Here is a 144,179-nt window from a genome sequence, read left to right as displayed (position 1 = left end):
AGGGGAGGGGGGAGGAGTACCACGCACTTTTAAATCATCAGAGCTCATGTGAACTCACCATCATGAGAAAAGCAACGGGAAGTCTGCTCCATGATCTAATCATCTCCCACCAGGTCCCTCCTCCAACACTGGGAATTACAATGCGATATGAGATTTGGGTAGGGACACAGAGCCAAACAGTATGACTCTACCACTACACCATCATGCCTCCAAAGAGGACCAGAATTTGGTCAATAAATTTACTCAACAAACATTTATGGCATGTCTACTATATTCCAGGCACTGTTCTAGATACTCACTATGTACTAATGAACAACATAAACAAAATCCCTATTAACATTAGGCTTAAAGACTGGACATTATTGAAATTGTAACCTCATGTTGTTTTCAGCCTAGTCTGACCTTGGACACACAGGTTACAGAGGGAAACTTGAATAATTCTGAGGCTTGAGATAACTTGGATTTCCATTACTCAGCCCTGCTCAGGGCCGGCTGTCAATGTCTCCCCCACCAGTCATCTGTACATAATCTGCTCCATTACACTGATTTAGGAGAAAAACATAGTTCACTTCTATTTTCCAAAGAATGAGAATAACTTGTGCTGGAGAGCAGTTGAGAACAGGGGAACAAGAATGCCTCATCCAAGGACAGAGGACAAAATGCTTTTGACAGTTGCTGATGCCTATGCAAGAATGTGTTACATTTAGAAACAGCATCTACATCCATATATATACCTATATACTAGATAGACCCATATAGTAGATATATATCCATAAAGCTTACACACAATCAAGCTGTCATCCACAACCCTTTGAACAGATGGTGTACCAAGACAGGCCGGTCAAGAGCATGGTGAGTATATTTACACAACTGAGGCTATGGAAATATTGGCAGGGCGGACTAGTCAGAGTCAAGTATGACACCATTGCTAGAAATTTTCTATACCCCAATGTAAGAGGTGCAGGGTACATGGAATCGTGATTTGACTTCCATTTTAACTAAGCCTATAACAAAGGAGGTAGAACGTAGTTGTTAAGAACAGGAACTCTGTAGCTGGGCATGGTGGTGCATGCCTGTAGTTCAAGCTACTCAGGAGGCTGAGTTAAGAGGATCACCTGAGCCTGGGGAGATTGAGGCTGCAGTGAGCTATGACTGTGCGACTGGACTCCAGCCTGGGCCTGGTATGAACTCTTGAGAAAAACTTCTAGACTGACTCTATGTTGTGCCACTTACTAGCTGAGGGACTTTGAATAAATGATTTAATTTCATTTTGCTTCACTTTCCTATCTTTAAAATGGAGATGGTCAGGTGCAGTGGTTCACATCTGTAATCCCAACACTTTGGGAGGCTGAGGTGGGAGGATCACTTAAGCTCAGGAGTTCGAGACCAGCCTCAGCAACATAGTGAAACCTCATCTCTACAAAACAAAAAATTAGCCAGGTGTGGTGGAGCATGCCTGTAATTCCAGCTACCCAAGAGGCTGAGGTGAGAGGATCACTTGAACCCAGGAATTCCAGGCTATAGTGAGCTGTGATCATGCCACTGCATTACAGCCTGGACTACAGAGCAAGACCCTATCTTAAAAAAATAAAATAAAATAGAGATAATGATAATAAAAGCTGCCTCACAGGTGGATTTCAAAGATGAGCAAAATATAAGTGTTAGCTATTATTAACAAAGTAAGATTATTTGGATAATCGGTCATGATTGATATTATATGTGTTTATGAAATCCTATTTCATTTTTCCCCTTTCAGGGGAGAAAGGAAGATTATATATTGCATTGTTCCATGCACATATAGCTAGGTTTTAGCCAATTGATTATTGGTAGAAATGATCAGTCTTGGCACTTATAAACTTCCTACAGTTTTTTGTTTGTTTGTTTGCCCCTGCTGTAGCAATCCTGAAAGTCATATGAGATGACAACATTCTAGTATGGTAGAACCTCCATCAGCCTGGGTCTCCGAGAGATTATACGGAGCAAATCTCCCCTCCACCCCATCCTTATCTACATTGGACATGTAGCATGAACAAGAAATGAATTCTTTACTGTATCAAACCACTCCAATCCTGATGAATTCACAGAATCATCAGGATAGGAGATGTGGCAAATGCTTTTCCCCAGCACCGTGGGCCTTCATGTTCCAGAAAGACTTAGAGTCTTAAATGCCTAAAGTGCTAGGTTATCTACTCTTAGAGTGTGGAGGTTTCTCCATTTAAGCCTCTTAACTTCTTAAGAGCCGTGGATTCTTTTATACTGCCATTACACTCCATCCTGGGCAACAAGAGTAAAACTCCGTCCCTTTTCTAGAATCTTACTGCCTTATAGTTAACATTGGCACTTAGTAATATAAGACCTTATTTTTGGGACCTTAGCTTCATCACTCTGGTGATATTAAGGACAGGGACCTTCTTTTAGATCACTACAGGGCCTAATGCAGCATTAGGCCTCAAATAGATGGCCTATAGATATTTATTGAATAAATTTTCTAGTCAGTGTATTAAAGCCTAGGCTTGCCACATTCTTGACCCCTTCTTCCCAGAATAGGTCTGTGAGTAAAGAAAGGTGACTGGAAACATTCCCCATCACCTTCTGGTCTGAATGAATTAGGGCATCTTTGTCCATGCTCACTAGAAAGGTGGATATGGCTGGGTTTGGTGGCTCACACCTGTAATCCTAGCACTTTGAGAGGCCGAGGTGGGAGGACTGCTTGAGCTCAAGAGTTCAAGACCAACCTGGCAACATAGTGAGACCCCTATCTCTACAAAAAATAAAAAAGTTAGCTGGGTGTGGTGGCATACACCTATGGTCTCAGCTACTTGGGAGGCTGAAGTGAGAGGATCACTTAAGCCCTGGAGGTTGAGACTGCAATGACCTAAGATCATGCCACTACACCCAGGCTGAGTGATAGAGTAAGACCCTCTTTTAACAAAAAGAAAGAAAGGAGGATATATGTGTTGTGGGTTAGGGAGCTGGGAAGGGGTGACAGGGAGTTGACACAATATTTATTTCTATTCCCTTATATATTGCTGAGTAAATATAGCTAAATTCTTATAAGCTGCTGCAGGTAAGCCATAAAGTTCTCTAAGGACAAAGACCATGTTTTCTATTGATCAAATATTAATAGTTTTTGGTTTGTTTGTTTGTTTTTTGAGACAGAGTCTTACTCTGTCGCCCAGGCTGGAGCGCAACGGCACAATCTCAGCTCACTGCAACCTCTGCCTCCCGGGTTGAAGTGACTCTCCTGTCTCAGTCTCCTGAGAAGTGGGACTACAGGTACACACCACCATGCCCAGCTAATTTTTGTATTTTTAGTAGACACAGAGTTTCACCATGTTGGCCAGATGGTCTTGATCTCTTGACCTTGTGATCTGCCCACCTTGGCCTCCCAACGTGCTGGAATTACAGGCATGAGCCACCACTCTGCGCCACGATGATTATTTCAAACAAGACTCAGTGACAGGACCTTATATTTGCAGCATTATTTAAAATACACAAGATATTTTCTAATTTTTGTCTTATTGGCTCTTTATAGTAATCAAGGCTCCGCATACCTGGTTCAGGACTTGCTGTACTGCCAAGTTAAAAAGAAGTTGGAAATGTTCCTTTGAGTTATTTTGTGTTTTCTCTCTCTCTCTCTCTTTTTTTTTTTATGAAACAGAGTCTTGCTCTGTTGCCAGGCTGGAGTGCAATGGCATGGTCTTGGCTCACTGCAACCTCCGCCTCCCAGGTTCAAGCAATTTTCGTGCCTCAGCCTCCTGAGTAGCTGAGATTATAGGCACCTGCCAGCATGCCTGGCTAATTTTTGTATTTTTAGTAGAGATGGGGTTTCACCACGTTGGCCAGGCTGGTTTCAAACTCCTGGGCTCAGGTGATCCACCCACCTCAGCCTCCCAAACTGCTGGGATTACAGGTAAGAGCCACTACACCTGACCTGGACTTTTAGTTTTTAAGCCAGTAAAGTCCCAGAAAAAAAAAAGTTGGTCATTAACTTCTAGGGCTCTATCCCCAGGTCTCAGCTCTCTCTCTTTCCATGATCTCCCCAGAGATTCACTGACTCCACAGCTTCCACCAACCTTTGACACATAATTCTCCAATAGACCCTCACCTCTGGCTGCTCCTGTGCACCAGGCCAGCATTTCAACCACCAGGCTGTATTGGTCATTTACACAGCTAACCTTAAATTTCATGTGTTCTAAATCACTCACCCTTTCACCCCTCCACCCTACCAACCCTCCTCCCAGTCACCTTCCCAGTATTTCTTCATTTGTCAATGCCATATCATTGTTCCAGTTGTTCAAGATTTTTGATATTACCTCATATTCATTGAGTACCTCGTCTGTGCCCAGGTTCCGTCCAAGGTGCTGGGGACTCAGCAGTGAACAAAAGTCATGGAGCCCTCATGGAACTTACATTTTAGTCAAGAGAGACAGAAGTGTGTGTGTGTGTGTGTGTGTGTGTGTGTGTGTGTGTGTGTGTGTGTGGAGAGAGAGAGAGAGAGAGAGAGAGAGAGAGAGAGAGAGAGAGAGAGAGAGAGAGAGTTAAGCACTATGGACAAAATTATTTTTCAAAATTTTTTATGGCCAGGCATGGTGGCTCATGCCTGTAATCCCAGCACTTTGAGAGGCCGAAGCAGGTAGATCACTTGAAGTCAGGAATTTGAGACCAGCCTGGCCAACATGGTGAAAACCTGTCTCTATTAAAAATACATTAAGTGAACTGGGTGTGGTGGCACACCTGTAATTCCAGCTACTTGGAAGGCTGAGGCAGGAGAATCGCTTGAACCTGGGAGTTGGAGGTTGCAGTGAGTTGAGATCGTGCGGCTGTACTCTAGCCTGGGCAAAAAAGGGAGATGCCACTCAAAAAAAGAAATAATTAATTATTTCCTTGAAGTTTCTTTTTTGAGACAGACTCTCGCTCTGTCACCCAGGCTGGAATGCATGGTGTGATCTCAGTTCACTGCAGTCTCTGCCTCTAGGGCTCAGGCTGGATTTGAACTCCTAAATTCAAGTGACCTACCCACCTTGAGCTCTTAAGAAGTGCTAAGATTAATTTTTGCCTGGCTTGGGGAAAAATGAATAATCAAATATAAGGAATGCTCAGAATGGGGGATGCAATAATAGATGGGGACTAAAGGGAATCCTTTTGATGTGATGCAGAGGTCGGAGGAAGTGAAGACATGAGCCAGGGACCTCTGGAGTAAGAGCGTCCCAAGCAAAGGGCACAGTAAATGCAAAGACCAAGGTAGTTGGGCAGACCAGACAAGGGAAAGAATGATAAGAAATAAATAAGGGGAGCTGGGTGCGTAGCTCATGCCTGTAATCCCAGCACTTTGGGAGGCCAAAGTTGGAGGATCATGAGGTTAGGAGATCGAGACCATCCTGGCTAACACGGTGAAACCCCGTCTCTACTAAGAATACAAAAAAATTAGCCAGGCACCATAGCATGCACCTGTAGGCTGAAGCAGGAGAATTGCTTGAACCCAGGAGGCAGAGGTTGCAGTGAGCTGAGATCTCGCCACTGCAGTCCAGCCTGGGTGACAGAGTGAGACTCCATCTCAAAAAAAAGAGAAGAAAAAGAAAGAAATCAGGGATAAAATCAGTTTCTGTAGGGCCTTGTAGATAAAAGCGTTTTATTTTCACTCATTTACCCTTGGTCTCTCTTTCCCATTTCTGCAGCTACCACCTTGAGACAATCCTTCCTGCTTCTCATTTGAAGTATTCTATTGGCTTCCTGAGGGCTATTTTTGCCCCTTGTCTCTCCCTACTCTAATCCTGCTCATGGTTGCTGTAATCTTCTTAAAGCACAGTTCTGATCATCATCATCATAAGATCATTAGCATATGTTTATGTATCTCTGAATAAAAATATACTTTGAAAGGAGGGGGACGGACACAGGGGATATGTTCCCACAACTTCCCAGCATATCCTTGTCAGAAATAGATAGAACTGTCAAAAGTACTTTGTCAAACATGCCAGAGTTCTGTTTCTATACCATCATGTAAAAACTGCAAATTTTTCATCAAAATAAAAAATAAATAAAGATGAATTAGTCACAGTTCCTTTAATTGCCACTAACAGAAACTCAGTTCAAGTATCTTTCAAAAGGTGATATATGTTAGCTCACATAGATGAATATTTGACATCTTCAGGAATGGCTAGATCCAGGTGCTTAGCCAGGGCAACAAGAAATTCATTCTCTCTGATTTGCTTTTTCTCTCTGTTGTCCTTGTTCTCCAGCAGACTCTACTCATGCAGTGGTAAAGAGGGCCACCATTGTCTTCGGCTTTGCAATCCCAGTGGAGAAAGAGTGCCTCTTTCAACAGAAGTCCCAATGCTGACTCTCATTGGCTTACTCTGGACAAAGGGATTACTCCTCAACCACTCATTATGTCCACAGTTAGCCAGTCCTGGGTCATACACCCACCCCTAGAGTCAGGGACTGAGGTCAACCTCACTTGAACTACATGGATAGAGAGTGGAAGATGGGTGGTTCCCAAAGGAACATTTAGTATTCAGGGTGGAGGAGGGATGGTCACCACGTCCAGCTAATGTTTTGTATTTTTAGTAGAGATAGAGTTTCACCATGTTGCCCAGGCTGGTCTCAAACTCCTGGACTCAGGTGAGCAACCCACCTAAGTCTCCCAAAGTGTTGGGATTACAGGCATAAGCCACCGCGCCCAGCTGCAGCTGTCCCCCCAAATATTTCAAGTAGGCGCCTACTGAGACTTAATACCTACACAACAACCTTATGAAATATGTAGGCTTATTTCCATTTTGTGTATGGGGAAGGTGAGGCACAGACATGTTGACCACCTTGCCCACTATTTTTTTCACACAATCAAAATATAAAGGCTCTGGAATTTGAACCCTGTGCTCTCTGACTCCTGAGTCCCCTTAGAAACCTGCACATTAGTCCATTTCTTTGAAGGGGAGGGAAAGAGCTCCTCATATAAGTCACCACACCTCTCAAATCGGTTGAAACTCATCAGTCTCATGACTGTCCCCCCAGGGTAAGTAGGTAGACAGATTTCACCTCATTCTGCTTCTTTACTGGGCAGACAAATGGAGCAGAACCAGAACTAGTGACTTGGTAAGGGAACACTCAGAAAGGTAGAGGAAGTGGTGGTGCTAAAGCATCCTGCTGCCTCTCGTCTCAAAGATCCTTCCACCAAACAAATACCACCCAGCTTCGAAAACAGCCGTTGTGGTTGGAACAATATTTGTATAAAAATAACCGACTGATCTTAATCTTGCTCCCTTTCCTTGTAGGGAAAATATCTGCGGTTCTGGTCTAGTCAGTGCAAGAGGGGCTTCCCACCTGGTGTCCAGCGCTGAGGGGAGTCACAGCTGTGGTCAGCCTCCCTCTGTGGCCCCTAAAGCAAGCAGAGAGCACTTTGGACCTTGTGCTGGGACCTGAGCAGGCAGCCATGCTCCCAGGCCCACAGAAGGTGGGTTCATGGCTCTGCTCAGAGACCTTCTGAAAGCCCCATTTGCCTCCAGCTCAGAGGCCCCTGCGCCCACCTACAGTCTGGCCCCTGCTGGGCTTGAATCACAACTCATAACCCACATGCTGAGGGAATCCTGATGAAAGCTCTGAAGGCTCCGAGTCTTGGGGAAGACCAGATGGGTCTGAAAGTCAGTCTCAGCAGAGACACTCAGGGGTGCATGGGCCCTAGGGAGGCCTGGCTGTCCCAAGCAGGCGCTGGAGTAAAGCAGCTGGTGGAGAACAGGGACGCAGGTGTGAGCCTGGTGAAAGGATGGGCTGGCAGTGCTCTGCAGAGAGCACCTGCAAACAGTGAGGAGGAGGCTGATGTGCTGGGTCCTCGAAGGAATGGGCAAGGCATGGCCCTAATGAATCTGGCTCCAAGCACACCCCATCCAGCTTAAGCTTGGGGACTGGGAAAGGAGGAGGCCCAGGGGGCAGAGTTGGGATGACACCTCAGGAGTTAGGGTTACCAAGCAACTGAAGAAGATGCAGGAGCAGCTCCAAGCTGAGTATGCCCCCAGGGGCGGCACCGAGGATGCCTGGGGGACAGTGCTGAGTCAGTGATAGGGGAGAGGGTTGGGGAGGGAGGGCTCACTTTGCCCAGTCAGATTGGGAACCTAGATCCTTGGATTTAATGATCACGTGGGAGACATAAGACAAGATCTTGGACAGAGGAGGTAAATATCTGGTTGTATTTTATCCAGTATATTCTCACCTTATGGTGAGATAATCTTTAGGAAGATTAAGTCCCCTGTATTGATGGAACTTAATAAAGAGTCCAAACAGACTCTTTCAAAAATTTGAAATGTATGTTAAACTTTCCATCATGGAACATTTTACCCATTGCCCCCCATCACCTGGATTATCTGGAAGCAAAACCCAGTCATGGAACCATTTTACCCATAAATAGTCTAGTCAGTATATCTAAATTTAAGAGCTGTTATTCTCAGCCCAGGGCAATTTTGCCCCCTAGGGGAGATATGGCAATATCTGGAGACCTTTCTTTGTTTGTACAAGGTTGGGGGAGTGGGTGTGCACCCTAGCAGAAAGAAGCCAGGGTGAATCAGGGCTGCTCCGAAACATTCTACACGGCACAGGCCAGCACCTGACGACAAAGAACTATATGGCTCAAAATAAAATCGTGACAAGGTTGAAAACCATGTTTTAGAGTCTAAAAGATAAGAACACACTAAATAGATCACTACAATATTGTTAGCATTCATAAAAAACTAACAGTAATTTCTTAATATCATCAAATATCTGATAATATTAAAATTTCCCCAATTGTTCTGTAAATTTAAAAAATTGGGGGTTTAAATCAAGATCCAAATAAGACTCACACATTGCAATTGGATGATATATCTTTTTCTTTTTTCCTGCATCCAATCATCCATTATGGTTGATAGATTTCTTAGGTCTCCTTGAATATACAGGTTCTCATCCTTCTTTTTTCCTTGGAATTCATTTATTATAAAACAGATTTATTTTTAATTGCAAAAGAGTACACGAATATATTCCTGATATCAAAATTGAAATGCATAGGAGAAACAAACATTTCCTATCTATAACAGTCCAGGCCAGGCGTGGTGGCTCACACCTGTAATCCCAGCACATTGGGAGGCTGAGGCGGGAAGATCACAAGGTCAGGAGATGGAGACCATCCTGGTTATCGGTGAAACCCCATCTCTGCTAAAAATACAAAAATTAGCTGGGAATGGTGGCTCGTGCCTGTAGTCCCAGCTCCTCAGGAGCCTGAGGCAGGAGAATTGCTTGAACCTGGAAGGCAGAGGTTGCAGTGAGCCGAGATCGTGCCACTGCATTGCAGCCTGGGTGACAGAGCGAGACTCTGTCTCAAAAAACAAACAAACAAACAAACAAACAAACAAACAAACAAAACAGTCCAATCTCAGTCCTCTCCCCAAAGAACTAATTTATCAAAATTGTGTTTGTATTGGTTAAGATTATATTCAACTGACCGGGCACGGTGGCTCACACCTGTTATCCCAGCACTTTGGGAGGCCGAGACAGGCAAATCACCTGAGGTCAGGAGTTTGAGACCAGCCTGACCAATATGGTGAAACCGCATCTCTACAAAAAATACAAAAATTAGCTGGGCATGGTAGCGTGCTCCTCTAGTTCCAGCTACTCAGGAGTCTGAGACAAGAGGATTGCTTGAACCTGGGAGGGTGAGGTTGCAGTGAGCTGAGGATCGTATCACTGCACTCCAGCCTGGGTGACAGAGCAAGACTCCATCTCAGGAAAAAAAAAAATTATATTCAACTACAAGTTTCAACAAATAACAACAAAAGCTTTTATATTATTTATTTTTCAGAAAAATAAGCCAATAGATAGGCAGCCCAGGGCTAGTATGGCATCTCCATGAAGTTTTTAGGGTACCAAGTTCCTTCTAGCTCCCTGCCGTACTATCTGTGAATGTGGTCCTCATCCTCATGGTTCACAACGGCTAATGGAGAACCATCCCTCTTACCTATATTCTAGGTAGCAAGATGGAAAAGTGGAAGGACATAGCTCTCTTTATTAGTTTGCTAGGGCTGCTGTGACAAAGGACCACAAATTGAGTGACTTATACAACAGAAATATACTTACTGTCTCACAATTCTCACAGTTCTGCAGGCCAGAAGTCCAACATCAATGCATCGGGCAGGATTGGTTCCTTCTGAGAACTGTAAGGAAAAATCTGTTCCATGCCCCTCCCCTAGCTGCTCGTGATTGGCTGGAAATCTTTGAGTTTTCTTACCTTGTAAAGCATAACCCCAATCTCTGCCTTGGTCGTCACATGGCGTTCTCCCTGTGTGTGTGTTTCCGCGTCCAATTTTCCCCTTTATATAAAGACACATTTATATTGGATAGGACCCATCCTCATGACCTCATTTTAACTAATTACATCTGCAAGCACCCTATTCCAAATAAGGTCACATGCTAAGGTACGAGGGATTAAGACTTCTATATATAAATTTTGGGGAGAGACAATTTAACCCGTTACACTCTCCCATAAAGAGACTTTGAGGAAGTCTCTCACACTTCTTTGTTAATACTTCTTTCGCCAAAACTTAGTCTTGGCCACACCTTGCTGCAAGGGATGCTGGGGAAGGGAGGCTTTCGCTGAGCACATGACCATCCCCCAAAAAGTCAGTTGTTACCAAAAAGGAAGGAAAAATGGACAGGGCAACTACGGCAATCTGCCATGGAAAGTATCCTACTAGACATTTTTATGTATGCGGCACGTAACCAAATGACCACAAACTGGTTGGCCTAAAACACCAGAAATTAATTTTCTCGTACTTTTGGCGCCAGAACTTCAGAATCAAGGCATGGGAGGAGCCACACTTTTTCCAAAGCCCCTGCTGGACAATCCACCCTGGCCTCTCCAGCTTCCGGGAACTTTTTTGTTCCTTGGCTTGTGGCTGCATCACTTCAGCCTCTGCCTCCATCTACACACGGGCTTCCCCTCTAAGTCTTCTCCTCTTCTCTCTGTTTGTTTTTGAGACTGGGTCTCGCTCTGTTGCCCAGGCTGGAGTACAGTGGTGTGAACACTGCAGCTTCGATCTCCAAGGCTCAAGCAATTCTCCCACCTCAGCTTTCTGAGTAGCTGGGACCACAGGTGCATGGCACTGTGCCTGGCTAATTTTTTGTAGAGATGGGATCTCACCATGTTGCTTGGTCTGGTCTCAAGCGATCCTCCCACCTTGGCCTTACAAAGTGCTGAGATTACATGTGTGAGCCACTGCACCCGACCCTCTTCTGTTTCTTATAAAGACACTTGTTTTTGGATTTAAGGCCCCCCCACCCCAGGCAGTTCAGGATCATCTCATTTCAAGATCCTTTATTTTTACATCTGCAAAGACCATTTTCGCTTCATTTTTCTCACACCCAATCACATCCTGGACCCATCCATGAGTTCCAGGATGCAACCATGTCCTTCATAGTGAGGGGACACCATTGAATGCCCTCCACCCTCCCTGGAGCACCAGATATTTCCAGAAATAGCAAAATATGGCTCTCCACATTGCCCTTGTTCATTTTAATTAGCAATGGCAGATTAAGGGGACTGTGGTAAAACTTTAATGAAATACACACTCTGGGAAGCATAAGCAGATCAAGTTGCCTAGGGCCTGTTTAAAGTTAGAGCAACTCGGAAGGTTCTGCCAAGTGTTGGCATGTGGGTGCCAAGCTGTTTTTGATAGAATGGTAAGCTATGCTAGCATGTTTTTCGATGTTTACCATGAATTTTAGAGAGATTTCCTGCTAAATGAATTTTCAATTCAGAGCCAGCTCAGGAGTGGGTACAGAAAGATGGAAGGGTAAGAGAAACATTTCCAATGTATCAAAGCTATGAATTGCAGGGCCTCACTTCTTACTTAAAGAGCAAAATGTTGGCTAGGGGTAGTGGTGGAAAGTTCCTGATGCCAGATTTTGGAGGTGGGAGAAAGAAGTAGTATCAGCCCTGTACCTGCCTCCCTGTTCTTCAACTAGTTAAATTTCAGTTTCAGTATTTACTGAGACCATACTGGGCACTAGGAAGGACTTACTTTCCTCAAGCCTCACAAGCAGCTAGGTGTTAATTACTTTGATCACTTTCCAGATGAGATGCTGTGATTCTAAAAGGTTAAGGCACTTGCACCCGAAATCATGTAGCTGTAAGTGGCTAAAGCAGGAGTTCTGAATGTTTTGTGACTGCTAACTTGGTGCTCTGCCTACCACAGCATGAGAGATGAATATTCCTTTCTGCTTGCTGGTGCCCATCCTGGTGATGGGGTAGAGAGAGGAGCAGGCTTATCTCCTACCCACCAAGGCTTGCTCCTCCCTCCCATTTGAAAGCAGAACAGGCTTCAGCAGGAGGCATGCAATTGGTGTTTCTTCTGGTCTCCAATCCTAGAGGAAGAAACTGCCTAATTAAAGTCTGCAGCATGCCCAGAAGCTTCCGGGGTTGTTTTCCATGCATTCCCAGAGCCCAATGATACATATTCTTTATGTTTATGTGGCATGATGCACTGTGCTCCATGAGCATGAAGTATTAGTGAGCCAATTTCACCATCTACGCAGCTACAGAGCTACAGAGCAACCGGAAGGCATCCCTGTTCTAATTTACTAGGGACCAGCATGCGCAATCAATAGATGCCCCACAGGTTATTAAAGAGGAGAAAGATGGCTCAGGCAGCCCTGTTTACTAACAGAGAAATGGTCTTCTGGCAGCTTCTGGCCTGCAAGGGATTTATATTTCCTTTTCAGGCCAGAAACAGTGGTGTTCCCTTTTCATCTCAGCCCCAAACCTGAGAACAGGGGGCTGGTGGAGGCTTAGGCACAATCTGAAAGTGCCCCTCCCTGTACTGTAATCTCAGAGTGGGGATGTGGTGGGGGTCAGCCCAAAGATTTATAAAGTCCCTTTGTGTTTGGAGGCCCTGGAGAACAATAGCTTTCCAGGATGGGTGTTGAGGTGTAGGAGGTGGGAGTGGGTGACTGGGTGTGAAAACAAAGCAAAAAGGAATAGGCAACTCCTACCAGGCTGGCTGGAGGGGAAGTGGTCTTTGGTCTGCCTGCCCGTCTTTGCAGAAGTCCTTTTATTCGCTGCTTTTGCCTTCTCTTTGTTTTTGGTCCTTTGATTTCAGGAAGCTACGGTTCTTTTGCAGTTTACTTTTTAATAGTTCTAGAGGAAGAGGGTAGACTGGATTTTAAAATAAAACAGTAACAGCATTGGGTTATTTAAGTAGAAGGGAAAGAAGTATTTCCCTGCAGGCCACATTCTGGAGGGCAAGATGTGGTCATACAGCAGTTCTCAAAGTTTTTTGTCTCAGGACCCTTTATACACCCTTAAAATGTATGTAGGTTAGTGGCAGAAATTTTAAAATATTTGTCAATTTTAAAATCACGATAATAAACCCATTACATGTTAATATAAATAACTATTTTTTTTTTTGAGACGGAGTCTCACTCTGTCACCCAGGCTAGAGTACAGTGGTGCGATCTTGGCTCACTGCAAACTCCGCCTCCTGGGTTCAAACAATTCTCCTGCCTCATCCTCCTGGGTAGCTGGGATTACAAACGCCCGCTGCTGCGCCTGGCTAATTTTTGTATTTTTTAGTAGTGATGGGGGTTTCACCATCTTGGCCAGGCTGGTCTCGAACTCCTGACCTCATGATCCACCTGCCTCGGCCTCCCAAAGTGCTGGGATTATAAGCAGGAACCATCGTGCCTGGCCTAAATAACATCTTTCTATTTTTATTTTATTTTTAGCAAGGTGAACTAGATTTAATTTTTTTAAAAAACTGGTAAACCGATTTCTCTTTAAAAAATAAAATAAAATCGGGCTGGGTGCAGTGGCTCATGCCTGTAATCCCAGCACTTTGGGAGGCTGAGGTGGGTGGATCACCTGAGGTCAGGGGCTTGAGACCAGCCTGACCAACACAGAGAAACTCCCTCTCTACTAAAAATACAAAAATTAGCCTGGTGTGGTGGCACACACCTGTAATTACAGCTACTTGGGAGGCTGAGGCAGGAGAAGCACTTGAACCCAGGAGGCAGAGGTTGCAGTTAGCTGAGATCATGCCATTGCACTCCAGCCTGGGCAACAAGAGAGAAACTCCATCTCAATATAAATAAATAAAAAATAAAATAAAATCTCTGGTCTGTTAAGGTCACTTCAGCTGCTTTTTAAAGTGGCTTTTTTTTCTGGAATGATGGAAGTTGTCACCAGGGGGCCTGGGCGTGGGGGGTCCAGTGCCCCTAGATGGTGGACTTGGAGAAGGAGACCTGCAGGTGGTGATTCTCCCCGAGGTTGTGGTTGTGCAGGTTAGTGAGGGCCTGGACTGCCTCCTCCACAGAGCCCATCTGGATCAGCACCATCTTGCAGTCCCTCTAGATGAACCTGAATCCTTTGTTGCTACCCCCATTGCTGGAGAAGAGAACCCTGAGATCTTACTCAGCTACTGAGGGCAGGATGTTGGACGGGTGCAGGGTGGCCGAGAGCGGGAATATGTTCTGGAAGTTCTTGGAGCCTGGCCTCTTGAAGTGGTGCAGGGGTGAGTGGCCAATGTCCTTGGTCAGGCCCTGGTCCTCCTGGCCCTCACGGGGCAGCTGCAGTTCCGGTGCTTCCAGAGCGTGTTGGGGATGGGCTTCCCGTGCAGCTTGTGCTGGTTCAGGTGGTTCATGGCCAGCTGGGCCTGGCTGCCGTCCACCATCTGCACCAGGGCGTTCTCCTTCTTATTGAACAGGATCTGGCCGGGCGCGATGGCTCGCACCTGTAATCCCAGCACTTTGGGAGGCTGAGGTGGGTGGATCACAAGGTCAAGAGATTGAAACCATCCTGGTCAACATGGGCAACATGGTGAAACTCCATCTCAATTTAAAAATAAATAAATAAAAAGGAAAAAAAAACCCAAAAACCCAGGATCTTCATGTGCTGCACATTGTCGTAGACTCCAAAAAGAATAATGACTCTCTCTTGGTTGAGGTTGCTGACCAGCAAGGCAGAATTTCCTGCTCCCGCCTGGCCCGAGATGGTGATCCTGCCTGCCGCTGCAGCTGCCACCGCACAGGGGATGGCCAGGGATCAAGGAGCCACCGCTGACGGGATGGCCAGGGAGGCCAGGGTTCTGTGGACGTTGGGAAGGGAAAGACCAAAGGCCGCCACCATGGTCTGGACAGTGAGAGCTAGCTACCCCGGAAGGCAGGTCTGTGTGTGTAGTTGCGGTCTGGTTGTGTGGTCGTTGTCGTACTTGAGTTGTGGCTGCTGAGCTTGGAGAAGTGGCTGCGCAGCGTGCAGCAGGCGTGGGAGATGTTCTGCCCGTCCAGGCTCAGCTTGGTGTCCTGGGCACTCACGGGGTCCAATACTGCAGCAGGGCCTGGAATGGGTTCTTCTTGGAGAAGGTGATGTTCTTCAACACTGTGCTGAACTTGGAGAAAATCTGGTGCAGCATGTCCAGGGTCACGGGGTAGAAAGGGTCCTCGGTGATGATCCTGAGCACGGGGCAAGGTCATTGTCATCCCTGTGTCCACGGCCGCCGTCAAGGCAGCCAAGCCAGGCTCCCTGACTGGACCGAGTTCGCGGCCTGCAGGGCGGCCTGGGGCCTGTGCCTGGTTGGGAGAGCTGTCAGTCTTCAGCTTCCTGTGGTTGGAGAACTGGATGTAGATGGACTGGCCGCGTAGCACAGGTGTAGTAGTTCACCGTGGTCTTGGCAGCCTCCTTCCTCCATGTTCATCTCCTTGAAGGCCTGGTTTTTCCCCTTCAGCATCAGGAGACTGGGGACCTTCCCAAAGGGCAGCCCCAGGGAGATGACCTCCCCTTCGGTGACGTCGATGGGGAGCTTCCAGATGTGGATTACTCAGGAGGGGCTGGTGTTTCTGCTGTCAGTTTTGAACTTCTTACCATACATTCTTTTTATTGTTAAGTCATAAAGAGGTATCAAAATTAAAAACGAAAATTACAGGGTAAGATTTAACAAAACTATTAGGAGCGTCAAAGGAAATGGAAATGGGACGAGGCACAGGGAAACATGAATTAATGAACAGGAGAAGGAAAAGGATGGGGAAAACAGTGAGCATGTGCTGAAGATACTAGGGGGAGAGGATCTGGTGAAAAATTTGATCTTAGACAAGCGCCTAGGTAAAGAACTAATGGGATAAGATTTCTAAACCCCACTATGTGCTTTAAGCGTCATCCTCTCTTTCCTCAGCCTCTTTTTCATCATCCTTGATCAACTCCAGCTGGTCATCCCGCATCTTCATTATCATCATCATCATCCAGTAGGTCCCCTCCTTAACAGTCACTTGCACCCCCCTCAGACTCCATCTTCACATGAATCTCATCTTTCTTCACGGAGCTGCTGCTCTGCGCCTCTTCTGACTCATCATTCTTCACCTCTACTGCTTGTTTGCTCTGTTCCTTTTCAGTTTTTTCCAGGTTTTCCAGGAGAGAATCCACTTTTTGTTTTGTCTGGGTTAACTCCCTCTTAATGGCCTGAAGGTCATCTCCTTTCAACTTTCCAGACTTGGAAGATCCCCTCTGTCCACTCTTAGAATTGAAGCCACTTTTGCCCCTTCGTGAGGTGTTTCCTGATACATGCTGACGTTTCGAGGGCACTACAGCCCGAGCAATAGGAGGAGGAGGAGGTACATGTGCTGTAACTGTATATCCTATCATAATAATCCCGTTGAAAGTCATAGTCCAAGTCAAAAGAGGAGCCGTACATCTCCACTGCAGATGGTTTCACACCTGCTTTTCCTCAGTTCACTTTTGGCTCTGCAGCCAGGTTAATATCTAAAACCTGACCAGCAATCATTCTGCCATCCTCTCCTGCTACAGCAGCTGGGGCATTTCTCTCATTAACATACTGAACGAAGGCAAAGCCCTTATGAACAGAGCAGCCCACAATTTTGCCACACTTGGAAAAGATTGCCTCCACATCAGATTTCTTGACCACAGGAGTGCTGAGATTCCCAGTGAACACACAGGAGTTCATGGAGTGAGGATCTGGCTTGTTGGTTACGTTACTGGCTATTGTGTTTGATGATAAGGTTTCTCACAAAGCCAAAAATGTAGCTGAAGATCAAAAAAATCTCACTCAAGCAAAGTTCCACTAACTTAGATATTTCAAGTGTTTTGTAACCAGGAGCAGGGAGGGAGAAGAGATTCAATTCTCAGTCTCCTACTTCTGGGTTCTACGTGGAAAAGCCGACTGCTGCTCGAGGTCAGCAGCACGGCCACAACTTGTCTATTCGCACTTTTGAACTTCTTGCCGTCATTTCCGTTTGCTGCAGAGGCCGAGTTGCTGCTCACGATAAACGGTTTGTTAGTGACACAAGTATAAAAAAGTTTGTCAGATCCCCGCTTTGTACCAACTACTGTATCTGGGACAATGCACACAGAGCACACCGGCGGGCGACAGGGTGGAGGCACCAGAATATATATATATATTTTTTTGAGATGGAGTTTCACTCTTGTTACCCAGACTGGAGTGCAATGGCATGATCTCGGCTCACTGCAACCTCCGCCTCCTGGGTTCAAGCAATTCTCCTGCCTCAGCCTCCCGAGTAGCTGGGACTACAGGCACGCACCACCATGCCCAGCTAATTTTTGTATTTTTAGTAGAGACAGGGTTTCACCATGTTGACCAGGATGGTCTCGATCTCTTGACCTCATGATCCACCTGCCTTGGCCTCCCAAAGTGCTGGGATTATAGGCATGAGCCACCGAGAATATTTTAGTTTTTTGAGACGGAGTCTTCCTCTGTTACCCAGGCAGTGGAGTGCAGTGCTGTCATCTCGGCTCACTGCAACCCCTGCCTCCTGGATTCAAGTGAGTCTCCTGCCTCAGCCTCCTGAGTAGCTGGGACTACAGGTGTGAGCCACTTCCTGGCCCATATTTCTATTTTTAAAAAATCATATCTCCCAAACAAAATTTTTAGCAAGAAAAACAACATTCTTTTACATTTTTGAAAATAGCATTGTTTTACACTGTGAAATATTTTGAAATTTTTAAAATGTGTACATATCAAGATAAATGGATTCTCAGATATTTACTTTTGCATTCAGTGTATTGCAATATGTTGTCTTGGTCGAAGTGTGTGAAGAAAATCCAGCTTCACACAGATACATAGCTGGAAAAGGGAAGAGTACTTAATAGTCCTCTTAGATAATTGTGGATATTCTATTGTGATGGTGTCTTAAAGGGTAGTTGCAATGTGAACGATGAAATTCTGTCAATGAACTTTTCGTATTGTTACATTAAAATCAATTGGTTTGTTGTGTACTTAGAATGGATCTTTTACGCATGCATGATTTTGTAATACAATGCATTCATTGGTCATTGGAAAATATTTGTCTTTGAATTATGCAGGTATTTTAAATATTGACATATTTTACTTTTATCAGGAAAAAAATCACATGTGTTAATATCACCAACCTATTTCATTAAAAATCCTGTGTATTGAGAAGGTGTCAAGCTCCACAGTGGTAAACAAAAGTTTTTCCAAATTCTAATTTTTGCTTGAAAGCTCAAATTCTATCATCAGCAACAAATGCTATCAGTTGTTTTCCCTGAAGTGACAGGCTCCCTTTGTTCATTTTAAAGAAGATGTCTGCCAAACACTTAGTCTGAAATAGCATTCTTTGTCATTTGTTCTTTCAACCAAAAAAAAAAAAAAGATGCTTCATGAAAAAAGTGGCTTGTTCGACTTACAACTCAAATAATCGCCTAAGTGTTTTTCCTAGAGATAACTATCATAGTTGGAACACAGCAGAAGTACTTTATGCATACTTCTCATTTTGTACACAGTGTCTCAGTCTGTTGTGCGTTTTCATAACAGAATACCACAGATTGGATAATTTATAAAGAAAAGTAATGTATTTTTTACAGTTCTGGAGGCTGAGAAGTTAAGGGGCCCGCATCTGGGGAGGGCCTTCTTGTTACATCATTCCATGGCAGAATGCAGAAGGGTGAGAGAGCTGCATGTGCAAGAGAAGAAAGGAGATGGAGTTCCTTCTTTTCATCAGGAACACACGCCTGCGATAATGGCGTGAATCCATTGATGAGGGCAGAGCCCTCATGACCTTAGGCACCTCTGCCTAGTCCCACTTCTCAACACTGTTGCAATGGGGATTAACATAAGAACTTTAGGGGGACACACTAAAAGCATAGCACACAGATTATTTTGAAAATTGTCAATATTTAACAGAATTAATTTTTTAAGTAAAGGCAGGGTCTTGAACTCCTGGCCTCAAGTGATCCTGTGACCTCGGCTGAGGCCTCCCAAAATGCTAGGATTATAGGGGTGAGCCAAGGCACCCAGTCTAAGGGCATTTGTTTAAGTGAAACTGACATTTGTTTTTCCTGCAAGTGTGTGACAGTGATGACTAGTACAGTTGGATGCTCAGGTTTTGGTTCATGATAAAATGCCAGTAGTTTTACCCGCCATTGGTGCAAATTGTCAGCACAGTGAAAAAGGCAAAAAACATCATATTATTATTATGAAAGTAGTTTTGACTTCAGGAATACCTCAGTAGAATGGCAGGAACCCTCAGGGATTTATGGATCACACTTTGAGAACAGCTGGTGTAGTGGATGCTACAAATGATTAAATGTCAGCTACTTCTTACCCCTGCTTTGCCTCAGGCTAGCTCTGTCTTGTGTGAGCCATTTCACCCAAGTGTCTTGGTTTTCTTATTTTTGACATAAGCTGGTTGGATTAAATGATCTCTATCACCCCATTGTCACCTAAGGAACACTGCGGGGCATGGAACAGTCTTTATCATTGACTTCTTAGCATCATTATTTTTCCTGCTTTTCTCTAGTATGGCTTGTTCTGTTGTGTTGTTGGATAGATAGGAACATAGTCTCTTCTTATCCCTTTACAAAAGGGAGGGCAACAGGCTCTCCTGTAGAGTGGGTGCTCTATTGTAGAGAATGAGCTGAATTATCCACCTCTACTGTACTGGGGAGGAGCTTTGACATCCATGTATGCTATTTGAGCACAGTGTCTTTGGTTCCAAATTTTTCCCCAGGGTAGGGGCATTTCAGTTAATGGGCGTGTGTTGGGGAGTTCTTTGTCATGAAATTCAGGCAGGAAAATAGGGCCAAGCTATAATAATAAGATAAATATGCATTTTTCATGAAAAGTAAAGAAGACCAGACTGGAGGGTTTTCTGAAGAAATCTACATTATTTGGTGGTGGTAATGTACATTTGCCTTCAGATGGAAGGAAGCCGGTGTTCTCCTGCTTCTACTCCTGTAGCCCCGTTCATGTGTTGGAATTTGCCTCTTCCCTCTACGGAGCCAGCAAAAGCCTGAGCTAAGGGAAAATGCAGTGATCTCAGCTGATGCCTGAAGAGACAGAATTTGTGAGGCTCAAGAAGAAGGGACTGCAGGGCTGGGACTGCATTATCCTAAGGGAAGTGGTATGCCTGGGGTGCCTGACAAGGGCCATATGTAAGAGGATTGCAGAGAAAAGGAGAACATTCACATAAGATATCACACAAAAGGCAGCACAGAAATACAGCATCACCTTTATGAATTTCATAAAAAACGAAATGTAGCTAAACAAAGGTACATCTTGTTTCCTCCACCTTTATAAAGCTTTAAAAAAAGTACTTGAACCCTTCAATAGAAGAGTGCCATTTGGTCTGAAGAAGAGAGGTGAGTCAACATGGCAGAAGCTCTTGAAGGCAACCTCCACTTAACCAAATCATCTGGTTAGCAGATGCTCCCCGTTGCCTCTATAGAACCACTAATGAGCACGGCGTGCTAGATACCCAGCTAGTAGAGGTACTTCTGTTCCCATGAATTGAGCTAAATGCTCACCAGAGGTCAGGGCTATTTGTTTCCAACCCACATCTGCCCATTGTACTTGCAATTCTGATTGTACAATCTAATTATCATGAAAACCAAAGAAATGTGAGTGCAAAAAGAGAGTTTTTGTTCCTATGAAAACTGGAGTTGTATGCTTTGGAAAGATTTGATAAAAACAAGTTACACACAAAAGTTGCTGTTAAATTAGTGTGAGAAAGACATGTGGTGAAGACTAGCAAAAAAACCCCATAAACATTTTAGGGTAATTCTAGGTAATGTCGGGTAAGACTCGGATTGCCTCATGTGTTTAAGTTCTCATTCTACTCTAAAGAAACCCAAACCGGAATGTATGGTAGATTCCAGTAGAAGGTAAGCTCTGTGAGTGCAGAGACTTTGTGTTGTTCACTGTTGTGTCCTTATCACCTAGATTGTGTCTGGCACATAGTAGGAACACAATACATATTTGTAGAATAAACTCTAGATACTGTTAATGCAAGAAAGATAAGGCAGAACTCTAATTAATAGATACCTGCTCCAAGAAAATGCCTTGATCCTACCTTTAAAGAAAATGGTACCTAAACTTATCTTGATGTGCTTTAAGTTAAAATTGAAAGTTTAAGGTATGCTTTTACCATTTTTCATGGCATCTTGGTTATCTAACAGGCACTGTCCACCCCACTGTGGATTTCCAGCCCAGCAGAGGACCACCCAGATCATGAGCCTTAATGCAGACTCCTATGATCTCCCCTCTCCAGAAGGTAACTAGAAAAACTTGCTCTAGCTCAGAAAAGAAGAGACCTGATAGGAGGCAGGTTGCATCTTTAGATGGAGATTGGTCCAGTAGATATAGGCAGGACGGAAAGGCCATCCCTTTGAACCTTCTCTGACCCAGTAAGCTATAGTGGGGATATGTGCAGGTGACAAGTGCCTCTTCCACTTCAGACTGTATTTGAGATTCTTCTGATTTGGATGCAGAGGATTTGAGCTTAAACTTCTATGTACAATTAGCCCTTGAACAAATAGGTTTGAACTACACAGCCCACTTATACATAAATTTTTGTTTGCCTCTGCGACCCCAGGGACAAGAAGATCAAACCCTCCACCACATCTGGCTAAATCTTCTAATTTTAGTAGAGATGGGGTTTCACCATGTTGGCCAGGCTGGTCTCAAAAACTCTTGACCTCAGGTGGTCCATCCACCTCAGCCACCCAAAGTGTTGGGATTACAGGCGTGAGGCACCGTGTCCAGCCGTTTTTAAAAAAAAATTTTGTTTTTGTAAAGATGGAGACTCACTATGTTGCCCAGGCTGGCCTCAAACTCCTAGCCTCAAGTGATTCTCCTGCCTTGGCCTCCCAAAGTGCTGTGATTACAGGTATCAGCCACCATGCAAGGCCTGTAATTAATAATTAAAACATTTTCTTTCCTCTAGCTTACTTTATTGTGAGACTACAGTATATAAGACATATAAAATATGTGTTAATTGGTTGTTTATAATATTGGTAAGGTTTCCAGTCAACAGCAGACCATTAGTAGTTAAGTTTTGGGGGGTTTAAAGTTATATGTGAATTGTTTATAGCACAGAAGTTGGTGCCCTTGTCCCTGTGTTATTCAAGGGTATACTATTAGTGTATTAACCTTGAAACCTTGAACTAATTAGCACACTTCTCCAAGCCAGAGCTTCCTATCTGGTGGGCAGGGAGTGAATTACAGGTACGATAAGATATTGATCCTCTCAAGGCAAGGCCTAGGGCAACTAGAACCTCTGGGTTCATTACCTCTGGTGCCAGCAGCCTCACACTTTTTCCATAGTAAGAAATGTGTGTGTGTGTGTGTGCATATATATTTTTTTTCAATTTCCTGTGTGTATCATACTGTGGAATAGGTTATGAACAATAAGAGCTGCAGCATTAGCTCCTCAGCTAATAATGGCCATTCTGCCTTTGTGAACAGTTTTTGAGAGGATCATATGAGATACAGGTGTGAAATGCTGTGAAAACTGTGGGAGTTATAAAGTAGGAGGTCTCATGACAGACCAAGTGCCTGGAGTTATCTGACAGCACAGGAGAGTTTGATTCCATTTCTCTAGGCCTAGTTTCTTCACCAGATTCTTGAATTAGTGGAAAAACAAGGTTGGGGGCAGAGAGAGGCGACATATGGTGATCAAAACATTATCCTTACTTCTAGAGTTAACTCTGATATTAGCATTATCTGTAGGCAAGTGAGTGTCCTAACACTATATCCCAAAGTCAGGCCAGTTTTCCCAGCCATTCATGGGCAACTCCAGCTATTCCTGTGCTGCAGAGGAAAACGTCTGTACAGAGCAGAAAGGATACTCCCTGTGGGCAGAAAAGAGAAGTGGAGGGCATGGGTCCATGCATGTCAAGTTTCTTCTTCCACACTTGCCAGTTAGATACCTGATACCTCACTTATCTCTCCTGGGAGGGAGGGAGAGGCGGGAGTGAACAGGGGCAGGAATGTTCCACTAACAGACTAGTGGGTGGAATTCTTCACATAGAATAATGCACATCAATTGCACCTGATTGAGATTTGGAAGGAGGCTCTGGTGGTCTGTGTTGTCTGCTGTTTACTTGCAATGTGGGCACAGGTTCTGCAGGTATCATTCTGGAGTCACACTTGCTGTGATGGCTTCCTGGTCCCTCCAGCCTTTTTTTTTTTTTTTTTTTTTTTGAGACAGAGTTTCACTCTTGTTGCCCAGGCTGGAGTGCAATGGCATAATCTCGGCTCACTGCAACCTCCACCTCCACCCATGTAATTTTTGTATTTTTAGTAGAGACAGGGTTTCACCATATTGGCCAGGCTGGTCTCAAACTCCTGAACTTGTGATCTACCTGTCTTGGCCTCCCAAAGTGCTGGGTTTACAGGCATGAGCCACCACGCCTGGCCCCTCCAGCTTCTTGATGCGGACACAGGTAACAGCTTCTCTAGCAGACATTTCTGCTATGTTCTGCTGGTTATTGCTGTAAACAACCTAGGACTGACTCCTTTAGCCTACCAGTGAATTTTTAAGCACCTAATCTCCTTAATTAAATCCTTTTCTTCTTAGAGGGCTCAAGTGGTGGCTATTATCTGAAATAACAGCGATGGAGGAGCATTTTATCAGTATTAGCCTTTCCTGGAAACCTTCTCTTTTCTTGTCCCCCACCCCCTTCCTGCATTGGTTCTTTTCATTTCTCATTGACCAGCATTGGGTCACATACCTCTACCTAAAACTATCACTGACCAAGGGAGCACTGTCCTTGGTCAGATCACACTCATCATCAAATAACCAGTGTGGAATGGTGAGCATCCCAGCTTTTCAGACTTATATTTTCTCATCTAGCAGCTTAGGTTCTGCTTATTATTTTGGGACCCCATGCTTAGGTCTTAGAGAGAATCTTCAATATTTAAAGCCAATCTTCCTTCAAGCGACCTCTCAGATTCCTGGGTTCTTCTCTAATTATAATCAAAACTAGCACTCTTCTGTAACACAATAAATATCTGTTGAATAATAACAATTGGGATATCTGTGATTATGAACAACACAATAAATATCTATTGAGTTGAGTGGATTTAACTTCGGAATCTGGCAGTTTCAGAGGCAGCCCTGGGTTACCCTGAGTTACTGCTGATGGACAGTAAACCACAAAGCCATTACATCTCAGCTACAGGCTGCTCAAGTCCATGCCTTGGAATGGCAGCAGGAAGGTCATTGCCAGACCCTTGTCTCCAACTCATTACCTGAAAAAGAACAAAGACTTCTAGATGCCCTTGAGGAAAGAAGAGTGCCATGTTCCCTGCAGTCACCTAGGCTTGCTTTCTGGAGTAATCAGGCCTTACCTCCTTCCACGGTCTGACACAGTGATGATATTTTTTAAGGGCTGTAGTGGTTTGCGTTAAATTACCTTTCCTCTTGGAGCTTCAGATAAAATCAGTATGTATTGAGTATCTGCTTCATGCAAAGAATGCACAGGCTCTAGAGTACACATCTTGTTTCTTATCTCCAAGTGGCTTATCATCTAATGGAGCAGGGGGCTCGTATAAATAATGCTTTTTCTTATTTGTTTTTCACTACTCAGGTCATTAAAGAAATAGCTAAAGTTCATATTTCTGATTCATTTGAATGTGTGCATATGGGGAGATAGGACTTCTACTTCAGTGCATAAAAACTTTATACGGCAATCTGTTTTTTGAGGGTGGGGAGAGACAGTCTCACTGTGTTGCACCAGCTGGAGTGGAGTGGAATAATCACGGCTCACTGCAATCTCTGCCACCTGGGCTCAAACAATCCTCCTGCCTCAGCCTCTTGAGTAGCTGGGACTATAGGCGCATGACACCATGTGGGCCCAGCTAATTTTTTTGTAGAAATGAGGTCTCACTATTGCCCAGGCTGGTCTCAAACATTTGGACTCAAGCAATCCTCCCACTTCAGCCTCCCAAAGTGCTGCTCTTACAGGCTTGAGCTACCACACTCAACCTACAATCTTTTAAGTCTTTTTCTGGAAATTGCAAGAGATTTCCTGGTCATGGCCCTTTTAGGAACCTCTCTGCTTGGAAGAAAAGGACTATGTTTTTGTTGTTCTTGTTGTTGTTTTGGATTTTTTTTTTTAAAGACAAAGTCTACTTCTGTCACCCAGGCTGGAGTGCAATGGCACAATCTCAGCTCATTGCAATCTCTGCCTCCCGGATTCAAGCAATTCTGCTGCCTGAGTAGTTGGGATTACAGGCACATGCCACCATGTCCAGCTAATTTTTGTATTTTTAGTAGAGACAAGGTTACACCATGTTGGTCAGGCTGGTCTTGAACTCCTGACTTCGTGATCCAGCCACCTGGGCCTCCTAAAGTGGTGGGATTACAAGCGTGAGCCACCACGCCTGGCTCATGACTGTTTCTTTTTTTTTTTTAAATAATTTTTTTTTCTTAGTAGCTAACCCAGCTGAACTGTAAAGTCATACAGGTAGGGAGTTGATGATGTCACTCACTTGTGTATTTGCAGTTGCCAAGCCCATTTTTGTTAGATGCCTGACAAATGCTAACAGATCTAGGGAAGAGTGAAGGAAGCGGTGCCAGAGTCCAAAAGAAAATACTCAATGTATTTTAAGTGAAGGATGCTCATCTACCTTGACCAGGGATCTCTCCTTGCCACATCCTTTCAGCCACGCTCAGCCGCTGCGCCTGTTTCTACAGCATTAGCAGCTTCCGCAAACACTGCAAACCCTTTCAGGACCTCCCACCTATGAAAATTAATTCCTGTAAAAATAAGACAAAAAGGCAATTTGAAGGAGAAACAGGACCTTCAAAATTCTTTAAGTCAGCATAAGATTTTTTTGAAGAAAGAATATCACTGTTTATTTTCCTACTGGTAGTTTTTCATTTTTTTTCTTTTTCAGCTTTTATTTCAGATTCAGGTACATGTGCAGATTTGGTACCTGGGTAGATTGCATGATGCTGAGATTTGGGGTATGAACAGGTAATTTTCCTATAGCTTCAACATTTTATCCTCAAAATGAAAAAAACAACACCAAAAAAATCCCAGCCAGATGGGGTGGCTCACACCTATTATCCCAGTGCTTTGGGAGGCCAGGGTGGGAGGACCACTTGAGCCCAGGGATTCAAGGCCAGCATGGGCAACATAGTGAGCCTTACCTTTACAAAAAATAAAGTAGCTACTCGAGACTTAGCTACTAGAGAGGCTGAGGTTGGAGGATTACTTGAGCTAGGGAGGTCAAGGCTGCAGTGAGCCATGATTAAACTCCAGCCTGAGTGACAGAGTGAGGCCCTGTCTTAAAAAAAACAAATGTTTGCATTTCTGAATGGCCAGCATCTCCTTGGATCTGCGGCTAGGCTCACCACATTCCAGCCTTGACACAACCTTCTGTGTAGTTTTAGCCTTCTTCCAGAAAATCAGTTTTGTCTGCCCACCATAGCCACTCTGCTTCCCATCCCATCACAGTGCGTCTTCCCCTGGGCATAGGGGGAATCCTTGCCCTTATACTGGGGCACTTTGTAAGGCTGATGCTTGCCACACTTCTTACAGAAAGCTCTTCTGGCTTTAGGCACACTGACCATCTATGCAGCAGAGCTATCTACACAATGAAAACAGGAAGTTTGGGGTCTGTAATTCTTGCATCACCTGGCTCCTGCCTAACAGGAAAGGGAGGAATCAATACTTTGGTTTTAAAGGCATTTCATCTGATAAGCTCTCGGCCCAAGGCATGACAATTAATTTCTGTAGATAATAAAACCTCTCAGGGTCAATGAGGAGACATCCTTAATATCTAAATGTGTGATTCATGCAGCATAGAATGAACAGTGTCTAAACATTTGTTATGGGCCAAATTGTGTCCCCATAAAATTCATACGTTGAAATCCTAACATTACCTCAGAATGTAACTGTATTTGGAGATAAGTTCTTTAAAGGCATGACTAAGTGAAAATGAGTTATGAGTTCTTTTTTCTCTTTTTTTTTTTTTTATTTTTTTTTATTGAGACAGAATATCACTCTGTCACCAGGCTGGAGTTCAGTGGCCCCATCTTGGCTCACTGCAACCTCTGCCTCCCGGGTTTAAGTGATTCTTCTACCTCAGCCTCCCAAGTGGCTGGGGACTACAGGTGCATGCCACCACACCTGGCTAATTTTTGTATTTTTAGTAGACACGGGGGCTTTACCATATTGATCAGGCTGGTCTCGAACTCCTGACCTGTGATCTGCCTGCCTCAGCCTCTCAAAGTTCTGGGATTATAGTCATGAGCCACTGCACCCGACCAAAAATGAGTTCTTTAGAGTGGGCCCAAATAAATATGACTGGTGTCCTCATAAGAAGAAGAAATTTGGACAGAGAGAGAGACAACAGGCATGTCCGAAGGCAAGAGTTAAAGACCCGTGGGGTCCCAGTGAGAAGGCGGCCATCTACACGCCAAGGAGAGGCCTCAGAACAAACCAAACCTGACCACGCTTTGAGCTTGGACTTTTAGCCTCCAGAACTAGGAGTGAATACATTTCTGTTGTTTAAGCCCCCTGGTCTGTGGTATTTTGTTATGGAACCCCTAGCAAACTCATTCCACATTTATTACAGAATTCTTCACTGTCATGTTACCACAAAGATGCGTTTGTGCAGTGCACTCGTTGTACTTACTGGGCGCTATGTAATTGAGATTACAGAACAAAGCACAACTGACTGATAACACAAGGGATCAGGTTTTGCTAGAGGGCAGTTGGCAAGACTTCATGAAGTCTCGGGAAATTGTATACTCCTTCACACCTAGAGCTAATTTTTTAACCCCAAAAATGATTCCTTTAAAGGTTTCTATTTATCTGTTCACTCCCATATCCTCTTCTGTCCCCACTTCACCACCCTTCCACTTTCCCCATCACCCAGTCCACACACACACACACACACACCAACACATCCATGTGCCCTGGAGCAGGCCCTGATATCCATTTCTGCCTCTGCCTAATAAAAAATAAAATAGCTTCCGTATTCTGTTTTGGTTTGTTTTCCTAAAGCTTTATGCAGATTCCTGCAACAAAAGTTGAGACAAGTTTGAAAACCTGTTTGTGAGGGTAAGATTTTCTACCTGACTTCAAATCAGTCAGGGAAGATGGGTTCAGCAAACCAGCCAGTCACCCTGAGGTATCAGGAAAAGTTTTTATTAGGGGAGGAAAACTATCTTCAAGGCTTGGTTGGGAATCCACCATGTCTACAGGGCGAAGAGGCACAGTGGATGCAGCTCTGGTGAGGACTACATATCAGATAGGAGCAGAGAGGGCGAGTCTCCTGAGACTGGGGGTCCAGAAAAGTCCCGGGTTAGGGTCTACAGCAGTCTGTCTCCCACCTGGGATGCCATGATGTCAGCTCCCTCATATATGGAAGTAGATTAGGCTCTGAGAGGCCTAGAGTAACACTTAACTCCGGATCTGAACTGTAAGAAGTTCAACTTCCTGAACAATAAAATAAGATTAGATCAGTCACTTGAAGTTTTTTTTTGTTTTTTTTTTAACTATGAAAAGAACTTTACTTGAGCAAAAGTTCATACTAAAAACAAACACACATCAGGCTGGCCTAGCTCAGGGGTGGGGACAATGGGCAGAGAGCCTCACCTGCTCTCACCTTCTCTGTCACTCCTCCTCCTCTAGCAGTAACCAAGAATTCTCAGTGGATCCCGTTGGCTGAAACCCAGGGTGAAAATCACCAGATTTGATTATTTCTAAGATCTAGGTAACAATGGGCTTTGGGGGAAGGGGTACTAATTTACAGTGTCTGCTGATTTCAGTGGTGTAAATACTACCACCATGGCTAAATTCAAGCTTACCAAAAACATCATTGAACGCATGTTTTTGGAATTGCATATCATATTGTAAAGTAATTATAAAGTAATAGGGTTTCTTTTTCTTTGTTTTTTGTTTTTTTAAGACAGAGTCTCCCTCTGACACCCAGGATGAAGTACAGTGGCGATAGCCTGACTCACTCCAAACTCCACCTCCCAGGTTCAAGTGATTCTCCTGCCTCAGCCTCCCGAATAGATGGTACTCCAAGCACCCACCACCACACCTGGCTAAGTCTGTATTTTTAGTAGAGGCAGGATTTTGCCATGTTGCCCTGGCTGGTCTCAAAACCCTGACTTCAAGTGATCCACCCGCCTCAGCCTCCCAAGTGCTAGACTGAAATAATGAGTTTTGAATATTTATTACTTTTGGGTTTATTTGATTGTAAGTTTATATAATTCAACTTTTTTAGAATGGCTGTGTTTAACAATCAGCTTACAAAATTCCTGAAAATTTAGCAATCAGTTCTTGCAAACCGGTAACCAGGATACCACTCACTATCAAGGACCTTTTTAGCTCCAGCCTTCTAAATGTTTATACTGAGGCATAAGCCATTTGAAGCCGGGAAGGGCCAAGTGGGAATAATCCTAGGGATTTTGCGAGTGTGCTGAGGAGGAAAAAAACTAAATAAAACATGTTTTCAATATAGCATCCAACACAAAGAAGAGAACTTGGCAAAAAACAGGTACCCAGTCAGTGAATGACACGATGTCTCAATGAGGCAATGGCTCAGTCCTCACTCAGGAGGCTCTGTACTTCGAGTTATTTTTTTCAGTTAATACTAGAGTATGTTTATACCCATCCAGCCACATTCTGTCATCCAGCCTTCCAGTGGGCCAGGGAGCACCAATTGTGCTGATACTTGTGGCAAAAAGGTATCGGCAATGCACAAGTTAGTGTGTTAACTAACTGTACAGGGGCTGCAACAAGGACTTCATCCAATGACCCAAGCTGATCGCAGTGGATAACTCAGCCAGGCCAAGAGGCCCACACGGGCTTTAGCCAGATCTCCAGGCCACATGATCATCTGCCATGGGTAAGTATGATCTTACTGTGTCTTGTCAGTCCTCTTGTCTACTATCTTCCTTCTGGTAGGATCAGTGTTTAATTCATATTTTAGTACTTCCATTCTTCCCAGTTTCTGAAAATAGCATGGGTGTTCACTAACGGAGCAGTTAAGAGCATGGATTCTGAGCTAGACTCTGGGACCAAAAATTCTAGTTCTATTCCTTACTAGCTGTGTAACCTTGGGCAAGCTGCTTAACTTCTCTTGCCTTAACTTCTCTTGGGTCTCAATTTCATCCTCTATAAAATATGACTAATAAAAGTATCTACTTCACAGCAATATTGGGAAGATTAAATGAGTTTTATATATACCAAGTACTTAGAACAATGTCTGGCACATAGAATATGCTATTTAAATGTCAGCTATTATAGTATTACATAATATATATTATTATTATGCAATAGATGAATTAATGCAGGTATCCAAATACACGGGGAAAAAGAGCCTGAATGGTTGTATAATGGTATGCTTCTGGAAAACAAGGCCAAGTATGGATTTATAATAGGTATAATACAAAAATAGCAGTAACTTTGGCTATATATCTGAAATATAATTACTGGATTTTAAAAATGCATTTTACAAGCATTATTTTACTAACTCCTCATAATCCTAATAAGAAGGAACTACCATTCTCTGTATTACACAAATAAGAAAACTACCATTCTCTGTATTACACAAATAAGAAAAGTGAGGCTTGTGGATGTAACTGTTATGATCTAAAGGTTTGTGTCCTCCCCAGATTCACATGTTAAAGTCTAATCCTTAAAACAATGGTATTTAGAAAAGGGACCCGTTGGGAAGTAAGTAGGTCCTGAGATCAGAGCCCTTGGGAATGAGATTAGTGCTGTCATAAAGAGACCCCAGGCTGGTTGCAGTAGTTCATGCCTGTAATCTCATCACTTTGGGAGACAGAGGCAAGAGGATCACTTCAGCCCAAGAGTTTGAGAACAGCCTGGGCAACATAAGGAGTCCCTGTCTCTACACAGAATTTAAAAATTAGGCAGGTGCCGGGCGTGGTGGCTCACGCCTATAATCCCAGCACTTTGGGAGGCCGAGGCAGGTGGATCACGAGGTCAAGAGATCGAGACCATCCTGGTCAACATGGTGAAACCACGTCTCTACTAAAAATACAAAAATTACCTGGGCATGGTGGTGCACGCCTGTAGTCCCAGCTACTCGGGAGGCTGAGGCAGGAGAATTGCCTGAACCCAGGAGGCAGAGGTTGCGGTGAGGCGAGATCATGCCAATGCACTCCAGTCTGGGTAACAACAGCGAAACTCCGTCAAAAAAAAAAATTAGCCAGGCATGGTCCCATGTACTTGTGGTCCCAGCTATTTGGGAGGCTGAGGTGGGAGGATTGCTTGAGCCCAGGAGGTTGAAGCTTCAGTGAGCTATGATCATGCCACTGCACTCTAGGCTGGATGACAGAGCAAGACCCTGCCTCAAACAAACAAACAAAAAAGGGACCCCAGAGAGATTCCCTCACTCCTTCCACAATGTGAGGACACAGTGAGAAAGCAGCTGGCTGGGAAGCAGGAAGCAAGCCCTCACCAGACGCCAAATCTGCTGGCACCTTGATCTTGAACTTCCCAGCCACCAGAACCATGAAAATAAATTTCTGTTATTTCTAAGCTACCCAGTGTACTTTCTCAACATCACTTAGTCAATGACTCAGATACATGTCCTATTGACTCCAGCACTTGTGCTCTTAACTACTAGCCTATACGGCTATATCCACAGCCCCAGCAGCCAGCTCCTGGCCGCCAGCCCACCTGTCATCTCTCCTCTCCACCTATCCCTCCAGGTCCATCCAAGACTTACCTCTTTCCTAAAGATTTCTCGGATTTCCCCTTGGTAGGAAGCTCCCAGCTCTTCCATATACTATGTGACCCCCTCTCCCGTCTGTGAGTATGTTACCTTCGACTCCCTTTGTCTATGTCACATAGAGGCTCTTTCTTTCTCCCCTCTGAGAAATAAGGTTTTTCCAAGACAGAGGTGTTGTTTCTCTTTTGTTTCTATCTTTGTGGCACCAAAACATCCCAGTAGTAGTGATCATTACCAATTGCTGGGCACCAAGTGCTTTACATGCATTATTTTCCTTAATTCTTACAATAATCCTGTTCTCCTATTAGGCAGACACAATTTCTGTCCCCATTTTCCAGAAAAGGAAACTGAGGCTAGAAGAGGTTAAATGACTTGCAACAGCTAGCTGAGGATCAGAGCTAGGATTTAAACCCAGGTCTGTTTAATCTCAAGTTCACATTCTTAATCACATCTGTTTTTAATCATGTTTGATGCTTAAATATACACTGGAGAGGGAATGAGTCTTAGCCTCCACCAAACCTCCCAGAGCCATAAAGGCCTTGCAAAAAAAAAAAAAAAAACAAGTGAGAAAAAAGGATGTTTGGACACTTTGCAAGATCTGGGTTTAAATCATGACCAGCCTAAGACACTACCCCCAAGCCCCATGACACTGTCAATCCCTGCATAAACCTGCCCTGTGTATTGTTCAGAGCTCTCCAGAGACTGCCCAAGTGTTGCGTGCACTCAAGACTGCTAGCCCAAGTGTCAGAGATTTTAAAATGAGAATAATAGGAAATTCAGCTGAGTAGAACCAAGCCTTATTGTAACCAAGCACCTTCAACTTCTCACAGTCACCTGGGCACAGTGGTGAAGAGCAGAGGGTAGAGAGCTGATGTTAGCTAAGAAACGTGCAAGCTATTTGCACAGAGGAGAGGACACAGCCTCTACCTTCAGGGTGCCTCCTGTCTGCTCAAGGATGCTCAACCCCTTTAAGACTGTCTACAGAGCAACTCACTAGTGAATGCAAATGTATAATAGCGCAGAGAGAGGCTGAGGGGGTGTGAAGTTAAAAGGAGTGCTTAGAATGCAGTAGAACCCTTCAGGGAAAGTTTCTAGACATGGCAACAACTAGATTTTACAAAAATTAAAAATAACTTTTCTCGGTACAAATGCAATATATGCCCATGACAAACAAATCAGAAAATACAGACAAGCAAAGAAAGGAAATAAAAAAAAATTCCCACCTACAATCTCACCCACCCAAAGACAACTTCTGTCCACACCCTCCACACCTTGACAACTAGAATTTGCAGGAGGGAATGTGCAGAGCTGGAGCATATGTCATGGGTAGGGGTAGGGGTGTGTGTGTGTGTGTGTGTGTGTGTGTGTGTGTGTGTGTATGGTGTCTGCATGCATCTGTGTGTCTGTGTCTATCTGTGGCTGGACAGGAGGGGGCTGGCAGTTTTGCATTTTGGTTTATGCTTGGGAATAGTGATAATAAATTTATTTGAAGGGATCAAAAAGAAGAGAGTTGAAGAAAAGGAGGACTAATAGAAAATCCTCTCAGAATAGGGAGACATTTTAAGGAGGCAGTAGTACCAGGGAATTTAGCTGAATAGTGACACAAAATAATCAAAATAGGCTGGGTGTGATGGCTCACTCCTGTAATCCCAGCACTTTGGGAGGCGGTGGCGGGCAGGTGACTTCAGGCCAGGAGTTAGAGACCAGACTGGGCAACATGGTGAAACCCTGTCTCTACTAAATATACAAAATACAAAATTTTTGTAAAAATACAAAAATTAGCTGGGTATGGTGGCAGGTGCCTGTAATCCCAGCTACTTAGGAGTCTGAGGCAGGAGAATCTCTTGAACCCCAGAGGTGGAGGTTGCAGTGAGCCAAGATCCCACCACTGCACTCCAGCCTGGGTGACGGAGTGACTCAGTCTCAAAAAAATAAAATAGAATAATCATAATAGCAGTAACAGTTAACCTTTTTGAGTGCTTACCATATATAAGACATTGTGCTAAGTACTTTCCATCATTTTAATCCTCACAACTACTCTATGAAGTAGATACTCTTATCCCTATTTTACAGAGGATAAGAGCTTTGCTCAGACTCACACAGTAAGTGGAAACACACTGATGCTTCTTATAGTCTGCTCTGTAGGCTATCTGCATCAGAATGCTCTAAGGTGTTTTGTTACAAATGCAGTCTTTGGTTATAACCTGAAGTGTCTGATGCAGCACGTCTAGGTGTGACCAAGGGCATTTGGTCCTAACCTTGTTATGGGACGAACAAGTTTGTGTGCCTGCTGCACAGTAACATGCCAGTACACTAAGACAGCAGGGCTGCAGCAGAGAACAAGTTTGATGATCACAGCACTCTGAGCAAGGAAGTGGGAAGGAGACTCTCAAATACATCTCTCCAACTAGCAAAGAAAGGAAACTCTCAAATACATCTCTCTAAGGAGTTTTGAGGTGAGATTTTTAAGGAGATTGTGAAGTACCAAGGGGCTGGAAAATTAGGGTCATTGATTGGTGAGGGCAAAGAGGATAAAATCATCAGAAAGTAGAAACAACATTCTTTACTGAGTCAGCTCCTCTGGGGTCCTTCAGATCAGCTGGTATCAATAGTCTCATGGGTATGCAAGACCTGAAAGAATATCTCAAATGGAAAACATGTTTCATAATGCCTAAGATGTTATCTCTATAGCTGTTTAGACCCTATTGCCTAGAGTCTATGTGATTCTAAAACAACAGGCAAACAAGTATGTGGAAGCAGGTCAGAAGCAAGCTGAACTAATGACTACAGCTGAGTATGCTGCAAGCTTGGCTTATTTTCATTTCTCTCCTCCCTTCTTCCCTGATTAATTTTATAAAGTTTGTAGGGATGGTTTCAACCTGAAGTGTCTAATTCAGTAAGTCTAGGTGGGGGCAAAGGCATTTGTAACTTTATTTTATTTTATTTTTTTGAGATGGAGTTTTGCTCTTGTTGCCCAGGCTGCAGTGCAATGGCACAATCTCGGCTCACTGCAACCTCTGCCTCCCGGGTTCAAGTGATTCTCCTGCCTCAGCCTCCCAAGTAGTTGGGATAACAGGCATGCCACCAGGCCCTGCTAATTTTTTGTGTTTAGTGGAGGAAGGGTTTCATTATGTTGGCCAGGCTGGACTCAAACTCCTTACCTCAGATGATCCACCTGCCTTGGCCTCCCAAAGTACTGGGATTACAGGTGTGAGCCACCATGCCCAGTCAACATTTGTAACTTTAATAGCTCTCCAGTGATGTTCTGTCCATCCAAGTTTGAGGGCCACTGATCTCGGGTGACAGAGGACAAACTGGCATAAGGAGTTATCAGAGGTCAGGAGGAGCTACGTCTCTGGCCATAGACCTTTGGCCTGGACTTTTCTGACCATAATTATGCTGAACTTTGACACTTTAGCCTCCACAGGCCCTTTTGCAGTTGGGGGACTTGCCTTTGGGTGGAGATTGCTTGGTGCCTCTTTCATTTGGCTCTCTCACCACTGCTCTTAGATGCTTGAACACAAGAGAATAATTAAATAATTAAATAATTAAATAAAACTAGTGCTTGGTCAGCAGCTAGTCAGGTGTGCCCCTCACTGGCAACAGTGAGGCCAGTAGGGGCAGGTGCAGGCCCTGGGGTCTGGAAGGAGACTGGAGCTGACAATCTGAGATGGGAGTGGGGATGGAACCTGGGTGGACTGGAGTAAAACCTGGTTTGGGCTGAGGGTCCAAATCATGGAGTCAAAGGAATGACCAGGAGCAGGGTCAAGGGTGAGAAAATTGGAGGTGTGGATCATGGAGTAAACAGAGCTGCATTTGGGGTAACTGTGATGCCTTTCAACTAGAACATATCCCAGTTTGCCTCCAAAGTCCCAAGTGTTTTGTTGTTGTTGTTTTTTGTTTTTACAGAATCTTGTTCTGTCGCCAGGCTGGAATGCAGTGGTGAGATCTTGGCTCACTGCAACCTCCGCCTCCCTGGTTCTGGTTCAAGCAATTCCCCTGCCTCAGCCTCCTGAGCAGCTGGAACTACTACAAGTGCACGCCACCACACCCGGCTAATTTTTTTTATATTTTAGAAAAGATGAGGTTTCACCATGTTGGTCAGGATGATCTCAATCTCCGGACCTCGTGATCCGCCTGCCTCAGCCTCCCAAAGTGCTGGGATTACAGCGTGAACCACTGCACCTGGCCAAGTCCCAAATATTTTATCAGCACTTTTTTCAAGGTGGGCAGCTCCCCTCACTATCTTCACTGCCCCACTCCACTGAAGACCATGTAGCCAGCCTGTACCTAGCAGAGGGGCAGGGACAAGATCACTGCACTAGAATCCAGGGTATCATCTTAGTTGTGGCTCTGATTCTTCCTTCTAAAACGGCAGGTCATCTAACCTTGCTGACTCACAATTTCCATACCTGTGAAATGGGTAGTCAAAGAATCTCATAAAGCTAAAGAAATAATGTATTCCGAATTATAAAGTGCTGCACACATGTAATGACCTGCAGCATGGTTGAGGCTTTTAAGGCAGCCTCAGAATATAAGATTAATTCGTTATTCAACCAATCAAAACAATAGGAGACAAAAGACCCCAGACTTGTTTACTTCAAGATTATCTCCAGGCTGAAATGTTTTGGTCACAAAGTCACAAATGAGCATGCTCAGAAGGTACCTGTAAACTGGGAAATTCCCAGGGCTTCTGAGTAACCCACAGTCCTGTTTCCCTTAACCAGTGCTCTCAGAATGCCGATAAAAAACTGAGCAAGAGTCCAGCTCAACATCTGAGGTCTGTGGACTCTACACACCCTTCATTGTCCTTGGATCCGACAGCCCAACATTCAGGAGAGAGTAGGCATCTGCAGGAAGGACAAGGTATGCTGGCCCCACAGGCAGCAAGAAGGACAGCTATATCATTCAAAAGCACCATGAGGCAACCAGGATGAAGGGGCAGCACCCAGAGATCAGGGTGATAAGGGAGGGCCGAGAGAAATAAGGAAGCTTGGTTGTCCCTCCTTATAGCTTCAGGTGACCTTAGCCAAGTCTCCTGGCCTCTCTTATCCTCTGGGCCCTTAACTGTGAGAGCAGGGAGTTGGTCTCAATGATTTCAAAGGTCCTTTCAGCTCTGGGTGGGAAGACACTATCTAAATGCAAGCTGCATGAACATCTGCTGCTCTTATTTACCTCTGAGCCAAGTCCAGAAGCCCAGGAGTCCCAGTGCCACCTGCAGGGCTGTGGCAGATACAAGCTGCAGGGGACCACCAGGGCTGAATGGAGGGTGAGCTCCATGGAGGAGGCTGGGGTGGGCTGTCAGGGCCTCCTTCCTACAGAGCAACTCAAAGACTTTTCCCACAGGATCTCATTTGATCCTTCTCACTCCCTCGTGAGATTAGGAGGTATCATAGGCCTCCACGTGTGACCACAGGTACAGTGAGAAGGCTTCTGGAAATGAAAAAGTATTTTTAAGGACACCCCAGGACTTGAGAGAGGAAAGAGCAGCCAGGTCCCAAGGCTCTCAGGCTGCCAGGCAGGTTTTGGATGTTTGCAGGAAAGCTTCCCTAGCACTGCTCTGCTCCCACCTTCTTTCTCCTAGGCTCCTTGACCCACTCTCATTGGCTGGCTGGCTGCCACTCAGCATGGAGTCAGCCCTCCTATTGTGCTCCCCTGTGCACTGCTGAGGCACCTGTGACAAGACAATTAAGATATTAATTTGTTTACTGTGTTTTTCCATTGCCGTCTTTTCCCAAGCAGGTAGGTCGGGTTTTTTGTTTTTTTCTTGCCTTACGAATCCTTGCAGGACAGAAAGCAGAGCGACTTGAAGATAACAAATCTTCATGCCTTGGGTAAAAGCCCTGGCATCCTGATGAGATGATGCAGGTACCCAGAGGGAGAAAAGAGGGAGGGGAACAGGGAGAGAAAGACAGAGGAGAGTCCTCAGAGAGCAGAAAGATAGAAAACCGCAACAAAACAGAAAACCTCTCTCACTATAATAGAGCCCATTCCTGAGCCCCTGGAAACATCCAGATCTCCGGGAACTCTTAGACCTTGGGCATTGAGTCTCCAGTCTCACCAACAATTCCTGGGCCCCATGTATGACTCAGCAACAGCAAAATCAACAAACCAGAAGGGATGTGAGGCATCAAAGGAAAACTTAGGGCAGACTACTGGCTGATGACTGGTGGGGAAGCCCCACGCTTTTGTCCAATGAGACACAATATTCAGGGGAGAGGTTGCACTCCCAGAATGACAGATTAATAATCTGCCCACTGAACAGGACTTGGGGTTCAAGGTTAAATTTAGTTTTATTTAAAAAAAGAAGCCATACGCAGTGACTCACGTATGTAATCCCAGCACTTTAGGAGGCTGAGGCGGGCAGATCACCTGAGGTCAGGAGTTCAAGACCAGCTTGGCCAACATAGTGAAACCCTGTCTCTACTAAAAATACAAATATTAGCTGGACATGGTGGCACACATCTACAGTCCCAACTACTTGGGAGGCTGAGGTGGAATTTCTTGAACCTGGGGGGCGGAGATTGCAGTGAGCTTAGATCATGCCATTGCACTCCAGCCTGGATGACAAAGCAAAACTCCATCTCAAAAAAAAAAAAATAATAATAAAAAACAGAGAAATACAAACAAAAGTCAGAGAAATCCAGTCTTCCTAGCTTAGCTGGGTTGCAGTGTAACAGTCTCCCCTGATATGTATAGAAGGATGAATGACCCCTTTGTCCTAGTCTCACCAGCCTGTGAATATACCAGTTATGCCTCCTTAATACCCAAATATTATGAGCTCTAAGCTCCTAGCAGTTCATGTAAGACATCTAGTCCCATACTCTGTTGGCAATGATGCCTTAGCCATAAGTAATAGAAAGCACAGATTCAAACATGCAAGGAAATGTATTATCTCACACAGTAGTCTAGAAGTAGTGGGTTCCAGGTGTGGTACAACGAGTGGCTCAAGGTGTCCTCAGGGAGCCCAGGAGCCTTCATTTCTCTGCTCTTCTCTCCTCAGGACATTGGCTTTTTCCTCCAGCTGGCTCCCTTTGTGGTAACACAATGCCTGCACCAGACACAGTAACATGCAGAAAAAGAAAGCTTTCATGCTTTTTAGAAGCATGGAAGCTTTTACCAGCAGTCTCCTGTAGCATCTTCTTAATGTACCATTGGCCAGAATTGGGTACACACCCATTCTTTAGCTAGTCCCTGCCAAGGGGAATGGGATTATCACAGTTAATTTGAAAGGAAGCTAAAGAGCAACCTCAAAGAACATTTCAAAGTACTTCTACCTCCCAAATACAGCCTTGCTCACTGTGAGTTCAGACACCTCCCCCCATGGGTTTCTTCTTCATTTATGTCGAATTCCCTCTTGGGCCCTAGTATCCCCTTCTTATAGCCTGAAAGGCTCTCACGCTTATCAGTTTATGAATCACTAATGTGAATGCAGCTCAAGATTTTTTCCCCAGGTCAGTTTCACAGTGGGTCCAGTGGGTCCCCAAAGCCATCCTGTGGTTATTTCCCCAGTTCCAGAATGCATAATTGAAATAGATACACTGGGCAGCTGGCAGAATCCCCACACTGGTTCCCTGACCTGTGGGGTGAGGGCTATCCTGGTGGAAAAGGCCAAGTGGAAGACACTCTAGCACTGCCTCTACCTAGGAAAAGAGCAAGCCAAAAGCAATACTGACTTCCCGGAGGGACCACAGAGAGGAAGGGGTGGCAATTCCCACCACATTCTTATTCCACTTGCCTATTTGGCTTGTGCAAAAGACAGATGGGGAATGACAGTGGATTACTATCAACTTAACCAGGTGATGACTCCCACTGCAGCTGCCGTACCAGATGTGATTTTATTGCTGTTGTGGTTTCATTTCAGATGTGGTTTCATTCAGTGAGATTTCTAGGGGTCCAGTGGTATGGGGCATGTCAAGATATCTCTTCTAAGGTGAAGGATACTTTGTTGCATCTGGCCCTGCCTACAACGGAAAAAGAGGCACAATGCCTAGTAGGCCTCAACGTGTTCCTCATTTGGGTGTGTAACTCTGCCCCATTTGCCGAGTGACTTGAAAAGCTGCTGGTTTTGAGTGGAGTCTAGACCAGGAGAAGGCTCTGTAACAGATCCAGGCTGCTATACCGGCTGCTCTGACACTTGGGCCATATGACCCAGCAGATTCTATGGTGCTTAAGGTACCAGTAGCAAACTGGGATCTGTCTGGAGCCTTGAGCAGATCCTTATGGGTATATCACAGTGGAGGCCTTCAGGATTTTAGAGCAAGGTCCTGCCATCATCCACAGATAACTACTGCCCTTTTGAGACAGCTCTTGGCCTATTACTGGGCCCAGTAGAAATTGAATGTTTGACCATGGGCCACCAAGTTACTATGTGATTTGAGCTGCCTATCATGAACTGGGTGCTATCTGACCCACTAAGTCATGAAGTTGGATGTGCACAGCAGCACTCCACCATCAAATGGAAAGGGTATATAGGTGATCAGGCCCAAGCAAGTCCAGAGGGAACAAGTAAATCACATGAGGAAGTAGCCCAAATGCCCCTAATTCCTACTTCTGCTTCACTGCCTTCTCTCTCCCATCCTGCACCTATGACTTTGTGGGGAGTACCCAGTGATCAGTTCACAGAAGAAATCAGGCCTGGATTACAAATAGTTCTGCACAATATGCAGAGACACCCAAAAGTGGATAGCTGCAGCATTACAGCCCCTTTCTGGGACATCCCTAAAGCAGTGGTCTCCAATCTATTTAACACCAGGAACCAGTTTTGTGAAAGACAATTTTTCCATGGAAGAACAAAGGTTGGGGTGGAGGGTGGTTTCGAGATGAAACAGTTCCCCCTCAGATCATCAGGCATTAGACTCCCCTAAGGAGCACACAGCCTAGGTCCCTCACATGCGCAGTTCACAAGAAGGTTCAGGCTCCTATGAGAATCTAACACCACCACTGATCTGACAGGAGGTGGAGCTCATCCACCACTCTCCTTCTGCTGTGCTGCTCAGTTCCGAATAAGCCATTGACCAGTACCATTGGTTGGGTCTGCAACATGATCGTCCTTCAGTTCCTGTTGCTCCTGCAAAGCCCAGTGGGCACCAGGGACACAGGAGGCTGCTGCTTTATGCGGGCCACCTCTAGCACTACAACCCAAGCAGGAGCATCCCAGAGCAAAACAGGCACCTGCAATTGGGGTTATCAAGACAGGGGCTCTCCAGGGTCCCAGGGGCAAAGGAGCAAGATCTGTAGCCTTCAAGGGCCAGAAGAGAGACCCTAGAAGTCTCCTGTGTCTCCTCTTTGCCTCTACATCTTGGGGTCTGCAGTTCACTAATGAGGCATCGCCATCTCAGCCAGGGCAGTGATCTCTTCCCTCTTCCATTAGGAAGAATTCCCTTTACCACTGTCCTCAGGGCAGAACTTTGGGCAGTGTACTTTGTTGCACAATTTAGTTGGAAGGAGAAATGGCCAGACATGTGGTTATACACTGATTCATAGGTTGTAGCCAATGGTTTCCTGAATGGCCTCAGACTTGTAAGTAATACGATTGCAGAAGTGACGACAAAGAAATTTGGGAAAGAGAATGTGGATAGACCTACATGATTGGGCAAAAGATGTGAAGGTATTTGTGTCTCTTGTGAATGCTCAACAAAAGGTGACCTCAGCAGAGGAGGATTTTCTTTTTATTTATTTTTCTGAGACCGGGTCTCACTCCAATTGCCCAGGTTGGAGTGCAGTGGCATGATTTCGGTTCACTGCAGCCTTGACTTCCCCAGGCTCAGGTGATTCTCCCACTTCAGCCTCCTGAGTAGCTGGGACTACAGGCTCACACCACCACACCTGGCTAATTTTTTGTATTTTCAGTTGAGACAGGGTTTCAACATGTTGCCCAGCTGGTCTTGAACTCCTGGCCTCAACCAACCCACTCACCTTGGCCTCCCAAAATGCTAGAATTACAGGCATGAGCCACTGTATCAGCCACAGAGGAGGATTTTAACAATCAAATAGATATTTCACACAGCATTGCTTTTGATCAAGGGGCTCACTTCACAGCAAAAGAAATGCAGCAGTGGGCCCATGCTCATGAAATTAACTGATCTTATCATGTTCCGCACCATCCTGAAGCAGCTGGCTTGATAGTACAATGGAATAGCCTTTTGAAGACTCAGTTACAACACCAGCTAAGCGACAATACTTTGTAGGTCTGCGGCAAGGTTATCCAGAAGGCCGCACATATGCTCTGAACCAGACTCCAATGTATGGTGCTCTTCCTCCTATAGCCAAGATTCACAGGTCCAGGAATCAAGGAGTGGAAACACCCACTATTACCCCTTGTGCCCCACTAGCAAAATTTTTGCTTCCTATTCTATGACCTTATGCTCTGCTGGCTTAGTGGTCTTAGTTCTAAAGAGAGGAATGTTTCTACCAGGAGATACAACAATGGTCCCATTGAACTGGAAGCTGAGACAGCCGCCTGCCCACATTGGACTCCTTATGCCTCCGAATCAAGGCAAAGAAGGGAGTTACTGTGCTGACTGGCATGATTAATCCTGACTACCTAGGGGAAATTGGACTGCCACTCCACGGGGGAGAAAAGGAAGAGTTTGTCTGGAACACAGACAATCCCTTAAAGCATGCCCTCTGATTAAGGTCAATGGAAAACTACAACAACCCGATCCAGGAAGGACTATGAATGGCTCAGACCCTTCAGGAATGAAGGTTTGGGTCACTTCGAAGGTAAAGAACCAGCTGAGGTGCTTCCTGAAGGCAAAGGGAATACCTAACAGGATAGTGAAAGAAGCTGCAACTATGTGACCAGTTATATAAATGAGGACTGTATTTATTTATTTATTTTTTTTTTTGAGAGAGTCACTCTATGCCCAGGCTGGAATGCAGTGGTGTGATCTTAGCTCACTGCAACCTTCACCTCCTGGGTTCAAGTGTTTCTCCTGCCTCAGCCTCCTGAGTAGCTGGGATTACAGGCATGTGCCACCACGACCAGCTAATTTTTTGTATTTTTAGTAGAGACAGGGTTTCACCATGTTAGCCAGGATGGTCTTGATCTCAACCTTGTGATCTGCCTACCTCGGCCTCCTAAAGTGCTGGGATTATAGGCATGAGCCACTGTGCCTTGCCGATGATGGTAATTTTTCTAAATTTATTTTTATTTATTTTTTATTTTTTGAGACAGAGTCTTGCTCTGTCACCCAGATTGAAGTGCAGAGGCACAATCTCAGCTCACTGCAAACATCACCTCCCAGATTCAAGCAATTCTCCTGCCTCAGCCTCCCAAATAGCTGGGATTATAGGCATGCCAAGGGAGGTAGATCACTTGAGGTCAGGAGTTCAAGACCAGCCAACATTGTGAAACCTTGTCTCTACTAAAATACAGAAAAATCAGCTGGACATGGTGGTGTGCACCTGTAATCCCAACCACTCAGAAGGCTGAGGTAGAAGAATCACTTGAACTGGGGAGGCGGAGGTTACAGTGAACCAAGATTGCACCACTGTACTCCAGCCTGGGCACAGAGTGAGATTCTATCTTAAAAAAAATGTATTGACTTTACCTCATAGTATTTACATATTGTTAATTGTATACCATAGTATTTAAGTCACAGGATTTCAAAGATAAAGTATATATCACTCAAGGACTTTAGCTCCTCTTCTGGGGAGGGGGTTAGTATGTTTTTGTTTATATGCAGGATAGCTGTATCAGGTTAGGTGGAATTATGGCCTTGTTATTGTCTTATTTGGAGATTAAGTATGATTTAAGGAGATGCATATAGGTGCCAAGTTGATGAGATTTGGACTCGTGATGGCTAATATTTTGTGTCAACTTCAGTGAACTACAGGGTGTCCAGATAATTGGTTAAACATTATTCTGTGTGTGTGTGAGGGTGTTTTGGGATGAAATTAACATGAGAATTGGTAGATAAGTAGAGCAGATTGTTTTCCCCAATATGGATGGGCCTCATCCAATCTATTAAAGGCCTAGAGAGAACAGAAGGCTTAGTAAGGGAGAATTTGCTCTCTTAAGCTGACTATCTTCAAGCAAGGAAATCACATCAGTCCTCTCCTGGGTTTTTTGTTTTTTTGAGACGGAGTCTCATGTCGTCACCAGGCTGGAGTGCAGTGATACCATCTCGGCTCACTGCAACCTCCGCTACCCGGGTTCAAGTGATTCTCCTGCCTCAGCCTCCTGAGTAGCTGGGACTACAGGCACACACCACCACGCCCAGCTAATTTTTGTATTTTAGTAGAGACAGGGTTTCACCATGTTGGCCAAGATGGTCTTGATCTCTTGACCTCGTGATCCGCATGCCTTGGCCTCCCAAATTGCTGGGATTATAGGCATGAGCCACCGTGCCCGGCCAGTCCTCTCCTCTTTTTGAACTCAGGCTCAGACTGGAAATATATCATCAGCTATCCTGGGCCTCCAGCTTGCCAACCTCAGATCTTGGGACTTCTCAACCTCCATAATCATGTGAGCCAATTCTTTATAATAAATCTCATATCTATCTGTCTATCTACCTATCTATACATATGGAAAGTTAGGAAGATAGATAGCTGTCAGATGATAGACAGACAGACAGTATATCACATTGGAACTGCTTCTCTGGAGAGCCCTGACAAATACAGACACTTAACTAAAGTGGCATAGCTGGGAACATTTGTGTAAAAGTCTTTTTGTAGACATATATTTCTCCTTTTTTATATATATAATTATTTTTTTAGACAGGGTCTCACTTTGTCACCCAGGCTGGAGCACAGTGGTGTGATCACGGCTTACTGCAGCCTCGACTTCCTGGGCTGTGGCAATCCTCCCACCTCAGCCGCCTAAGTAGCGGGGACCACAGGCACATGCCACCACACCTGGCTACTTCTTGAATTTTATTTTTTTTTTGGTAGATACAGGGTTTCGCCATATTGCCCAGGCTGGTCGCGAACTCCTGAGTTCAAGTGATCCATCTGCCTTGGCCTCCCAAAGTGCTGGGATTACAAAAGAGCCACCACACCTGGTCTGTTTTTCTCTTGAGTAAATATCTAGACATTTAATTGCTGGGTCACAGAGTATGTGTTTGTCTAAGTAAGAAATTACCAAACTGCTTTTCAAAGTGGTCTATGGCATTCCAGTTGCTCTGCATCCTCAACATTTGGTATCACTGGTAGTTTAATTTTAGCTGTTCTAGTGGATGTGTAATTGTTTTCATTTGTATTTTCCTGCTAACTAGTGATGTTGAGCATTTTTTCATGTGCTTATCCATTATTGTTATATCTTCCTTTGTGAAGTGTCCGTCCACTTTTTAAAAATGGGTTGCTTTTAAGTTGTAGGAATGCTTTTTAGTTTATTAAAAACATTCTTTGTTTTGCAGATACTTCCTCCCAGTCTGAGAATTGCCTATTATTCATTTTCTTAAGGGTGCAGAAATTTCTAATTTTGAAAAAGTATATATACTTTTTTTGTGGTTATTGTTGTCTGTAATCTAAGAAAAAAATTTTGCCTACTCAAAGGTTGTGAAGATATTCTGTTTTCTTCTAGAAGCTTTATCACTCAATGACTTTGTTATTTCACACTATACACAAACCTTAATTTGAAACGAAGGTAAGACGCTCCAGTTTGAAAGAACATTAGCCCAGATGAAAAGGTTTTATAGGAGTGGGGAAGTAGAACCTGAGGCTTGCAAGGCAAGCAAGGCCAAATGGTGCGGGGCCTGGAATCCCAAGCTAAAGACTGAGGACTTCTTTCCATGGACGATGGAGAGAGGCTGAAGAGTTTGACAAGACAGTCATAAACTAACAGCTGGGGAGAAAAGGTGAGTGCTTGGAGACTTGGTAGTGGTGACTTAATGTCTCCTATCTGAATACTTTGAGATGCGAACCACATGTTTTTTGAGCTCACTTCTTGCCCAGATTTTCTGTGATTCTTCCTTCCCAAAAGGGGGCATTGAGGCAGGAGCTACAATAGTCTTTCAGTCTGTTAGGGCCAGGGCAGAGACTGCCAAATCCTTAGTCCTCGGTTTTGACCTAAACAGTGGGTCAAATTGCTGGGGATGGGGTAGGCATCAAATATCTAATCACCTATGAAGTAAGGTTTGGGGAAAGTAAAGAACAAGTGCCTCCTGCTCTCTCATGCAGAGCCCGAAGAGAAGTAACAATTTCCCTGGCATTTCGAGTTCATACCTCCACCTCTCTGCTGGTGTGCCAAGCCTGTCCAACTTCTTTCTTGTCACAAAAGAGAAGGGTCCCTCCACATTTTAGGGCTAACTCGTCTGCCACACTTTTGATCTCATCTCCCTCTGGCTCCTCTGCTTCTTCTTCTTCCTCCAACATTTCAACCCTCCCTCTCCTGCCCCATCTCCAAACCTACCTGCACTTTTTTTTTTTTTTGAGACAGAGTCTCGCTCTTTTGCCCAGGCTGGAGTGCAGTGTTGCGATCTCAGCTCACTGCAACCTCTACCTCCTGGGTTCAAGCAATTCTGCCTCAGTCTCCCAAGTAGCTGGGACTACAGGTGCCCACCATCATGCCTGGCTAATTTTTGTATTTTTAGTAGAGACAAAGTTTCAGTATCTTGGCCAGGCTGGTCTTGAACTCCTGACCTCATGATCCACCCACCTCAGCGTCCCAAAGTGCTGGGATTGCAGGCGTGAGCCACCGCGCCTGGCCACCTAGCTGCACTTCTTTCAAAAATCCTGAATTAAGCTCAGATGACCCTTAGCACTCCTCTACCCCCGTTTTCCTCTTCCAGAATTCTCTCCAGTTACACATAACTGCTGCCTTCACCTCTCACATATCTATTCATTTCTCAGATCCTGATAGTAGAGGGTCTACCCTCTATCACCTTCCAGAAACTTCAGATACTATGAATAATCTCCGTCCTACCAGCCCGGTGCCTCATTGGTCCACATGTTCTCCTCTCCATGGTGTTCGGCCGTGTTGCCTTCCCTGTCTCTGGATGGACCCTCCTTTCCCTTCACTTCCCTTTTCCTTTCACTGCTTTTCCTTCCTTCATAGCCATTCCCCATCATTGCTTGGTGGCCTCAGATGGAAACACCCCAAATTCTCACCTGCAAACCTGGAAATTCTTCCTAACCTGCAATTCATTTTTCTGGTTAAAATGGAACTTGTCTCTTTGCTGGCCTGAACCCATTCCTCCATCTGGGAGGGAATCCCATCTCCTCACCTCTCTCTAACAATTATCCTGCCATCTTCTTGAGTCTTTAATCTCCTCCTCTTGGCTGTTCTTTCTCAAAATCATGAAAAAAATCCTTAAGCCTCCATCTCTTTACAAAACAGTCTTTTTTCACTTCCTTTTATACCTGATTCACAGTCAAACTTCCTGAAAGGGTCATGTATACTTCTTATCTCCCCTCACACCCTTCCTTGTCACTCCTCTGTCCTCTGAACACAGTCTCATCAAGATTATTAATGACCTCCGTGTTGCCCAAATCTCTTGGACTTTTGTTGTTTCTTTGACTTACTCTCAACAGCTTTGACATTATTCACCATTTCCTGCTTCCTCTCTGTGCCCCCAACATGACCTCTCTCCCCTCTTTCCCTCTACTCTCTTTCTCTCTCTCCACCTCTCTCCTTTCTCTCCTTCTCTCTCCTCCCTGTCTCTCTTTCTCCCTCTCCCTCCATCTCTCTGTCTCTCTCTCCCCCTTCTCTTCTTTCTCCCTCCCTCCCCCTCCATCTCTCTCTCTCCCCCTCTCTCCTTTCTCTCCCTCTCTCTCCTCCCTGTCTCTCTCCCTCCATCTCTCTCCCTCTCTCCTTTCTCTCCTTCTCTCTCCTCCCTGTCTCTCTTTCTCCCTCTCCCTCCATCTCTCTGTCTCTCCCCTTCTCTTCTTTCTTTCTCCCTCCCTCTCCCTCCATCTCTCTCTCTCCCCCCTCTCATTTCTCTCCCTCTCCCCTTCTCTCTCCTTCTCTCTCCTCCCTGTCTCTCTTTCTTCCCCTCCCTCTATCTCTCTGTCTTTCTGTCTCTTTCCCCCCTGCCTCCCTTTCCCTCTCCCTCCCTCCATCTCTCTTTCTCCTGTGCAGTGGTGGCACTCCCTGCACTCCTTGGCTTTCTGGCTTGGGCCTTCTTCCTTCCCTCACTTTCCCTGAGTGATCCCATCCACTCCTTCACTCTATAAGGTTTTACTGAGCACTCAGCGTGAATCAGGCAAGGGTCCAACCCCTGAGGTATCCCAATGAAGAAGACAAAGTCCCAGCTCTCATAGAGTTCACATTTACCAAAGTGTCAATTCTGTCTGGATGCCCATGAAGCCAAACCGTCTCCAGCACACATCGCTCTCTCCTGTCTTCTTGACATCTCTACTTGGCCATCCACATACAAGTCACACTGGACTTGTCCAGAGGTAAAATTGTCATCCCTACTGCCTTCTGGACCAGCTCATCTTCCCATCTCAATCACCCAAACCAGGGGCTGCTCTTTGCCTTCGTTCATCATCTTTGATTCTTCACTTTCGTCTTGCCTTCAATCCAGCCTGTAACCAAGTCCTGCCAATTCTACCTCCCAATCCTCCCAAATGCCTCTAGAATCCACTCACTGCTCATTACACCCAATGCTATTACCCTGACTTGGACCCACATCCCCTCTTCCCTGGTTGCCACCAGGCAATGCTGTGGTTTTATTCTCTTTTGCACCACACCCTTGAATACCTTATCCACACTGCAGTCAGTCATTTTCTAATGCACCTACAGAACTGATCCCACGACCTCCCACTTAAAATTCTTCATTGCCTTTTTTTTTTCTTTTTGAGGTGGAGTCTCACTCTGCTGCCAGGCTGGAGTGCAGTGGCGTGATCTCTGCTCACTGCAACCTCCACCTCCCGGGTTCAAGCAATTCTCCTGCCTTTGCCTCCCGAGTCTGGAATTATAGGTGTCTGCCACCACATTCAGCTAATTTTTTAATTTTTAGTAGAGATGGGATTTTACCATGTTGCCCAGGATGGTCTTGATCTCTTGATCTCATGATCTGCCCGCCTTGGTCTCCCAAAGTGCCGGGATTACAGGTTTGGAGCCACTGTGCCCGGCCTCTTCATTGCCTTTAAAATAAAAATCAAGCCCTTAACATGGCCCCAGCCTACCCCTCAGTGCTCTCCCCCACCACCCACTTCACTCTTAGCTCTCCTGTCACACACACACTAACTTTTTTTTCCTGCCCTGGATGTGCCATGTTCCCTCACACCTCCTAACCTTGAGAGTGCTGTTCCCTCAGCAGGAAGCCTTCCTCACTCCTGACCCGCACCCCTCACCTGTCTAACTCCTATTTACATCAGTCTCAGCTCAAAGGTAACTGCTAGAGTACTTTCCATTAAGGCTGTTGTCTGTGACAATGGCCCCTCTATGTATGTCAGTGTCATATTGTATCACCCACTCTATTATGATCATCTGATTTCATGTGTTATTTTCTGTGTTCCTCTTCCATGAGACTTTAAAGCACAGGAAGGCAGGGACAAAGTCTACATCACTCACACTGTGTCATCATGTTTCCAGCCATCAGAAAATACCAATCAAGAAATAACTGTCAAATAAACAATAGTTTCTTGCCTTGCTCCTCCTGCCCTCTAATTGCAGACATTGCTTAAGATTCACGTTTTCCAGCTTCGCTAGCTTTCCCTCTTCATATTTCATGGATTCCTATTACTTCAATGATTGGATATGTGTAAAGAAGTCTCCAATCTACCCCCAAGCTAGACAGCTCTCAGTTCCAAGACTGCATTTCCAATCTTATCCTAGACATTTATGCTTGGAGGTTTTTCCATCATCTCAGAAGAAAGATATAAAACATTGAAAGCATGCAAAGGATATATGTATAAGGATGTGCATTGCAACATAGTCTATTATATAGAAAAACTGGAAACAACCCAAATGCTCATCAAAAGAGAATTGGGTAAATAAATTGTGTACCACTGTGCAGACTAAAAAGATTTATATACTGATGTGAAAAAAATGTCCACGATAGACCATTCAGTAAAAGAGCAGGCTTCAGCCGGGTGCGGCGGCTCACAAATCCCAGCACTTTGGGAGCCCAAGGTGGGCAGATCACACCATCCAGAGATTGAGGCCATCCTGGCCAACATGGTGAAATCCTGTCTCTACTAAAAATACAAAAATTAGCTGGATGTGGTGCCAGGCACCTGTAATCCCAGCTACCTGAGAGGCTGAGGCAGGAGAATTATTTGAACCCAGGAGGCAGAGATTCCAGTGAGCCGAGATTGCACCTCTACACTCCAGCCTGGCGAGAGAGCGAGACTTTGTCTAAATATAAAAAAAAATAGTGGGCTTCATCTGTGTAAATACATACAGTGCTCTTTTGAATAATTGTCCCTTTCTTTGATCCCTAAGTCAATATACTCATTTGTATGTTGAACAATGGATTTTATAATGCATACTTCAAAGGAATATGTAAGGGAATTGAAAAAATATTAGCTATTAGCTATTAAGAGACTCCTGTTACACACACACACACACACACACACACATACACACACGTTTCAGAATTATAGAGTTTGATTTTATTCAGTCATTCAGCATGTGTTTATTAAGTACCTATTATGTGCTAGTTTCTGTTCCAAGTACTTGCAGAGAGCAAGGCAAAGTCCTTAATCTCACAGTTTTTTTTTTCTTTTTTGAGACGGAGTCTTGCTCTTTCACCAGGTTGGAGTGCAGTGGTGTGATTTCAACTTACTGAAACTTCTGCCTCCCGGTTTTAAGCCATTCTCCTGCCTCAGCCTCCCAAGTAACCGGGACTACAGGCATGCACCACCATGCCCAAATATTATTATTATTATTTTTGTATTTTTAGTAGTGACGAGGTTTTACCATGTTGGCCAGGCTGGTCACAAACTCAACCTCATCTGATCCACCTGCCTTGGCCTCCCAAAGTGTTGGGATTAAAGATGTAAGCCACCACACCTAGCCACTCTCACAGTTTTCTAAATACACAATAAGCAAATAAATAGACATAGAATTAAACATCAAGTAATGATAAGTGCTATGAAGAAACTGAATTATGTGCTATTCTGGGTAGGACGCTTAGGGAACAGCTATGGTTGAGCAGAGATCTGAATAAAAGTGAGGGCAGGAATTAGGTAAATATAGGGGGAAAGGATGGATATTCTGACCAGAAGAACCAGCCATCACAGAGGCCTATACTTTTGGCACATTTCACTGGTTCTAAAAGTGCAAGGAAGCCAGAGCAGCTGGCGCAAAGTAGGGGGAGGAAAGAGTGGAGGAAGATAAGGCCACAGGGGCCCCTGGGGCCAGGCCGTGGTGTGAGCTGTGGGCTCTGGTGTCCATTCTTTTTTTTTTTTTGAGAAGGAGTCTAGCTTGTTGCCCAGGCTGGAGTGCAGTGGTGCGATCTCAGCTCACTGCAACCTCCACCTCCCCGGTTCAAGTGATTTTTTCCCCCTCAGCCTCCCAAGTAGCTGGGATTACAGGCATATGCCATCAAAAGCTGGCTAATTTTTGGATTTTCAGTAGAGACAGGATTTTGACATGTTGCCCAGGCTGATCTTGAACTCCTGATCTCAGGTGAGCCACCTGCCTTGGCCTCTCAAAGTGCTGGGATTACAGGCGTGAGGCACCACCCACAGCCCTCTGGCATCCATTCTAAGTGTGATGAAAAGTAAGTCTTCAGAGGTGTTTCTGTTGTATGTTAGTCTCTCATTTTTTAAAAGTTATCAGAAAATATTTGAGATGTGAAAGTATAGAAAACTTTCATTTTCAAAACTAATGATAGTCTGATTTTTTTGATTGCTAAAGTAATACTCACTGTAAAACATTCAAGCACAACCTTGTGTTTGAATGTTTTACAGTGAGTATTACTTTGGCAATCAGAAAAAAAATGATTTTTTTAAATGTGTGGACTAGACACAGTGGCTCATGCTTATAATCCCAGCATTTTGGGAGGCCAAGGCAGGTGGATTACTTGAGCCCGGGAGTTCAAGACCAGCCTAGGCAACATGGCAAAACCCTGTCTTTACTAAAAATACAAAAATTAGCTGGGTGTGGTGGCACACACCTCTAGTCCCAGCTACTCAGGAGGCTAAGGGAGGAAGGAGGATCACTTGATCCTCTAAATATTGGATAAATATCCTTTAACTATTGGATAAATATGTAAAAATATGTACATAAGGTTGTTTATTACAGTATTATTTATAGAGACAAAAAATGGAAATAAATGTTCAACAATAGGGGATTGACTAAACTATGATAAAAACTATACAAAATCATATGCAGTCATGACTATTTATGTTGTAGAATATCTCCCCAGCTAAAAATTAGTTCAATTCCCAGCCCTATGAAGACTCTTCTGTCTGCCCTGGCCTAGAGGGACCTCTTCCTCCTTGAAATTTACTTGTGCTTATTGTCTACAGCACCCTCTGGCCTCACAGTGGAACAACTGCAGCTCGCAGGTGGCTTGCTCTGAGCTATGTTAATGGAAGGTGAGCAGAGCAGAACAATCCTGAACAATAGATAATTCATTCCTTTGTAAATGCATCAGAGGATTTATTTTACAGTGGATTCACCTTCCTAATTAGCTTTCCCCATGTTAGTATTAAAATTAATGAGCATTTCCAAACACACTGGTAGCAGAGGCAGGAACCCAGAAGGCTGAAGAGCTAAGAGTTCCCCTGGGTAACCCACAGGCTGATTCTACAAGACCCTGAGGCTCAGGGAGTTGTCAGAGCTCTTCCCCTGTACAACCATCCACTCCTCTTCACAGAGGGACTAGAATACGGCCCCTCCTCAGTAATCCCTGGGCAGGGAACTCTCCTAAGGGAGCCCTCCTGGCCTCTGTCTGCCCTATAGTCATGCCTTCCCAGGGAGGAGGATGCAGCAGCCGTCTTCCCTTTCCCCTTGTTCAGCCAGCTCTATACCCACAGGGTGACCTATGTGGATTACATGAGCAGGATCTCTGATCTTCTGACCTTCCTCCTGGGAGGAGGATATGAACTCCCTTCCTACAGGTGGCAGCAGGCTGGCCTTTGCCCTTGGCCTGCAGGGCTGGGCTTCCTAAGCCTGGTTCTCAGCCCCTTTTGCATGAGCGTCTCCTCTCGGCACTGTTGTGGGACAGTAACACAGCCACTCATAAGCCATCCTGGGGCCTCCTTCTTCCCAGTCTTCTTGAGCAATTCTGCTGAGTGTCTGAGTGACTGACTCAATAGCTCTGACAGAGACCAGAACACATTCCTTCCACCCACCTCACAGCAACCTCCTTTGGAAATGGCAGGATGCCACTGGGGAAAGAGAAGCCACAGCTATCTTAAAGAGAATTTCCTGGCTGGGCTCACACCTATAATCCCAGCACTTTGGGAGGCTGAGGCAGGCGGATCACGAGGTCAGAAGTTTGAGACCAGCCTGATCAACATGGCAAAACATTGTCTCTGCTAAAAACACAACAATTAGCCAGGCACAGTGGCACACGCCTGTAATCCCAGCTACTCAGAAGGCTAAAGCAGGAGAATCACTTGAACCTGGGAGGCAGAGTTTACAGTAAGCCGAGATCACACCACTGCACTCCAGCCTGGGCAACCGAGCAAGACTCCATCTCAAAAACAAAAAAAGAGTTTCCTAACAGTCGTTACATAAGGGGTCATATGATAGCCTCTTCCACCCAGTGGCCCTGAGCGGAGGCCGTCTACTCATGTGAGGCATTTGAGGGGGCTCAGTAACACCCCCTACCAACCCAAGTCCTCCACCAGCTGAGAAATAAGACAAATTAGTTAACAAATGGAGACTCTATTTATTAATATTAATGACAAATGCTGATATTAAGTAATAACACATTTCTGTCTTATGGCTGTGCAATACCAAAACCCAGAATTACTTAGAACTGGCACCCAGGCTGGGCACAGTGGCTCACTCCTGTACTTTGGGAGGCCTAGGCAGGTGGATTGCTTGAGCTCAGGAGTTTGAGATCAGCCTGAGCAACATGGGTGACACCCCATCTCTATAAAAAGTAAAAAATTAGCCAAGTGTAGTGGCATGTGCCTGTAGTCTCAGCTACTAGAGAGGCTGAGGTGGGAAGATCACCTCAGCCTAGGAGGTCAAGGCTGCAGTGAGTCACTGCACTCCAGCTGGGTGACACAGCAAGACCCTGTGTCAAAAGGGAGAGGCCGGGGTGGGGGGAGGAAGAGAGAGAGAGAGAGACAGAGAGAGACAGAGAGAGAGAGAGAGGAAGAAGAAGAAGAAGAAGAAGAAGAAGAAGAAGAAGAAGAAGAAGAAGAAGAAGAAGAAGAGAAAAGAAAAGAGAGAGAAGAGAAGAGAAGAGAAGAGAAGAGAAGAGAAGAGAAGAGAAGAGCAGGTGCCCAGGCTCAGGCAGTGCTGGGGAAGGCAGGAGGCCTCTCTGCAGTGGGACGTAGGGCCACTTCATTGCAGGACAATGTAGAAAGACCAGCCCCCAAGAAGAAAGAAAGAGGAAGGTATTGAAATAGGCCAAATTTCTCCTAAACTCACCAATGGAATTGTCACCCCACCTGTCATTCAGGGAGAGCTGATATACTCAAACTGTGTAATTTGAACAAAGTCTAATAAAGGGATTCTTCCCAAATGTGTGGGCAGAGCATGGAGAATCCACAAAGGACAGTGTAATATCCCAGAGCTGAAACGGAAGCAGCAGGAGCAGTTACTAGAATCTGAGAAGAAGAAGCTGAGTGGAGAGGGCGTCTGATAGAAGTGACCACCTTCAGTCAAGGGGTGTTCCGTGGCCAGCCTGCTGCCACCTGTGGGAAGCAAGTGCAGGATTCGCATCCTCCTCCCCAGGAGGGAGGTCAAAAGATCAGAGATCCCGCTCATGAAAGCCATATAGGTCACCCTGTGGGCATAGAGCTGGCTGAACAAGGGCAAAGGGAAGTTAACTATTGCATCCTCCTTCTGGAAAGGTGTGACTATAGCACAGACAGAGGTTAGGAGGGCTCGCTTAGGAGAGTTCCCTCCCAGGGAGGGGCATACCAGGAAGCAGGAAGAAGCAGTCCTTCCCAATGATCCACACTTGCAAAAGTACCTTGTTTAGGCTTACACAGCTAGCGAGTGATGGGGCTGAGAGTGCCTCCTGTCTCCTGACTGGGGGCCCTCTGCTTGGATGGTTCATCTCTTAAACTCCTTGTTGATCCAAGAGTGGATTGTTGGGTGCCCCTGTTCAGCAATCTCTGCACTAGTTCAACAACTTCTGTTCGTGGAAGAGGAAGGGGGCGGCGGGATTGGGGGAGGTGGGCAGAAAGGAGAGAGATTGTCTTAGTCAGTTTGGGATGCTGTAATGAAATACCTTATTTATAAACACTTGAAATGTATTGCTTACACATCTGGAGGCCGGGAGTCCAAGTTCAAAGCATCAGCAGATTAAATGTCTGGTGAGAGCCTGCTCTTCAAGATGAACATGGTTCCTTTTATGTGTCCCCATATGGCTGAAGGGGAGAACAAGCTCCCTCAGGCCTCCTAAGGACACTCATCCCGCTCATGAGGATGAAGCCCTCCTTCCCTGTCTGCTTCCAAACACCATACCTCTCAATTGGATCCCACTGGGGATCAAGTTTCAACACAAGAATGTTGAGGAGACACAAACATTCAGACGACAGCAGAGATAAAGAGGGGAAAAAAGGTATTTGAGGTTTGTGGTTTTTGTTTTGTTTTGCCTTTGAAAATTCCCTGGAGGGAAATAACCTAATGTTAAAATCAATCTTTCTCCTTTGCTCCTGTCCAGCTCCCCACTCCCGCCCTGCCTTCTTTCTCTCCTCTCATTCCTACATCTCTTTCAAATTCACCCCAGAAGTTCCCTCCTTCCCCTCCTGTGATCCTAGGTGACCTCCCAACCCCAGGCAGGAGATGGCAGTGATTCTAAAAGGAGATGAGGGGCTATAATGCCCTGAGGAGGCCTGAGGTCTCAGACAGACCCAAGGAACTTGCACCAACGTCTCCTGTCACCCAGCTTCAGCACTATTCTATGGCCCAACTACCTCTGATGAGAACAAATTCACATTCTTTTTCAACTCCTCAGAAGGCAGCATTTATAGCCCCACTGGCTAAAATATTTGATTGGTTCTTTTCCATGAGCCAACTTGGTGGAATCTGGGAGATCAAAGCAAAAACAAACAAACAAAAAAGTCGCTTCCAGAATTCCTTTGCTCAGCTAAACAGAGTTTTAGGTGCCACGTTTTATGCCTGAGGCAGGAACTCAAAGGTAGAGAAGTCCTCATCCCTGCTGTTGAGTCATTCACAGTCTGGTTTCTCACTGTTGAACTTATCTGGAACATACCTGGTCATTGCATTGGCGAGCCAAATAAAGCCACCTCTGGAGATGGTCCCCTTCCCACATCATCCTCCAAGAGAAGGAGCATATCGACCTCTTCTTGGAGTCATAAACGTTCTGAATGGAGTGAGTCCTCAGAGATTCCTTAACTGGAGATGGAAGCAGGCCTGGAAAGAAGTGTCTGAGCACAAGTCACATGCCCACTGCTGGGGGCTGTGCTGGGTCTGGGCCTGTTTTCTGTTTCCCCCCATCACCCTGCTTCCTCGGCATTCCTCGGAACTGATGAGCCAGAGAGAACTGATGTCAGCTGGCGGCTTTTGAGTTTGTCCTGATTGGTCCCTCCTTTTGGAAGTTGTCCAGATAAAGTACCCAGCATGCTGAGAGGCTCGGCTCCCAACTTGGAAAGGTAGGAGTTCTCTGTGGGAGTCAGAGCCAAAGACACTCAAGCAAGTTAACACTGATACCGTGAAGCTCTCTGAACAATTTATTAATACAGCTGTCTTCAGCCCCTGTGGGTCCAGAGCCCCTGAGTGTCCAAAGGGCTGGTCTGTACTTGGCAGCATGGATTCTTGGCCCTGGAAAACCATCTAGTCCAGGGGTTTTCAAGCTGCCAGCCCAACCCAGTAACTAGGTGGCAAAATCTGTTTTCTTTCTTTTTTTATTTTTTTAAGATGAAGTTTGCTTTTGTTGCTCAGGCTGGAGTGCAATGGCACCACTTTGGCTCACCACAACCTCCGCCTCTCGGGTTCAAGCGACTCTCCTGCCTCAGCATCCTGAGTAGCTGGGATTATAGGCATGTGCCACCATGCCTGGCTAATTTTGTATTTTCAGTAGAGACAGGGTTTCTCCATGTTAATCAAGCTGGTCTCAAACTCCTGACTTCAGGTAATCTAGCCACCTCGGCCTCCCAAAGCGCTGGGATTACAGGCACAAGCCACCGCATCCGGCCTGTTTTCTTTTCTTTTCTTTTTTTGAGATGGAGTCTTGCTCTGTCACCAGGTTGGAGTGTAGTGGTGAGATCTTGGCACCTGGCCTAACCCAGAGATATTAAGTGACTTATTTCCTCTTCTTTTTTTTTTTTTTGTAACTGAGTCTCGCTCTGTTGCCCAGGCTGGAGTGCAGTGGTGCCATTTCAGCTCACTGCAACCTCTGCCTCCTGGATTCAAGTGATTCTTCTGCCTTAGCCTCCTGAGTAGCTGGGACTATAAGTGCATGCCACCACACCCCACTAATTTTTTATATTTTTAGTTGAGATGGGGTTTTACCATGTTGGCCGGGATGGTCTCGATCTCTTGACCTCATGATCTGCCTACCTCGGCCTCCCAAAGTGCTGGGATTACAGGCTTGAGTCACATGCCAGCCAATCTGTTTTCTTAAAAGGATGAAAACAGTAGAAAATATCAGGTATATCACACATGTGGTAGGCAGAATTCTAAGATAACCTCCAATGACCTCATATAATTCCTCCCTTGAGCATGGGCAATATCTGTAAACATGAAGGAATGTCACTTATAATAGTTTGAATATAATGGATCATTCTTCATATGTACAAAGGAATGTCACAGCATGGATGAATCTTGAAAACATTATGCTAAGTGAAAGCAGTTAGTTCAAGAAGACTATATATTGTATGATTCTATTTATATGGAATGTGCAGAACAGACAAATCCATAGAGACAGTAAGTAGATGAATGGTTGCCTGAGGCTAGGGCAGGGGTGAAGGTTGCAGCAAGAGGGAGAATGGCACTAGCGAATATGGGGTTTCTTTGGCAAATGTTAAAAATGTTTTCCTTTTTCACTGCATTGACTATAGCACTGATGGTGCAGAAGCAATGGTGGGTAAAACTTCTGGCACTTCAGCATGAATAAAGGCAGTATTGTAGTAATGCTCATGATATATATATATATATATTTTTACCACAAAGTGCTTTAAGGAAAAATAATCTAGTTACATTTAAGAATATATTGGATAAAGCAGTAAAAATTAGTAACATTATTAAATCATGCTGCTGGCCGGGCTCAGTGACTCACACCTATAATCCCAGCACTTTGGGAGGCCAAGGCAGGAGGATCCCTTGAGCCCAGGAGTTTGAGACCAGCTTGGGCAACATAGTAAGACCTCTGTCTCTAAAAAATAAAAAGTAAAAACCATGCCTCTTATGTACATGCTATTATGCTTTCATTTCAATGTTCTTATGCTTAAGTGGGAAGTGCTTCCACCATATGGAAAAATACGATTGTTGCCTCAAGGAACATCATTAGTGCAATCCTTTGAGTTGTCAGCTGAAGTAGCCACTTCTTAAGCTGAACGCCATTTTTGATTGAAAGAACAACTGACAGACAAAACAGTTATTCAGATTTGGGAATTTAATAGACATTTTCTCAGAAATAAACAAAGTGAGCCTGTCACTTCAAGGAAAACAACTGATAGAGTTTGTGTGATGATAAACTTCGAGTTTTCAAGCTAAAATTAGAAATTTTAAAAATGTTCATCTGCCATTGAAAGCTTGGCAATTCCTGATACTTAAGGCTTCTCTGAAAAGATTGATGGTGATATTAACAAATGTAGTTTTTATAGTATATAATGAAATATGTCAACATTTAGAATACATGCATTACTCAACTTCAACTGATATTTTCCAATGACCATTGCATGAGATTATAAAATCATATTGGGTAAAAGGTCCATTCAAAGTGAAGATAGACCGAGGGACTTTGTCTTTTTTTAACCTGTTTACTTACCTACTTACCACCTTTATGCCTAGTTAACAAATATTTATATTACATTTTCTCTGTCAAAATAATTTTATGGTTTCTGTCCCCTGACTGGACACTGACAGACTTACAAATGTATTTTAAACATACAACATAGGGCCAGGTACGGTGGCTCATGCCTGTAATCCCAGCACTTTGGGAGGCTGAGGCGGGCAGATCACTTGAGGTCAGGAGTTCGAGACCAGCCTGGCCAACATGGTGAAACCCTGTCTCTACTAAAAATTTAAAAATTAGCCAGGCATTGTGGCAGATGCCTGTAATCCCAGCTACTCAGGAGGCCGAGGCAGGAGAATCATTGAACCTGGGAGGGGGAGGTTGCAGTGAGTGGAGATCGCACCACTGCACTCTACCCTGGGTGATTGAGTGAGACTGTCTCAAAAAAAAAAAAAAAACTAAAACTAAAACAAAAAGCATACAACATTGGCTGTGTGTGGTGGCTCAAGCCTGTGATCCCAGCTCTTTGGGAGGCTAAGGCAAGCAGATCATTTGAGGTCAGGAGTTCAATACCAGCCTGGCCAACATGGTGAAACCCTGTTTCTACCAAAAAAAACAAAAATTACAGGCGTGGTACACACACCTGTAGTTCCAGCTACTCGGGAAGCTGAGGTGGGAGAATTGCTTGATCCCAGAAGGAGGAGGTTGCAGTGAGCCAAGATTGTGCCACTGCACTCCAGCCTCAGCAACAGAGTGAGACCCTGTCTCAAAATAGATAAATAAAAATAAACATACAACATAATCACATGGAAGGGAAGTGGGAGAGAGCCAATCTAAGTAATTTTTGAACACATATTTTGATTATATATACTCTCAGCTTGGGAAACATATTGAGAACCTGTTTCTACAAAAATATTTCAAAAATAGCTAGGTATAGTGGCATGCGCCTGTAGTCCTAGCTACTTGAGAGGCTAAGGTGAGGATCAGTTGAGCCCAGGAGGTTGAGGCTGCAGTGAGCTATGATTGTGCCAGTGCATTCCAGCCTGGGTGACAGAGCAAGACCCTAAAAAGTCTCTAAATAATAATAATGCTTAATTAAAAAAATATGTTTATATACACTCAATCTAGTGGGGGGAAAACTGCAAAATAGCTTTTTTCAAGGAAGCTTTTTTAGAAAAAGTAATAGTATGGATGTTGATAGAATAGCAATTCTGAAATTATTAGGCAAAAGAGTAATTGCGTTGATGTTGTAGGAGCCAGAGTTCCTAACAATGGAAGAGAGAAGATATAATTATGGATGGGTTAGATTGGAATTGGATGTGTTAGTGTGAACTAATGATTTCTAAAATTCAAACACATATATACCACAACCACCACCATTACCACGGCTGTGAATACCTGGAATGCCTGCATCATAATCTCTCTACCCCAGGCAACCTCTGATTTGCTTTCTGTGTCTATTTTCTTTGCTTGGTTTAAAAACTTTTTTTGTATCATTGGTTTTCAGCAACTTGATTGCCTTTGCATGGTTTTCTTTATATTTATTCTGCTAGGGAAATGGTTAAATTTCTTGACTCTATGGGTTGAAATTGGAAGGTTTTTAAAACATTACTTCTTCAAATATTTTTTCTGCCTCTTGCCTTGTTCTACTGCTCCCATTACATGTATGTATGTCAGCCTTTGAGATGTCCCACAGATGACAGATTTTGCTCATTCTTCTTTGTGTGCTACCCTTTGGATAGTTTCTACAGCTATGTCTTCAAGTTCCTTTAGGGTACATACTTTTTCATCTCAGATGTGTTTTTTCACTTCTAAAACTTCCATTTGTTTCCTTTTTATAGTTTCTATTTATCTTCATTATATTTATGTTTCCCTTTAAATCCCTGAGCATACTTACAATAGCTGTTTTAGGTTTCTTGCCTATTAATTGCATCAACTCTCTCAGTATATTTTTCCTGCTTTTTTAATGTTCGGAAAGTTTTTAGACACTGGAGCCCAGCTCTCCCACTAGACTACGAGGTTGTGGAAAACTGTAGGTTCAATGACCACTGTGGTCTCTTAACACGCTCATTCCGGGAACGTTCTCCTAGGCAGTGTAACCCCAACAGCACAGAGCTATGTAGCCCCTGCTGCAACAAAGCCAGGGCCCCCCACACTCACTGAGAGCTGGGGCAGGACCCCGTGGTGCTGCAGAGAGGTCAGTCCCTACCAAGGGGTACTGCCCTCCAACACCTGGAAAACTGAGCACACTTAGCTCCCAGGAGTCCAACTCACCAGCGAGTTCTAATGTCTCCTGGACCTCTGAGCACATCTCTGGGCATGCCTTGCCAAGTTTAGTCTTGCCCATGGTGCTGATACTGCTCCCGACCTCGCCAGTGAGGTGATCCTCCTGTTCTCTCTGCTGAGGGACCTCTGCTGGCCAAAGAGAAAAGCCATCCCCCCTTCCCTGTCCTGGCTTGGTTTGGGGAGGCCCCAACACCCACATCCTCTCCTCCTCAGGCTTGTCCTCCCCAGGCACCCTGGAGGCACTGGAGACAGGATGCAGTGAGGAGCTCCCTCTGCTTCCACTACTGAGCAGGGATTAGTCAGGAAGGCACGCAGGAGGGGAGCTCCCCTTTAGCCCTCCCCTCTATTTCTACAAAAATCAAATCAAAATGGATTAATTACTTAAATGTAAGACCTCAAACTATGAAACTACTAAAAGAAAACACTGGAGAAACTCTCCAGGACATTGGTCGAGGCAAATATTTCTTGAGTAATACCCCACAAGCACAGGCAACCAAAGTAAAAATGGACAAATGGGATCATATCAAGTTAACAAGCTTCTGCACAGCAAAGGAAACAACCAACAAAGTGAAGAGACAACACACAGAATGGGAGGAAATATTTGCAAACTACCCATCTGACAAGGGATTAATATATAGAACACAGAAGGAATTCAAACAACTATACAGGAAATAACTCTAATAATCCAATCGAAAAGTGGCAAAAGATTTGAATAGGCATTTCTCAAAAGAAGACATAAATGGCAAACAGATGTATGAAAACGTGCTCAATATTACAGATGATCAAAGAAATGCAAATCAAAACCACAATGAGATATCATCTCACCCCAGTCAAAATGGCTTATATACAAAAGATGGGCAAGAATAAATGCTGGTGAGGATGCGAAGAAAAGAGAACCCATGTACAGGGTTGGTGGCAATGTAAATTAGTACAACCACCCTGGAGAACAGTTTGGAGGTTCTTCAAAAAATTAAAAATTGAGCTACCATATGGTCCAGCAATCTCACTGTTGGGTACATACTCAAAAAAAAAAAAGGGAAATCAGTATATCGAAGAGATGTCTGCACACCCATGTTTGTTGCAGCACTATTCACAACAGTCAAGATTTGAAACCAACCTAAATATCCATCAACAGATGAATAAAGAAAATGTGGTACATATACATATACAGTGGAGTACTATTCAGCCATAAAAAATAATGAGAGATCCAGTCAATTGCACATGGCTGGAATTGGAGGTCATTATGTTAAATGAAATAAGCCAGGCACAGAAAGACAAACATTACATGTTTTCCCTTATTTGTGGGATGTTAAAATCAAAACAATGGAACTCATGGAGATAGAAGGAGTGTTACCAGAGGCTGGGAAGGGTTGTGTGCAGGGGCAGGGAGGAGTTTGGGGAGAGGTAGTGTAGGTTAACGGGTACAAAAAAAAAGATGGATAGAATGAATAAGACCTAGTATTTGATAGCACAACAGGGAGACTATAATAAAAAGTAATTTAATTGCACATTCTAAAATATCTAAAAGAATGTAATCAGATTGCTTGTAACACAAAGGATAAAGCCTTGAGGAAAAGGATATGCCATTTTCCATGATGGGAGTATTACGCATTGCACGCTTGTATCAAAATATCTCATAAATATATACACATTACTGTGTAACCACAAAAATTTTTAAAAATTTAAAGAAACTTTTTAGTGGATGCTAGACTTCATAAGGGTTACGATATTGAGAGAGTGTCTGTTTTATTTCAACGGTTATTTTAAGTTTTTTGATGATCTTTTTGAGGCTTGTTTTCAAACTTTGTGAGAGCAGGTCTAGAGGAAGCTTCACTCTAGAGCTAGTTAAGTCTTCCTCCTAAGGCCTAGCTTCCCTGGGGTCTCTACTGAATGTCCCAGGTGTTCAGTGAGGTCTCTTTATTCTAGCTGGCTAGAGTTCAAAAACTTCCAACTACATACAGGCTTCTGGAGGCGTTCAGTTTACAGCTCACCAGTATTTGTTCTTTTCCCAGTGTTGCTTTTTATCCAGACTCATAGAGCCTTACCATGGGCATGTATAGCCTAGTATTCAACCAAGAGTATTTGAGAGTACTCTTGTAAAGGTTTCTAGAGGTCTTCATGTGGTTCTCTCCTCCCTGATATTCTGCATGGCAAATTCCAACCATGTCAGGTCTCTGTGTCCTTAACCCAGCAAGACATCTGTGTTCTGCTTGGCCTCCTGACTCTGTCTCCGGGTAGTGGTCTGGAATGTGCTTTTAGGCAAAAAGCTGGGGCAACCTAGGGATCACCTCATTTGTTTCCGTTCTCTCAGTGAATGTCAGAGATGTGTGAACACAGGTGTTTCATGTACTTTGTCTAGTTTTCTAGATGTTTGCCATGGGCGGGCTGGTTCAGGATCTGCCTGTTTGCCTTTTGATCACATGAATTCACATGCAGTCTTTCTCTACTCCTGGGCAGCTCCACCTGATCTTCCTCTGTCTCTATATGCACATAAATGAAAATAAATGCTTAAAACCAAAGGTCCTGGATTCCAGCCATCACTAGAGCCTGCTTTATCTTAGCCTCATAAAACTGACCCTCTGAGGATTTGAGAGAGTTAATCCTAATCCCCAATGCTAAAGGGCACGTTATATCCTAGATGTAGCCAAAAATTCAGAGGGTACCACTGTATTTTTTTAAAACAAATACCCTGTTTTTCACAGATATAAATTAGCATTATTTTTTAAAGTTGAAGAAGATACACCAAAATATTAACAGTGATTATCTCTGAGGAATGAAATTTGTAGTTTTTTATTTTTGTTCTTCTTGGAGTTTCCTTTTTTTTTTTTTTTTTTGAGAAGGAGACTTGTTGTATTGCCCAGGCTGGACTACAGTGGCACAATCTCAGCTCACTGCAACCTCCACCTCCCAGGTTCAAGGAATTCTCCGGCCTCAGCCTCTCTAGTAGCTGGGATTATAGGCAACTGATACCACACCTGGCTAATTTTTGTATTTTTGGTAGAGACAGGGTTTCAACATGTTTGCCAGGCTAGTCTTGAACTCCTGACCTCAAGTGATCTGCCCGCCTCAGTCTCCCAAAGTGCTAGGATTACAGGCTTTTATCATTATTTTTAATTGACATATAATAATTGTACATGTTTATGGGAAACTGTGATATTTTGGATACATGTATACAGTGTATGAGTTTTCATTTTTAAAATAACAAACATGTACTACCTTAAAATTTTTTTAAAGTTTTAAATGTATTTCTTTTTCTGACTCTATTACTTGAATCAGAGGTATACTATCTTTATAATAAGAAAAAGAATTATGCCCTATATTTGTGTACTCCTCCCACTCAGTGACATTTCATTGTGCCTTAGTACAAATAATAGAGGCCGGGGTGTAACTGATGGCTGATGATACGGAGCTCACCTGGGTGATAGCCAAGTCCTGCCCCTACTCAACAGAAAAACAGACCTATTGAATTCTGACACCCTCCCTTCCCTCCTGTGCCCAAACAAAACGTTATTTGAAGAGCTTCCTTGTTCTCCAAGCAAATGAGAGCAGTCCAGAAAAACATTTCTCTCTCAGAAGCTTTTCCGGAAGGTTCCGATAAAGCTAAGTCTCCCAGAAGAGCATAAGTCAAGTAGCCAAGAGAAAGAGGAGTGGTGGCTGGGTTCCGTGGGGCATCGCTCTCCATCACGCAGGCTGATGGCAGAGGAGAGGACAGCCTTCCTCCCACCAGGAATCTCACGGCTCCCTGCCCCTCACTCTACTTTCCCTTTAAAACAAAAAACAAAAAGCTTCTCTTCAGAATCCAGACCAGGAACGCTGGAGACATTAGCATACTCTGGCAAGCGGCCCGATGGATAATAGATAACAGGTTATCCAGGAAATAATTAGAAGCCTGCGCCCACACGGATCAGTTGCAGACACTGACCCTGTCATTCAGGATGTGGCTGTGAAAGTAAAGAGCCCTTTCTTCTTTCACTTTCAGGGGTTGGGAAAATGTCAGGCCTCTCTCCCTTCTTTTATGCCTGACAAGTTAACAAGTGCTGAGTTTCCAATAGGCACTTAAGCCCCCTGAGTAAAGTTGTTCTCACAGAGCCAGGGAGACCAACAGGTCCTCTCCCGTGAACCCCTGGGGCCGGGTGCACCCACGGGGGAGGGGAACCACGGATCGGTCGCCCTGCTCAGTCTGGTGGCCAAGGCCAGCTTTCTCTTTCACCTCCCTCGTCTGTGGCTCTGGCCTTCTTTCCCTCCGCGCCCACATTTCTGCCTCTGCCCAGCCCCTCGCATATTCCACAGAGAGGTCTTTTTAGCCCTGTGTCTCTTTACAGCCTCCCTCCGCCCCCTCCCCACTTTCTTCTTGTTTGATAGGGGTGGGAGGAGGCAAGACTCAGAAATAAAAGCTTTTGTTTACATTGAAGGAATTCATCGTGCTCACTGCTGTGGCTCTCTTGTGTTGTGTCATTGTCGCTTTCCATAATGGCTTCCAAAACTGTTTTCTCTTTGAACCCTCCTCCTCCTTCCCCGCCACCAGATGTGTAGAATTTGAATGTAGACAGGAACACAATGACAGATTGAGGCTTTCTCACTTTCTCTCGAGTAGATAGAGAAAGCTAATAATTTGCCTATGAAATATCCTGTGAAATCGGTCAGATCAACCTTCTTTTCTCCTGTCTTTGGATGGGCTTCCAATTTTCCCTCATAAACTCAGTAGTAATTACTCACTCCCATGTTTGGAGCGTGAACACGTGCCTGGCTGTGGTAAGCATTTTCTGTCCACTGCCTTAGCCCTTTCCATAGGCCTGTCTTACTATCCCCATTTTACAGATGAAAAAACTGAGCCCTTGGACAGACAAAATGACCTGTCCAATGCTTTTTGTTTGTTTTATTTTGTGTGTGTGTGTTTTCTTTTCAAAGGTAGAAATAGGAGAGCTGGGATTCAGATTACTATCAAATTCCAAACTTCACTGTCATTCTAACCTACACCATGCTAACCTACACCATGCTAACAAGCACACTAAGCACCTACATCATCCTAACCTACATCATACTGACTCTTTTCAGGAAGGAGCAGGTGAGAGTCCTATGTCCTGGCAGATGGGCTAAACGGATGGCTCTACAGAGAAAGGAATCAGAGGCAGATGTCATGGCATCCAGAATCTTCCATCATGCTCAGAGTTTGCCAGATGCTCCAAAGCATCGCCTCATTTCAACCTCACCAAAACCCCATGAGTCAGGCATGACTTTTCACCACTGCACCACTACTACCACTTCGTGTTACAAGTAAGGTTTAAACTGAGGGTCAGAGAAGCGATTTGTCCAAAGTCATTCAGCTGTAAGTGGAGGTGGAATGTGGTTTTGCATTCAGGCTTTCAGTTCTCAAATCTTCACTGACCTTACTACACTCTTCTCTGCCTTTCAGCAATCCCTGAGTCAGGCTTCTCAAAACAATTAGAGGAAGGATGCCAGGTTCCCTGGGTCAGCTTATTCGGTGGTCAGTAGTTTGAAAAGTACAGTGAGTAATTGAGAATATGGATTCTAGAAGCAAACTGCTCTATCATTTGCAAGTTATGTGATCTTTGGCAAGTGTCAGTACTTCAGTTTCCTCATCTATAAAGGAATCATAACAGCACCTACTTTTTTTTAAGGTGTGCACTTTTATTCAACTGGTCTCAAGTCAGTATACAGGTAAGCCCTGGTGGCCTCCATCCACTCCCAGGGAGACCAAAAGCCTTCATACATCTCAAGTTGGGGGACAAAAAGCGGGGGACCACGAAGGCTGATTATTCAAAATAAAACCAAATACAAAAGTATTAAGGCGAAGATTTAAACATTTTTTGCATTACGTAATTTACACGAAAGCAATGCTATCACCTCCCCTGTGCGGACTCAGGAGAGGATTGGGCCATTCTCCTTAGAGAGAAGTAGGGTGGCTTTTAGGAGGGCAAGGGACTTCCTGTGACAATACATCTCACCATATTTGGAATGACTATTAAAAAAAAGAACAATCAAAGTCCTCGGCCACATTGTAGAACTCTGGGGGATGTTCACTCCAACTGACTGCTGTCACCTTCACTGTTCCAGTTTTTAAATCCTGAGTCAAGCCAAAAACAAAAACAAAACGAAACCAAAAAAACAAAGCCATGCCAATCTCCTCGTTTTCTGCACAACTCAGGTTTTGTCAAGAAAGGGTGTAACACAACTAAGTCATAGTCCACCTAGAAGCATTTGCGGTGGACGATGGAGGGGCCGGACTCGTCGTACTCCTGTTTGCTGATCCATATCTGCTGGAAGGTGGACAGCGAGGCCAGGATGGACCCGCCAACCCACACAGAGTACTTGTGCTCGGGAGGAGCAATGATCTTGATCTTCCTCGGGCTGGGCGCCAGGGCAGTGATCTCCTTCTGCATTATCTCGGCGATGCCAGTGTACATGGTGGTACTGCCAGATAGCACTGTGTGGGCGTACAGGTCTTCGCGGATGTACACTTCACACTTCATGATGGAGTTGAAGGTAGTTTTGTGGAAGCCACAGGATTCCATCCCCAGGAAGGAAGGCTAGAAGAGCACCTCGGGGCAGCGGAACTGCTTGTTGCTGATGGTGATGACCTGGCCATCGGGCAGCTCATAGCTCTTCTCCAGGGAGGAGCTGGAGGCTGCCATCGCCATCTCCTGCTGGAAATCCAGAGCGATGTAGCACAGCTTCTCCTTGATATCATGGACGATTTCCTGCTCTGCCATGGTGGTGAAGCTGTAGCCGCGCTCGGTGAAGATCTTTATGAGATAGGTCCCGGCCAGCCAGACGGAGGATGGCGTGGGGGATGGCATACCCCTTGTAGATGGGCACAGTGTGGGTGACCCTATCACCAGAGTCCATCATGATGCCAGTGGTATGACCAGAGGCATACAGGGAGAGCATGGCCTGGATGGCCATATGCATGGCCAGGGTGCTGAAGGTCTCAAACATGACCAGGGTCATCTTGTGGTTGGCCTTGGGGTTCAGGTGGGCCTTGGTCAGCAGCACGAGGTGCTCCTCAGGAGCCACACGCAGCTTGTTGTAGCAGGCATGGTGCCAGATCTTTTCCATGTCATCCCAGTTGGTGATGATGCTGTGCTCGATGGGGTACTTCAGGGTCAGGTGCCACGCTTGCTCTAGGCCTTGTTGCCCACATAGGAGTCCTTTTGACTCATGCCCACCATCACTCCCTGGTGCCTGGGACGCCCCACAATGGAGGGGAAGATGGCCCGGGGGCATCATTGCCAGCAAAACCGGCCTTGCACGTGCTGGAGCCATTGCTGATGATGAGCACAGCGATATCATCCATGGTAAGCTGGTGGCGTGTGTGGACAGGTGGCGAAGGGCAAGGCTCTGTGCTCACCGGGTAGACGCAGTCTCAGCGGCCAGCAGCACCTACTTTTAAGATTACTCTAAAGTGCTGGCAAAAGTGGATAGGATCACACTTAGCATGAAGGAAGCTGGGGCAAAGGTTTGAGTGCAAGCAGTTGGTTCATGATCCTAGAAAGCTCTGAGAGAGAATGGGGAAAGAGGGAGGGAAGAAAGGCAAGCCAATAAAGGTGCTGGCAAACAGGTTCCCATGGAAGGGTAGGCCCTGAGAAATTGGAACACATCTCAGAATGGTCCCTGGGGACCTTTGCCCCCGTTGTGCATTGGCAAGACTGCTCCTGGCCATTTACTGCCTCTCCGCCTGGGGGGCAGCCCTCTCCTAAGGCCAGAGCAGGTCCACTCGGAATAGCATGCAGGTGATCCTGGGGTAGGCCATGCCTGCGGTGGGGTCCTGACTTCCAGCTACCCTGTAATCTCTCGATGTTGCTAACATATAATCTAGGTGGACTCTTTTCTCAGAAGCATTTGCCAAACAGCCCATGGTTTGCTCCAGATCTAGTTTGAAAGACCAAAATTTCCTCTTTGAACTGTAACTACCTGCGGAGAGCTCTTTAGAAATTCTAGGTAATTAAAATTCCTTTAAAGTATCCAGTCATGATTGTCCCATACACATCTGTATGTTTACCTTCTAGTTTACACAATTACAAATTATGTTTGCATATACTATTGTTTGATTTAATCCTCATGGTAAACCAGTGAGGTAGACGGTAGCCCTTGAAGCAATCTCAGAGTTTTAGATCCTTCTCCAAGGGATTAGAAACAGTTTAGTAATTTCAGCAGAGAGATGATTCCAAGGCTTTGGAGGAAGTTTCGCAACATTTCTCCTCTTTTCTATCTGAACAGTCCCTGTGGGACCTAAAAAGTCCTTTTCTGGCCATTTTACTCATGTTTGGAAGCTTTGAGGATATGCAGCTTTGAGCATATTTTTGCTTTTAGAATAATAAAGCAATTCAGTTACTCTACTCGTTTTTTTCCTCAATGTACAGATGTAACAAGATATTAACAAAGAAGTTCTGCTAAGGCCTGAAGACAACAAGATGGCATTTTAAGTGAGGTGCCAGACCACATGCAGGACTGGGGAGAAAGCCAGCAAGAGAAAACCAACTAGTTTTGTGACTCTTGCACTCTACTTTCATGGTGACGGAATAGCCAGTCTCTGGCAGATGAGAAAAGAGGGTTTCTGGTTTTTGGCAGGTTGTGAGTCCCATGAGGGAGGAGAGGGAGTAGAGGGACCTCATCACAAGCTCAGGGAATGGGGCTTCAACTTGTCCACTGAGCGGGCTTAATACACGTTTCTTGTAGCTTAGGAAACTCAGTGCATAGATGTCCAATTCCCACCTGGAAAATCCAAAGGACAGCAATAGGCTGACTCTAGCTTTGACTGTAGAGTAAGATGGTAGCAAGGGAGAAGGCTAGGACAGCTTGTGCTCCCCAAATTGGTCATGGTAGACGTGTGTGTGTGTGTGTGTGCGTCTCCAATGTAGGCCACATCCAAGAAAGGCCAGGCAGTGAGGGGTTGGTTATCTTAGATATGTTCAAGAGTGCTGTGTGGAGGGGCAAACCGGCCTCTTAAAGAGAAGCTCAAGGTATCACCAGGTTTGGAGGGCTGAGGAAGGAGTAAGTGAGTAGCAAGCACAGAGAGCCTTTGTCCTGCCAAGCAAACTGCAGGGAAGAGCTCCTCAGTGGTGAGAAGGTCACTGCAAAGAGCTGGTGAGAGTCAGCTGTCAACATTTGTCAAGTCCAGAGCAGGCAGATGCTAAATTCCCAAGCCAAGGCCAGTCAAGCAAGAACTTTCCTGCTCCCCTAGCCTCTTTTCATTTGCAGGACTCTGGCTCTGAAAGAGGCAGGACTCATGGCTAGTAATCTGGGGAAGGAGGAAGAGAAATACTAGCAGCTGATCACATACCCTCTCCCTAGCCTCCTTTCTCATCACCTTTCAAGAAACCTGAGCTGGGATCGGAGAGAAGCTTCAACTTCAAAGCGAGAAGTTATGGGACTGAATAATTTAATTACTAAATGTGTGTGTTTAGTAATGGGACTGAATAATAAATTAATAAATGGGACTGAATAATTTAATAAATTAATAAATGGGACTGAATAATTTAATTACTAAATGCATAGTGTGTTTTAAAGGGCTGGAAGATTGCTGCCATTACTAAGTGTGACCAGAAAGCCATAGATGCCCTAAATTTCATCTGGGGCAGAAGAAGAGCTGGCTTCCCTGGGCAGATGAAAGAGAACAGTGGAAAATCAAATAAATTTGCTTGTGAGTATACTCCGTGAGTCGTGTTTGGTTAGCATAACGGCTATCCACATTTCCAGCCCTGGGAGACTGAGAAGTCCTCAGAGAAAAGTGGGCTGTGGTTTTGAGTGGTCTCTGGATCGGAACCTGAGAAGGCTTCACTGGAGAAGTGAGACCAACCATAGAGACAGGCCAATTTCCATAGCCACAGTGAGGCTATAGCCAAGAGGTCTTCATTGCTCCCCACCCAATTTAGAAGCCCATCCTGACCTGTGATTGACAATACCTCTGGGCTCACTGCTGTAAGACCATGGCGGCAGATGGCTATGGCTGCTACTGCTTGCCCATTGGGAATCCCATACTCAGTCTAAAAATCCACAAGCTATGCCCCTAGAGACTGCCTGATGATGAATCTATTAAGAGTTTGAATCTCTCTGGATGAATGATTTGGATAATGGCTGTGTATATTACAGCAAACAAAGTGTTTTGGGAGACGTTCTTCACTTATTGCCTCTCGGCTGCAAACCTGCCCTTCTGTGCTTGCTTTGTGATGCTGGGCTGGGATTCTGCCAACCACAGTTCTGCTTTGCCAGCTGGCTCCATGTTAGGCCTTTCCTGTGGAAGGCCACAGAGGGAACAGCATGGTGAGGGAGAAAAAAACTCCTTCCTTCCTGTCTGCTTCCTGCAGATTTTCTGCTCCTGTCAGTGCCACTCTAGTTTCACTTCTTCACCCCGGCAGTGGCCATTCCTTCTTAGAGCAGCAGTCAAATGTAGTTTGCAGGTTTTCCAACACTTATAGAACCAGCCTCATGCTCTCATTCTCTCAGGAGAGATGGATTCTCAGGGACCCTCTCCAGCTCAGAAATGTCAGTCCAGCCAAGCAGTGCCCCCTCCTCAGAGTCTGAGTCTCAAGTTTGCAAGTTTTAATCATCCCTACTCCTTCCTGTTCTCAGCACTAGGGGCGGGAGCTGCTTCCTACAGTTGCTTCTCCACCCCCACCCCACACTAGCGATGGAGTCTTGCTCTGTCACCCATGCTGGAGTGCACGGAGCACCATAACAAATTCTTGGCTCACTGCAACCTCTGCCTCCTCCCAGGTTCAAGCAATTCTCCTCCCTCAGCCTCCAAAGTAGCTGGGACTACAGGCAGATGCCACCACACCTAGCTACTTTTTGTTAGTAGAGAGGGGGTTTTACCATGTTGACTAGGCTGGACTTGAACTCCTGACCTGAGGTGATCCGCCTACCTCAGCCTCCCGAAATGCTAAGATTACAGGCCTGAGCCACCACGCCCCACCAATCTGCGGTTGCTTTTACTGTGATACCTTAGTGTCTTCTTTCAGCTACCTAGTTAGCAACTTCATATTTAATCTTTTTTATTTTTATTTTTTTTGAGACAGGGTCTCACTCTTTTACTCAACCTGGCTGCTGAGGCATGATCACAGCTCACTGCAGCATCAACTTCTGGGGCTCAAGCAATTCTCCTGCCTCAGCCTCCAGAGTAGCTGGGACTACAGGCACACACTACCATACGCTACTAATGTTTTATTATTTGTAGAGATGAAATCTCACAATGTTTCCCAGGCTCGTCTCAAACTCCAGGACTCAAGCAACCCTCTTTCATCAGTCTCCCAAAGTGCTGGGATTAGAGGTGTGAATCACTGTGCTCGGCCCCAATAATTCTTATATTACCTTCTCTGTTCAAATAACAGATAGGGTTTTCCATCCCAAGTGAATACCTCTCAATGAAAAAAATGGAGAATTACAGTATCCCAGAGGACTTGTTGGGGTAAAGAATCAGTGGGGCCTCTAAGCAAGGAAAGACTGGAGTGGTTGCTTTTTATTAATAATAATTTATTTATTTACTTCTGTATTTATTTATTTTGAGATAGGGTCTCACTTTGTCACCCAGGCTGGAGTGCAGTGATGTGAACCTCCTCACTACAGACTTGACCTCCTGGGCTCAAGCAATCCTTTCACCTCAGCCTCCCAAGTAACTGAGACTACAGGCATGTGCTACCACGCTCAGCTAATTTTTGTATTTTTTGCAGAGATAGGGTTTTGCGTGTTGCCCAGGCTGGTCTCAATCTCCCGAGCTTAAGTGATCCTCCCACCACAGCCTCCCAAAGTGCTGGGATTACAGGCATGAACCACTCTGCCCAGCCTGTTTTTTTAATCACGAAGCCCTTGGAGAAAGAGATGGCACAAAGGACTTTCTCTCTAGGAACTGTAAATGTCTATTGGCACATCGCCCATCTACACAACGCTTGCACACAGTTACTCAGTTTTAAGCGCCGGTGGACCCCAAAGCCCAGGTACCAATTCCTGTGATAGAATGTTGGCTAGGTTGAGTCTCCATGTTGGAGGAAATCTAGTTGGCTCTCAGAGGCTGTTGCCTAAGCCTAGGAAAAGTTGAACAAAAGATCTGTCACTCCTGAATTGCCAAGGAGCTGTCCCAGATTTTCAGACTCCCTGAATTTGAGTTAAATATCCTGACTGCGGACCTGCCAACCACCCTGGACTTGAAATTGCTCTGGCATCAGAAGCCTTAAAAATGTGTCGTTTGCAACAACAGCTATTTTACTCATGGGGGCCCAGCCAACTAGAATGAGCCTTCTGAAGCAGAGCCCTGTTTTCTAGGCTGTCCTCCCCCAGAGGCTCCCGGCTGGCCCAGAGTCTCCCCAACCTTCTCTCCCAGTCCTTCAGTGCCGCCTGGAGTGTAGTCCTCCTGGACAGAAAGGTGCGTCGCCATCTTCTGGGTGGCACTGTTATTGCATGTCCATTTTCTAGAAAATTCCTGGCATCTGGGTCCTATGTAAACATAAGAACTTTTCCTTCACTGTGAGTTGGTAATCTGGATAAGTTTTGTGGAAGATGATGCCCTAAGCCCTTAGAAGGGAGGACACCGAGTTCGGGAAAAGTCGCTACCTCTGGGCTTCATTTTTTTTCATCTCTAAGGCAAGGCAGTTATCCTGATGCTGAGGAATCTATAGCGAATTTTCCTTTCTCCCTCAAACTATCGTGTCAACCTTTTCACATTAGAAGGCAAAGAATGGAAAATAATTCTTACTCCACATACATAGTTAAGTAGCTACCACATATCTTTATAGAGCTGTCCCAGATACATTTGATTTTTGGGTCCATGATTTTTTTTAAATTTTATTTTTTCATAGAGACAGGGTCTCACTAGGTTATCAGGCTAGTTTCAAATTCCTGAGCTTAAGCAATCTTCCTTCCTCAGCCTCCCAAAGTGCTGGGATTACAGGCTTGAGCCATTGTGCCCAGCCACCATCTTGATTTTTAAGTTATTTAGACATTGCTCAAGATATAGACTGATTTTTCTCTCTGTTGAGTCCAAAAGGCTTTACTGTTTTATTCATTCATCCCACAAAAGGATTTATGCAATCAACTCAAAAACTGTTATTGAGCACCTACATGCACCAGGCACTTTAAAAGCACTAGGGATACAACAATAAACAAAACAGACACAAGCCATTCCCTCATGGAGCTTCTTACCTACTGCAGGAGACAGGCAATAAATAAAATGTATAGCACGTTAGCTGAAAGAGGATGTGGGCCAAGAGATGATTTTTTTTTGTTTGTTTATCTGTTCTGTTTTTTAAGATAGGAGAAATTACAGCACATTTGTCTGCAGAGGGGAATGATCCAGGAAAGTGGGAGAAATGACGATGCACAAGAGAGGAGGGACTGGTGGAGTGATGCCTCGAGGAGGTGAGGGGAGGTGGCATCTAGTGTACCAGTGGAGAGGGTGGTGCAAATATTTGTCAAGCCCCTGGCAGGATCAGAACCAGGGCAAGGTGCTGGAGATCCCGCAGTAAATAATATGGGCAGTAGCCCTACCTTCCTGTAGATTTCACCCTAATTAGGAAAATGGACAATAAAAAGCAAACTAGGCCGAGCACAGTGACTCATGCCTGTAATCCCAGCACTTTGGGAGGCCAAGGTGGGCAGATCACTTGAAGTCAGGAGCTCAAGACTAGCCTGGCCAACATGGCAAAACCCCATCTCTGCTGAAAATACAAAAATTAGCTGGGTGTGGTGGTGCATGCCTGTAATTCCAGCTACTTGAGAGGCTGAGGCCTGAGAATCACTTGAACCGAGGAGGCAGAGGTTGCAGTGAGCTAAGAGTGTACCACTGTACTCCAGCCTGGGCAACAGAGCAAGACTCCAACTCAAACAACAAACAAACAAACAAAAAATTAATAAATGAGGCATGGTACTCATGGCTTGAGGTATGTGCTATGACAGAAACACAATGGTCATGGAAATCCTCTTTGAGAAGTGCCATTTAGACTGAGTTTTAAAGTGTGACGAAGAGATGACCATGTACAGAGCCCCAGGAAAGAGGATTTCAAGCAGAAAGAATAGCAAGTACAAGACCCTGAGTGGGAAGAGCTTGGCCCATTTGTGCACCTAATTGGAGGTGGGGCTGCTCAAGGGTAGTTAGCAAGGAGGGTGAAGCATGAGATGGGGTTACAGAGGTTGACCATTGATGGCTTTTTCTTAACAGTCAATAAATTTTATGAGCAAATTTGTAGATAACTCAAGGCTAGGAAGGACAGCTTGCACTGTTAAATGGCAAAATCGGAATTTAAAAAAACCAATCGCATTGATGGCATGTAACAAATTTCAACGAGATAAATACACTGCCAGTTGGTATGAAAAGGGTTCTGGGTTTTCCAGAAAGCAAAGCCTAAAACAGGCCTAAATGCAAACTCTTCCCTGAGCAATGTGACTAAAGGAGCAGAAGTGAGAGAGTGGGAAGGCAAAGAGAAGAAAAAAGAGCCAACACAGAGCTGTGGTGTTGAGGTGGCCTCATCCGCAGCCTCCTGCTAGTACAATCTCAGGGGCCCGTGGAGGAGCTCGAAAGGTGCCTCGGTGCCAACTGAAGAGCAAAGAGAGGGAACAGCATTTCTCCCTTGCTCCACACATCGCACACCAAAGGCTCTCCCCGTGGTGTCTATGTCCCCCAAGGGTGAATGCCAAGCAGGCTACCGTGATGGTCCCATTTGCACTATCACTCAGAGGCTCAAAGGCAGAAAGCAAGGGGCAGGAAGAGTGGCCTGAGATGGAGCACGGTCAACTGCACTTGTGGGAACTGGTAGGTGTCCCATAGTACTGGTCACAGCTGGAATAAGAGACAGGGGAGACCCAAGCTCTGAAGTGATTGACAGTAGGGTCTCCTACATATAAGCTGAGGAAGGACAATTTCCCTCTGCTTGTCATGTCATCTCGAAATCTTTTTAGGCTTTCTGCGGAAATACAGGTGTGTAACTGAATCTCATTCTCAATGCTTTCAGGATATTTGGGCCTCAGAGGTAAAACGGACCTCCAAAATACTATCCCCAAAGCCATAATAATTCCTTCTTTAAAATTTCTCAGGCCAAGCCCAGTGGCTCACCCAGTGGTTCACAGTGTAATCCCAGCATTTTGGGAGGCTGAGGCAGGAGGATCGCTTGAGCCCAGGAGTTGGAGAGCAACCTGGGTAAGATAGTGAGACCTCATCTCTACAAAAAATTGAAAAGTTAGCTGAACATGGTGGCACACTCCTCCAGTTTCATCTCATCACGAGGCTGAGCTGGGAGGATTGCTTGAGCCTGAAAGGTAGAGGCTGCGGTGAGCTGAGATCAAGCCACTGCATTTCAGCCTGGGCAACAGAGCTAGACGCTGTCTCTAAATAAATGAAAACAAGGCCAGGCGTAGTCACTCATGCCTGTAATCCCAGCACTTTGGGAGGCCAAGGCAGATGGATCATTTGAGCTCAGGCGTTTGAAAACAGCCTGGGCAACATGGTGAAACCCTGTCTCTACAAAAAATACAAAAACTAGCCAGGTGTGGCGGCACATGCCTATAGTCCTAGCTACTCGGGAGGACTGAGGTGGGAGGACTGCTTGAGCTAAGGAGGCAGAGGTTGCAGTGAACCGAGGTTGTGCCACTGCCATCCAGCCTGGGTGATAGAGCAAGATCCTATCTCAAAAATGAAAAATTCAAAAAAAATAGAGATACAAGGAGGAAGGGGTGGTGGGAGCTGAGGTTAGGGACAAAAATAAAGATAAATAAATAAATACAATTTATCTAATTCCACAAAGGAATCTTTATTAAATATTATCTAAGACTTCTGAATCTTTATCAAATGCTCCATTTATATAAATTGCTTACTTCTGCTAAACCGGGGGCTATCATGGTGGGAGGGAAGTGAAGGGTTAGGGAAACCACTCATCCCATTTATCCCAGGCCAGTTAAAGACCTCAAATTTAAGATTTTTGACTCATCTCCAAATGAAGTATCAGAGCCACAATAACAACATTGAAAGAAGATGTACTTCAAACAGCTCCAACTTGTGTCTTCATCCTCAGATCAAACTGCCTGTGGTACATTATAAATAAATATTTTCAAAAGTTCTATAATTACCTTGCAAAATAATTCAGTGCCTTTGCTGCTCATATGTATCAATTTATGAAATGTAGTTTCCAAAAATCATAATTTTTATGATTATCTTTGGATGTTTCTCCTTTTAAATAAATATATATATGTATGAGGAGCCTTGAGAAATGGACATGGCCCATATATTTCTTGACCTCTGAGATACCAAGGCTAACCCCTACCAACCTGCAGAAATACTGTTTCTGCAAGTCCCATTTGCCTCCATTCTGAGTGCTTATTAACCCTGCAACTTTTGTCTGCTCAGGGAAAAGCAAAAGGTAACTAGCTGGAAGGTAAGTGAGGAAGCTTTGCTCCTTTTCCCAGCTCTGAAGGTGTCTGTAAATATCACTCAAGGTGCTCTGGCATTGCACTGGAGACTGGTTTATCTTTCAGCTCACAAAGGGTTAGGAGTCCCTTTGTGAAACTGTTGCTGTGTGGAGCCAGCACTAGTAGACATGCCTTTGTTGAATCCCCAGAGAATTGTCTTTGGTCTGTGTTTCTTCAACCTATTTGTTATCTTTTTTTTTTTTTTTTTTTTTTTTTTTTGAGATAGTGTCTCGCTCTGTCACCCAGACTGGAGTACGGTGGTGTGACCTCAGCTCACTGCAAACTCCACCTCCTGGGTTCAAGTGATTCTCCAGCCTCAGCCTCCTGAGTAGCTGTGATTATAGGTGCCCGCCATCACATCCAGCTAATGTTTGTGTTTTTATTAGAGATGGGTTTCACCATGCTGGCCAGTTTAGTCTTAAACTCCTGACCTCAGGTGATCTGCCCACCTCAACCTCCCAAAGGGTTGAGATTACAGGCATGAGTCACTGCACCCAGCCAACCTATTTATTCTCTAGGCTACTTCAAGTCCAAGGCTCAAAGCTGTATTCTCTCCTCATTAAATCCTTGCTGGTTCTCCAATGGTAACTTTAGGGGAGGCCCCATAAAAGTGAGAAGTAATTTACCTCTGCACTGCAGGTGCTAAACTAGCTGGCTACACAGTGGCACACTCTTATTCAACTCCTCACTGGGCTCCTGGGCTTCCAACCTCTGCCCTCAAGGTTCTAGGTAAGGGACACACAAGTAATTCAAAGAGGATCTCATGGGCTTGAGGAGATAATCAGCCTGTGTTTAGAGCAATTTTCATGACATCTGGGCCAAAATCCCTTTCCATGAAGTCCCCTAAGTGGGGACTTAGGTCCATGCCTCACGCTTATCCTTCCTAATATGACTGGTTGTCCTTGGCCGGTGTATGCCTGTCCTTGCATGATGTTTAAGATGATATAATATAGAGGTAGGTGTTGCTCATTCTGTTGTCATATATTCTGATGGCCAGAGCCTCTCTCTAATCATCCTGAGATATATCCCCTTGTTAATTTCCCTTCCTAAGCCTAACCCTGTGGGTTAGAGATCAAAAGAGGGGCAGTGGGAAGAACAGAAATGATTCCAATAATCTGCTTCCCAGATAGGTGATTGTTGAGAACTAAGGAAACAAAAAGGGATTTAGTAGGGGGGACTCCCACCTCTGAAGGAAAGCCACAAGAAGATCAAGAAGGGGTGTCATCCCCACTCCTCCCATACAGACTCCAATCTGTCTCAGCTGTCAGTTTCACTGGTACTCTGCTCACTTAAGTGGAAACTTATTAAGACTTATTGGCATTAGAGTGGCCACCTCTTTGAGAACAGCCTGAAGAGGCTGGAAATTGATCAAAGTCTGGGCCTGGAGCACTGGCAGCTGCTTCCCTTTTGTCATCCACAGACGCCCAGCCTACCCATTGGCACTGTCCTGGGAGGTTCACAGAGTCAGGGCAAGAACCCCCAGGGTGCCTGGGTTCCAGGAGGTTGTGGGATCAGTTCCATAGGTGCGTTATAAAATGACTACGGCTGCGGTGCGGACAATGATCTTGATGGGAAAACACTTTGGGGGTGGATCGGGAGAGAGAGCACAGACACTTCAGTCTTGGCAGAGAACCAGTTTGCAGTCTCAATAAGGTTTGATTCATCTAAGGTCTGCGGAGCATATGCTCTGACCAGCTCCTGCTTTTGAGGGACAAACACACTGGGAAGGCACAGCCCTGCTGAAAGGACAGGAGTCAGTCTTCCGACTTCCCACCCAAAGAGAGGCGATAGCTTCAGGGGAGGAAGGAGTGAGGTGACCGGAGCTGTAGGGGAAGCCTTCTTGAGGAGGGAGCTCACATGGGCTCTCAAAGGGAGGAGGACAGAGAGAATATTCTGGAGCTGAGAAGGTAAAGAGAGAACTTCATGGAAGTTTTTTCCTTTGAGGGAAAGCAAGTTCAAAGCTTGAATATTGTTCCCTATGTGATCTCCCTTAGGATGGAGAGAGAATCTCTTTTTGCCCCTTATTCCCCCAAACAGTCTATGAGGAATCAGAGCTCTCAGTCTGAATCCCGTTACTACCAGCACTCATAATAATAAAGATGGCAGTGACTATCACTGACAGAACATTTTCTACGCATGAGGCACTGTACTGAAGTGCTTTACAAACATTAACTTCATTTAATCCTTATAACTACTTTTCCAAATAGGTTCTATTATTAAGTACTGCTACTATCAGTAATACTATATTATTAACTAACGCCATTATAGATAGATAGCATTGCTAACATTATTAAATACCATTACTACTATCACTATTGGGTACCATTATTAGGTAATACTGATATCCCTAATTTATAGATAAGGAGAGTAAGACTCACAGATACATGTGGGAGGATCACTTGAACCCAGGAGTTTGAGACCAGCCCGGGCAACATAGAGAGACACCACCTCTACAAAAAACAAAAATGGGCTGGGTGCGGTGGCTCACACCTGTAATCCCAGCACTTTGGGAGGCTGAGGCCTTGGATCACAAGGGTCAAGCAATCGAGACCATCCTGGCCAACATGGTGAAACCCCGTCTCTACTAAAAATACAAAAATTAGCTGGGCATGGTGGCGTGTGCCTGTAGTCCCAGCTACTCGGGAGGCTGAGGCAGGAGAATTGCTTGAACCCAGGAGGCGGAGGTTGCAGTGAGCCAAGATCGTGCCACTGCATTCCAGCCTGATGCCTGGCAACAGAGTAAGACTCTGTCTCAAAAAATAAAAATAAAAATAAATAAAAGTTGAGCATGGTGGCATGCACTTATAGTCTCAGCTACTTGGGACGTTGAGCCAGGAGGATCTCTTGAGCCCAAGAGTTGGAGGGTACAGTGAGTTGATATCTTGCCATTGCACTCCAGCCTGGGCGACAGATTGAGACCCTGTCTTTTAAAAAAACAAGAAAGAGGCTAGGCGCAGTGGCTCAGGCCTGTAATCCCAGCATTTTGGGAGGCTGAGGTGGACATATCACCTGATGTCAGGAGTTCAAGACCAGGCTGGCCAACATGGTGAAATCCCATCTCTACTAAAAATACAAAAAAATTAGCCAGGTATGGTGGCACATGCCTATAATCCCAGCTACTCGGGAGGCTGAGGCAGGAAAATTGTTTGAACCCAGGAGGTGGCACTCCATCCAAGCAACAGAACAAAACTCCATCTAAAAAAAAAATTAAAAACAAGACAGGGAGTCACAGATGCTAAGTTACTTGCCCATGTGGATAATATTGGTGGAGCCCAGGCTTAAACCCACACATTGACTCCAGAGCTCTCAAATTTAACCACACACATATTATCTCTTAGTCCTTAAGTGTTTCTGTGCCCAATCAGACACTGGATGCTACATTGTTAGAAGATGGATTTACTCATCCTACTCCCCTCTGTTCTTCTTGAACTAGGGAAACCTAGTTCAAGTCTCACTTTTTCTCTGAGACCCTCCCCAACCTCTCCCACCCTCACAGGACACTTTTTCTTCCTGAATACCTACAGCACTTACAGTGTGTGCCGCTGACTTGGCATTTCATGGTCCAAGGTCTCAGGTCATTCTCTCATTCAAATGGGAACATTCTGCCTCTCCAACAAGCCTGCAAATAACCCCAGAGAAGGACATGTCTTATTTCTGGAGGCAAGAGAAATACTTGGTGAATTGTCTTGGATGACTCCTCCTCCCCTGCCCCTGTAGCATGTCCTCTGGAAGGCCCTGCTCAGTTATCTTGGCTGCCTACCCTTTGCATACACCCCTTTTTCCTTGCCTTCTGTCAATATCCTCATTCTGCCTTTTCTCACCTGGCAAAGATAAATCCTGCAGCTCTCCACCGACTGCCTGATGGGGCTGTCTAGCTCTTTGCTGTCCAGAAAGGTCACTGCAGGCTATGCCCAGAGAACTCCCGGCTCTGTCCTAGGTCCCTTGCCTGGATGGAAAAGTGGCTTCCCCTGGTGTGCTGACTTAGACTGTCACTGTGCAGTGTAAAGGGACGGACCGAGCCCCAGCATGGGGCAGCATCTACTGCCCTGACCCCCTCAGTGCTTTCCCATAAACTGCCATCTCAGAGGAAGAATCAATCCACTCTGTAATCATGCTCTTGGGGGGGGTCTGGTGACTGATTGATGGGTCTAGTTGTTTTATTATAAGCCACTGTAATTTAAGTAAGTCAAATCAATAAACTTTATAGGTCTCCCCAGATTGTTCCAGAGGCGAGACCCAGTGGCTTCCACCTCAATAGATTTAGACCCCTGCCTAAATAAAAAGCAATAGTCACCTGGAGAAACAGTTTGATTTCCTTTTGAGAGACTCTCTTAGTGCCCTTGAGCCTGTCATGACTTAAATCAATAACTTTAACCACTTCCAAGAAGAAATCAGTTTCCTTTGGACTGTCTTCATGCCACTTCTTGATGTCCCTGGCACACAACAATTTTAGATGCCTGGAGTGAACCAGTCAAGGCAGTCAAGACTGTGCTATCCTGTCCTTGGGGCCCAGGCACAGTCCCCCAGCCTGGGCAGTCCAGCCCTTTTCCTCTCCTTCAGGTGTTCTCTTTATCCTGCCCAGCTGTCCCAAACCTCTCCTTATCTGAGACGTCCACTAGCCCACCCCTGCTCTGTACTCCTGGCCTCCAGGGCCCTGAATGACCAGTCTAGCTAATGAGGAGCTGGTCTTCCTTGTCATTTTGAGGTGAATGTAGCAGTCCCTCCAGGTGTCACTTTTCTCCATTTACAAGAATATCTAGGAAGCAGAATACACATGGTGTTAGTAGCTGTAAACTAAAAATAAAATTCTGAGGCTCCCAACCATCTGAAAGGGCCCCTCCTCTCGGCCAAGGGCATTCCAAAGTTAACCTGGAAAATTAGTTCAGGCCACTATGGGAATGGGGATTGCACATGCCTCATTGTACCCTCCTCCCTGTGGAATTCAGGCACAACTGACCAACATTAACATCAAAACAGAGATCTTAAGACTGTAGCAATAAGACACCAAATTCCAGCCTGACTCTAATACAGCATCACATGACAGACAACAAGCCCTGAAAGAAATCAAAGTACTCTATTCTTTTACTCACATGTTTTGAAATGGCCCTGCAAAACTGTCTCTTGTGGGGGAAATCTACATTCTGTAGAGAATCCCCCTCCCTTTCTATGTCTTTTCCCTGAACCAGGAGAGAATTAACTAAGAGTCTGGCACCTTTTAAGTCTGATAAGAAATATTTACTATCTACTCTTTCTGAAACCTGCTACCTGGAGGCTTCATCTGCATAATAAGAACCTCGGCCTCCATAACACCTTATCTTAACTCAGATACTCCCTTCTACAGATTCCATACTTTTAGATAAACTCTTTCAGTCAATTTCTCTGGGAAAATCTTTGAATGCATCTGTGACCTGAAAGTTCCCCTCCCCCACCCCTTCGAATTGTCCTGCCTTTCAAGACCTAATTAATGTGTATCTTACACATATTAATTGATGTCTCATGTCTCCCTAAAGTATATGAAACCAAGCTGTGGCCTGCCCACCATGGGCACATGTCATCAGGACCTCCTGAGGGATGTTTTTATTCTTGGCAAAATAAACTTCTAAATTGATTGAGACTGATACATTTTGGTTTATATAGCAATAGCAGATGGATAATACCTCAATGGAATGACTGCAATGATGAGAATTTCAGGCCTTGGTGGGGTGGAGTGTGTCTATCCTGGGCCACTTTTAAGTTACTTCTCAGAGAAAGTTACCATCTCTGTCCACCTAGGGCTGGCCATAAGAGAGGCCAGCCAGCCTTACCCTGTCTGCCAGGGCTAGTTTAGTGGTCATCCTCTCTGCCTGAGCTCTGCCCTGCACTCTCCCATTCTTCAAGGATTAACTGTGATGGAGCCAGCAGTAAAATGGTCTGTCTAGGAGCCAGGAGCCATCAGGAGAGCAAAATCATTTCCAACCCTCTGCCCAGTGTCAGAGCACTATGCCAGTGTAAGCTCCCAAGTCACCCATCTGGGATGGTGGCTAAAGACCTCTACAATATTTTTATTCTCTAGAATGGGAATAAGACCCACCACTCTTTGGCCACAGAATCAAACTTTTAAATACCAGGAGTTCCATGGTTGCTCCAGAGCCCATTCTGTGCTGCCAAGATGGACTCTCAAATCAGGCGACTGAGTGGTCAGGATGAGGTTGTCGCAAAACTTTCTATGTTGGGTAAAGTTTTAAATAGAATGTTGTGGGAAAAGCCTTTCCACACGTGGTCCTTGTACTAGAGAGACTCAGGAATTCCTGCTGCTTGGCTTCTTCCAGCCCAGAGGCTGCCTGTCCCCGCGTGAGAGGCTGGGGCAGATCCTAGAGCAGTGACATACCAGGGACAGTGTGGGTAGATCATTTTAACATCTCCTCCTCTATGTGACAACACTCAGCAGTAATCATGCAATTAAACAAGTAATACAACAGTCCCCCTTATCCACAAGGGATATGTTCTTAGACTCCCAGTGGATGCCTGAAACTGAAGGTAGTACCGAACCTGTCTACACTGTTTTTCCCTTTGCATACACACTGTGTAGTATGGATACGCTGGAATGATTCATATCCCAGCTGGGAGGGACAAAGTGAAACAGCACAAGATTTCATCATGCTTCTCAGAACAGCGCACAATTTAAAACCTATTGTTTACTTCTGGAATTTTCCATTTAATATTTTCAGACCGCAGTTCACTGCAGGTAACCTAAACTGTGGAACACAAAACCACAGAGAAGGGAGGACTACTGGGGTAATGGCCGGAAAAGGGGCATAGGCAATAAAACTTTCATTTTATTGAGCTTTATGTATAACTGTGAGAGCAAAAATAAGTAAACAAATGTTGAAATGTAAAAAAATAAAAAAGTAATCATTGATACATTTTTATTGCACCAGTACTTTTAAAAACTGGAGCATACGTACATACTGGTCTGTGATAGCAATGAACAACATTGCAGTTTCTGTTTTTGAGACTTAACCTCTATAAATTTCTTAGTAAGTTTATGAGAATTGATCTTCACATACTCATGTGCAATGGGCAGTTTGTTGATATCTCTTCAATCATAGTTAATTGTTAATTTTAATTTAGAAAAAAAAAACTCTTGTACATGAGTCAAGAGTTACAAATAGGAAGTTTTCAACAAATGGGTAGGTCTGTCAAGTCTCCTAAAAAGTCCGTTTTGTAATTCATTTCAGAACTTGACTACTTTCAAACATCTCCAGTCAAAAAACCTCTACTAGAATATCTTCACCAGAAAATTCACCATGCATTTCTATTATCATTGGTAAACTTCTGAAACTTCTTCTAGAAGAATCAGAAAATGGCTGTGTGGCAGTAAATATTGGTATTGTTTGATCTGTTGCTTTAGAACAGGTATCCAATTCCTGATGAAAACAATAAAGGCACTTAAACATTGCCTTTCGAGTTCTTTTGGCCATGGTCATGCGGAGGAAGAAAATAGAAACTAAGATTCTGTTTCTTCATGTTACAGTCATGCCTTCCATGGTTTATTTTCAATCTATTGTTTAAGCACAGGAATATATGGTTCTGTTACTAAAACACCAGGGTCTAGGGCCTGCTGCTTCACGCACAGGTAGCCCGTCTCTGAAACAAAGATAGGTGAGTATTACCAAGGAAGAAGGCTTTAATTGGAGCTGCAGCCGGGAGATGGGAGCTCAGTCTCAGAGCCATATCCCTGACTGACCAAAACCCAGGGGTTTATATAGCAGGAAGAAATGAAACAATGTGTAAGAAAATAGGAACTAGGTAGGGGCAAGGGAAGCAGTCATGATAAATGAGGAGTCTTGGCATCTCATTGTCTGGTGAGTTTCAGTTCCTTGATACCTTTTTTGAGAGGCCTGAAGGTCATTTCCTGAGGAAGAACTCAGGCAAAACAAATGTAAGTTTCAATCCAGAAGGTTCAATTTTTACATATGTCCAAAAAACTGTCAATGGGACTACTGGGGCAGTTTTTATTTTCATAGGGTTTAGAACCCAGAGGTTCCAAATTTTTAGGTACTTTGGAAACAAATGCTTGTGGGTGAATCTACTAGAGCCAAGGATTAATTTTTCAAATTAATGCCTTATATAAAATACAATGATGGTTAATAGATGTTATTTAAATGAATTAATTTAAAGCCTCCATTGTTAAGACTCAACAGCAGCCACAACAATTATTTAGAACTTAGGCCAACAAGATTTTTTTCAAGGAAGAATATTTTTATCACTGTAATTGTTTAGAATTGCGGGTATGCGGTGATAATAAAAAGCAGACTGGATTTTAGTTTGTTTTAAAATTTGTTACAGACAATGCACCCCTTCTAGCCTGCACCTGGGAAGGATGGATCCCACTGGCTGCCCTACCCCGCTACCCCAATGCCTCAAATGAGGAGCAGGGGCAACTGTCATCCAAAACCTTTAGAAGAGTGTGTTTGTGCAACTCACAACGTAAAGGCCTGCACCCAGGCTGCATATTTGTTTTGTTTGGTATACAATGTTAAACAATTTTTCTAATTAAAAACTTAAAAAACAAACCTTTGATGTCTTCTGGCAGGGTGTGTGCTTACAGTTTGTCACAGTCCCGTCACTCCTTATTTATCATATCTTATCTAATTTGCCCATTTAAATTATCTGCCTGGCTATGTAGGTCTCTGGGTTTGTGACCCTACTGTGTGACTTTGTTTCCATAATTGTCCTTTTTCCAGTTTTTTCCCTTTTTAGGGTTTGCCCTCTTCCCCTAGCCCTCATTGGTTGCAATGAGCTGAGATCGCGCCACTGCACTCCAGCCTGGGCTACAGAGCAAAACTCCATCTCAAAAAAAAAAGAAAAGAAATTATGGTTTGAGGAGTCATACAGCTAGAGGCTACAAGATTCGGACCCTCACTAAACTGCTCCTAAGATCAGTGCATGAGATATTTTGTAGACCCTGCGCTTGATGGATCAGCTGGCACCATCAAGACTATAGACTGGATCATCTGATCTGTGGCTCTCAGCCAGGAACTAATTCGGCATAAGAAGACAGCTTCAACTCCCTATAACTTCATCCCTGACCAATCTGCACTCCCAGCTCACTGGCTCCTCATCCCCAACCCACCAAGTTGTTCTTTTTGTTTGTTTGTTTGAGAAGAGTCTCATTCTGTCATCCAAGCTAAAGTGCAGTGGTGCGATCTTGGCTCATTGCAACCTCTGCTTCCCCAGTTGAAGTGATTCTCCTGCCTCAGCCTCCTGAGTAGCTGGGATTATAGGCACGCACCACCACATCCGGCTAATTTTTGTATTTTTAATAGAAATGGGGTTTCACCATGTTGGTCAGGCTGGTCTCGAACTCTTGACCTTGGGATCTGCCCACCTCAGCCTCCCTAAGTGCTGGGATTACAGGTGTAAGCCACTGCACCCAGCCCCAACCCACCAAGTTGTTCTTAAAAATTCTGCTCCCCGAATGCTTTGTGAGACTGATTTGAGTAATAATAAAACTTGGGTTTCCCACACAGTCAGCTCTGAGTGAATTAGTCTTTCTCTATTGCAGTTCCCCTGTCTATATAAATCAGCTCTGTCTAGGCAGCAGGCAAGGTCAACCCCTTGGGCAGTTACAGAAGCAGAAGGAGAGAAACCATTTCCACATGAACCATTGAAAACACATGCAGAGTCATGCCCACAGTTGGCTTAATTTAACATGAAGCAAAAAAGTCCCTTGCTGTTTACTAACCACCCATATCAATTTGGACAATTACTTTCAGCCAGTGGCGTGCTAAGGTCAGCTCATACTGGCTCCAGAGAGGCAATTGTTAAACTTGAAATCAACCACTGTGGAAGCATTTACACCAAGGAAATTGGCAAACGTTATGAACTAGGGCATTTGTGGTGGGGACAAAGAGCCACTTTACCAGCATACCTCTGCCTCTAGCCCAACTCTGCATTTCCTCTGCCCAGAATGCCTAGAAACTCTCAGTTTTGCTTGGTTGATTTCCCTTGCTTATGCTTTAATAGGGGCCATACAGTAAAGAGGAGGGGCTGTAGGGTCATACTATCCTTGTGCAAGTCTATGTCCCACCAGTGGGACCTTGAGCACATTGCTTAATATCCCTAAGACTCCTTATTCCCATCCCTATGACTGGAGCTGTTGATGGCACCTTCTCATAGGATTTTCATGGGATTAAATGAGTTAATACATTCAAGGGACCTAGACCAGTGCCTGGAGCAAAAGGAGCTCCACAAACCTTACTTATCATCATTCTAAAACTGAAATTTCATTTACTTCTCTTATTTCCCTTGTATGGTTAGAAGATGCAAATGTCTACTCACCAGTTTAAACCCTGCACAGCTTGCTGAATATAAATATCCCTAATGCCTCACTTTCGGGTGAGTATATACCAGGTCAACTCATGCCTTCTTCCTCTCAAAAAAAGAATAGCAGTGACACATTGGAAAAGGCCTATTCATACTATTACTCCAAAATGTGGGTATTGGTTTTGCATCTCATTCCCATAATTAGAAAAAGTCTCTGTATTTAGTTTTTATAAATTCTCCTTTGTTTCCTCATTTCAGTTTTAAGATGCCCTGTATTTTTCTTCTTTTCATGGTCCTGAAATCAGGATGGGTGTTGCAGTTGATGCATACATTTGATGTGGTTGTGTTTCTTTTCCTATGCCTAAAAGCAGTTACTAAAATGATGGTGTTTGCAGATCTAGATTTGAAAGAAAAGAATAATGTGATGGTGCATCTTGCAATCAATAGTGTTTTAGAATCCAGGAAACACAGTAATAATACTCAATGACAAAGTCAGTTCTAGGATACCAGCTTCTGCACCCAGCGTCTCGTCCCCAGAGATGCTCTGGGTGTGGGGCTCTGTCCTGGGTGTGCCTGCTGCAACCCCTCTTCCTTTAGGATCAGTGTCGGGGGGGGGCTTGGCCCAGGCCTGGATGGTTTCTTGTTTGTTTCGTTTTGTTTTGTGAGACAGAGTTTCACTCTCTTGCCCAGGCTGGAGTGCCATGATCGCAGCCCAGTGCATCCTTAAATTCCTGGGCTCAAGTGACCCTCCTGCATTGGCCTCGCAAAGTTGTGGGACTACAGGCATTAGCCACTGTACCTAGCCATGAATGTTTTTTAAGTGGCTAGGGAGGAGCCACCCCAGGGGAGTTTCCACAGCCAGAATTGCTCTGCTAGGCTCTTCCTTGAAAAGACTTGAAGTCTTTTATAGATTTCTGTTTCTTAAACTAAAAGACTCCTCCTCCTTCTGCAATTAAAAGCATAGTGAACCATTGTCTGGGCTGGGATTTGACTATGAGAAAGAAAAGCATTAAGACAAGTGAAAACACAGGTGAAAGTAGCAAAGCAGGCTCCGAAATAAAGGGCAGGCCCAGCTGTGCCAGTCAGAAAACACACACACACACACACACACACACACACACACACACACACAAAATGTTTTAAGTCACACCCCTTCCTGGTTCCTCATGGTTGGTCTACACTTCACACTTTCTCCGTCATCTCAGTTTCTCTCACCTGGTTTCTTGCCCAAACAGCTTGCTGGGTTTAAGAAGGAGAAATCTATAAAAGACTTCAAGTCTTTTCAAGGAAGAGCCTAGCAGAACAATTCTGGCTGTGGAAACTCCCCTGGGGTGGCTCCTCCCTAGCCACCTCCTGAGCACACAAGCAAGGACCCTCTCCTCTCAGCTGTCACTCTGGATACGTATAATGATACCAGTACAGGAGACTTTGAGCCACAGCCCCTAGGGCTGCCATACGTGTGAGAACTCTCCAGTGTGAGGCAACGGCAAAGCTGCCTGGGATCCCAAGAGAGCAGCAGCCAGAGCAGAAGCCTCAGGAGAGCTGGCATGTGGAAGTCAACCTGTCTCCATAGCCCATGTTCTTGTTTTGTTCTAACTCCACAGTTTCTCCTACAGCACAGCAGCAGCAGGTGGACATGCAGAGCAGGGACTGGGCCACCCTGACATGGCTATGTTTGGCAGCCCTACATGTCCCCTTTTCCGTTCTGCAGTCTGGAGACTAGGGTGGAAGACGTGGAGACCCAGCCATGTCAGGCAAGGGAGCCTTGCCCTGCACTGCAGCCAGAAGGCTAGGGGGCCACATCCCCACTGTCCCTTCCCAGCTCTGCTCTCCTGCTCTGGAAGCAGGCCTGGCTGGAGACCCCACATGCTACCACTCTGCATCCACCCCCACCCCCACATTCACACTGAAGCCACAGCAGCCAGCCTTACTCCCAGCCAGGGCTAAGCAGGAGTACAGGAGTGAGTACCAAGCAGGCCATTTCTACAAGACCCAGGATTCCTCGGCTGAGTGGAGGACAGACCAAGAATGCAAGACAAGCCCCATATGTATAATATGTATAATTAAGGCACTAAGATAGAATCTCTATGAAACAAGAAACAAAACAGAGTAAGTAGAAATATTAGGCACGAGAAAAGAAAAAACAGCCGGGTGTGGTAGCTCACGCCTATAATCCCAGCACTTTGGGAGGCTGAGGTGGCAGGATTGCTTGAGCCCAAGAGTTTGAGACTAGCTTGAGCAACATGGCAAAACTGCAACTCGAAAAAAGTATAAAAATTAGCCAGGCTTGGTGGTGAGCACCTGTAGTTTCAGCTACCTGGAAGGCTGAGGTGGGAGGATGACTTGAGCTCGGGAGGCCAAGGCTGCAGTGAGCTGAGATTGAGCCACTGCACTCTAGTCTGGGCAACAGAACCAGGCACTGTCTCACAAAAAAAAAAAAAAAAAGCAAAAGAGGCAGGAGGAAACTTTTGGGGGAAATGGACAAGCTTATGATAGTGATAATGGTTTGATGGTTTGATGGCATATGCTATTGCCCAAACACATCAAATTGCATGCATTATATAGCTGTGGCTTTTTGTACATCAATCATAACTCAATAAAGAGGTTTTAAAAAGATTAGGTTGCCTTTGGGCTCTTGGTCAAGGACAAAGGTCTCTGATTAGGTATAGTGTTGCACTTGAAGTAAGTGAACACAAATCCTTCTCTATCCTCCAGTTATGGTGGACTGAATCTTCAAGCATTAAGAAACAGCATTCATTCCCACTCATTTCCATACCAGCCTTTGATTCGATGCAGATACCTATTAGAGTAGTATGCCCTGCCTTACCTACAGCACTATGTGTATTTGCTGTCACAATAAAGTATATCTTGTCTTGTAAATTAAAAAAAACACACAAATTCTAAGAGTGAATGAGGGGCATAGTTCTAGGCTGGGACTAACAGGAAATTTACAGTAGAACAAAGAAAAGTAGAACTTCTCCTTTGTTTTCTCTTTTACTCATTATTTCAGAGGTAGACACCGAAGCCACACTCATGACCCCACTTACTTCTCCCACCCTAAGATTGGGGGTTTTCTTTCAGAGCTTTTTCATAAAAGGGGTTAATGGAGAGGCTCGGATCCCCCATCTCAGGGGCCCCCTTCTCTTTGGGCTTCAGGACATTGAATCTGCAACTTGGATGACCCCTCTTTTTCCCATCTGGCCCTTTAGCCTGAAGATTTCCAGGGGAATTTCTCCTTTCTGATGTCCTACATGTGGGACCAGCTACACAATTTGCAGGTCTGAATGCAAAATAAAAACGCGAGTCCCTTTGAAAAGGATTAAGAATTTCAAGATAGCAACAGCAGAGCATTAAACCAAGCATGAGGCCCTGTGTGACTGCTAGGTCACAGCCCGAGAAACCTACTCAGCCTGCAAGGTCTGGGGCTTGCTGGGCAACATTACAATCCCCGGTAAGAAACTTGCTGTCTTGCTCAAATTGAGCCACTACAACAAAATGCCATAGACTGGGTGGCTTATAAGCAACAGAAATTTATTTCTCACAGTTCTGGAAACTTGAAGTCCAAAATCAAGGGACCAGCAGATTAGTGTCTGGTGAAGGCCCACTCTCGGGTTCATAGATGAAACCTTCTCACTCTATTCTTACATGGTGGAAAAGGACAAGGTAGCTCGTTGGCCTCTTTTATGAGGGCGCTAATCCCATTCATAAGGGTTCCACCCTCATGACCTAATCACCTCTCAACAGGACCACCTCCTACTACCACCACATTGGTAATCAGCCCTCAACATATGAATTCTGGGGGGACACAGACATTCAGACCATAGGACTTGCTTAATTCAATTAAGATTTCCAGCTTCTTAAAATGTGAGATAGAGAAAAATGCTCCAGATATTTGGCTAGGATGAGGTGGCCTGTGACCGCTTCTGAAATCCTCCTGGGTAGGTATCAGAGCACTGGAACACAGCACAGGGTAGCACCTCGGCCGATAGCATTGCCACTAGAGTCAGTTTGCTTGGGTTTAAATGCCAGTTCCCCAACTCACTAGCTTGTGACTTGGGCAAAGTACTAAACCTCTGGCTTTCAGTTCTCTCACTATAAAATTGGGGTATTCATGCCAACTTCATAAGGCTGGGGCAATGATTACATAAAATAATCCACACAAAGTGCTTGGTACAATGCCAGTTACATGATTTGCTCTCAGCCAAAGTTGGCTGTTATTTTATTTCTATTCCACACTGGTAACTTGGGAGGATCCACAGGGACACCGGAGAGGCAGTATCTACAGTCAGATGTTTTATAATATTGTTTTTCAATAAGGTTCTTTTTGTTATAAAACGAATGACTATTTATTGTGAAAGGCTTGGAAACTATAGAAATGTATAAAGAACAATATAAAAGTCACCTGTAATCTTACATCCAAATATAACCACTTTGATGACTTTTGATGACTTTCCTTCCAGATCAATACACATTTATTTTCTTTCATATAGTTTTGTGTTTACAGTTGAATAGCTTTTATATATCAAGAATTTGTATGCTGATTTATCACTGCCATGACCTGACCTTTTCTCCATAGCATTGGTCTTCTGAAACATGATTTTTAGCCCAAATTATATATTATTTTAGTTGCATATGCCTCTCTAAAATCAAGTACTATATAAAATAACACAGTAAGGTAGAAACACGACTTTTGCCACTCTCATATTTCACAACATTATTTCTTCAAACTCTCCCCATGCCTCTATCACATTAGTGTCTTTGTCTACCCCAGAGCTACTTTTTGGATTGTCTCACACAGTCTTCTAGAGTACATTAGCTTCCCTTCTGCCTAAATTTTTGTAGTTACAGCACTTAAAAAAAAATTTTTTTTTGAGACAGAGTCTCACTCTGTCATCCAGGCTGGAGTGCAGTGGTGCAATCACTGATCACTGCAAACTCTGCCTTCCAGATTCAAGCGATTCTCCTGCCTCAGCCTCCTTAGCAGCTGGGACTACAGGCGCATGTGTCCACACCTGGCTAATTTTTTGTATTTTTAATAGAGATGGGGTTTCACCATGTTAGGATGATCTCAGTCTCCTTGACCTTGTGATCTGCCTGCCTCAGCTTCCCAAAGTGCTGGGATTACAGGTGTGAGCCACCACACACACCTGTTTTGTTTTTTAAAATGGTGGCATTTATTACATGGATATGTCATAATATTCAAAAGGGAAGATGATTTTTTATTGATCCACAATTTTCCTTCTTAAGGTAGTATAATCTGCCCCCCTGCTATTGGATATTTAAGTTGTCTTCCATTTTTCATGAAGTTTATTTTTTAAATGACTTGAAGAAGGACTAAGAGAAAAAAAATTGAGATCCACTTAGAAGATAAATGCTATCTTTGATAGTTCTTTTCCTTTCTTTTATTTTTTTGAGACAGAGTTTTGCTCTTATTGCCCAGGTTGCAGTGCAATGGCATGATCTCGGCTCACTGCAACCTCCATCTCCCGGGTTCAAGCGATTCTTCTGCCTCCTGGGAAGCTGGGATTATAGGCAAACACCATCACGCCTGGCTACTTTTGTATTTTCAGTAGGGATGGAGTTTTGCCATGTTTGTTAGGCTGGTATTGAACTCATAACCTCAGGTGATCCACCCGCCTCGGCCTCCCAAAGTGTTGGGATTACAGGCGTGAGCCACCATGCCCAGCCTCTTTGACAGCTCTTAGCAGTATCTCTCTGACCTCCTAGAATGGTTACCAAGTTTCCTCTAGACCCTGAACTGATGCTGGTGCTCAGGGGCCCCAGGTCCTAGGGGAATTGCTGTGGGGATGGGTGGGGGGATTCTTAAACCAGCCCCTGCTTGCCGCTTACTAAGCTCCAGATGCCCCAGGAGCTGCCAGCAGCAGAAACACACCCAAAGGACACAGTTTCAAAGGGCAGGGAATTTGGCAGCCAGGCATATGCACAGACAGGCTAGCATCCCCCTCCTTTGCCAGCTCCTATTATTATATGTCAAGGTCTAAGGCCTCCAAGGAGTCACTACTGAGGATAAGTCAAGATTGAAAAAAATAAGGGAACTAGAATAGGGATAGCCAAGGATAATACTGTGACATCCAGGATTAGAAAAGCCCAACAGACAAATGCAGTCTTGCCCAGGAACTGTGAGGGACACTGGCAAGTAAGACTTGGACGCCTGAGGGGAATACAGAAGGAAACAGACCATCTCTCTCCTGAAAATCCTGCCCAATTGCCTAATATCTATGCAGACAGGCAACGAAAGCAAAATAGACAAATGGGATCCCATCAAGTCAAAAGGCTTCTGCACAGCAAAGGAAACCAACAACAAAGTGAAGAGACAACCCACAGAGCGGGAGAAAATATTTGCAAACTACCCATCTGACAAGGGATTACTAACCAAAATATATCAGGAGCTCAAACAACTCTATCGGAAAAAAAAAAAATCTAATAATCTGATCAAATAATGGGCAAAAGATTTGAATAATCATTTCTCAAAAGAAGACAGGCATATGATTGGTCATCAGAGAAATATAAACCAAAACTACAATGAAGCCGGGCATGGTGGCTCACGTCGGTAATCCCAGCACTTTGGGATGTCAAGGTGGAAGGATGACGAGGTCAGGATTTCAAGACCAGACTGGCCAACATGGTAAAACCCAGTCTCTACTAAAAAAATACAAAAATTAGCTGGTCATGGTGGCTCATGCCTGTAATCCCAGCTACTTGGGAGGAGGCTGAGGTAGTAGAATTGCTTGAACCTGGACCCAGGAGGCAGAGGCAGTGAGCCGAGATCATGCCACTGCACTCCAGCCTGGGCTACAGAGCAAGATTCTATGTCAAAAAAAAAAAAAACTACAATGAAATATCTCACCTCAGTCAAAAAGGCTTATATCCTGAAGACAGGCAATAATAAATGCTGGCGAGGATGTGGAGCCCTCATACACTGTTGGTGGGAGAATAAATTAGTACAACCACCTTGGAAACAGTTTGGAGGTTCCTTAAAAACTAAAAATAGGGCTACCATATGGTCCAGCAATCCCAGTATTGGGTAAAAAGGAAAGGAAAATCAGTATATCAAAGAGATATCTACACTCCCATGTTTACTGTAGCACTGTTCACAATAGCCAAGATTTGGAAGCAACGTAAGTGTCCATCCACAGATGATTAGATAAAGAAAATGTGGTACATATACACAATGGAGTACTATTCAGCCATAAAAAAGAATGAGATCCTGTCATTTGCAACAACATGGATACTGGAGATCATTATGTTAAATGAAATGAGCCAGGTATGGAAAGGCAAACATCACATTTTCTCACTTATTTGGGGGATATAAAATTCAAAACGATTGAACTCACGGAAATAGAGAGTAGAGGATGATTAGTAGAGGCTGGGAAGGGTAATGGGGTTGAGAGGAAGGTGGGGAAAGTTAATGGGTATTAAAAAAACAGAAAGAATGAACAAGGCCTACTATCTGATAGCACCACAGGGCGGCTACAGTCAATAACAGCTTAACTGTACATTTCAAAATAACCTAATAAATGTAATTGGATTGTTTGCAACACAAAGGATAAATGCTTGAGGGATGGATACCCCATTCTCCATGATGTGACAACTTCACAGTACAGGCCTGTATCAAACATCTCATGTACCCCATAAATATATATACCTATTACATAACTCACTAACATTAAAAATAAAATTTTTTAGAAAGGTATCTCTCCAGTTGGTTTTGTGGAAGTCATCCAAGCCTAGCGGAGGGATGAGCTTTTCTTGGTGATTGAGGATTCAGAATGTTGAGAATGAAGTTACAGCCAAGGAGCTCTTAAGGAACTTAACAAGGTGTCACTGAATGCAAAGCTGTAAACAGATGTGCAGTAGTGGGCCATTATCCAGTATTTCCACCAGGCAGACGTCATAGATACACACAACTTCAAGAGCATAGATAACAGTTAAGCATAGTAAAATAATCAGGATGAGGGTTTTTTTTGTTTCTTTTGGGGTTTTTTGTTTTTTTGCAATAGAGTCTCGCTCTGTTGCCCAGGCTGGAGTGCCGTGGCACCATCTCCACTTACTACAACCTCCGCAGTAAGTTCAACTAATTCTCCTGCCTCAGTCTCCTCAGTAGCTTGGACTACAGGTGCAAGCCACAATGCCTGGCTAATTTTTGTATTTTTAGTAGAGACGGAGCTTTGCCATGTTGGCCAGGCTGGTCTCGAACTCCTGATCTCAGGTGATCTGCCCGCCCTGGCCTCCCAAAGTGCTGGGATTACAGACATGAGCCACTGCATCCAGCCAGGATGAGTTTTAAGTATAACAAACTACCTTTGTTTTTATTGTAATGTATTTAACTGTAAGTTTGTATATGTTCATTCTTCATAAGGGGTGTTTAAGCTTGCAAAATTCCTGAAAATTTGCCAATCAGCTTCCATAAATCAGTACTAGTGAGAACACTACTCTGCTTTTCACTCTCCCCGATCACTGACAAGCCTTGGTCCCCACTTCACAGCAGAGTCAGCAGAGCATCTTGCGAGTAAAAGGAATCACATTTAGACTGTTCCCTCATTTCTCTGTTTCTCTCATAAGCCAGCCCTGGGCCCATCTTTAAAATTTGTTTTAATTATGAAATGCAGTAGCTGTGCCCATTTTAAAAGGTATAGACAATGATACAATAAGCATTTGAAAATACTCAGTTTAACAAGATAAAACAGCAAATTCACTTGAGCTTCCTATGTATCTTCCTACTCACATCTTTTTCCTCTTCCTCAGAGGTTACCACTGTCCTGATTTTGATATTTACCATTCCCACAGATATCTGTATAGTTTTAGTACACATTACATACTACCTAGTACATATGTATATATGTAGGTATATATTTATGTGTATACAGTAAGTCTTCACTTAGGGTCACGATCGGTTCTTAGAAACTTCAACTTTAAGCAAAATGACTTAATGTCCTTGAATAACATCCTTTCACTCAATGTCATTTTGTTATAACATTGATGGGGGGAGAAATGGCTTTTTTGTTGGGTTCTTCTTTTTTTTTTCTTTTGAGACAGGGTCTTGCTCTGTTACCCAGGTTGGCGTGCAGTGGCAAGATCAAGCTTACTGCAGCCTCAATCTCCTGGCTCAAGTGATCCTCCCACCTCAGCCTCTTGAGTAGCTCAGACTACAGCGTGTACAACTATGCCTGGATAATTTTTTTGATTTTTAGTAGAGATAAGGTCTTGCTATGTTGCTTAGGCTGGTCTTAAACTCCTGAGCTCAAGCAGTCTGCCATCTTGGCCTCCTTAAGTGCTAGGATTACATGTATTGGCCACCATCAAAAAAAAAAAAAGGTTTTGTTATAATATTATGCTCATAGTCAAAAATCAAAGTTTCCAAAAGTCTATGGACAAAGTTAAGTGAGGATTTGCTGTAATGTATATATAGTACTGTTTCTAGTTTCTTTTTACAGATAGGAAACCATAGAAAACTCAGAGTCCAGCTTGTTTGAGTATCTCTTTTTAACGTTTTTCAAAAGGTTCTGATTCTGAAGGGTTATTCAAAACAGGCTTAGAGATAAAACTGGTCCCTTTATTTCTAGCCTATGGAGAGTTTAGACAAGATAGCTGTCTGATTGCCCATCTCCAGCACAGAGGAGGCTTTCTTTAAGACTTCCAGATGATGGCCTGTCTGGTATCTCTGTGAATGCCATCAGTAGCAGACCATGGATATCACCAGAGATTCCATCTTCAGGTTCTTTGTGGTCATTCTTTATCAATGCCTCTATGAAGACATCTTACTGATTGAATCCTTTACTAACAGTAATTTCTGTCCAAGAGGTAAGAGTTTACATAGTATTTCTATTTTATCCCCTTTAAAAAATAACAAATATTGACAAGCACCAAGATAGGAAGACATTATTTACAAAGATTGTCGTAAGCTAAAAATCGCAAGATGGAGATTTGTGATTCTTTACCGAGCTTGATTATAAAAGTTTTTATCAAGCACTGTCAGACTTATGAGCTGGGAAGTGACTTCAGATTTATAACTTGGTCCTAAATGGGCAACAGCAGATATAAAATCTTAGAATTTAATATCAGCTTTGAAAATGTTAAATTGAGAGTTTGAGCAGCGTTCACTTTATGAACTGGCACATTGTAGAATGTGAGGGCTCTATTGATTTCTGACAGAGGAACTTGTCTCTAAAATGGATTTGAGCCTTTTCATATCCCATTTCATTCTAAAGGCACATTTTAAGCAACGTCTTCTTCACTTCCATTTAGTGCGTGTGACTTAATTGGAGAAGACAGCTTTGCAGAGAAGGACCTCTCCCTGTGGATCTGTTGGGGTCACTACGGGGGTGGAGAACAGCACTAAAGAGACTTGCTAAATGACATGAAGTTCATATGGTAGATCTTTTCCCCAGTGTACCAGTTCAAAGAATTTTCAAAGCCCTTTCGTTGGGTTATTTTTGCAATGGAGTACCAGGAGGAAATGTTTCCTTAATTTTTTCACCACCCATCCCTGCCTAGAGAGGCCTCCTCAGTGCTCTGCCTTTCTCACTTGCCTTTCTGAGAATGCAGAATTCTTGGGGATGGGAGAACCTCAGCCATCCCTGGCCTGATAAGCAGCGAAGGACAAAGTCTGGGAATATGCTTAGCCATGCAGAAACCCACTCTGGCATACATTCTGCTTGTCATTAGGCAGATTACCAGGGTAGCTTTTGTGCTTAGAATGCCAGTCCATTGGTAACTGTGTAGAGACCCCAAATTGGCTGGCAAAAAAAGCCATTCTAAAGATGTCTTAACATAGCCTCTATCTTCTGTGACCAAAGGATGCTAGAACGGAGCCTCTACTCCAAGAATATCCTGTTTATCTGCCATTACAAATTGCCACAAATTTAGTGTCTTCAACACCACAAATTTATTCTCTTACAGTTTTTTCAGGTTGGAAGTCCAAAGTACTAGTCCGTTCTCATGCTGCTAATAAAGATATACCTGAGACTTGGTAATCTATAAAGGAAAGAGGTTTAGTTGACTCACAGTTAAGCATGACTGGAGAGGCCTCAGGAAACTTACAACCATGGCAGAAGCAGAAGCAAACATGTCCTTCTGAGACAGCCAAGTATAAAGGGTTTCCTGGAAAACCTCCAACCAGCTTATGCACTGGGAGAATGCCGTAGAGCCTCAGGAAGTTCGTGCCTCTTGCAGGGAAGAGGAGGCTGGCCTCTCCTGTTCCAGGTTGGTAACTTGGAATTCAGTCTGTGAGATGAGGGCCTGTTAACAGGAACTCCTCTCTCGCTTTGCTGTATTCTTGTTCCTGTTTTTTCTTTTTGCCCAATAAATTTCAATTTTCTCACCCTTCAAAGTATGAAGATTAGTGTGAGTCTAATATTTTCTGGTCATGTGACAAGAACCCTAAGGAGAAGGTTCTACAACACTTCTTCACATGGAGGCAGGAAGGAGAAAAATAAGAGCTGAGTGAAGGGGGAGGCGCTTATAAAACCATCAGATCTCATGAGAACTCACTCACTATCAGGAGAACAGTATAGGGGAAACTGCCCCCATGACTGAATTATGCCCACCTGGCCCTGCCCTTGACACTTGGGAATTATTACAATTCAAGGTGAGATTTGGGTGTGGACCCAGAGCCAAACCATATCATCCGAGGTGGGTCTTACAGGACTAAAATCAAAGGCTACCTTGCTCCCAGAGGCTCCAGGGGAGGATCTTGCCTTTTCCAGCTTTTAGAGGCCTCCTGAATTACTCGGCTCATGGCCTCTTCACATCTTCAAAGTGCACCAGCCCAGCATCTGCTTCTGTCATCACATCTTGTCTCTGCCCTTCTGACCTCCTGCCTCGCTCTGATAAGGATCATGATGTTTACATTGAGCCTCCCCAGGTGGGCTCAAGATCCTTAATCTCCACTGCTCAAGAACCTTCATATAAGCACATCCGCAAAGTCCCTTTTTCCTGTAAGGTAACACATTCACAGGTTCTGGGAATTAAGATGTGGATGTCTTGGGGTTGGGGGATCATTAGAAGCCTTCATACTTCTCCACTACTAAACTGAAACTTTGACATTTGAGAGATTTTTTGGGGTATTAAATTTTGTATGTTTAAGAGTCATTTTTAAAACACAAACATGTTTGGTAAAGCTGGTGCTATGACAGTATTTGACAGAGAACCCTGGCCTGCCGTGGAGTTCCCCTCTTCCCTTAATTATTCCATTCAATGAAGCTGAATTAGACTGGCCCAAGGAGGCCTCTGTGAGGTGTCCCCATCTCGGCCTGACAAACCATGAGAAAAGAAGGAAAATAAGATTACATTAATAAATTCATCATTTAACTGATCAAAAGAGAGATACTCAGCAATGTCTTGCAGAAAGAGAATAGCCCCCAGGCCAGGAAGATTCCCATTTAGCCAGATCGAAGGAATTATTCTGGAATGTCTTAAACAGAAGCAAAGTTGTCAGGTGAGGAGGCCTAGGAAAGAGGAGGTTTGATGCCTGCAGTCTCTCTGCCTGCCCCTCCGCATCCGCTCTCACCTTCTCCACCCTGCTCTGCGATCTAAGAGGCTGGTCTCTACAGACTATTGGCTGGCCCTCTGAGTTCCAGCTACGTCCAGCCAATGGGAGGCACAAGCAGGATCAGGGAACAGGAGAAGAGAGAAGCCAGGGGATTTCTTCCCTGGGTTCCCTCCCTGCTAGCCCATGTTTTGCAGTGGCTGTTGTATTCCTCTATCAAATGCCATGATCCTGGAAAAATGCCCTCCCTTGGAGCTGCAACTATAGTTCCCTCCAGGTCCTGGCAACTCCTTCCTCCTTTTGCCCTTGAGGTAAGGATGACTCCCACGGTGGCTAGATTAGGGGTGCTTCACCATCCCTTATTGGTTTTGGATATGTTGGAAGACTTCTTTCCTTAAATTCTGTGATTACAACCTCCTTTTGAGTGTGACATTTATATCCTAGTCTGTTATCTGCATTTTCCTAGCACTACCCAGAAGAGAGCATGCTTAGATTCACTGGGGACACATGTCCAGTCACTGTGGCAGGTAGTTCTTCATCATGGAGGTGACAGCCCCGGATCTTAGAGCTCAATGCGAATAAACGCTGGTCTTCCTATCTAACTCCCCCTGCACTGATTCCAGAAGCCCTGAACAACCAGCCAATACCTTGATTCCCCAGGTATCTTCTTGTCTGGAAGGGTCTGATCAACTAAAGTCAGCTTAGCTGGTTTACGTCTCGTTATATATTAGTAAATTGGGGTTTTTGTTTGCATTTCTCTCTTTGAGCTTCATTACTACAAATCATCATCCCTGCATCCAGTTAAATTTGAGGCATGAGAAGATGGAGTGTCTGCACTAGCACAACTGGGGACAGTCCAGACACTGGGCCACAATGAATGCTCCAAGGTGCATGCCATCTTGCAAGGCTGCCTGGTGGCCAGGCCCTCTGTCATCTGCATATGGGTTTTAGCACACATTTGCTTTTAGACTTCGATAGCCTTTCACATCCTATCCTCCACTGGGCTAACATTTCACAATCCTTCCACAGGCTCTTATCGGCTAACAGCTAACACCTTGCAGGGATTATGACAGCTGACTCAGAGGAGAAACACGGAGAAATGGGACATGGCCCAGTGCGTGGAAAGAGAGGAGGGTAGGGAGATGAATTTGGGGAAGGAAGAGACTGACAATAAAGGGGCAATCAGCTTGACCAGTTTTTGCAGCTTTCCCCTGGAGCTTCCAGTCTCTCTTTTCCCCGGCATGGGTCTGGGTTCTAATCTTGGCTCTCCACTACCTTCCTACCTGTGTGACCCTTATCTTCTCCAGAAATCTGTGTCTTCAACTGAAAAAGGAAGACTAAAAATCAATGAGTCTATTCCAGATGCATTAATCATGTTATATTCAAGTACTTTTTTTTTTTTTTTTTTGAGACAGAATCTCACTGTGTTGCCCAAGCTAGAGTGCAGTGGTGTGATCTTAGCTCACTGCAACCTCTTCCTCCTGGATTCAAGTGATTCTCCTGCCTCAGCCTCCCTAGTAGCTTGGATTATAGGTGCCTACCACCACACCCAGCTAATTTTTCTACTTTAAAGAGATGGGGTTTCACCATGTTGGCCAGGCTGCCCTCGAACTCCTGACCTTAGGTCATCTGCTCACTTTGGCCTCCCAAAGTGCTGGGATTACAGGTGTGAGCCACCAGGCTGAGCCTCAAGTACTTTTAAAAATGTATATCCCAATGGCATTTAGTTGGGAAGTACAAATTCTGTTTGTACTGTTTTTTTTTTTTTTTTTTTTTTTTTTTTTTTTGGTAGTCACTGTATTTTATTGGAAAACATTGATATATATTTTTCTTCACAGCTTGAACTGAACACAATATTGCCCGGTTTAAAAAAAACAAAACCAAAACATTCCAAAAATGTCCACAGCCTCACGCCTACCTGCCCTTACCCTCAGCTCTTGGCTGGGTCTCCCACTATGCCCTGTCCCTCCCTCCCTCAGAGGCTGGGTGCCAGAGGGTGGATGAGAAGAGATTCTCAAAGCTGGGCAGGTCCCAGGAAAAGCCACTTGATCGACCTGGGCAGTGAGGGGAAGGTTGGGGGCGGGGGGGAGCCAGATGAAATGAACAGAAAAAGGAAAAAACCCAGACGACTGAACTGCCCACATTGACTTACTTGTCCCAGAGGCGAAAGTCAGAAGCAAGGGCACGGATCATGCTCTCCGCTGCGGAGTATGGGGGCAGGCAGGTGGGCGAAGGGAGAGGCAGGGGAGAGGAGGTCACAGAGCACAGATGTGAGGAAGCGGCACCAAGTCACCACAGAGAAGTGGGAGGTGCTAGTGGACCAGGAAGCCTAGGCTGCCGTCGCTGCCGTCCCCTGGGCAGCCGACGATAGTTTTATTGCAGGTGCGTTCTCTTGAGAGTGTGGTGGGGCCCATCTCCAACTTCTCTCCCCACCCTTTAGCTAGCACACAGGAGGTCAAATGAACTTACACTTGGAATCCAGCTCCACTGTGTGACTCTGAGCAAGTTCTTTAACGCTGTGAGCCAATCTCCTCATTTGTAAGGCAAGGATAATGCCAGTTACCATGTATAATTAATTGTAAGGATTATGTGAGATCATGTAAACCAGATATAAACCAGCATCTCACATCATACACTCACTGCACAGAGTTGTATTAGAGGAAGACAGTTCTAAAACCAAACATAATTTGTAAAATTTTCTAAGAGTACTAGTGTCATTCAAATAACATAAAAGAGGGATCCAAGGTATAACCCACGGCAAAGTTTCTTAAAATCTCTCTTCTTCTTCTGCCCAATTCCCCTACTTCCACCCACCATCTGCTCCAGAATCTCAACTCTAGAAATCCCACAAAACTCTCCTCACCACTAGACTTGCCAGATTTAGCAAAACCAAAATAAAATAAACCAAACAACAAAAAAGGTTGGCCCATTAAATTTAACTTTCAGCTAGGTGCAGTGACTTATGTCTGTGATCCCAGTACTTTGGGAGGCCGAGGCAGGCAGGTCATGAGGTAAGGAGTTTGAGACTAGCAAGACCAACATGGTGAAACCTCGTCTCTACTACAAATACAAAAATTAGCTGTGCGCTGTGACAGGCACTATAATCCCAGCTACGTGGGAGGCTGAGGCAGGAGAATTGTTTGAACCTGAGAGGCAGAGGTTGCAATGAGTGGACATCACGCCATTGCACTCCCACCTGGGTGACAGAGCAGGACTCCATCTTGGAAAAAAATAGTAATTTTAGAATAAATTTAAATTTCAATGACATGACAAATATTACTTTTTAGTATAAATATGTCCCATGCAATATTTGGGACATCCTTACACTGGAAACTACATGCTTATGCTAAACCATCCTTTGTTGTTTATCTCAACTTCAGATTTCACTGGTGTCCTACATTTTATCTGGCAACCCTACCCAATATTGGGTCCACAAATTGTTGTTCTGTTTTTCACTCCTCCCCATCCCGTTATTTGATATGCACATTGACTTAGCTCACTCAGATTCTCTCACCTCATTTTTAAATTTTTATCTACACTTTGCTCACTTATCAGCGTTTTCCACAGTAAAGGCAACCTTTGGAGCTACCCCAATGAGAAGCCTCCTGCTTCCTCCTCCCTAGCTCTGTCCACTCCCCTGATGCTACATCTTTTTGAAAAAGCACAGTAGCCAGGAAAACCCTTAAAGGGTAAGAGAGAGGAAGAAAATTGGACAGAGACTAAATTTGTGTTAGTGTTAGGGAGTGAAAATGAGCTCTCACACAATAATAAATAAAGTACTCAGCACAAGGTCTGGGATAGCATAGGCACAGATACCTGCTCCTTACTTCTCCTCCTCATTGGTGTTATCAGATGGACATCCCTTTCCACCCTCCCAGCCAAATCTGAGGCTTCATTCTTTCTAGAACACTCCAGGGAGCTTAATAGAGGCTGGCACACTTCATCACTACCACGGGAAGTGCTGGGGTGGTTCCAACCCCTCTGGATCTGGCTCCATTCCAGCTCACTGTCCCCTTCACTCCAGGATCTGTCCCAGCTCCCTTGCTAGGAAGCCCCAGGTAATCACAGCATCGTGCTGTTCACGGGGTCACGTGATCTGCTCTCCTCCCCACACAGGAGGTTTGAGATTTCCAAAGGGCTCCCAGTGAGCCAGGAGGCTCCTCTGGGGTCAGTGGCCTCAGTTCCCTTTAGAAGATGCTGCAGCCCCACTGCTGCTGAGCACAGTAATATTCCTCCATTCTGGGGCCACCTGAGGGAGTTAAATTCCCATTACAAAAACAAAGCCTACTGAACTGAAAGAGATGTCCCAAGCACTAGTAAGAGCCGTCTCATTCCCAAAGGGGCGCTGGGCCCATTAAGGCTTTTCACAGCTGATTGCTCACCTGCTCTTCATTTTCTACTCCACTCGGTGCACTAAACAGTGTCCTGGGGAGAAGGACCCAGCAGAACAAAGCAGTAAAATTGAACATTTTCCCTCGTTCCTCTTTGAAGCAGACCTTCCAGGCTGACTTGATGAGGGAAATGCAGCTCCATTCCTTTCCCTTTTTTTTCTTCTACAAATGGGAATCCAATGTGGGACAGATCAGACCCAAGGCTTCCCTCCCCTTGTAACAATCAAGGAGTTTCTCTACTTTTTTTCCCTCCTATAGCATTGCTGCTTCCTAAAAAGCATCAGACAAGAAAAAGAAATAGAGGCTTCAACAAAAAGTCTTACTCTTCCTGATTTCAATTCATTTTAACCAACATAGCCCGCAAAGGACTAACCCATCTCAGGGGATAAAAAATAGGGTTAAGCTGCCCCCTTTCCAGGGACTCACAGTTTTGTGATTCAGACATAAGCAGCATAAAAGCAGGCAGATCCCACCAAGGCAGGTGAGCTGTGTGCAGGGCAGGAGCAGGCCAGGGAGAAAGAACTGGATTTGGAATCTAAAAAGGGGAGCAGTGTTGGGGTACGTAGGGTATCTGCCACCAACATCGAGGGTGAGGCAGCAGCCATCGATACAGGTGTAACTGAGCTGAAGCTCGCCTCTCCTCTCTCCCGTTGTTGTTGTTATTGTTTCATGCGGATGTGCATGTGTGTTTGTGTGTTACTTTCCTTTTCTCGTTCTCCACTCTTTATCAACAAACCCAAACCCCACACCATCACCACCAACCACTGGGATGGCCAAACTTGGACTTCACAGCTTCCAAACTCTTTCACATTCGTCTCACGTCTGACTCTAGAAAGCAGACCACCTGTTCTAGCTGGTCTGGCTTTTCCTATAGCTCTTTCTGTCTATAAGAGGTGCAGCATGCAGATATGTATATATACACACACATATATATACATTGAGCCCTTCCTTTGTTAAGCACTGGGGAAATGGCTCTGGAACACAGCCACAAGCAAAATACCTAGACCCCACCCTCACAGAGCTCAGCAGAGCGGTGGTTGAGCATAGAGTAGAACTGAGAATGCACACACTCTGGAGTTGAACAGAGCTGGGTTGTTGTACCACCCAAGAGACCTTAGACCAATTAAATTCTCTGTGACTCAGTTTGTTGATGCATAAAATGGGGACAATAATACCCACCTCATGGGCTTGTCATGCGGTTGAAATAAGATGTGCCTGGGTACTCAGTGTGTGTCAGCTCTACACACTGCATTAATGGTGGTATTTTAGTACCATACATTTTGGCACCTAATGATAATACTGATGGTATACTGTGCTTTGCTGGTTTCAAATTGTTTTACATGCATCTGTTTTATTTCACCAACAGCATCATAAGCCTCTTGAGGGCACAACAGCAAGAGGCATATCATATATATTCAACAAATAGCTATCAAATTTAGGTTGTGGGAGAATGTGGAATATTTTCTGCAAAGCCACTGAGGTTTCTGTTTTAGGCAACAGCAAAGGGGGCCAGAGAATTGCCACTGCTGAAATGCCGACTGCACGTTTGCTCAGGGAATAGGGCAGAGGGAAAGATAAAGTGAATTCCAATTGGGCTGTGACAGTCTCCTGTGACAGATCACCCGCACAGCAGAGGAAAATACAGCTGAATAAACCCGGGCATAGAGAGAAATGAATGTAGCTAGGGGGATGCTTGGCGGGATGAAAGATAGAAGGCCAGTGTGAGACTGGAAAGGAAACCTCATTACTGTCTGGAGAGAGACAGGGGCTGCTCTTCAGGTAGAATAGTGCTCAGGGAATTCCAGAACGTGGTTGCATGGGAATCAGATGGAAGAGGTACCAGATGGCAACCACCAGTATCAAGGGTGAGGCAGCAGGGATCAGTACAGGTGTAACTGAGCTGAAGGATGCTTCTCTTCTCTCCCCTTAGAGAGGTGCTGTGCTGAGGTCTCTGGAGAGAAACCTGTGTGATGCTGAGTGATAAGAAAATCTTTCTTCTGACTGGGCAGGGTGGCTCACGCCTATAATTCCAACACTTTGAGAGGCTGAGGCGGGTGGATCACCTGAGGTCAGGAGTTCAAGACCAGCCTGACCAACATGGAGAAACCCTGTCTCTACTAAAAACACAAAAATATGAGCCAGGCATGGTGGCATGCATCTGTAGTCCCAGCTACTTGGGAGCCTGAGGCAGGAGAATCGCTTGAACCCGGAAGGTGGAGGTTGCAGTGAGCCAAGATCATGCCACTGCACTCCAGTCTGGAGAACAAGAGCAAAACTGTCTCAAAAAAAAAAAAAAAGAAAATGTTTCTTCTCCTGAGAGATCCTTCCAAGTGCCTCGCAGATAGAAGATAGTCAATATTTGGCAATGACTGAGTTCTGAGAATTCGAAATTCATAACATGGTGTTATAAAGGGATTATCTAGACCAGTCCCTTTGTTTGACCAGTAAAGAAAACTAAACTCCAGGGAACTATCTGGGCATGGTGGTTCACACCTGCAATCCCCATGCTTTGGGAGGCCAAGGCAGAAAGACTGCTAGAGCTCAGGAGTTCAAGACTAGCCTGGGAAACATAGTGAGACCCCCACCTCTACAAAAAATTTCAAACTTACCCTGGCATGGTGGGACCTACCTGTAACCCCAGCTCCTCAGGAGGCTGAGGGAGAGGACCACTTGAACCTGGTAGATCAAGGCTGCAGAGAGCTATTAACATGTAACTTGGGTGACAGAGTAAGACCCTGTCTCAAAAATTAAAAAGTCCAGGGAAGTAAAGTGACTTTCCCAAGGTCATGCAGGTACTGAAGCTGGGAATTATAGCTGGGATCATTCCAGCCTTAGTCCAGTGGTCATGCTTAAGTAAACCCACCTGCCATGAGCAGTATCTTTGTTACTAGTGGCAGAGCCCCAGTTGCACCTTGGCCTTCCTGTAAGCTACAAGGACTTCAACATGGTCCTTTTTGTTTCCTTAACATGGTATTTTTCTTTTCCCAAATTCTCTTCCAATCTGTGTAACATGGTTGCTTTGGCCTTGTGTCTTCCCCTCTGATTCTAACATCTTTAGAAGCTGGAGAATCCTTAGTGATGAGCCAAGATACCCCCTCATAGAACAGAAGCCTCAATGAAGATTAGCTCTCCCTGTATTATTATCATTATCAATATCATTATTTGGTTTCTGACTACTGGCAAGGCCAAAGCAGTGATGCACTAGCTGCCATGCTGGTTCCCCCATGCCAGGCTCTTAAAGCAGGCTTGCCACTCCACCCTTGCCAGACACCACAGACCCCCTGCCAGCCCCAACAGCCAGGTACAGGAAGAAAATAAATGAGTTGATTCTGGCCTCAAGCTGAGTCATAAAGACTCAGACGGGAAGTGTGAAGGAAAGTGAGTAGAGAGGCAGCTTCCTGCGCACACAGCTCTGGCAGAGGCTGGAGGACAATCACTCCCTGCCCTGCCCAGCAACAGAGCTCCCTGGGGTGATCTTCAGAGGCCTGGGGTGAGCCTCAAACTGGCATTTTATTGCTGATTTTTAAAAACTGCCCTTCATTGCCAAGCCTCTGCTTTATATCTTTTAATTGTTTTAAAATTGTGTGCTCTGTGCCTTGAGGTGATTTTAATACTAAGGGCAGCACTTTATAAAATAAATACATTAGGAGCTGGAGTTGCTTCCCTACAGGGTGTAGATGGAGCAAGTGGGGTGGAGGCAGGGAACCACAGAGAGACACCTGGGGATTTGGGGGTGAAGGCTCTCATTCTTGCTGGGAACTTACTTTCCTGTTGCCCCTTTAATACCACTCTGAGCGTCTGAGAACCAGCAGGAGGTAAAACATGGGAAGCCAGGGGGTTGCATGAGTCATTTGGAAACATCTGGGGACTTTGCTGATGTCTAGGCCAGTCAGGCGGAGCCAGCTTGAGAAAGCGGAGCACATGCAGGAGTTTTAGAGACACATGCCCCTCAATCAGGAGGGGAGAAGTATCATTAAAAAGAAAAATCTAGGCCAGGTGCAGGGGCTCACGCCTGTAATCCCAACACTTTGGGAGGCTGAGGTGGGCAGATCACCTGAGGTTGGGAGTTTGAGACCAGCCTGACAAACCCCATCTCTACTAAAAACACAAAATTAGCAGAGCATGGTGGCACATGCCTGTAATCCCAACTACTCGGGAGGCTGAGGCAGGAGAATTGCTTGAACCTGGGAGGCAGAGGTTGTGGTGAGCCAAGATTGTGCCATGGCACTCTACCCTGGGCAACAAGAGCAAAACTCTGTCTCAAAAAAAAAAAGAGAAAAAGAAACATCTAGAGCCACATTTTCTTAGCCCTGACTGAAAGACCAAAAGGCCAACCAGGAGTTGTTGACGGTGTCAATATATTTATTGCTAAGGTGCAGTTCACAAACGCTTCCAAAGAAACCAGAGAAGGGGGAAATACTTCCAACCTCTTTTTATGAGGCCAGCATTACCCCAATATCGAAGCCAGATAAGGACATAACAAGGAAAGAAAGTTACAGGCCAATATCCTTAATGAATATAGATGCAAAAACCCTCAACAAAACACTAGCAGCTGGGGGTGGTGCCTCACACCTGTAATCTCAGCATTTTGGGAGGCCAAGGTGGGCAGATTACTTGAGGCCAAAAGTTTGAGACCAGCTAAATGGCAAAATCCCATCTCTACTAAAAATACAAAAATTAGCTGGGCTAATTTTTGTGTGTCTCTAAAACTCCACAAAGATCAGTCCCAAAAATACAAAAATTGGCGGGAGCCTGTAGTCCCAGCTACTTGGGAGGCTAAGGCAGGAGAATCGCTTGAACCTGCTTGAACTGTGGAGGTTGCAGTGAGCTGAGATCGTGCCACTGCACACCAGCCTGGGCCATAGAGTGAGACTACATCTCAAAAAAACAAAAAAAACCACTAGCATATCAAATTCAACAACACATTAAAAGAATCATTCACCATGACCAAGTGGGATTTATGTATGCCTGGGATGCAAGATAGTTCAACATACACAAGTCAATAAATGTGGTATATCACATTAACAGAATGAAGGGTAAAAATCGCTTGATCATCTCAATAGATGTGGGAAAATGTATTTGACAAAATTCAACATCCTTTCATAATGAAAACTCTCAACAAATTAGATATAGAAGGAATGTACCTCAACACAATATATATTAAACCCATAGCTATCATTATATTCAACATTGAAAAACTGAAAGCCTTTCCTGTAAGATCTAGAACAAGACAAAGATGAGTACTCTTGCCACTTTTATTTAGCTGTAGGGGAGTGAAAAACTTCCACCCTTCTAAGTTCCCTGGCTAGGCTACAAATTAAATTGACATAAGACAGATTGACTGGAGAAAAAACATATTTGATGATGGACCTATGCAAAGGTGTCCCACAGAATAAGAGACTTGAAGAAGGGTCAGATGACTGAAGACTATATAACATCGTAAGCTACAGAAGGGAAGAGGAGCTCGAGCTTCTCAGGGGAGGTGGGGACCCAAGGTACGAGAGAACGAAGGGAGGAAATTTGTGGTGAACAAAGTTTGTCTTATCAGGATAAACAGTCCAGCTAATAAACGTTGTCTGGAGCAGCTCTCAGAAGAAGAGGTGACAATCTCTGGGCTGGTGTTAACCTCCAGTCTCATCTCCTGTGAACTAAGTTAATCTTCCCTCATTGATAAGATTTCTAGAGAGGGGATTTATATAACTTGAGTTCCTCTTAGAGGATCCATCTTTAGGCAGATAAGGGGGCTCAGAGAAAGCCTCTGCCTGCATCTGCTGTTTCCTAAGTGCCCTCAGTGCAAAGTCCTCAGTGCACCACAGCAGCATATTTTGGGGTGGCATTTCCTGAATGTCTTCACAACTTAGTATCAGAAGTCCTTGCCAGGGCAATTAGGCAAGAAAAAAATAAAAAAGGAAGAGTGAGGCCAGATGCAGTGGCTCACACCTATAATCCCAGCCCTTTGAGAGGCCAACATGGGTAGATCACGAGGTCAGGAGTTCAAGGCAAGCTTGGCCAAGATAGTGAAACCCCGTCTCTACTGAAAATACAAAAAAATTAGCCAGACATGGTGGCATATACTTGTAATCCCGACTATTCAGGAGGCTGAGGCAAAGAATCACTTGAACCCAGGAGGGGGGTTCAGTGAGCCAAGATCGCGCTACTGCACTCTGGCCTGGGTGACAGAGCGAGACTCCATCTCAAAAAAAAAAAAAAAGGAAAAGAAAAAAAAGAAAGAAAAAAGTGAAATTGTTGCTGTTTGCTGATGCCATGATCTTACATATAGAAAACCCTAATGATTCTACCCCAAAACTGTTAGAACAAATACATGAATACAATAAAGTTACGTGATATAAAGTCGACTCACAAAAATCAAGTGTTTCTATTTATCATTCACTTTATTGTTAGTATTTACACTGACAATAAACTGAAAAAGAAGAGGACAATCCCATTTACCATGGCTACAGAGCTGGATTCCAGTCTCCCCTGAGCCACTTACTCATCATGAGACTTAGGGCAAGTGGCTTCACTTTTTTGCGTTTTAGTTATTTCATCTTACGTCATTAAATGGTAGCGACAGTAATAATGCCTTCTTTGCACGAATGTTGGGAAAAGCAAAAGGAGATGGGCAATCCATTAAAGTGCTTACTTAACTCAGTGCTGGGCACAGACAGTAGATATTAGTTATTGTTGTTGTTATTGTGCATTTAGTGTGTTGCATTAGGCGATCATGGGAAAAGAGCAGAAATAGTCTCTCTCACTGAGCCATATGTTCCCTCTGTCTTTTCTGGTGCCGACTCAAATCTGATTTAGCTCCAGCAGCTTCTCTGTGTAGTGGAAAGAACTTGGATTTGTGCCCCAGCTTCATTGATCCCCAGCTCTGCACACATCACCTAACTTCTCTGAGCTTCGGTTTCCTCTTCCTCAAGATGGAGTTGATAACAGAGACTCTGCTGACTTTGAAAGATTGTGGTGAGGCTCAAATGTGACTATGTGTGAATTTTCTTCAAAAGCTGTAAAGTCCTTACAAAGCAAAAGCAAAACCCAATCTTACAGGCTTCACTCAAGTCCCACCTTCTCCTACCTTCCTGTGAGAGAAATCTAACTCAAACTCTCTTAAGAGGGGGGAAGATGGGTTTTCTTAGCTCATGCAACTAAACAATCCAGGAGTAAATTCTGGAGTGGCTGGAGCCACATTCTCAAAAGATGGTATTTAAAAATATGATTCTCTCCCTCTCTCAGCTCTGCTTTCCTTTGTTTCCTTTGTGTCCCTCTGAGGATGACAGATCCTCAGAAGGCATCCCTCTGTGCTTCCCTGCCCCCACCCTTGCCACGTCATAGGTTAAGCCAGCTCAGACTTTAACCTACGAAGCAAGCTTAACCTGTGAAGCGGCAAAGGTGCACAAGCAGCTCTGGGCTTGCAAACTGCCAGCTTAGCAATCCAAATAGAAACAATCCACCCTTCTCTCAATAGTTCCAGAAAACATCCCAGAAATAAGTCTCCAGGGCCTGGCTTGGGTCATGTGTCTGTCTGTGGCCCTTTCTCCCAAGGCCAGGAGACTGGAATATGCCAGTTGGCCAAGGCTGAGTCATATGCCCACTCTCTGGAGCGAGGCGATGAATCATTCCAGCTCATTCTAGCTGTAACCACATGAACAGAATGAGGGGAGGTGGTTCCCCTAAAGGAAAGCAAGGTGATGTTTCCAGCAGAAGAGAAAAGGAGATACCAGACAACAGATGTTCACTGTACACAGATTTGACTGTTGTATTTTCTGGTAGAATGTACGGAGAAGAAGTGAGAGTCAGAAAAAAAATCCCAGAGAGCAATGAGACCTTGACCTGATGCTCTGTAGCTGAATCAACACTTTCCATCCCTGGAACACTCTGCCTAGAAATACAGCTTCAGGAAAAAGAGGGCCCTGGACCATTTTAGGAAGGGAGCCCTGCACTTGCTGAGAAACACGACTGCGAATGATAAAGGGAATGAGAACCCTATTTCCTGACTCATTAAAGCAAGAGCGTGCTTAATAAATACTACTTGGTGATAAAGTTCTGACAAGGCCACTCATTTAATACCCACAATTCTGACGCCGATTCCTAGTGCACTTAAGAATCTACATGAGCCCAGACTTCAGCTGCCGTTAACAGAGGTCATGTCATTGGCAGGTTGCCTGTCGCAGAGTCCGTGCACAGGAGGGCAAACAGCAAGTGGGGGCCTGCAGACACCACAGTATTTCTCTCTGAGTCACAACGCCTCAGCCTAATTCCTCCTCCCTCAAGAAGACTTCCTCTATCCCATCACTACTTCTACCTCCTAAATAGCACTTCTCTCACCATTTCATCATATTATAAAAGCATGTTTCAACATGCTTATTTCAGGAAACTCAAATAAGAGCATGCAGAGTCCCCATATCCTTCTCTATGTTATTGCAAATCATCATATTCTCTTCTAGGCATATATGAATACTGTATATAAGACTTTTTTTAAGTGGGATAACATTGTTTTATAACATACATTGGGAATACCCCTCAATGCCCATAGATACCCTTCTGTAGCACTAAATTTAAGAAATTCAAGTTGGTGGGATTTTTTTTTTTTGAGACGGAGTTTCGCTTTTGTTTTTTTTTTTCTGAGACGGAGTTTCGCTCTTGTTACCCAGGCTGGAGTGCAATGGCGCGATCTCGGCTCACCGCAACCTCCGCCTCCTGGGTTCAGGCAATTCTCCTGCCTCAGCCTCCTGAGTAGCTGGGATTACAGGCACGCACCACCGTGCCCAGCTAATTTTTTTGCATTTTTAGTAGAGACGGAGTTTCACCATGTTGACCAGGATGGTCTCGATCTCTTGACCTCGGGATCCACCTGCCTCAGCCTCCCGAAGTGCTGGGATTACAGGCTTGAGCCACCGCGCCCAGCCTGGAGTTTTGCTTTTGTTACACAGGCTGGAGTGCAATGGCGCAATCTCCGCTCACCACAATCTCCACCTCCTGGGTTCAGGCAATTCTCCTGCCTCAGCCTCCTGAGTAGCTGGGATTATAGGCACACACTACCATGCCCAGCTAATTTTTTGTATTTTTAGTAGAAATGGGGTTTCACCATGTTGACCAGGGTGGTCTCGATCTCTCGACCTCGTGATCCACCCGCCTCGGCCTCCCAAAGTGCTAGGATTACAGGCTTGAGCCACTGTGCCCGGCTGGGATTTTTTTTGATGGATAGATATACTTATAAATTATTGTTTTTCCTGCTGTTGTATAGCTATATTGTTTACACATATTACTATTATGATACTCTGCAGATGCTTTTAAAAGTAAAATAAATGAATGGGGTTACTGTAGGGAGTTATAATGGCCAGTGTGGGAAAGATGCAGCTGCCAGGTGCAGTGGTTCACGCCTGTAATCCTAGCACTATGGGAGACCGAAGTGGGTGGATCACTTGAGCCCAGGAGTTTGAGACCACCATGGGCAACACAGCGAAACCCTGTCTCTACAAAAAAATACAAAAATTACCCAGGCAGGGTGGCATACGTCTGTGGTTCCAGCTACTAGAGAGGCTGACACAGAGGATGGCTCGAGCCCAGGAACTTGAGGCTACAGTGAACCAAGATTGCCCCACTGCATTCCAGCCTGTGCCACAGAGTGGGACCCTAACTCAAAAACAAAACCAAAAAATTAAATAAAAAGAAAGATTCCACATACTACAGAAAAGGGATGTGAGGGAAAAGAGCTGCTTTCAGGAAATTATCTCTAATACCAGGTAGACCACACCTGGAATTTGGGAATTTTTCTGGGCTCTGCTCTTAGCTCAGTAGGGTTTTTGCTATTTGAATGACTTTATCCATCTTGGTCCTGTTGTTGCTGTGTAATGGGGGTGGGTGGGTCACTAATTCCATCAGCTTTGATTCTGTGTGTTTCTATTTTATTAGAAAACAAATTGCCCCAAAACTTACTGGCTTAAACCAATCATCAATCATCATATTTGTTTATGTTTCTATGAGTCAGCAACTTGGACAGGGCTTTGTTGGGTGGTTATTCCGTTCCTCATGCCACTGGCTGAGGTCATTTACTGGGCTTCATTCACCTAGCGGCTAGACAAAACGGTCTAAGAAAATTTCACTTATACGTCTGGCACATCAGCACTTCTCCATGTGGTCCCTCTCTCCATGTGGTAAGGTTGAGCTTACTCATGATATGGAAGTTTCAGCATAACCCCATTTTTTATATGGCAACTGCTCCCAAGTAGGACAAAACCGGAAGCTGCAGATATCTTAGGGCCCAGCCTTAAAAGTTACATAGCATTACTGCAGCCTCAAACTCCTGGGCTCAAGCAATCCTCCTGCCTCAGCTTCCTAAGTAGCTGACATTATAGGCACATGCCACCATGACCAGTTAATTTTTTAATTTGTTTGTAGAGATGAGGTTTTGCCACATTGGCCAGGCTAGTCTCAAACACCTAGGCTCAAGTGATCCACCTGCCTTGGCCTCCCTAAGTGCTGGGATTACAGGTGTGAGCCACTGCATCTGACCTCCAGTGTATTCTGTTTGTCAAGACCAGTGTCAGAGTTGGTCTCTTTCAAAGAAATAGAAAATAGACCACACATCTTGATAGTGAGAGAGGCAAATAAAGAACCTTCTTTAACTTACTACAGTGAGTATGATGAAGATAAAAGGATTACAGTGTTCTACTATCATCAAGATACACAGAACATAATGGCTTCATAAAATACTATGTCCCAAGTACAGACTCAACCTGCTAGAAGAGAGATTTAAGCCCATTTATAGTCAATAATTTTGCCCTAGTTCTGTGTATAGAAACCATTACCAAGATGGCATGTGGAAAATAGAATCCCTGGCAGAATTCACCCCTACAAGACAACAATGACACCCATCCCAACCCACAGCCACCACCCACAATACTGGAGAAAGGCTCTGGGACTTGGACATCTCAGCTCAACTCCTCCCTCTGCCATGGAGCTTCTTGTAGATTTCCCACTCCTTAAATAGAGTCCTTCTTTCACAAGTCTGGTATAGGATTTTTGAGATCTTTGTGAGAACATTTCTGCTAAAATTATAAATATTAGCCCTGAAAGTGTTAACGTACTTCCTCAGACTGGCAAAAGAAAAGAAGGTGTAGCTTGTCTTATGAAAACGGTGCATTTTCCATCTAAGAGTTAAGGATATCTTGCCATATGGAAACCTTGAAACACTAAAATCCCTCCCACATCATTGGGCCCTAGAAGACTGAGTGAATCAGCCCAGATGAAGGGACCTTTCGCCATCCCCATTTCAGTTATTGTAACGGTGCAGGGAGTTTCTTCATCATACCCACTTCCATCTGAGGGCTAGTTTTATTTCTTACAGGGTTATCCAAGCACTGAGTATGGTCTACATTTAATATCTTGTTATTAATTGCCTGATTCTTACTTGATTGCCAAAAGATGCTGCTATTTTGTACATAGTATCCCTGGAGCAAAGCCATTTGGAGGTTAACAGGTGGGCAAATGGACCCCAGGAGGAGCAGAAAGTTGGATCCTCTGTAATCAATATAGAATCTTGGCCCCAGCCACAGGGTCCACCTTCTCCATAGGAATGAACAGCGTGTGGCTTTTAAAAGGGCTTAGCCAAGTGCAGTGGCTCACCTGTAATCCCAGCACTCTGGGAGGCTATCATGGGAGGATTACTTAAGGCCAGGAGTTCAAGACTAGCTTGGACAACATTGTAAGACTTCATCTCTACAAAAACATTTAAATATTAGCCAGGTGTGATGGTGTGCACCTGTAGTCCTAACTACTTGGGAGGCTGAGGCAGCAGGATCACTTGAGTCCAAGAGGTCAAAGCTGCAGAAAGCCATGATCACACCACATGGCACTCTAGCCTGGACAGCAGAGCAAGATCTGGTCTCTAAATAAAATAAATACATAAAAAGTTTAAAGTAAAAGGGCTTAGATTTAGTGTCTTGGAGTGAAAATACACTCCAAACTGATCAGATGAGGGCTGACCAGCTCTTTTTTAATTTTAATTTTAGTTATTTATTTTTTAATCTCTTTTTCCTGGTAGCTTCATGACTGACTCTTAAATATTTAAATTTTCTTTTTCACAGCCTAGCCTGAAGCTCTGCGCCTATTTGATTTATGTAACTCATATCTGGCTGATGTTGGTGGATTGAGACAAATATCTTTTCAGAACTGAAAATGAGTCTATCTTTTTTCTTCTCTATGTTTCCCTCCAAGCACAAGCCAGTATTCTAAAAAGCTAAGAGTCAGACTGAGGAAGGAGATCCAGGCATCTGGAACCATCTCCCTCTTGACTTCCACCCTATATTTCAATAGAAGAAAAGTCTGGCCGACTGGCACCTCCTGAATCCCCTTCCTGTGGATGGCAGGCTTGGTATTGGGGAAACTCTCTGGAAGACACTGGTTTTACTTAAAACAAGATCAAACCTCCATCTGGAGACCAGAACCTTTTCACATGTGATTCCTAAAGCTGTAAATCCAAAACCCTTTCACTCATGATTTCTAAGGCTGTAAACCTAAGATTCTTCCACGTGTAATATCTAAAGTGTAAGCCTATATAAAGGCAGAATCTTCCTTTGTTAGACGAGCTGGGTAATTTGGAACCATTGCCCGGCTCCCGGCCGTAATAATAATAATAAACTCTTTCCTTCCCCATTCAGTGTTGGAGAGCTCTGTTTCCCACAGCTGTTCCTGCTATAAGACAGATGCCCACTTCCAAGAGAGGCTGAATTCTACCTTGCCCATCCCCTAGTGTTCACTTTGATTGTTCCTAGACCACTGGGAAGGAATCAAGACGTTATTTCGTTCCATCGGGATCATTTAAAAATAGCAGAATCACTTTCTGCTTCGCTGCAGCTCTCCATAGTGAGATCAGTGAATTAAAGTGAACAGCTATTAGAGAAAGTAGAGGAGTGAATTTTAATGCAGCATATGGTAAACCTGGCCTGGGAATCTTTTCACACCATGACCATCGTGCAGGCGTTAGGGTAAGTGCTTTGGGACTTGTGTACTAGGTTCTTGGACCTGGATACAACGTTTTAAACAAGCCAGACCAGATGTAGGGGGAGGGGGCATTAGACCTCACAAGGCTGCCCCCACCCTACCCTGCCACCCTCTGAACTTGAAGCAGGCTCTGCATACTGAACCTTGCTCTGTCACCCCAGGGAAGAATGTGCCCCCTGCTGTGGAGAGAAATTTGTCCCTGAGAGAAAATATCCCCTTTACCTGGTTCCAGACATTCCAAGAGACTTTAGGATAGAAGAGGAAAGAGAGAGGAGCGTGTGAGAAAAGAGCATGTGAGGAGGGAGTGAGAGAGAGCGAGCACAGAGACTAGGAACTCAGTCTTATTTCTCACGTGCTCTCAGCTCTCTGAGATGCGTCAGGGCATCCCATCGAGACCACGCCCTCCTGCCCACAGAAACCTGAAAGGAGTCTCCAAGGGGCCTCTGGCTTCATTTGCTGGCCTTATTGGGCATTGGCATTGTAACAACTGACTTTATCCCGCCTTAATGTGTGGCCTCTGTGACATCCTGAGGGAGTAGTTGCACACTACATACATACGCCCAGTCTCTCACAACTTACACACACACACAACTCACACACACATCACACACACAAAATTCAAACACACAACTCACACATTCACACACATCACACACTCCACACACATACACACACCCACATTCACACATGGACACACACACCCCACACACCCAACACACACACCCAACACACACACCCCACACACACCATGCACACAATTCACACACACACATTCTCACATCCACACCTGCCCCCCCACACATACACACACACACTCACACATACCCCTTCCTCACACTCTCCCATTTAGCAGAATTCTGCTTTGTAAAGGGAGCCGTGAGGATGGAAATCCTAGACGCACCACCAGAGCCAGGGAAAGAAAAGACTGAGAAGAAAATTCACTGAAAAGGATTTTTTAGTCTGCTGATGGGAGACTTTTTCTTTTGAAGTCATTTCAGACTTACAGAAAAGCACAAAGTACTTTTCACAGAAAAATACAAAAAGTACAGAGAATTCCTGTGCCCTCTTCATCCTGTCTGCTTCTGATTCTCCCTCCCTAAGTAGACTGTTTTCTGAACCACTTGAGAGTAAGTTGCAGATAAGATCCCCCTTTATCTCTAAATACTTGAGTGTATATTTTCTAAAAAAAAAAAAAAAGGAATATTCTCTTTCATAACTCCAGTACCTTAGGTAACTCGGGAAATTAATATTGATGCAATGCTATTATCTAAACTGTGAATCTTTCTGATGTAAAATTTCACCAGTTATTCTAATGATGTTCTTTATAACAAAAAAGAAAAAGATGTTTTGATCCAAAATCCAATTCAACCCCTTAACAATGTCATGTCTTTTTAGATTCCTTCAATTAGAACAGTTCTCCAGCCTTTGTCTTTGATGACATTGACATTTTTGAAGAATGTAAGCCATTTATTTAATCGACTGTCCCTCCTTTTGAGTTAGTCGCTGTTTCCTCACAATTAGATTCCGGTTGTACCTTTTTGGCAGGAACACCACAGAGGTGATATCATGTCCTTCAGCACATACACATCAGGAGACATGTGCCATCCATCTGTCCCATCTGTCTCTTGTGATGCTAACTTTGATCATTTGATTCAGGTGGGGACTATCAGGCCTCTCCACGGGAAAGTCACTATTTTTCTCTTTGCAATCAAGAGGTGTTTTGTGAGGATCTACTTTGAGATTGTGTAAATATACTGTTTCTCATCTAATTTTTACTACTACTTTTAACATCCCTTGATAATTCTTGCCTGAATCAACAATAACTATAAGATTTGCCAAATGGTAACTTTCTAATTTTATCATTTCTTATACCTCTATTAGTTGGAATTTTACTGTAAGGAAAGCTGTTTTCTTTTCCTCTGTTTATTTGCTTATATCAATATGGACTTCACTTTTCATATTTTATCTAATTGGTTTTTTTTTTTGAGATGAAGTTTTGCTTTTTTCACCCAGGCTGGAGTGCAGTGGCGTGATCCTGGCTCACTGCAGCCTCTGCCTCCTGGGTTCAGGCAATTCTCCTGCCTCAGCCTCCTGAGTAGCTGGGATTACAGGTGGCTGCTACCATGCCTAGCAAATTTTTGTATTTTTGGTAGAGACAGGGTTTCACCATGTTGGCCAGGCTGGTCTTGAACTACTGACCTCAGGTAAGCCACCCACCTTGGCCTCCCAAAATGCTGAGATTACAGGCATAAGCCACCATGCCCGGTTGATGATTATTATTTCTTTAAAGTTCAGATTGTCCAAGATTTGAACAGCAGCTCCTTCCAGCTGTTTCCTTTGTCTGTTGGACATATCCAGGCAAGGCTTTTCTTTCTTCCTTTTTTTTTTTTTTTTTTTTAAATGAAACAGGATCTCTCTCACTATGGAGCCCAGGCTGGAGTGCAGTGGCTATTTACAGAGGTGATCATGGCTCACTGCAGCCTCAAACTCTTGGGTTCAAGCAATCCTCCCACCTCAGCCTCCTGAGTAGCTAGGACTACAGGTGCATGTTATTGGCCCCAGCTGGGGCTATTTTTGAAGGTGGATGCTCCAAAACTCTGGTCCAGACTATTTTTCCAAATTATAAAGTTTAAATAGCATTCAAGAACCTAATTATTATTATTATTATTTTGAAAAGAAGTCTCATTCTGTTGCCTATCTGGAGTGCAGTGGCACAATATCGGCTCACTGTAACCTCCACCTCCCAGGTTCAAGCGATTCTTCTGCCTCAACCTCCTGAGTAGCTGGGATTACAGGCACCTGCCACCACTACACCCGGCTAATTTTTTTTTTTTTAATGTTTTTAGTAGAGACGGGGTTTCACCCTGTTGGCCTCAATCTCCTGACCTCATGATCTGCCCGCCTGAACCTTTCAAAGTGTTGGGATTACAGGCATGAGCCACCTCACCTGGCCCAAGAATCTAATTTTTAACATTATGACAAAGCACAGCAGGTATGCCAGTGAATTACAGAGTTCCAACAAAATAACAAAATGTTTATTTACATCCATTTTGCCATCTTCCTAGTGACCAGATTCATTTCCTAAGTCTGGGTACGACTTCCTCTTGCTTCTCCTGATCCTGATGTGTGGTCCGTCCATTTCCCAGTAGACCTACTGAGGAACAGCAAGGGAGAGAGGAGAGTCGAGGAAGTGGGAAGGTGAGAGAGAAGTACAGAGGAAAAGGAACAGAAGGATGAAGAACTCCTCTCCTCTCCTCATTTTGCAGCCCGGTCTGCCACCTACAGCTTCCTCATGTCCCCCAGCCCCACTGCCCCCTCCTGGAAGCCAGCGCATTGCTGTGGTTGGCATTCACGTCGTGTCGGCAGGATGCAGGAGACATTGTCAGAGGTTAGAGACAGCCACCTTCATCTCAGAAGAGGGGCCGGAGATGACCTGTATAGAAGGAATTCAAGTCTCCTGGTGCGGAAACGCCACTGGAACGGATGGAGGAAAGAAAACGCTGTGTGTGTGATGTCCCCATCGCCCTCCTCGCTGGAACTCACCACAGGCTGGAGGTGCTTCCGGCAGAACTGAGTGCTGGGGAAAGCCTGTGATAAATCAGCTCTGTCTTTACTAGCCAGGGGTTGCTATGGCAATAGGAATACACTGTAGGTTTTTAGAGATGTAATTTTCTGTGATTCACTGTATATTTTTAGCCATTTTTCTTCCTGTATTATCTCCCTGTGGCAATTGCCTATTAATGCTGGTCTGTACTAAGATTGGATTAAATGGTCCATTCTCAGAAAAGATGAAAACCCTGGAGATCAGTAAGTACAAGGGGGTGATTACCCATGGACGTAAGGGTGACCTGGTAGAACGACCAGATTAGTTCAGGACCTGGATGAATTAGCGTGGCCCAGGCTACATCTTGGGAGGAGAGTAAAGCAGAGTGAAGGGATCCAGCAGTGTGGCTCTGGAGTTTGTGGAACGGAAAACTGAGTCATACTTCCCACTGAAATCCATATGCTCGAATGGTGTCAAGGGCAGGCCACGAAAGTCAGAAACAAGCATCCTACGCAAGGGAGACTAGGACCCAGGTTTCCAAACAAGGAACGGTAAAAGCTTCTAACCTTCTTTTAATTTAGCTCAGGTCTTCTATTGTTTACCTTATCCTTCCTTCTTTATTCCTTTCTTCTTTCTTTCCTTGCTCTAATTTTTACTTATTTTTTTCACCATAAAATTAGGAGAGGGACCGAGAGAAGGCGAAAATGGAATCTGTCTAGTTGCTATTGATTCATAGTTGTATTGGGATTGTTCCATCCTGGCCACAGAAAATCCAACCTAAACTGCTTAAGCAGAAAGAGCGCTCACCATCTCTAATAGCCAAAAAGTCCAGGGATGTGGGTTTAGTCTCAGGCATAGTTGTATTCAGAAGGCCAGATGACATCATCAACATCTGTGCTCCCTGTCACAACACTAAGTTTCACTGATGTTTTGGCATTTGGGCTGCAATAACATGAAACTCAGCTAATAGAGCCTTCAACAAAGTGTGGTTTGGTTTTCTCACATAAAAAGTCCAGAGAGAGGTTTATTTTTCTCATACAACAAGCAGCCCTGAATAGGCACAGATGACATTACTATGCAGCAGCTCGGTAATGTCATCAAGAACGCAGCCTCTTTCTTCATTTCAGCTCTACTGTCTTCAGGGTCACAGTAGGACAAGTCCAGTTCCAGATATTCAAGGTAGAAAGAAGAGGCTAGCTGCCTCTGATGTTTTTATCCAGAGAAGTAAATCAACCCCCAAAGCTCCCATCTGATCTCTGCTTCCAATTGATTGGATACATCAATGCCATGAGGCCACCTTAGCCGCTGAGGCCAGGAAGCTTTGTTTTTAGGCTTTCTGGTCCCTTCAGTAGAAGCAGTGGTTTTGTTGTTGTTGTTTTGTTTTGTTTTTGAGACAGTTTTTGCTCTGTCACCAGGCTGGAGTGCAGTGGCGCGATCTTAGCTCACGGCAACCTCTGCCTCCTGGGTTCAAGTGATTCTCCTGCCTCAGCCTCCCGAGTAGCTGGGAATACAGGTGTGCATCACCACGTCCAGCTAATTTTTGTATTTTTCAGTAGAGATGAGGTTTTACCATGTTTGCCAGGCTGGTCTCAAACTCTTGACCTCAGGTGATCCACCCACCTTGGCCTCCCAAAGTGCTAGGATTACAGGTGGGAGTCACCATGCCCGGCCAACAGTTTGGTTGGTTTGGTTGGTTTTGTTTGGTTTTGCCTCATATAACAGTCAAAGAACAAACCATACCCAAGATTGTGAAATGGTTTTGCTTCTTCCTTGCAGTTTGACCAGTCACTCTATCTTGTTATGTCCTAGCTAAGAAGGGAGAAGGTTAAAGAGAAGGGCAAGAAGCTTTCTTTTAAGGATGTAATGCATAAGTTGCATTCATTACCTCTCTTCTGCCCACATCCTATTGGTCAGAACATAGTCACGTGATCACAACCAGCTGCAAGGGAGTCCGGGAAATGTAGTACTTGGGTAGCCATGTGCCCAGCTAAAACTTGGGGAGTTCTGTTAGTCACATGATGAAGGGGAGGGGTATTTTGAAACAACCAGCAATCTCAGGAGCAGTTATAGCTCCATGATGTGCTTACTTCACATTGCATGCCTGTATCAAAACATCTTATCTACCCCATAAATATATACACCTACTATGTACCCACAAACATTTTTTTAAAATAAAACAAAAACAATTTTTTTAATAAAAAAGAGCAGTTATAGAAGAAAGGGTTTGGATGGCTATTGGATTCACCCATTCAAGGCCAAATATTCCTGCCCCTGCCACATTCTCAGAGAGGCTTACCTCTGTGGAGATAAGACAACTTCAGCATCACCAGCCTCACATTCTCCCTAGTCCGAGACCATTAATAAAAGAGCCCAAAATCTTTGCGGCTATCCTGGCCAGTTTCACAACATCTCCTTGGTTCTTACTGGGTCACCTGCCCATCATTAACTAAGGGAATGCAATGCAATACTCTGACTGGTCATTCCTGAATCACTTGGTCCACCAAATCACAAAGACATTTGTGGGACTCAGTTTGCTTATCTGAAAACTAAACATAATAAAATCTACCTCACAGCGTTGGTGGGAGAGGGCTGCTGGTGGCCATTGCCTATATATGCATTTCAGTGGGCCTACTGACCAGACTTACCTTAATATCATTTCAAAAGGCAAGACCTTTAAAACCAAAGTCATCATCATTGGATAGCTGCCTATATTTCACCTTATGATATATTCCAAAGTAAAAATACTTGCTAGGTACCTGGCACTGTGCTAAGCACTTTGCATACCTTCTATCAAAACTCTCGAAGTAATTCCGTGGGATAGATACTTTCATCGTTTTCAATTAACAGCTAAGAGTGGTGGTGGATACCTGTAATCTCAGCTACTCAGGAGGCTGAGACACAAGAAGCACCTGAACCTGGCAGGCAGAGTTTCCAGTAAGTTGAGATCACACCATTGCACTCTAACCTCGGCGAAAAAGCAAGACTCTTAAAAGAAAAAAAATGAACAAATGAAACAGATAAGGAAATTTACCTTCTTGCCTAAGGTCACAGCTAGCACAGCGATGGAGCCACAAAGCCAGGACTAACTTTGAACCATCATAATCTCCTCCCTCTTATTATATAAAAATAAGTAAGAATGACCACATATTTACGGAATCATGAAAACTTTCTTGCTGATTGTCATAGTCACAAGTAAACACCTTTTGATGCAGGACAGGTGAACCTCCAAATTGGGGCTTAGGCCAGGAGGGTTCTTGGCTTTGCCCAGGAAAGAATTCAAGAGTGAGCCAATGGTGTTGAACAGCAACTTTGAAGAAAGAGCCAGTGCACAGGAGCAGCAGAGGAACTGCTCCTATAGGCAGTACGCCCAGAGTAACCGCTCAGAGGAAGTTCTGTACTCATTTTTATGCCTGCTTTTAATTGCATGCAAATTAAGGAGTGGTTTAGGCAGAAATTTCTAGGAAAAGGGTGGTAACTTCTAGGTTGTTGAGTCATTGCCATGGAAAGAAGTGGAAACTTCTGGGTGTTGCCATGGTAATGGTAAAGTGACATGACACACTGGTGGGCGTGTCTTACAGGGTGGTGCTTCTGCCCTGGACCTGTTCTAGTTAGTCTGAAATTTGGTCCAGTGGCTGGGCCCTGCCTCCAAAGTCAAGTCTCGCCTCCTGCCTCACTTTGATCTCCCTTTGAGAGACCCTGCTACCAGGAGTAGCAGGATGCCAGCCTCCTACTATGAATCCTTTGGGCTTCCTGCAGCCCTCACACTCCCTAGGTACAACAGATGTACTACAGCCAGGCCAGTCCTGTCCAGTGGCAACTCCTCTGTTCTCAGGCTTCCCATCAGCCTGGCTGTGACTTTCTTGGAGCTATACTATAGTCCAGATACTTCCTACTCAACTCTTCCTTTCCACTCTCTTTCAGCAAGTGCCAGGCCTGCATTGTTGTCTGAAGGCTGTTCTCACCATCCCTGCTCCCTCACCCTTTACTCTTCACATACATTCTCCCCTGTGCATTTATGCTCTGCCTAATTCCATCTTGACATCTGTTTCTCAGAGGACCCAAAATGACATACTTCTTGTACATGCCCTAACTCACAGCATGAACTACATCACAGGCTTGTATGTTTCCAAAGATTTTTGAGTGTTAAAGAATAAGAAAGCAATAAAAATAATTCAAAACTGGGCTGTAGGGAAGATATAATGTAGGCCAGTAAGGAGGCTCCTAGCCTGGCACTTAAAAAGTAAAGACTCCTTCTCAAAGTAAGTGTCTGCATAGAGGGAAAAGCAACAGTCACTGCTGATCATAAAAGAAACCTAGCTGCATTGAGCATTTTGGAGAGAGGGTGAGAAGCATCTGAGACTTGCCTGGAGTCACTCTGCAGGGTCACAGATAGATTTCAATCACTCTAATCCTCCATTCAGAAGTTCCAACATTCCTGAGACAAGGAATTGATTCTTTACTGAAAGAGCAAAGAATACTACTTAACTCAGCCAAAGAGAAAAAATGATCAATTGAGCAAAATGTAATGGCTTTCGACAAGGATCTCCAGACTGAAATGGAATTACTCTTGTTACCCCAGGAACACAAGCCACGTGCCACAACGACTCCACCCTGCTCTGCCTCATCCTAAGGCTTTTTCAGTGATTACTAACTACTAGCCACAGAGCCATGTGTCCTACAAACATGTTTTATCTTGTCCCTGTGGTCTGTTTTTTATGTAACATAAAATTAGTTAAGATTTATCAAGTGAGATATTTTACATAAAAAAATCTGGACTTCATGCTTCTCTTAGAAAATCAGAAAATCTGATAATATCAGCCCTACATGTGAACTTCCTGCCTCAAACAGAACCAGAATATATACTACTTCTCTCCTATTAAACCTGCTGGTTTTAACTGCTCAGGACCATAAACCGACTTGATTTTGAGCACTCAGAAGCAGATTATGAGCCCCGGGTAGCACTTGGCTGAAGTGAACTGTCAGCTCTTTAAGAAAATGAGTTACTAAACAGATTTTTTTTTTTTTTGAGATGGCATCTCACTCTGTCATCCAGGCTGGAGTGCAATGGCATGATCTCAGCTCATTGCAACCTCCACCTTCCGGATTGAAATGATTCTCCTGGCTCAGCCTCCCAAGTAGCTGGTATTACAGGCAGTCGCTATCATGCCTAGCTAATTTTTGTGTTTCTGTAGAGACGGGGTTTTACCATGTTGTCCAGGCTGGTCTTGAAGTTTTGACCTCAGGTAATCCACCCACCTCAGCCTCCCAAAGTGCTGGGATTACAGGTGCAAGCCACCACTGTATCCAGCCACTAAACAAATTAATAGCATAAACAGGATTTCAAAAGTGAATTTCTTAAAAAGTAGTCTTCATACACTTGGGCAAGAATAACAGCCATTGTTAGCCCAACTAGAAGGTTTGTCAGCAGTGACAGCTGGGGAACAGATGTAGCCAGAGTCAGAGGCCCTGGGTTGGAGGAGGTGGGACTTTGTCCTTACTAGTCACAGGACCTTGGGCATTGCCTTCACCTTCAGGTCGGGTGTCCGGTGTTGTGAGAGCTAACATCACGGAGTGCTTACTAACTGAAAAGCAGTCTATCCAGTGTTCTGTACGCATCCTCTTTTCATTCTATACCATGTCCTGAGGTCATATACCAGTATTATTCCTAAGCACAGGAAGCTTTTGTGACCTGTCCAAAGTCAGAGAGTCAGTTGGAGCCCAGACACTTTGGGCTCCCTGCAGCCTTCACACTGAGGCCTCCCCTTCCCTGGGCACAACCGATGTACTACAGCCAGGCTGGTCCTGTCCAGTGGCGACTCCTCTGTGGCTGCAGGCCCCACACATGCACCTCATTGACCGTGATGCCTACACCTGGATAGGGCTGTCCGAGGAACTGAAGAAGACTGTGTAGGCTAAGTGCTTTTTGTAAAATGTAAAGTGCTACAAGGATATTTACTATTATCATTTGAATGCTGCAACTTTCTTTTTCAAAACTGATGCTTTACCTAAAAGTCATCTGTTCAGTTTGGCCCCTTCCTAATTTGTTCAATTAATTAATTCATTTTTTTTTTCCTCTGAGAGTAAAGAAAAAGCTGGAACTGGCATATCAGTAGTCCTGTAGCGCCCTCTGCTGACGACAGTCAAGGAAACGACAAAATTCTAATAGGTTGTGTTGATTCTCTCAGTCTCCTTGAACAATCTCTGGAGCACCTACTTGGTCCTGGGCATTGTACTAGCTGCTATGTGGTCTAGGGAGACTAGGAATGGTGGGGACAGGATATCTTATGCTAGATAAGCCTGTCCTCTGTGATTTAGATATAGGAGAAGGAGAGTAGAGAAGCCTACAGACAAGGGTGACCTATATTTCATCTCATAATATATTCCAAAGTAAAAATATTTATTTAGTACTTCCTAGATGATTACCATCAGGACATCACAGAGAAAAGGCCAAAGCCAGACATAGTTGTCATTTTCCCCCTCAAAAGGCCACAACAAACCCCAGTTAATGAGGTAAATGGTACTTTTTGCCCAGGCATATGCAGGTAAGTGACTAGCAACCAGCTTTCTGGCCAGGAGAAGCCTTGATTGGTAGTGTTTGCCAATTTCCATGATATAAATATTCCCATTATGTTCAATTTTAGGATATCAACATAATGATTCATAACATTTTTGAAAATTTAACAATCGGCCTCTCACAAGCTATAGGAGCTGGCTCTAACACACCATTTTTCTTTTCTTTTCCTTCTTTTCTTTTTTGAAACGGAGTTTCACTCTTGCTGCCCAGGCTGGAATGCTGTGTCACAGTCTCAGCTCACTGCAATCTCCACCTCCTGGTTCAAGCAACTGTCCTGCCTCAGCCTCCCAAGTAGCTGCGATTACAGGTGCCCACCTCCATCCATGCTCCGTTAATTTTTATGTTTTTAGTAGAGATGGGGTTTCACCATGTTGGGGAGGCTCGAACTCCTGACCTCAGGTGATTTGCCTGCCTCAGCTTCCCAAAGTGCTGGGGTTACAGGCGTGAGCCACCCCTGGTCACGCATCACTTCTTTTAACTCTAGAAAAAATATACCTTCTCATCTTCCTTCCCAATCAACTGGCTTCTGGAATTCTCCAAGTTGGTGCACATCTATAAGCAGGAACAGATCAGCTTCACCCCAGAAAGACCAACCCCAAACAGGAAATGGGGAAATCTGGCTGGATATTCCCCTACTCATCGTCAGGTGGCTCTGGTCAGAGGTCTATTTCACCTTCCCCTATTTCCCTCCTTCCAGTCCTTTTCCTGTCTAACCAACTAAAGAAAGAGGGACTGTCTAGGACATCATGACACATCCCTGAAAGAGAATCTCATTCTGACACCCACCTCCTCGTCTTCATGTCCTGATTCCCTTTCCTAATGGATTTGGTTCATAGGCCTGCCCCCATCCAGAAACCCCCATCCAAGAAGGAGGCACCTCGGGGCTCCTGGAGGAACTTCAAGATCATCTGATGTGAAGAGGCTGGCCAACTTGGACCACGTGCCTCTCACTTTGTGCAGCTCACAAGGATGAAGACCCTCCCTTGGCCCCAAAAAAGGGGGAGGAAGGTGTAGGGCCATGCAGGGAACAGGGGAGCAGTTCCCAGTTGTCTCTAGCTAGAGACGGGACTCAGGCTGAGCGAAACCCAGCTGCCAGGGGTCCAAGAGCTCCATTCTCATGAGGGTATGCTTCCTATTCAGCCAGAAATCATTCTGAGGCCCACCAGATAAAACTAGAGGCATGGCTGGGCATGGTGGCTTATGCCTGTAATCCCAGTACTTTTGGAGGCTGAGGTAGGAGGATCTCTTGAGGCCAGGAGTTCGAGACCAAGCCAGTCAACATGGTAAAACCCTATCTCCACTAAAAATACAAAAATTAGCTGGGCATGGTGGCACACTCCTGTAGTCTCAGCTACTTGGGAGGCTGAGGCACAAGAATTGCTTGAACCTGGGAGACAGAGGTTGCAGTGAGCTGAGATGGCACCACTGCTTCAGGCTGGGCAATGGAGCAAGACTGTCACAAAAAAAACGAAACAGAAAAAACTAGAGGCATGATGACCCCACTATCTAAACAGCAGATGCCAAACCTCTGCCCCCGTGAGGTCAGCAGTCCCGCTTGCTTGTTCACCCACAAACTTCCTTTGTAGCTTCCACTTATCCTAAGATTTCAGTGACCCTAACACAGGATAAAATCTACAGTGAAGGACGGGCTTGGTGGCTCACACCTGTGATTCTAGTACTTTGGGAGGCTGAGGTGAGTGGATGGAAGAGCTGCGTTCTTGCCACTGCACTCCAGCCTGGGCAACAGAGCAAGACTGTGTCTCAAAAAAAAAAAAAAAAAAAAATCTGTACCAAGAAAACTAAGTTCCTTCCACTTTTGGCTCAACTACTTGGAGCTGTATGTCCTTGAGAAAATTTCTAAATCTCTGGGGTTTGTCTTTTGATGTCTAAATGGGAATAATCATCAGAGAACACAGTTGAGAGGACTAAATTAGAATGCTGAGGAAAGAACTTTATAAATCAGTGTTATATAAACGTTGTTTTTCTACCTATGAGAGAGGTCTTTACAATGTTTTCCCCCTCCTTATAAAAGGAATATGTGTTCTTTATAGAAATCTTGGGAAGTAAATTTAAGTATTAAAAAAAAAATTAAAAGCAGTCCAGGCACAGTGGCTCACACCTGTAATCCCAGCATTTCGGGAGCCTGAGGCAGGAGGATCTCAAGCCCAGGAGTTCAAGACCAGCCTGGACACCACAGCAAGACCCTGTCTCTACAAAAAATAATCGGCAGCCACAAAGAAGAATGAGATCATATCCTTTGCAGGGACATAGATGGAGCTGAAAGCTATTATCCTTAGCAAACTAATGCAGGAAAGAAAACCAAACACTGCATGTTCTCACTCATAAGTGGGAGCTATGAGAACACAAGGACACACAGGGGCCAAAAACACACTGGGGCCTATTGGAGGGTGGCAGGTGGCGGGTGGGGGAGGATCAAGAAAGATAACTAATGGGTACTCGGCTTCATATCTGGGTGATGAAAGAATCTGTACCACAAACCCCCATAACACAGGTTTACCTGTTTTACAAACCTGCACATGTACCCCCAAATTTAAAAGTAAAAAAAAAAATCATGTCCTCTGCAGCAATATAGATGGAGCTGGAGGCCATTATTCCTTTTTTTTTTTTTTTTTTTTTGAGACAGAGTCTTGCTGTGTTGCCAGGCACCAGGCTGGAGTGCAGTGGCACAATCTTGGCTCACTGCAACTTGGTTCAAGAAATTCTCCTGCCTCAGCCTCCTGAGTAGCTGGGACTACAGGCACATGCCACCACACCCAGCTAATTTTTGTATTTTTAGTAGGGACGGGGTTTCACCATGTTAGCCATGATGGTCTCGACTGCTTGACCTCGTGATCCACCCGCCTCGGCCTCCCAAAGTGCTGGGATTACAGGTGTGAGCTACCTGCCCAGCCTGGAGGCCATTATTCTAAGCAAATTAATGCAGGAACAGAAAAGCAAATATAGTATGTTCTCACTTATTAGCGGGAGCTAATCATTGAGTACACGTGGACACAGAGAAGGGAACAGCTGACATCAGTGTCTACTTGAAGGTGGAGGGTGGGAGGAGGGTGAGGATCCAAAAGCTACTTATCGGGTACTATGCTTATTACCCAGGTAATAACATCTGTATACCTAACCTCACAACAAACAATTTACCCATGTAACAAACCTGCACAGGTATCTGCTGGACTTAAAACAAAAATTGGGGGAAAAAATGAAAATTTTAAAAAGTAAAATTAAGTAAATAAATAAAATAAATAAATAAACATCACCCAGAGTTAACAATCCAAATTTGGTGTGTTTTCCTGGGTACTTTTCTCTCTGTGTATATAAATATACCTTTGTTAAAAGAAAGGATGATTTTTTTTTTTTTTGAGACAGTCGCTTCTTCGCCCAGGCTGGAGTGTAGTGTCGCAATCTAAGCTCACTGCAACCTCTGCCTCCTGGGTTCAAGCAATTCTCTGCCTCAGCCTCCCAAGTAGCTGGGAATTTCAGGTGCCTGTCACCACACCTGGCTAATGTCTTTTGTATTTTAGTTGAGATGGGGTTTCACCATTTTGGGCAAGCTGGTCTTGAACTCCTGACCTTGTTATCCACCTGCCTCAGTCTCCCAAAGTGCTGGGATTACAGGTGTGAGCCACTGCACTTGGCAGTTTCTCTTTTTACCAAGGATCCACAGGTCCTTCCAGACCTGCAGATCTAACAACCGCTTTCCTCTCATCCCTGCAATGGGGAAGAGAGTCTTGCATTCAAAAACTGTTGAAAATAAGCCTAAGGGTAGCCTCCTGGGTTTCCAAATAAGGAGAACTTGGAAATAGAATGTGGGCCTTCAAACCCTCTGCTCTGCAAGCCATTTTGGAAAGACAACTTTCCCTCATGGATCACCTTGTCTACCTATCTTAATTTGTAAAATCATCTCTTAAAATTAAAACTGAGAAGCTTTCCACTTAGTAAAACAGATATTGCCACAGCTATTACTGTTAAAATGTACATTTGTAGGCCCTTTTAAATGTGAAACTGAATTTGCTGTAGGAAATACTTTTGAAAACCTCACGTTTTTCTGTGGTGGGTCTGTGAGTCACCAAAGGTACCCATGTAGAACATAAATGCAAATATGTTCCTCTGGGATCTTTCAGTATCTGACAAAATGTCATCTTTTCATCAGTGTTACCAAGGTTGTCCTTTGCTTCTGCCCTGAAACAGGTGTTTTTTGGCTGTCAGAAATTGTCTGGGTCTCTTCTCCTCTATAACATCTGGCCCCTCCTGCCTGATTCTGCCTCAACCTTGATTTCTTCAATAACCCAGTCCAACTCAGGTAAGGGATAAAACTCCAAGGCTCTGGACGCTTGGGAGGGGGCACCGATGCTCACATGATTTAAAGTGCATCGTTAGGAGAATGCATCGTAACAGTGACATCACCTGAGTGGCACTCGGCACTTGGTTCTTTAGCAAGGTTGCAGTGGCATGATGGCCCAGCTAGGCTCAGCAAGGGTGGTCCTACCTGCTCTCCCATCCCTGTGGCAACTGCTTGGGATCAGTCAGGGCTCTCCAGAGATAGAACACCAGTAGAAGATATATAGACACATATAAGAGGAGATTTATGATAGGAATTGACTTATTTAATTATGGAGCCAGAGAAGTCCCATAATGTGCCATCTGCAAGCTGGAGAATCAGGAAAGCTGGTGGTATGATTCAGTCCCAGGCCAAAGGCCTGAGAACCAGAAGCTCAGATGTCTGAGGGCAGGAGAAGATGGATGCTTCACAAAGAGAGAGGGTATTTGCCCTTCCTCAGCCTTTTTGTTCAGTTTCACCCCTCAACAGACTGGATGATACAGGGAACAGTGGTGAGAGCAGGTCTTTACTCAGTCTACTGGTGCTAATGCCAATCTCTTCCAGAAACACCCTTGCAGACACACCCAGAAAGAATGTTTGACCAGCCATCTGGGCATCTATTGGTCCAGTCAAACTGACACATAAAATTGACCCTGTGTTCTTTTCTTTCTTTTTTTTGGATAGTGTCTATCACCCAGGCTGGAGTGCAGTGGCATGATCTTGGCTCACTGCAGCCTCAACCTCCCAAGCCCAAGCAATTCTCCCACATCAGTAGCCTCGGGAGTAGCTGGAACGACAGGCATATGTCACCATACCTAGTTAATTTTTTTTTTTTCATTTTTGTAGTAACAGGGTCTTACTATGATGCCCAGGCTGGCCTCAACCCCCTGGGCTCAGTCAGTCCTCCTGCCTCAGCCTCCAAAAGTTCTGGGATTAAAAGTATTAGCCATCACACCCAGCCTCATGGGCTTCTTCTGACTGAACTTTCACTGTTGCTACAGCCCTTCCAAGGTCAGCCCAGACATGTTCTTTCTCTCAAGCTGATCTGTGCTTCTGCACAGCTGACCCTGAGGCCTTCATCCATCTCTTGACCTGGACCCCTTCATCAGGGCTTCCATCCAGGTAAGGGTGTTGGACTATTTCCAACTCAACCCCTTTCGAGTGGTCTCCTTTTTCTACGGACTCACCTCCCAATACCCAAGGAGTCCACACCAGGACTCCAGAACCTGCTTCAAAGCAACACAAGACCGCTTCCACTCTCCTGGCCCTACCATAGCACACATACAGCCTCTCCTTCCAGCGCAGAAGTCAGTGTAGAGGCAGGAGCTCCAAGCCCTGAGACTATCAGGATAATTTAATCTATGTCCTTCAGCCAGGCGAGGTGGCTTGTGCCTGTAATCCCAGCACTTTGGGAGGACAAGTCTGGCAGGTCACCTGAGGTCAGCAGTTTGAGACCAGCCTGACCAACTCAATGAAACTCCATCTCTACTAAAAAGACAAAAAAATAACCAAGTATGCTGGTGCATGCCCATAGTCCCACATACGCGGGAGGCTGCGGCCCAAGAATCACTTGAACATAGGAGGCAGAGTTTACAGTGAGCCAAGATCATGCCACTGTACTCCAGCTAGATGACAGAGTGAGACCCTGTGTCAAAAAAAAAAAAAAAATTATGTCCTTCAGCTGTCACCAACAGAAACCTATGACTTCCAGCTCATCCGTCACCACTACTTTCACTCTCCATCAGGCTCAAATGTCAACTATTAATGAGGCATCCCTGGAAAAGCACACCCACTCCTATTCCCTATCCAGTTCCCTGCTTTATTTTTCTGTATAGCAGGTTTCATGCTTATAGCTTTTTTTTTTTAATTTTGCTTATTTTCCAGCCTCTCCCACTAAAATATAAGTTCCACACAAACAGGAATCTTTGTTTTGTTTACTGCTATGTTCCCAGACCCTGGAACACGATGTGACAGAGAGCAGGGGTGGGAAAGAGGCCGGGTGTGGTGGCTCGTGCCTGTAACCCCAGCACTTTGGGGCCAAGGTGGGCGGATTGCCTGAGGTTAGGAGTTCGAGGCCAGCCTGGCCAACATGATGAAATCCTGTCTCTACTAAAAATACAAAAAGTAGCCAGCCATGGTGGTGGGCTTCTGTAATCCCAGCTACTCATGAGGCTGAGACAGGAGAATCGCTTGAACCTCAGAGGCAGAGATTGCAGTGAGCCGAGATCAAGCCACTGTACTCCAGCTTGGGTGACAAGAAACTCCATCTCAAAACAAAACAAAACAAATATATATATATTATATATAAATAATATATATATAACATATATATATTATATATATTATACATTTATATATAACATATATATATGATATATATATTATATATTAATATATATATATTATATATATCATATATTATATATATATTATATATATAATGTATATAATGTATATAATATATATATATTTATATATATATTTGTTGTTGTTGTTTTTTAGAAAAGTGCTTCTCCTCTCAAGTTCCCTAGAGACGCGACTCAGACAATGTTTCCTGGCCAGCTTTTTAGAGTCCTTCCTCACTCTCGAGGAACCAGACTTCCGGCTCCTCTCCCCAACCCTGGGAGCCGGAGCTCTCTGGGGTCAGTAGGGCCCCTATGGGAAGCAGTTGTCACATTCCTTATGGGTTCACATCTTCCCGGGGCCAGCACAGCAGTTACTGCAAAGCACTTTTTTTAAAGATCTGACATGTGGGGAGCCCCTGGGGCCGCAGCATAGCCCCTGCTGGGTTCCCACCCTGAACCAGCTCCTTCCTGGGTTACAGAGGGCACTGCAGGCCTGCAGAAAGGGAAATTTGCAGAACTGAGAGAAGCAACTTTCTGATTGCAAAACTGAAAGGAATCTAAAGCCAAAACGTTACTTACAGCGGCTGCTCTGCAAGGCCATTGCCCATGCTTGCAGCTCGGAGCTGCAACATGGTAATCGAAGGTGTGGCCACGGCTTTTGCTGTCCACATTCTTTCGCTGGGAGGGGGCCTCAGGCAGCCTCTTCTGTCCCCACTGCCAGCAGAGCTGGGAAACGTAGTGAGCATTGCCAGGGCTGCTGCTGGAGCGGGAGGAGGCAGGGCCTTTGCACCAAGAGGCCCAGCAGAAGCGCCTGGAGGCCTGAGCTCTGTGGGACTCGCCTCAGCCAGCTGAACAGAGCAAGAATTCCCATTCACGTGGGCCTGCACGGGTTTACGGGAGAGGGGATGGATAATAGGATTTAATCAGGAGATAAGCAGAGGGAAGGGAAGGGAAAGGAAACAGGCAGTGCCTAGCCTCAGTGGAGTAGAATATTTCCCAGCACAGGCCACCAGACAGCTGCTACCATGCTAACAGAGTTATCCTTAAATGCTTTCAGAGAAAAAAATCATTTTCTCTTTCTTTTTTTTTTTTAACTAAGCATACTCTGAACTCTGAGAAGCAAGAAAATCTTTTCAAGTGGCCTAGTAGTTAAGAGCCAGGGATCTAGTATAGAGTTAGCCACACCTGGACTCAATTTTGTGCTCTGCCTCTTCCCCTCAGTCACCATGGATACATGTCTTCACCTCCCTAAACCTCTCTTGCTTCATCTATAAAAGGATGACAGTAGTTCCCACCTCTTGGATAGTTGTCAAGATTAAGTAAGGTAATGTTTATAAAGCTCTTAGCACGGTGCCTGGCACACAGAAAATGCTAGGATTCTCTGATTGCATATGTACTCTCTCAAATGGCAGCACTGTCAACATTCCTACGGTCAGCTACTTTTTTTTTTTTTTTTTTGAGATGGAGTCTCACTCTGTCACCAGGCTGGAGTGCAGTGGCACGATCTCAGCTCACTGCAACCTCCGCCTCCCAGGTTCAAGCAATTCTCCTGCCTTAGCCTCCCAAGTAGCTGTGACTACAGGCTCACACCACCACGCCCAGCTAATTTTTGTATTTTTAGTAGAGATGGGGTTTCACCATGTTGGCCGGGATGGTCTTGATCTCTTGATCTTGTGATTCGTCTGCCTTGGCCTCCCAAAGTGTTGGGATTACAGGCGTGACCCATTGTGCCCAGCCAGCTGCTTCTTCTGTAACTCCATTTGTTAGACTTGAATCATGCAAAGTTATTTGTACAACGAAGTACAGGTTACTGCCAAACTGCATATAATCCAAAACAAAAGTGAATGCTCCGTTTCAAGCATAAGCAGCTTTCCGTTCCTAGAACAGCTCAAATGGAAAGATGTTGAAGTGACTTTCACTTGTTTTTATATTCACCAGACTTTTCAGTATGATGTATACAGTAGCTTCATGCAGGTTGAGATCTCAGCCTATCTTTGCTTTGCTGTCACCGTTGTCAAATCTTCGAATCACATCCCATTCCCATCTCACTTCCAGTGTTAGCACTTTTCATTCCTTTGCTGTACTTTCATCTCTGTAAAATGGCACCATCTCTATACCATTTTTGTAAACTGTCTTGTGGCTTTATCACAAGGATAAAGAGGACGAAGAGGAAACACAACCGGATACTTTGTTGTCTGGGCATGAACTGAACAGAGGTGCAGTCACCAGTCACCAACAGACTTTTAAGTAAGTGACATGATTGGTACTGATTGTGATGTGGGCAAGTAATTTACTTAGGGACTTGTGGACTGAAGAGCTAGCAGCAAAGTGTGTACTTTATTCAGCTACTCACAGTTCATATACTGTGGTAACAAATTGTACAATGTTACTGAAGGACTGGTGTTCTTCACATAAACTGTAGTAACTAAAATGTGTGCATATCAGAACTGTACAAGGCCAGCTCTGAGTGTAATCATCATGGGTGCTGGATGTTTTGTCATATGCCGGGCCTTGTTGTATGTGCTTTCACTCATATAATCCTTCCTACTTTTTGAGGAAGATAGCATTACTGATCCCCATTTTACTGAGGAGACTGAATCACAAAGAGAGAACATGCCCAAGGGCACACAGCTGGCAAGTGGCCTGTGTTTTTAATTACCAGGCCATACTTTGGTGATAGAGATGAGGATGCTCTAGCAGGATCATGTGGCTCATGAGTGGTAGTCTGTGGGTGCTATCCATCACAGCTGCCTCTCCCCCACCCTACCTGGGAGGATCATCATTTCAACATAAAGTGGCTTTTACTACTTCCCCAGCTCACAGAAAAAGAAAGATGCAGCTTCAAACACCACCTATGTTTCTCAATTTTGTTAATTTTAAATATATATATATGCATATTAAAGAATAGAAGCAGAGTCTCGCTATGTTGCCCAGACTGACCTCAAACTCCTGGGCTCAAGTGATCCTCCCACCTCAGCCACCTAAAGTGCTGGGATTACCAAGTTCACTGTAAGAGCCACCATGCCTGGCCTTTATCTGTTCATTTTTCAATATGTAATACATGGGCCAAAATTCAAAAGGTATAAAGACTACACCATCTCTGTCTCAGGATATGCCATCTCCCAGCCTCATTTTCCTCCCCAGAGGCAACCAATGATATCAGTTTCTTCTCCTTCCACCCTAGAATGTCCCATGTCATCCACCCCGCCCCTCAGATAGCTATTAAAAGTTTGATTGGAGTGCAGTGGCTCACACCTGTAATCCCAGCACTTTGGGAGGCTGAGGTGGGTGGATCACTTGAGGTCAGCAGTTTGAGACCAGCCTGACCAACATGGCAAAATAGTAGATGAAGATATTCTTTTCTTTGCCCTTGAAATCCTTTTCCAAATAGATCCAGTATAAGACTGAGGGCCTGAGAGCAGATGGCCCTCAATAACTATTCGTCTCTACTAAAAATACAAAAATTAGCTTGGCACTAGTAATCCCAGATACTTGGGAGGCTGAGGCAGGAGAATCACTTGGACCCAAGAGGCGGAGGTTGCAGTGAGCCAAGATCGCACCACTGCACTCCAGCCTGGACCAGACTCCATCTAAAAAAAAAAAGTTCTGCCAGAATCCCAGGTTAAAGTAATTTTAAATAAGTCACTAAGAAAAAGTCACTGAAGAATCAAAATCTTTTAAAAGTTATCTTTGGGGTTGTTTGTTTTGTTTTCAGGAATTTGAGAACAATTCGAACACCATGAAGAAAAAGAGTTTGCTGTGAAATTTGTGGAGACAGGAGCAAAGAAGTGTCAAGATCTCACAGCGTGGGGGCAGGCGGAGTTTGCTGCTATTTCCCAAAGGAGTTCAGGAAGGGCCCTGGGGAGAAGAGGCGGCGAGGGGGGGCGGGGGGGGGACAGCCTGGACTTAACCAGAGCCTGCCCGTTGCTCGTGTTTATTGAGGGCCATCTGCTCTCAGGCCCTCAGTCTTGTACTGGGTCTATTTGGAAAAGGATTTCAAGGGCAAAGAAAAGAATATCTTCAGCTACTATTCGGGTTTTTCCAGGACAATATTAATTACAAATATTTTATCCCCTTGTTGCCTTAAGCTATCATAAATGTTTTAGAAATCCCAACTTCGTAGGGTCTTAATGACATTTTCAAAATTGCCTCTAAAGCTCTTACCTTCTGCAGCACAATATTCTTTCTCTGAACACAATCTCAAATTTTTGGCTGGGATAATATAGTCATCATAGAATACCGAACAGAAGGAATTTAAAGGAAGGCAATTTAAAGGCAGAGGGAAGAGCAGTAAATGTAAAAAGATGCACAAATGAAAAGGAAATAATAGCTCATTCTATTGAGAGGTTGTTTAGTGCTCTGCATATGAGTGGATACTGAAGACAGTCTTTCTGGGTTCATATCCCAGCTTTGACACTTACCAGCTGTGTGACCTGGACAAGCCAGTTAACCTCTCTGTGCTTTAGTTTCCTCATCCACTAAAATGCGGAGAATGGTACAGGGTTCTGAGGGTTTTCATGAGACTTAAGTACATTAGGACAGAAATTTAGAGCCAAGCCTGGGGCACAGGAAGCACTTTATATGGATTTGCTTTTGTCTTCGGCCCTCACCCTCTCCTGGATGATAATCTATTTACACGATCGAACTCATTTAACCTTCACAACTGCCCTCCAAGACAGGTCCCCTTGGTATTTCCCCTGGGCATTTGAAGAACCTTAGACCCGCAGAGGCTAAGTGACTCACTCAAGTCACCCTCCTTGGAAGTGGAAGAGCCAGAATGCCACCCCAGGTCCCAGAACTTATGACTACCCTGCTTACTATAAACATAAGTGAACAAAAAGTGATAGAGATTTTTTTGTTTTTTTTGAGACAGAGTTTCGCTGTCGTTACCCAGACTGGAGTGCAATGGCATGATCTCGGCTCACCGCAACCTCCGCTTTCTGGGTTCAAGCAATTCTCCTGCCTCAGCCTCCCGAGTAGCTGGGACTACAGGTGCGCACCACCATGCCCAGCTAATTTTTGTATTTTTAGTAGAGATGGGGGTTCACCTTGTTGACCAAGATGGTCTCAATCTCTTGACCTCGTGATCCACCTGCCTCGGCCTCCCAAAGTGCTGGGATTATAGGAGTGAGCCACCGCGCCCAGCCGATAGAGATATTTTAAAGCAGTGCAAGTCCTTGCTTCTTTTTGACCTGAAACTCCATTGACTGCTCACCTAGTATTGCCCCTCAACCACTTTTGGTTGTGTTGATCCAACCACTTCTCAATATCAGCTGCTGATATTGAGTGGCCAATTTCTGCCAAACTCCAATTAAACTCTTTGGCACATGCTGCAGTTAGCCTTCTGCCTTCCTGCAGAGAGCCTTCTGATAGGAACAGGCATCTTCCGGCCACATGGTATCTGGGAGGAGGACAAATGAGCTTCTCATGCCATTCTCCTCTCCAGCACTGAATCTGGAGAAGACTATAGCAAAGTATATCACCCATCAGCCTCCAGAAGGGCTAAGGGGATATGGATGGAAGAAAGGCTGCAGAAATACATAATAGCTAGTTAAATAATTTAAAGTCTTTGAAAATTATTTCTGTCTCTGTTGTTTGAGCCACCTTTTCATTACTCAATATGCCTGATTTATGGATATCACATTTAGGTGAGTGAGTCATTAAAACATGCAAATAAAGTTGTCACACAGGTACTTGATGACTATTGATGAGATTATTTATTGGAAAATAAAGGTGAATAATGTAACAAAGAATCCGACTTTGGAGTCACCCCACTGAATTCAATTAACTGAATTCACTTGAATTATGCTATTGTTGATTGCTAGAAGCTGTGTGACTTTAGGTGAACCATGCAAGATCTCTAAGCCTCATTTCCTCTTTTAAACGCAGAGAGGATTGACCAGGCCATCTCTTCAAGCCCATCTTTTTCCTTTCAGCACCAATTAAGCAAAAAGTTCTGAAAATCTCTTATATGCTAGCTAATTCATCTCGTAGCATCCTGTTCTTTTCTTCGTAACACGTATCACAATTTATAATGATGCATTCATTGCCATGTTTAGTAACTGTCTCCCCAGCTAGACAAAGCAAGGGTCACATCTGACTCAGTCATCAACACATTCCAGCACCTAGCATGATGCCTGACACATGATAGCACTCAGCAAATATTTGTAAAATGCATGAGTTAGTTAATTAATGAAATGCGGGGAAGGACCTAGACACATTCCATTCACTAGGATATAAAGTAGTATTTACTAGAATCCCTGAACTTTTTTGCAGAGAGCAAGTGATTAAATCTAAGAGAGGAAGAGACCGAGAAGACTTCCAGGTTTGGTTTATCTGCTCTGGGTCCTAGAAGAATCCCAGGCAGAGGTGGAGATGTTGAGGACCAGGGAGTAGGGGAAGCATTAGAAACTGGGAAGAGGAAAAAGGAGTCTTGTGTATTGGGATTTTCAAAGATAGGCAGAAAATGTATGGTTTGGGGGGAATCTCAAGCCAACCAATATTTCTAGAGCATAGAATGCAAGGCAAGTGGCTGGGCGCGGTGGCTCACGCCTGTAATCCAAACACTTTGGGAAGCCGAGGTGGGCGGATGACAAGGTCAGGAAATAGAGACCATCCTGGCTAACATGGTGAAACCCCGTCTCTACTAAAAATACAGAAAAATTACCCAGGCATGGTGGTGGGCACCTGTGATCCCAGCTACTCTGGACACTGAGGCAGGAGAATCAGATGAACATGGGAGGTGGAGCTTGCAGTGAGCCGCAATTGAGCCACTGCACTCCAGCCTGAGCAACAGAGATTCTGACTCAGAAAAAGAAAAAAAAAATGCAAGGCAAGAAAAATTGAGGTAAATGAGACAGCACTGGAATTGATGGGTCAAAGTACTAGAGGAGGTCGGGAGTGAGGATCTAGAATGCGGGGCATGGCAGAGGCGGAGGCCAAGTCTTCCCTTTAGGCAGGTAGCCAGGAGGGAAAGATGGAAAGAGGAGTCCCTGTGTTCTGAGGGAAGGGAGTCTGTTCATGTCTTCCTTTAACACAGGGGTTGGCAAACTTTTTCTTGAAAGGGCCAGAGAGGAAATATTTTTGTCCTTGTGGGCCACACAGTCTCTGTTACACCATCTCAACTCTGCAGCTATAGGACAAAAGCAGCTACAGACAACACTTAACTGAGTGATGTGTCTGTATTCCAATGAAACTTTGCATATGGACACTGAAATATGAATTTTACATAATTTTCACATCACAATATATTATTCTTTTGACTTCTCTCTAACTCTTTAAAAATGCAAAAACCTTTCTTAGCTCACGGATCATTCAAAGGATAGCCTTCCTTTTTTTTTCTTTGAGATGGAGTTTCACTCTGTCCCCCAGGTTGGAGTGCAGTGATGCAATCTTTGCTCACTGCGGCTTCCACCTCCCAGGTTCAAGCAATTCTCCTCCCTCAGCCTCCTGAGTAGCTGGGATTTCAGGTGCCCACCACCACGCCTGGCTAATTTTTGTATTTTTAGTAGAGATGGGGTTTCACCATGTTGGCCAGGCTGGTCTCAAACTCCTAACCTCAGGTGATCTGCCCGCCTCGGCCTCCCAAAGTGCTGGGATTACAGGCAAGAGCCACCACTCCCATCCTCTGATCTATCTTAAAAAGAAGAATACTTAGATACCAATGCCACCAATCCCCTCTATTGATTCTGTTTTATGCCTGGTGTTCAGGAAATTTATCTTCGGTTACTACTATTAACAAAATTTTAAGCAGCGTCAGGGTGTTCTAGATATGAATATTTGAGAGTAAGGAGTTTCCTCTTTCAGCCAAAGCCAGCATAAGCTCATTTACTCAGGTGTGACTGAAGAGGTTGCTTTTGCAATTAGATGAACCTGGGCTTGAACCCTGCCTCTGCCACTTATTGGCTGTCTGGCCTTTTCCAAGCATAACATCTCTGGGCCTCAGTTTACTCATCTGTAAAACAGGTGACAATTTACCTCATAGGATCCGTGAGGCAAGTAAGTGAGATTACTGCAAGAGAATTGTAAGGTTTTTTAGGCTGACTGATGGTGCCATGGATGTCATGTTAACCTCCGTGACCTGCACCGGCACTCCAGATGAGTTCCTGGAAAATCTGAAGTAACTGGAAGACCATGAAAGAGGAAGAAATGATCAACCCCTGCAGCACCTACTTAAATTTGAGAGATTCTCTATTGTTCCTTATTCCCTAATTGATCAGCCCATTGGACTTTGTAACCAACTGCACACCCTATGACCCCCCTCCCAGCTTGCAAACCTATGACCCCCTCCTAGCTTGCAAAAAACTGCCCGAAACTGAAACTTTCCACCACCCACCCCAAACCTATAAAACCAATTCCCATCCCACCATTCTTCGCTGATGCCGTTTTCAGCCTCTGCCTGCCTGCACCCAGGTGAATAAACAACCATGTTGCTCACACAAAACCTGTTTGGGGGTCTCTTCATTCAGAGCATGTGTTTTAACAAGAATCACTTGGCAGAATGCTTGGCACTTGGAAAGTGTTTAATAACAGGAATGTATATCCCTCATTTATTTCTAATTTATTTACTGTCTTTGACTTGGGCAGGAAAACTAAACATGGCCACTGTCTCTCTCTCCTCACGTCCTCCATCATTCTATTCTGATCCAAGCCAGGTTGGTTGGGCATAAGTGGTTCTACTCCCACTCATCTTGGAATTTTTTCTGTAAAAGGTGCATTATACATTCCTCTCTATTTGGCGAGAGTGCACTTGGTATCTGGCCCGTTTCTCCCCACTCATAATGGGAGCTGGGACGTGAATAGCAGCCTGAACTCAAGCTAAGATCTCCTACCATCCGTCTCTGCTCATTCCTGCCACCAGTAATTAACAGTGACAAATTAAGGACCGTAAGACCACAGTTGGGTTTACTTCTGGCATAGAGAAATGTATACCGTCAAAATAGACAAAATCCACAGATGATTTTCACATATTTGTAAAGTGTTCCCCAGAGAGCATAAGTTATACCATGGGAAACCCAAGCATTGGCCACCTGCCTGTCTCCGTGTCCTTCAGCTGGTTGGGGTCACCAGCATGGTTGGAAACCCCAAATGTCCACATATTCCCACTGGGATTGTGTGCTCATCCAGTTTACCACCTCTCATCCAATTTCTCGTTCACACTGAACTCTGAATCTCCTTCTAGCATTGACTTCTTACTGTTGTTTTGTATGGTCAGCTGGTTTGACCCAAACAGGGAAATCAGTCTTTTTTGCTTTGAATATCCCAAGACAATGGCTGGCCCAACACAAAGCTGGACAATAAAGGTGTGGGGGTAATTTATTCCTTTAAAAAATGTAAAAGTGATTAGATATGATCAGGGCTGGCTTCACGGGTGTACAAGCATTGCAGTCCTATGGGACCCTGTGCCCAGAAAGATCCTATACTTGGGATTTCATGTTCTTTGCTGTCTTAAAATTCTTAATAATTTTATCTTTGAATTTGCGCTTTGTAAGTGAAGTCTGTTGGGTCAGTGGTGCGTGCACCAG

The 144,179-nt window shown here is 44.6% G+C and overlaps 2 pseudogenes across 1 annotated transcript; both read right to left on the bottom strand.

Moving 5' to 3' along the window:
• Positions 1-13,849: 13,849 nt before the first annotated feature.
• LOC100394633 (polypyrimidine tract-binding protein 1-like) lies at positions 13,850-46,322 on the bottom strand (annotated as a pseudogene).
• Positions 46,323-67,044: 20,722 nt separating this feature from the next.
• LOC100394277 (actin, cytoplasmic 1 pseudogene) lies at positions 67,045-135,514 on the bottom strand (annotated as a pseudogene). The gene is made up of 3 exons (XR_013521260.1): positions 135,235-135,514; positions 81,179-81,266; positions 67,045-68,756 (listed from the first exon to the last, which is right to left on the bottom strand). The product of XR_013521260.1 is annotated as an actin, cytoplasmic 1 pseudogene (transcript).
• Positions 135,515-144,179: the final 8,665 nt, after the last annotated feature.

Source organism: Callithrix jacchus, chromosome 8, assembly GCF_049354715.1.
Source record: "Callithrix jacchus isolate 240 chromosome 8, calJac240_pri, whole genome shotgun sequence".
In the NCBI taxonomy this organism is placed as follows: Eukaryota; Metazoa; Chordata; class Mammalia; order Primates; family Cebidae; genus Callithrix; species Callithrix jacchus.
Note: the sequence above shows the minus strand (reverse complement) of the source record. Positions and strands in the feature narration are given on the sequence as shown.